This window comes from Rana temporaria, chromosome 8, assembly GCF_905171775.1.
Source record: "Rana temporaria chromosome 8, aRanTem1.1, whole genome shotgun sequence".
NCBI classification, from domain to species: Eukaryota; Metazoa; Chordata; class Amphibia; order Anura; family Ranidae; genus Rana; species Rana temporaria.
This window is the reverse complement of record NC_053496.1, coordinates 92962980-93107158: the sequence shown is the minus strand read 5'-3', so window position 1 is coordinate 93107158 and position 144179 is coordinate 92962980. Positions and strand designations below refer to the sequence as shown.

General features: G+C 41.8%; 4 protein-coding genes and 1 long non-coding RNA gene across 10 annotated transcripts in view; 2 read left to right on the top strand and 3 right to left on the bottom strand.

Moving 5' to 3' along the window:
• Positions 1-13574, top strand: part of MCU (mitochondrial calcium uniporter) — a 154649-nt gene extending 141075 nt beyond the window's left edge. The window contains exons 3-8 of the mRNA XM_040362303.1: positions 2344-2514; positions 3653-3757; positions 3855-4015; positions 5278-5481; positions 7077-7193; positions 11222-13574. Of these exons, the coding sequence (XP_040218237.1) occupies positions 2344-2514; positions 3653-3757; positions 3855-4015; positions 5278-5481; positions 7077-7193; positions 11222-11302 (839 nt within the window). The 3' untranslated portion in view covers positions 11303-13574. The remainder of the gene's footprint in view (positions 1-2343; positions 2515-3652; positions 3758-3854; positions 4016-5277; positions 5482-7076; positions 7194-11221) is intronic.
• Positions 13575-46350: 32776 nt separating this feature from the next.
• LOC120910697 lies at positions 46351-46814 on the bottom strand. The gene is made up of 2 exons (XR_005741538.1): positions 46693-46814; positions 46351-46586 (listed from the first exon to the last, which is right to left on the bottom strand). It is a non-coding gene; the product is annotated as an uncharacterized LOC120910697 (long non-coding RNA).
• An 8721-nt stretch (positions 46815-55535) lies between these two features.
• Positions 55536-97128, top strand: OIT3 (oncoprotein induced transcript 3). The gene is made up of 9 exons (XM_040362301.1): positions 55536-55711; positions 63706-64080; positions 69888-69998; positions 76408-76530; positions 82424-82546; positions 84272-84432; positions 86181-86596; positions 90287-90386; positions 96859-97128. Exons 1-9 carry the CDS (start codon positions 55654-55656, stop codon positions 97030-97032), a joined length of 1641 nt encoding a protein of 546 aa, XP_040218235.1. The 5' UTR covers positions 55536-55653; the 3' UTR covers positions 97033-97128.
• A 9600-nt stretch (positions 97129-106728) lies between these two features.
• On the bottom strand, positions 106729-122486 carry PLA2G12B (phospholipase A2 group XIIB). 2 transcript variants are annotated; one of them, XM_040362299.1, is made up of 4 exons: positions 122173-122486; positions 119015-119103; positions 108912-109077; positions 106729-107621 (listed from the first exon to the last, which is right to left on the bottom strand). In XM_040362299.1, exons 1-4 carry the CDS (start codon positions 122402-122404, stop codon positions 107503-107505), a joined length of 606 nt encoding a protein of 201 aa, XP_040218233.1. In that variant the 5' UTR covers positions 122405-122486; the 3' UTR covers positions 106729-107502. The 2 variants fall into 2 exon arrangements, with proteins under 2 accessions (XP_040218233.1, XP_040218234.1); XM_040362300.1 differs by having other exon boundaries at positions 119027-119103.
• Positions 122487-133224: 10738 nt separating this feature from the next.
• P4HA1 (prolyl 4-hydroxylase subunit alpha 1) overlaps positions 133225-144179 on the bottom strand; it is a 63505-nt gene continuing 52550 nt past the window's right edge. For 3 of the 5 annotated variants that reach the window (XM_040362298.1, XM_040362297.1, XM_040362295.1), the window contains 5 exons: positions 143399-143452; positions 140363-140428; positions 137810-137878; positions 136068-136164; positions 133225-134884 (listed from right to left, as the gene is read on the bottom strand). In XM_040362298.1, the coding sequence (XP_040218232.1) occupies positions 134814-134884; positions 136068-136164; positions 137810-137878; positions 140363-140428; positions 143399-143452 (357 nt within the window). In that variant the 3' untranslated portion in view covers positions 133225-134813. Of the gene's footprint in view, positions 134885-136067; positions 136165-137809; positions 137879-140362; positions 140429-143279; positions 143334-143398; positions 143453-144179 lie in introns of all 5 variants that reach the window. The other 2 variants (XM_040362296.1, XM_040362294.1) reach the window with 1 other exon arrangement.

Sequence of the window (144179 nt, the reverse complement as noted above, 5' to 3'; positions counted from 1 at the left end):
TAGTGCTAGAATTGTTGCTAGCGCTCTAACGCACGCGGCGATACCTCACGTGTGTTTTGAACGATGTTTACATATGTGGGCGGGACTTGCGTGTGGGTTCGCTTCTGACTGCGAGCTACCTGGGGCATTTTAAATATATATACAGTACAGACCAAAGGTTTGGACACACCTTCTCATTCAAAGAGTTTTCTTTATTTTCATGACTATGAAAATTGTAGATTCACACTGAAGGCATCAAAACTATGAATTAACACATGTGGAATTATACATAAAAAAAAAGTGTGAAACAACTGAAAATATATTTCATATTCTAGGTTCTTCAAAGTAGCCACCTTTTGCAGCAGACACATCTCTAGAACTGGTAAGATGAGACTGTGTGAATCAGGCCTTCATGGTAGAATATCTGCTAGGAAACCACTGATAAAGAAAGGCAACAAGCAGAAGGAGAGTGATGGGGTGCTGCGCCAGGTGACTACCTCTTGAAGCTCATCAAGAGAATGCCAAGAGTGTGCCAAGCAGTAATCAAAGCAAAAGGTGGCTACTTTGAAGAACCTAGAATATGAAATATATTTTCAGTTGTTTTTTGTTATGTATAATTCCACATGTGTTAATTCAAAGGTTTGGTGCCTTCAGTGTGAATCTACAATTTTCATAGTCGTAAAAATAAAGAATTCTCTTTGAATGAGAAGGTGTGTCCAAACTTTTGGTCTGTACTGTGTGTGTGTGTGTGTGTGTGTGTGTGTGTGTGTGTGTCTATAGATAGAGATATATTGTACTTTTTTTTTTTTTTTTTTTTAATAAACCTAACCTGCTCAGAAAAATCAAATAAGCAAAAAATGTATATTGCACATATAATTGCGACACTAATTATTGTAATTAAATGTTATTAAAAATGACCTTTCCTTTTCAATCTGCAGCCACTGTAATTTTCTAAGAATGCATTGCAATATGGCTACGTGGAGTTGTTCTGTACACAGAATGTGTACTGAGCACTTCCTAGAAACATTTCCTGCTTGTGTGATTTGATTTGGCTTCCCAATTTTCCCAGAAGTCTGCCTAAGGCCTTGTACACACGACTGAACATGTCTGCTGAAACTGGTCCACGGACCAGTTTCAGCAGACAAGTTCGGTCGTGTGTACCGCCGACCACACAGGTCGGCCGACATTTGTCCAGCCGACCGTTTTGCAGCGGACAAATGTTTCTTAGCATGCTAAGAAACATGTCCGCTGGAAGCCTGTCCGTCGGACATGTTCGGTCGTCTGTACAGACTCACCGTACATGTCCGATCGGCCGCCATCCCTCGCATGCGTTGAAGTGATTCGACGCATGCGTGGAAGCTTTGAACTTCCAGGGCCGCGCACGTCGCCGCGGCCATGTCCCCGCGTATCGTGTACGTGGGGATTTCTGTCTGATGGTGTGTACAACCATCAGACAGAAATCTCCGGCGGACATGTCCGCTTAAAATGGTCCGGCGGACCGTTTTGAGCGGACAGTCCGTCCGTCTGTACGAGCCCTAAGATGCAAGTCAGATTTCAGGCATCCCCTGCAACAAAAAACATTTTTGGAGAGACTTTCAATAGGAACACATCTAAAGGGATACAGGCCCAGCAGATTTCCTCATTAGTGCTCTGCAGCTGCACACCTGACAGTTAATTATGAAACCACTCCCATTAGACCCACTAAGTACAGAGACGCAGACAAGCACACAGGGATTACTTCAGAATACCAAAAGGTAGGAATCTGCAATGAAGGTTGTTATAATACTTGCAATGTACATGGATCACCCAGAGGGGAAGGTTTTTTTTTTTTTTTTCCTCAACAAAAGTAGAGTTACGATTTAACAAACATTTGCTATTTTTTTTTTGCTCTGACTATAACAAAACAAATGTGTAGAAAACACTAAATCTTCACTTTTAAGTGCACAGGGAGGATTGCCAGTGGCATTGCTGATTCTGAGGCCCCATACACACGACCGAGTTTCTCAGCAGAATTCAGCCAGAAACTCGATCGGAGCCGTATTCTGCCGAGAAACCCGGTGGTGTGAACACTTTTGGCCGGGGAAGCCGACGAGGAACTCGTCGAGCCAAATAGAGAACATGTTCTCTATTTCCTCGTTGGTCAATGGGGAAACTTGGCTCGCCGAGATCCTCGGCGGCTTCACAAGGAACTCGAAGAGCAAAACGATGCGTTTTGCCCGTTGAGTTCCTCGGACGTGTGTACGGGGCCTTAGTCTTTGATATGCTACCTAATATGGTAAATGTGATACAGCACTAGCATTTTTGGGTAAATATTGGAAGGTGTAACAGACCAGCTGATTTTCTGTTCTTTCTGTTTCTTACTAGATGTTTCTGTGATTTACCAAAACGGGTTGCCAGTGATAACCTTTACGCTTCCATCACGGAAGGAGCAATGCAGATTCACTCTAAAGCCTATTTCAGATACAGTAGGAGTATTCCTGCAGCAGGTTCAAGCAGAAGACCGAGGAATAGACAGGGTGGCAATCTACTCCATAGGTACGTAAGTGTGTGTATCTGTGTTGGCTTCAACTCGCTCTGCTGCTTAGTTTTTTTTCTCTCTGAAGTGTTTTTTGCTTGGTGCTTAAAATTCTTCAGAATATTCACAGTGCATGCATCACCAAAAGTTTTTTTTTCTTGCTTGGATGGGTAAATGGGGGGGGGGGGGGGTTGCCCTTTGATTTCTTACAGGATCTTTAGTGCTCCAGACTTTAATAGGGGGCTAATTTCAAAGGGGCATTAAGCAATGCTTTTGAGAATAATTTCTGGGTATTTGTAAAATGTATATTGCAGATCTTTAATCAAATGCCACACTCACTGGTTATTTAAAGTATCACACAGTATTTGTTTCTTTAGATCACCTACTGTATGTACAGAGTGTTTAGGCTGATGGTTCTGGTCAACTTATCTTGGCTTCATCAGAATAGAGAGTACAACTTTGGCCACTTCTCTCCGGTAAATGCATACAAACAAGTCTCTCAAGAAAATAAAAAAAGATTTAGGAAATTGCCCATGTTTAAGGTTTAATTTATTTTTAACATGGTCTTTTGTTACCATGTCTGTCCATAGTGACTTCTCACCTACTTTATGTTCAGCATGGTGCTGCTAGGTTTGCCACTACCCAGAAGGGCTGTAGGTAGACAGTCAGCAAAGGCCATGTTTGTTAACATATATTTGATGGAATATTCCTATTACTGTTGCTTCAAATCTTTCCTTTTTGGCTTGGACTATGTGCACTCTACTTGCTGCATTCTAGTTGGTCTTGCAGTAATAACAAATCTAACAAGGTGACTTTAGATCTCTTGTAACTACTTTTAGATGGACTAATAAAGAAGAAAAATTTATCTCCTGGGAAATATTGTGTTTTTCATGCGGGTATACCAAAAACCTTATTCAGACTTCTTGGTAGGAAAAGCCAAGCCAAGTATAAGTGTTTTTTGTATCTGAATAAATATATTAATCTGTAATAATGTATACATTGTCCAGTAAATGTAGGCAACAGAAGAGTCTGATGTATACTGATGAATTAAGGGAATTATGTGATTTTGGATTTGGTTTTTTAAAAGTGGAAAGAAAACAGCTCTGAACATTTTACTACTAGTTTATTTTTATAATTTTTTTTTTTTTACACTTCCAGATGGAGAACGTATATCCTCATCCACAAGTATAGAAGTTCTTCTATTAGATGATTTTAAATTGACTATTAATGATAGAAGCTACGATGTGCGACCGCCAAAACGAGGTATGGGGTGTTGAACATTTAATGAACCTTTGCTTGCTTTTCCTTCACATATATGATATTAATCTTTGCTTTCTGCCTTGTTTTCCTACATGTTCAGACCTTTTAAGCCATGAAGATGCAACAACAATGAATGACTTGAAGACCCTTGTACAGCAGTTGTACAGCTCTATGCGAGTTGAAGAACACCAGCTCGACAAGGAACAAGAACTTTGTCGTCGCCTAGAGGTCCTTCGAGAGCAGCTGGATCCTCTTGAACAGGTAGACTAAAAATCTGTACTCTGGTACTCCTGGGCAGTTTTAAAACGTAAAAATCTAAACGCTTACAGTGATTTCCACTATAGCAGGAGTGCCCAACAGACAGCCAGAAAAGCCTGTACACTGTTCTGGAGCGCAAGCTGCATGTCGTGTGAGAGGCTTTGTCGGGCCTTTGGTGCTGAGCACCTTGGGAGGAGTGCTTGATGCTGTGCAGTGTTTGGGGTATCTGCGGGTGAGACTGATTTGTATCTGCTGAACATTAACTTTCCTCTTGTGCTACAGCGGGTACATTGCATCAAATGCCACAATTGCATTCAAAATTGGCATTCTAGGGGAGTTGTTAGAACAGTATATGGGGATTTAGCCATCACTTTATCTACTGGGAGGGTCAAGCATTCGTTTACCTTTCTGACTAGAACTCTCTCACTAGCTGAGTCACTGCTATTCAACAATACCTGTTCGTTCATTGTAAGGTGACGATGGCTCTTGATCGCACAGTGTTTTTGTCAATCATCTGCCATTGTCACACAGAGAACATCCCACAGTGAAGTAAGAGGTATTTCTGAATATCTATGCCCCAGCCAGCAAGTAAGCCAATGCTTGACATAAAGACACCAGACATAAAGTAGTCAATAAATAACCCCCCCCCCCCCTCGATTGCCGCTCTAATGACTCCCACCTTGAGTGCTCATTTTGAATGGCATCTCACCACACCAGCATTATGCGACTGCTGTGACACGTCACAGTGCATGGTATTTCACTGTTGAAAAAATAAGTTGTATGCAATTTGTAGCACTTTGGGGTGTCTATCGGGACAATGCACTGCAAATGGAGTAAATGGGCCCTGAAAATCGGACATGACTTTAATGCAGTACACACCATGTTCATTGTGGTGCTCTGCTGCATCAGTGTATTGACTGCAGGAGGGAGACATACAAAGGGTAGGACTTGCAATCTGTGCTGCTACAGTAGATGGCAGGTCATGTTTGGGGCTTGCACGCTGGCCCTTTTGCCTTTGGTGCTAAAGGAACTTGTCCTGGACCCACTTGTGCATATTGGTGTTTCTTGTTTCTGAATTTTTTTTTTTAAGCAGTTCAGATGGGTTTAAAATGCAACGTGTGTATTTTTCACTTGCAAAGATGCATCAGATGCATGTGACTGAAGTTTGCATGTTCAGCCCTGTCCATACAAAAAAAATCACGAACAGCCTACACATTGTAGACAAAAATATAACAATTTATTTTTAATTTTTTTGCCAATTGTAGGTTCGGTTTCAGATCGCTCGACGAGCAGCAAAGAAGACAAGATGGGCTCAGTGGGGAATGTTGGCGTATATGTCTGTACAATTTGGAGTCTTTGCTCGTTTGACGTGGTGGGAATACTCCTGGGATATCATGGAGCCAGTCACATACTTTGTCACTTACGGCACAGGCATAGCAGGATGTGCCTATTATATTCTAACAGGCAGGGTAAGCATTAAAAAACCTTTGACTAGAGCTGGAGCTCTAATAAATACTGTGCAGTTAATGGAATCGGTTTCTAGTGCAGATGTTGTCTGGTAAAGTGCAACTAAAGACTCCTGGATGGCCATCTAAAAATATACCAAATGCAGTTACCATGTAATGGACAAAGGGTGATATCGAGAGAGTATGGGGTTTGTGGAATGGAATTTCATTCAACTAATGAGGGTGACATAGATGTATCATCCCGGTAACCTATTTGAAAAGCACAGAAAAGTAGGGTTTGGGACTTTACATATAAGTCTATAGTCACTATGGAAAAATGGATACAAAAATTTATAGAAAAAGATTTGGTCTTTTATTTATTACAATCTAAAAAGCACATATTGCGAACAACAAAATACATTACAGTAACCGACGCATTAAGACTTTGGCGAAGGTCAACGCGTTTTGCATATCATGCGTTTCTTCAGGACCGCCAACGTTTAATACATACGAAGTGTTCAATCACAGGACTTTAAAAACGGTTCTATAAGGAAAGAATCCTAAACATACAAACATGATCATCAGAATTACAAATTCATTAAATATTGATACAGGTAAGACAGTATATTTTCATAGAATATCCATACAGATATTTAGTACATGCCTCATGTGAAGTATCATGGGACAAAAAAGAAAACCACCCACAAAGGGTAAGACAACCCCCCAAAGGATAGAGATGGGGAAAAAAAAATTATATATATATTTATATTATGATATACACGTGAACAATATAGCAAGGTTGTCATATGCATACTTGCATATGACAACCTTGCTATATTGGTCACAGGAAGCTGCATTAAGTCTATTTCACTGGCAGGATCAATAATGTGTTTGTAGACTTTTCAGGGGGCTAAAAGAAAACCGTTTCTATGTGCTTTTAATTAAGTGCTGCAGCACATATTTGTGTTAATAGCAGAGCATAGTTCTGTTCTAATATGTATTCTTATCGAATATATTTCAGAGCAGAAGAAAAACAAGCCTGTGTTTGAAAAGTATTCCACCTTTAAAGGGGTTGTAAAGGCACACGTTTTTTCACCTTAATGCATTCAATGCATTAAGGTGAAAAAACATCTGAGGATTAGTGGAACCAAGAACCCCCCCCCCCCCCCCGGCACTGCTGTCAATCACATCCAATGAAGCGGCATGCCGGGGGTGGGGCCGAGTGATACAGTCTGCGGCTATGGCCGCCAGCTGTATCACGTGAGCGAGCCTGCAAGAACTAACCCCTAAGGGAGAGACCTTGCATGAAGGGGGTTAGTTCTTGCGGGGCAGAGCAGAGACCGCCGCCAAGGGACCCCAGAAGAACAGGTTCGAGCCACTCTGTGCAAAACTAGCTGCACAATGGAGGTAAGTATAACATGTTTGTTTAAAAAAAAAATACCTTTACAACCCCTTTAAATATAACCAGCTCATGTACTGGCATAAATCATGCTCACTGACACTGTTCCCTGTACAGGGAAAATAAAAAAATATTTTATTGGGAAGTTAACAGAAACCACATAGTACATTGTTATATGTAGCATGAATGCAAAAACTTTAAATATTTTTTTTCTTTGTAGGAATATATGTATGCAGATGCCAGTGATAGACAGTTCTTACATTTTTTCCATAAAGCGGCCAAAAAAGAAAATTTTGATGTTTTAGAATATAATCGACTCAAGGATGCCATTGCTCAGGTATGATTTTAGGATGATTTGATGATGGTTAATCGTCTTTGCCTGACATGTTGTGTTTAGTACAGAGAACCTACACCAATCGGCCATAACATTATAACCACTGACAGATAAAACGGGAAAATTGTATACTTGCCTTTCCGTAATTTTCCTTTCCTGGTGCCTACCCATGGCAGCATACCCATGGTTGTAACTCCACCCTCAATCAACCCACAGGACCTATTGCAACTATAAAAGAAAGTCAGTCCCCCCATACACCATTCTTGTAACTAGACTCAAACATTTAAAGAAACAAGAAAGGGAGGGTGTATGTTGCCATGGGTAGGCACCAGGAAAGGAAAATTACAGAAAGGCAAGTATACAGCCTGGACGGACGGGAAGTCAAAGGGGCTTTGGATTCCTGGAAGGACCTAGATGTATCCTCACGTTTCCCTTCGCTTAATAGGGTAGCCTGGTGATCCCTTTGGCTTTCCCTATATCCCCTGTCAGCCACTGTATGCAGTAGGGCCCGAGTGGAACCTTTCAATGTATCAGCGGCTGCCTTGGTCATAGCATCTGAAGTCAGCTTTAGCGACTTGATGATATCATCTGGCTCGGCCCCCCGTCTTAAGGCTACTTCAAAGTTAATAGACCATGCCTTTTGTCACCTTGGAGGCCAAGGCTAGAATGGCTGCTGGATTACGTGCCCCATCAGCTGCCTGATAAACACTTTTTTGAGGTCAGAATCTATCTTGCGAACCAGCATATCCTCCAAAAACTCTGCATCCTCTGAGGGGAGTGTCGCATTTCTTGCTAACTCACTGGCAGAGACTACCTCTGATGGTGAGGAAAAAGACTGTACGTTTTGGATCAGCTGGAGGGCACAGTTTGCAAAGACGGTTATAGGCGGCCGGGCCTTCTTCCAACTTCTGTTTTAATGTGGCAACACATGGATCAGGCAACCCTGACTAAACGAAGGGGCCTTCTTCTAACGATACTTTTCCGGTTTCACCCGCACTGACCCCTGCGTTTGCTAGCCGGACCAGGTTTTCCACAGAACCTCCACTTGACAAAGGGCAGCAGGATCTCGGGAACAAGCCAACTCATGGATTGATTCCCCTAACAACTTTTTAAAAGTGGCTAATGATTCCTGCCCCTTTTTTTCTTCATCTCTGGCTGCTTTTTCGAAAACAGGAACTGCAGACCAACTTTTTGGGGAGTGCATCATATCCGCAGACCCAGCAGGCGTGGGTGGGACGACTAGGAGAGGGAGGTTTTTTTAGCCGAATGCCAGGACCTGCGGCTATGAGGTGGGTGGGCTGAAGAAGAGTGTATCCCCTTTGAGGCATCATGAGCCTTGGACCTCTTAATCCTCATCTTTATGTTCTGATGCTGCGGGCTGTAAGAAAGGAAAGACAGAGATTCTGTTTTCCCCCCCCAAACAGGATACCCGAGTGCTTATTTGAACTTACTTGGCAGTTGCCACTTACCTAGTGGTATGTTGAGGATCTTTTTGTAATACTGGACTGGGGGGAATGGCTGTCAGAAAGGAGAACCAAAAAGGGGTTAACCTTATGACTCCCTTTTGGGGTTTTTCCCTTTCAGTTTTTTTTTTAGGAAAAAAAAATGACAGAGAAAAACCCCCTTACACCTGTATACCTATAAGTAAGCATAATATGCGTACTCCAAAAAAAAACATCTACCAATCTACAAACACTTTTTGTCAATTTTTTTTTTTTTTTTTTTAACTGGCTTCATAGCAATCAGAAGACTCTTAACCCATTATATATATATATATATATATATATATATATATATATATATATATATATATATATATATATATATATATATATATATATATATATATATATATATATATATATATATATATATATATATATATATATATATATATATATATATATATATATATATAATTTTTAAAACCGAATGGCAGAAAAAAACGTACACCTGCATACATATATGTAAGCATGTACCAAAACTATGGATAAAAGACACTCCTTCCTTCAATAGTTCACTGCATGATTACCTTTTACTGGCTTCATTATGAGGGTGTGACCAGAAGGAACTCTCTTCTAGGCTGTATGAGATGTTAACCTAACTAGGGCTGCTGCCAGAATGAAGGCATTCGGTTTTGCTTTATACAGATGGGCTCAGGGTGAACCAAAATGGCTGCCAATGGCTTCACGCGGCTACCGAGCATGCGCTGAATGAAATCACGGCTCCGCTTCCAGGAAGGATAAGCTAAATGCGGAGGACGTGCGCGAAGCCCAACACATACAATCCAGCATGGTTACAGCAGCTGCCATATTCCCATATGACCGGGACCAGGCTCAACCCAGAGGGGTACATGAACCTGTAATGGTGGTGCCATATAGCAGCACGGTGAGGGCTGATTTCAGGTGATCCATTTGATCCTGTAGGTTTGAGGACAGAAAAAAGAATGGTGTATGGGGGGGACTGAGTTTCTTTTTATAGAGATGTAATTGGTCCTGTGGGTTGATTGGGGGTGGAGTCACAACCATTGGTATGCTGCCATGGAAGGCACCAGGAAAGTGAATAACATTGATGATCTATTCACACTGGTACCTGAAAGTGGGTGGGATATATTGGGTAGCAAGTGACTATATTGTCCCTGAAGTTGTTTGGGGTAAAAAAAAAAAGGCAAGCATAAGGATTTGAGCGACTTCGACGAGGGCCAAATTGTAATGGCTAGAAAACTTGGTAAGAGCATTCTCCAAAACTGCAGCACTTGTGGGATATTCCCGGTCTCAAGTGGTCAGGACCTACCAAAGGTGTGGTCCAAGGAAAGAAAACCAGTGGCAGGGTCATGGGTGGCCAAGGCTTATTGATGCACGTAGGGAGCGAAGGCTGCCCATGTAGTCTGATCCTATAGAAGAGCTATTGTATCTCAAACTGCTGAAATAGTTAATGCTGGTTTCAATGGAAAGGTTTTAGAACACACAATGCATCGCAGTTTGTTGCTTATGGGGCTATGTAGCCACACACCAGTCAGGGTGCCCGTCCTGACACGTATCCGCAGCCAAAAGTGCCTGCAATGAGCAGAAGTATAAGCATTGGAACTGTCCCACAGAGCAATAGAAGGTGGCCTATTTTGATAAGTTCAAGAATGGTTTGAGGAACACCACAAGTATAGGGTGTTGGCCTCCAAATTCTCTGGATCTCAAACTGATCAAGCATCTGTGGGATGTGTTGAAAATACAAGTCCAATTCATGGAGGCCCCAACTTGCATTTTGCATGACTTAAATGTCAAGTGGTACTACTGACAGGGATGCCTTCAAAGTATCCCTTTTTTTTTCACATGGCTTATATCTATTAAATAAGAAAAAAAATATTTCTGTAGCTGCTCAAGCACCCCTGGTATCATGTCCTTTCCCATGTATAATGAAAGGTTCCAGACTGGCACTCTACCTACTCAAACTGCTGATGAGCAGGGTGTCATTTTTGCCCAGTCTTTTGACCATTTCGGTGTACCGATACAGCAGGCAAACTGCATCTTTCAGCCTCTCCAGCCTTGTGTCGCTATGATATCTGACCTGGTAGACAGTCATTTTGGGTTATTGATAGAACAAACCGTTCTGTCGCTGGTTTTGTTTTGTCCAAACTCATGTTGTTTTGTTTTTTTTGTTTTTTTGTGGAGCTGCTCAAGCTACAAGCAAAAGATATAGCTAAAGGCATGTAAGAAAAAAAAGTGCATTGAATTAATCAACCACATACAGTTATAATAAAGTGCGTTGTGTGATAGTCATCAAATTGCCAATGGGTAGTTAAAAGGCATGAGTAAAAGCAGATGTACCGCTTGTAGGAATTGGGTACAATCTTTTTTAGTACGTTTTTATTGTTATGCTCAACTACCTGCAGCTGTTCCCTTTGCTTAAGCTAATATAAATCTTCCCAAAACCTAATTTTCAACAATAAGTGATGCTCTTAAGGTGTAGCTTAGCGTGTAATAGAAGGCTTGCATAATTATATATATATATATATTATATATTTTTTTATCTCCTAGGCGGAGTTGGACCTTAAGAGGTTACGTGACCCCCTGCAGCTACATCTTCCAATCCAACAAATTGAAGATGCTAAGGATTGATCATTGTACAACACTTAAATCCCCAGCAAAACCTGTGGATATCTCTTGCCTTTGAAATAAAAGCATTATAGGTGGTAGCTGGGATATGATAATGGGATGGGTGATCATTCCCCCCCCCCCTTTTTTTTTTCTCCCCTAGATTTTTAAAGCTTTTGTTAAAGAAAAATGTAAATGGAAGAATAAAAATGAAATTTAATTGAAGGTTGGGGCCTTCACCTTATTTAAAGCCCATTTCAAAGGGCTTATGAAATTTCTTATTAAAACTATATATATTTTACTTGTTGGTGAATGGTGAAATTTATGGACGAGGGTCCCAAAACAATTAAATGTTCATTTTTTTTTTTTTTCATTCTCCTGGTTTTATGACAAGTTCAAGTGCGGCAGAGTGCCTATTAAAAACAAAGAGATGGATTATTAGTCTGCTGAGCCAATGCAGGTACGCCAATAACATAGCGCACAACCTAATGCCATTTGGAGGAGCGTTGGACCAGAAGTCACTGCAGCATAACTCTTTTCTCCGCCCTTGAGAAGCATCTATCGAAGCTTGGTTGAGGTTTTTCTTGCCTTCTTATGAACTCTGGGTTTGTGCACATATCATAAGGTGCAACACTGTCCCATTTTAATCCAAGTCCCAAACACCCTGAGACTTTCTGCTATGCATTAAAAAAAAAAAGCGAAAAAAAACAACGCACGTGATTTTTCTTGTAATCACTTTCTTAAATGTCCCTTGTCCCTATTCCTCCCACAGCCTTGGCTATATATATTTCAGGGGCTCAATGCATGATTGGTTTTTATGTCTGTTCTTTTTGGGAGGGAGATGTTCCCCTGTCCCGCACTCTTGGGAAGTGGCTTAGTAGCATATCAGGGTTGCATGAAAAATTCAAAAGGGTTACCACCTCATTCTGTCATGACGATTATCAGATAAAGTCATAAAGATTTACATTTTCAAGTTGGTCTTATGCTGGTGGAAATACAATTTCTTCCTTGATGAAAACACCACCTGAACCGTCCAGCTTTGTCTACATTATGTTTATCTACATATCGCTAAAGAGCTGGAGAGTGGCAAAGGCTGAGATATAACCTCTATCTTTGTTCCAAAGATTTCAAGGGGGTTTCTTTCCTCTTTTTCCTTTTTTTTTCTTGGAATACGCTGCTCTTCCACAGACTTTCAATATCAAAATGGTGCAGTCTCTTGTTGGGGGTGTTGAAACATGGCAAATGAGGGAGTGTTTGGGCTACAAGTTTGCAGAGACATTTTTTAAAGGACTCCCACTGTGAAAGGCTCCTACTTCAGGGATAGGATTACAGAACTAAAGAAGTGAAGCCAGTTGACTGGTGCCTTGCAAATAATGAAATCGAGAGGAGAGTATATGTTCTCTTCATGTATTAATCTATAGCTGGCAGTTATGCTACCAAGGACTCCTTGCCAGCCTAAATCTTGAGTCCATTTGGAATATAGCTGGTACATGCTGCCGTATAAGTCTTAATAACTGTCACCTACTTCTCTCCTCTCAGGTGGATTGAATCCGTTTTCCATCATGTACTTGTTTGTTGTCTTTTATGTCTTGTGTTTTGTTCAAGATTGTAGATCCCTGCAGAACGTAGGCCTGAAAGCACAGGCAATAATAAATGTCTGGGTGGTAATGCATCATCCCGATTTACCTTTCTCTCTGGTGGGATCCAATGCCTTGATCTGTATTTTCAAGCTGTGCCCTAGAAATCCTGTTAATGAATGAAGCAAGGGTGGCTGATGTGATATAAGCACGATTGACAATCATCTCCATGGAGAGAGACCCTAATTAAGAGTACAGAGTATCAAAAATAGTCCTTTAGAATCTAGAGCAGCTAAAGTGAGAAGGTACTCAAACGTTCACATTATGGCCAAAGCATAATAACCCTTTGCCTATGTTTCTGCTTGGATTACTGTGATCTTGCACAGAAGATGCTCTTTTTTTAACACTAATTCAACTTAAAGCTCTTCTTTTTACCATTTGCACTTCTGCTGCTGATGGGGATAGGAGTAGTTGCCCGTTGGGGCACCTCCTGCAACAAATGGTCTAAACATGTTTGTATGAAGTATTTCGAAGCAGTAAAAACACAGGAATTGTCAAAGGGTCGGTTGAGTGTGAGTGCGCGGGGAGGTTTGGAGCATGGAGGAATGTCCTATAAATAAGCAAAATATAGATGTGTAAAATCCTGTATCATTTATGAAATATGTATAAAAGAATCATGTAATTCTGCAACAATAAACACTTATTCTGTTTTTCAAGTAGTGTTGTATGTTTGTGTGTTGATTCTATCTGCATTCATATAAAGCTAATCTGTGGCCAATACTGCTCAATACACATGACCTTGCTATAGATTTGCCGCTGCACCTACAGTATAAGAAAATGACGTGTCAAAATTAGAGGAGCATTCCATTTTTAGATGTGGAAGACCTAAAACCTAGTCTGCTGTGTGATCAGTGTTAATTTTTACATCAAATTTCGATTTAGTTTGTCAGTCTTTTGACTAAAATGCCATTTTAGACATCTGAATTGTTTTTAGTTGTATTTTAGTCGACTAAAATCTCTAGTACATTTTAGTTCACTAAAATCAAATGGGTTTATTTAAATTGTAAAGCATTATTTTAAGCATTTCTCTATAATTTCCAAACTCCTTATTTACTCCTGGAGTAAAAATCTAATACATTTTTATTATTTATCAATGTATCAAGGTTTGAACATGCACTACAGACAGATTTAGCTGTTGTGATATGTTAATTTTGACATCAAATTTCGGTTTAGTTTCAGTCAGTCTTCTGACTAAAATGCCATTTTAGTTGTAGTCGTATTTTAGTCATTTGAATTGTTAGTTTGTCATATTTTAATAGTGTTAATTTTGTCGATGACATGAACACCGTGGGACTAGTTTTGATGGTGACTTCACATTGCTCTGTGATAAATAAATATCTTATAGAGAGCTATGAGCATTAAACATGCTTTTCATCACCAGCATAGAAGTCCTGTCTTGAAATACCCTTCCTGGATAAATGCACTGGTTTACCCCCGGAAGAAGTCAGTTGTGATGAAATGTGTAGGGTGAGGCAGTGTGCTGCCGTCATGTAAACGGAAGTGAGGGTAAAAACACTGGGCTGGGAGGTTTTTCTCATTGCACATTTGTTTTTATCTCTTGTGTAGTTTTAGGCATTAATAAAACTGTTTTAAAAAGGGTTTTATGCTATGTGGTATACATTTCTTATTTCCCTCTAAGAGATGGTTGGAAAGTGAGGTGAGGAGGATATATGGGATATTTTACCATGCAAGCCATTGAGTATCATCAGAGGAACTCATGTGGCCTGGATGATGAATAACATGTAAAGTATGATTGAGACCCCTGGTCTAACTAAAGAGAGGTCAAACTGGTGGCCCTCCAGCTGTTGTGAAACTATAAGTCCCATCATGACTCTTCCTGAAGGAGTCATGCTTGTAACTGTCAGCCTTGCAATGCCTCATGGGACTTGTAGTTTCGCAACAGCTGGAGGGCCACCAGTTTGAGACCCCTGAGTTAGAGGGTCCTCTGTTCTTGGTAAGCTTACATTTGTACCTTTTTTTTTTTTTTTTTTTTTTTTTTTTTTTTTCTCAAGGTGGTGGTTTTTCCAGAAAGTTGTGGATTGGTTTGATTGGATAGCTCCATGAGTGGACTGTTTCACACCTAGCAGCTAGAATTTTATTTATGGTATTATATGTATGTGTTTAGTGTAACACTTTATTTACACTAGTGTACCTGCCATCATATTGGTCTGCAAGAAAAAATATGCAGTTCTGATTTATGTAAATTGCAGTCCAATGAAACGAGTAATAATTTTTTGTTTTGTTTTTACTACTATGTACTGATGACTTTTTAGATGGTTCTTAAAGTAAAGCTGCTGTGAGAGAATTACAAGGCCTACCATTGCTAAATTCTAGTTGACCAACTGTACTGCTGATCTTTTGGCTTCAATACTGACCTGGAACAAGGCACTTCAGAAGTTTCTGAGAAGATATAGAAACAATCTTGTGCCTCGTTATTGACCCCAGGGTAATGAGGGTTACAGTGACAGCCAGGCAACTTCTTCTTTTTTTTTTCCTCCCCAGAGAGAGTGTTTCATATGTATACATTTTTTTTTTGGGGTGCTGGTATCATTTTAAACTTTTAAAGCTGTATTTGCCTAAAGAAACACATTGGGCACATTATGCAATGTTTTTATAAAGTATAGAACAGCAATAAATCACTTGTTTGAAACTGGTATTATTTTGTAATTTGGTCACTTAAGTAATTTAGTAATGTCTCTTTGAGGTTGTTTGCCATTTGTCTACAGGTTAATCACAGGGCTTTGTCTTCTTTGGATTTTTTGATTGCAACTGCTTATTGTGTAAACATGGGAAAAGCACCAGCTATCGTGCCCACTATCTTTAAACATCTTCTACCCGTCATTGTTTAGTGCAGATTTGGAAATCTAAATCGATTCCCCTCACTCAACCCTTCCGGTTTCTTCTAAAAATTTGGACTGGAAGAGATAAGACTTTCAAACCATACCTGGGGATTGCCACAACCTGTAAACACCTCCTTGCATTAAGCCTGCTGCCAAAATCTCAGTCATGTTTGGCACAACAGTAGTGGTTAACTGGTCTAGTAGACTATCATTTCAGTCACAATGATTCTCTTTTGACTGCTTCTACATCGGCATTAATTGACACCAGATACCTATGCATATAAAGATTGGCAGCCTGACCTTTTTAGTAAAATTTGTACAAGAAAATTGCATAAACCATGTTCCATCACCAAGGTTTATTGGCAGGTATAGGAAATTGGTGCATAAGTCAATTATGAATTGTGAAAGAGAAAATGGACATTTATTGCCCAGTGGCCACTTATATTTTCAATTCATTTTACTTTATAGCCAAGTTAGGTTTGTGGGTTCTCTTGCTAGAAATAAGTGAAAATGCACTTTAAGTAACAAGTATATATATTCAACTAATGTTCTCTAATTTTACTTGTCTTCTGCAGTATTAAAGTGGTGGTAAACCTATGAAATATCAACAAAGCATGTCCTGTAGTGTGTACTTGCCTCAATGCAACGCATCTGCTCTATAATTCCTATTCTATCAGAACAACCTAGAGACCAGCTAGCCACGTAGGCTTGAGGGGAGGGTGTCTCAGCAAATATTGCTTTATGAAACCAACCACATCTACACAACTCCCCATATAAATTGGCATTATCGGTAGTAGGACAAATCCCTATACCTATGCTCTCTATATAAGACAAAGTTCTCCTGTCCTGCCCCAGGTTAGCATCCTTTCTTGGGGAACCCTCATTCAAATTAGCATTTTCCTCCTCTATGGCTTTCTCCCTGTGGATCTCGTAAAATCTTATTACTCTAGACTCCTTACAAAAGGATGGGGTATTCTGCTCTTTTACAACCCTTCAAACCTCCCACTCCCTACCCAAGACGGAATTCTACAAATATCTACAATTAGGCATTTTTTCTACGCCCAGTACCCCCCGGAATATAGCTAATGATATTGCTACATTTGAACACCTCTGTGGACCCTCGTCCAGAGACAGGGGGACAATCTCGTTACTATATACCTATCTGTGGGTGGACTTGGCCTCCCAGAAAAATCTACAGCTATGCTCGTATTTGAGGTGGAGAACGGTCAGGTAGCCTCCCCAGAAGAGTGGTTTGACAGGATCACTAATAAGAATAAATGCACAAAGTCAGTGGCGGTAAAGGAAACGGTAGTAAAATTACATACGAGATGGTACTACACACCTTCTAAATTACACAAGTTTTCTCCCCCACCGTTTCAGAAAACTGCTTCAGAGGTTGTCCAGAAAAGGGTATTCGCTTACATATTTTTTGGTGTTGTAAAGCTCTCAAAGATATTTGGCAGACAGTAACTTCCAAGGTGGCAGTGATCTCAGGTGTTCTATAGACTCAGACTCTGACTCATCAAATGTGCTTATTTTTTGCACAAATTCCTGGTTCTTCTCCCCTGGAACAAAAACTAGCCCATTCGCTCTTTGCCGCGGTCCATGGGACCATTGCTTTGTTCTGGCGGACCCCAGGGGTCTCATGGGTTCAGGTTCTTAAATATATGGCAGCCATACAACTCATGGAGAAGATTTTCCACACTATCAGGGACACTATGCCTATATTCGAGTTGAAGTGGAAGTCTTGGTCCCCCTGAGCTCACCTAGGTCACCTTTGCTAGATCTGGGCAGTATCCCCAAATGATACTGCATTAAAGACAAATATGTCCAAATTGGTTTCCCGTAACCTCCTTTTTCTTTTCCGATTTTTGGTTAATTTGTTTGATTCATGGATTATTATTTCTTTCACTTGTTTTCGCAATAGTGTCAAAAGCATGAGGAGATGCTCACTAGACCCTTAATAGGCATTTTTGGTTCTTCTCGTTGGACGGTCTCCCCCTGTAGACCACTATATGTGACAATCTAGCAGACCGTACACCAAAATGTTCCCTTAAGGCCCTATCTGCATATATCCCTATGATAATATATCCAATATTTCTGTATTCATACATTGTTGCATATGTTAATTTTGTTCCTGTAATTGATGCATATTGTAATTGCACTTTACTATCTAATAAAAATTGTTTGTATTAAAAAAAAAGCACCAGCATATAAACGGGACTCCAAAATGGGTAGTATGTCCAGGTAACCACACACAAAAACATGGAGGACCATGAACTGGAACCAAGTAATCCAGCTGGATGTCATGTATATCAGTCTAAAGACCTTCCCCTACGTGTCAACTCCTATCTACTCACTATTTTGAATTAAATTACTTCCCCTTTTTTTACTGGGGTTTTATTCTTAAAAATGCTTCTATCAAGCTGCAGCTACTCTGTTCCATAGTCACTGCAGCTTTCATATGAGCTTTCTGGTTAACTCCTTGGCTGACCCTTGGACTGTCCCAGGCACCACCTGGAAGATAATGCAGGACTAGCTCGTATTGTCACTTCCAGCAACTGGATCCTGCACGGGCACTTCTTTGGCAGGACACGCATCTTGTTAAGTTAGCCTTGGGGTGCTATGCATGTCCAGAGCTGTGGCCCATCAGCAGGTGGAATGCAGTTTCTGAATGCTACTTAAGGGGTATGCCCATCTAGGAGGGCAAACCCAGGAAGTGGGCCTGGCCTTTTAATTCTGGCCCATTAATAAAGGTTTCTGCTTGTCCCTAGTGTGCGGTCTGATTACTATGGGTTTGGCAGACAACAGGCTGCTACACATTAAAATATTGTCGCAGACATGGAGCAAGAGATCCAGTCCCTTATTTTTTGGCAAGTCTGTCCCATGAACACTGCTAGTGCACTAACATGGCCTCAGATTCCTGCGCATACTGTGTGTGTGCCATTTTGGGCTTTCTCTGTGTGTTGATTTTTTACTGGTCAGCATCATGATCTTCCAGCTCTCATACAGTGAACCAGGGATGCTGGGTCACCAGCAGATTACCAGCTGTGCCTGGCACAGAAGGTTTCCCCTCTCCTATCGGAACTCTATGGAGGTTGTGACACTGAGCCCAATGCTTGACAGATCGCATTGTAGAGATAGTGGGTCAGGGCACCTCACTCAATTGATGGCTTGGGTAGGGGTGATTAGTCTGTCTCAACAAGATCCTAGTCTCTCTTGGTCCGTTTCTGTCCCTTCTCTGAAGGTACAGTTGCCACCTCAGGTACACACACCACTTTAAAAAAAAAAATTTTAGGAATTCTCTGCTACTGTGTCTGACAATACAGATAGGATTTTGGTGGCTAATTGCAAAGGTCACAAACAGGCCCCTTCAGTCTCCCCTCTGAGGTCAGTCTATGATTTTTTCCTTGAAGCCGTTGTGTTGCATTAGGAAGGGGCGTGGAGTTATCTGCTTAGTGAGAATTGGACTCGGATGAGCCATTCTCCACTGAGATCGCCTAAACTAAGGAATATCATTTTAGTCCACATTGAGGTGTGTTCTGGCCTTGTCCAGCTAGTTCTCTCTGTGCAGCTGCTTGGTCTGCATCCACTTCTATAGGCTGCCTGTAGACATTACGGGTGCTAGCACACATCCGAATGAGGACTTCTAGTTTTTGGGTAGATTTCCTTTTTGTTTACAGGGGTTTCCCCCCTACTGTTTTTGTTTTTTTTGATAGCCCCTCGGATTGTACCATTTTTATAAAAACATAAAATATTTTATATAAACATTTCAGATAAGGTGCACACACGATACTAGAGAATTATGTTAAAAAAAAAAAAAAAAAAGAGAGCATAGTAAGGATGGTGTGCATTTCAAACAGTTGCTTTTTAATTCAAAGTCTGCACAAAGCACTACATAGCATGACATGGGGACAGGGATGAAGGGTAAGTTGGTACTGAGTCAGTCATCTTTGCATGTAATATGATGTTAAGCCCTGTTTAATGGGTAACTTTACCAAAGCACACATAAAGAGCATTGAGATCCACCGAAGGCCTGAAAAAAAAAAGTGCATATGCACCATTTCATATTCAATTAAGGCCATGTTTACACATACAAATAAGCTTGACATTGTCTACATGCCGATGTATGATTAGCTGCCGGAGATGGTCCCAATGAAAGTCTGATCGCATTATCAATAACCTGAGAGTGATCAGGGCTAGCTGCGGGAGCCGATAGCCTCCCTTTGCTTTCAGTGGGTCTTCCATATATCGGTAATTACTCTTGGCAAGTCAATTTGTGAGGCGCTCCCTGACTAAATTTCAGGGTGCTACATTGTTCAAGTAAATTAATTATAGAATGACTGATAATCAAGAGCAGTATACTCAATGGTACTGTCAGGCTGCTTTCAGGGGATTCCTCAACAGCGAATAATCTCAAGAGAAAAGGGAAACCTTTTAATAACGGATTACAAATGGCAAACTCTATACTAAATTGGTCACTTCTTTACTTAGATTTAAGTCCAAGCAGGAGGAGAGCAGAGGAATTACCCTCACTTATGTCAGACCTCTCCCTTCTCTCTCCTGCCACCACAGGCCCACAAACCTATAAACACTATACTTCAACAGTCCATGGCCTAACTCCCAAGACAGACTACCCCGGTTATGCATCACATATACTGAGCCCTGAGTATGGGTACATGTCTGTATGGGCACAATAGCTTCAGTCCTTTTGAAGAAGACGGCCTTGAGTCTTCAGCTAGCCACTTTAGTTGGTTCACGTTGAACTCCTATTGGATAGAGTGTAAAGGCAGTATGCTGGCAGTGTCTGGATAACAGGACAGACACTGATTGCTTAACAGGGCATCCCAGGTTCTGGCAAGTGTGGCCAAAGAAAACAATGCTGTCCAGGGCAGCCAACAGAAATTCTGGGACCCCTTACACAGCTTTAGACCTGGGCATGACTACCAAGACTCCTGACTTTCCTGGTCCATCATGGCAGCATACAAATGGGTTGTGAATTCGCCCCCACAACCTCATAGGACTGGTTAACTATAAATCAAAGAAAGACCCGGCTCACAGCATTCTCCTTTTTTTCCTCACCTGATCTGGACTGGAATTGCTAAGGTATCCCCTACCGTTTGTCGACCCAGCCAGGTTCAGCCTCTCCTGGGTGAAAGGCCTTCCTGTAGAGTCTATAAATGAGCGATATGGTTGGAGCCCCATTCTGGGGGGGGGGGGGCATATTTCAGCCTCTCCTGGGTGGAAGGCCTTCCTCTACAGTCTCTGAATGAGCTGCATGGTTGGAGTCCCATTCTAGTGGTGCAGGCCTCTCAAAGAAAGCTTTAAACAAGCTATGACGTAAGTTTCCTTTTGCTTTCCATATGCTTTTTACTTCTTTCTCTGTTATGGGCATTTACCATTACCAAGATGGCTGCAGCAGTGCAAATACACTGAACATGAAAGGCAGGAAGTGATGCAGCCTCTGTGTTTCCTGGCTAGAGCTTTCCAGCATGGTAATCTGATTATGCTCAGGCACTGATATCATCACTAATGGCAAATGTGAGTTCTAAATGGTTTCACTGCATTTTTGGGCAACAAATGGTGGAGATCTCGAATCATGCATGCTGGATGCTTATGTGGTCATTGTTTACAGGTATGTTTTCCCTTTTTATGGCATTCACTTGGATTTTCCTATCTCCTTCTCATTGTTGCTCCAGAATCATTGTGCTCTTTATGGTATTCATAATGAGCAATGCTTGATCGAGGATCACTGTGTTGGGCTCAGTCTCCACTAGTGCGACTTGTCACTGAAAAATTGCATGACAAGCCGTGCCCCATGATTTCCAATGAGTAACATTCATATCTGTGTCCATAGACCTCAAATATACACAGGCATGGCTTCAAGTCGCATCAAATTTGCAGCAAAATCATGTGACTTTCCGGTCGCAATTGTGGAGACTTAGCATTATGCTGTTATTTCATTTCAGTCTGCTGCTTTGCTTTTTCTCTATGGGAAATGGCAATGCACCCATTGCTTTTAAAGGTATAGGGATTGGTAAGTAGTGAAGATTGAGAAAAAGAGAGCCAATATCTATAGTCTTGTAAGGACCACAAGATGGAGGGAGCCTTCTGACGGTCAAGATAAATCACCATCTAAGAACAGACATCCAGGCAATGTTGATTAAGCTAACCCCCTCATTATTGCTGCTTTCTGTTTACAAACATCACAAATTACCAGCCCTAATAGTCGCTGCATTTGTGGTGGAAAGTCATTGCCTGCCAAGCTAGCATGTCCTATCTGCCTGGAACAAGCACTATACAGCCCTCCAAGGACCACAATATGGAGGGAGCCTGCTAAAGGCCAGAACAGTCACTGTTCAAGGCGCAGACATACAGCAACATTAAAATGAACAAGTGTAGCATATGTGTCTGTCTACTTCGGAACTTGTTTTTCTTTAATAAAAAAACATTGAAATATAAAATGAACAAGTGCTCCTGGATAAGGTGTAATTAACAAATTAAATACCTCTAGCCAATTAAGGCAAACAGCTGCTACCTTATAGCCTACCAAGGCTTAAACAGATATTATAACACACATAAAAATGTATGCAGCGCTAAAATAAACACCTGAAAAGATGTAAAATGGATAAACAATATCTAACTCGATATTCATAAGATAAATCCTGCGGGTCTCACATTTTAGAGATTTTGCGAACCAGATTGGATCCCCTCCAATTCGGTTTAATGCAATCAACTCCCCAAAACCTGAGACCAGATGGATCCTGATTGTGGTGATCTCTAAAGTGGAGGAAGATGCTGCGATATTTAAAACCAATGGAAATGTTATAGAGGTGTTCCGATATGCGTTTTTTTAGGGTTCTTTTAGTGCGTCCAACGTACACGAGATTGCACGGACATACCAAAACATAAACCACATGGGTGGTATTACATGTGATTGAGAAGGATTTATTATTACCAGTAGAAATTAACTCCGTCAATCCCCTAACTCAATTCCAGTCCTCAGGCCCCCCCAACAGGTCAGGTTTTCAGGATTTCCCTCAGATGAAAAGGCTGTGGTGATTACTAAGGCTGGGTTCACACTACTACACTATTTTCATCCTACTTTGCTCTGTGTTCAATGTTTCCCTATGAGAGCGTCTTGTAGCGTCCTACACAAGTCGGTCCGACTTTGAAAATGCTCCCTGTACTACTTTTGGTCCTACATTGATCCTACTTCAGGCCCATTGAATATCATTGAAGTCGGACCAAAGTAGTATCCTGTTCATGAAAGTAGGATGGATGTAGGACCAATGTAGGATAAATGTAGGACCAATGTAGCAGAGCAAAGTAGGATGAAAGTAGTGTAGTAGTGTGAACCCAGCCTCAGGCAGTGAAACTGATCAAATCACCTGTGCAAAATAATGGAAATCCTGAAAACCTGACCTGTTGGGGGGGCCTGAGGACTGGAATTGAGAAACACTGCCCTAACTGGACTATTCACTTGTAAACATGAACTACACCTCCTGCAAGAATAAAAACCTACACTGTCCCAAAACATAGACGGTTTGGTAGGTGCATCTAAAACTCTTTAAATTACTTTGTATCCAAAACTTGGTGCCGTCCTATAACTAAAGGAAGGTCTAGAAGGGAGTGAACCAGTCAAAGTTTTATCCATACAAAGCACATGCCAGTGGCATTTGAAAATGTTTTCAATCTCTCTGTACTGACCATGAAAGTTAGAAATGAACCCCCAGTTCTGCCTTACATCATTATGATGAGCCTTATCCATCAACACAGTGAGTCGAGGGACCAAAGCCACTTCTTTAATAATCTCATCCAGATGTTGTTCAGTGTACCCTTTCTGTAAAAATGTATTTTTAATAATATCTGATTGTTCCAGAAAATCTGAAACATTGGTGCAATTGCATCTTACTTAAAATGTGTCCCTTTGGTATTATCTTCAACCAGTGGCGGTGATGTCCACTTAATGAGGAGATAGCTGTTCCTGTCAGTTGACTTAAAGAACACTTTGGTGGTGAGAGTATCACCTTGCCTGACTACATTGATGTCAAGAAAATTTATATGCTCTTTACTGAATTCATATTCAAATTTGATGTTATTCTTGTTGGTGTTAAGTTCTAACATGAATTCATGTAGGGTATTTTCATCCCCCCCCCCTCCTTCCTCTCCCTTTTCTCTTATCATTTGCTGTTATCATTTGTTTCTTGTATTGTTCCTCTTATTGTTGCTATTTTATCTGCATAGATATGCTTATATTATATTTTAACTGTTTTACACAATATTTAAAAAAAATAAAAACTCCTTCTCTCCCACCTCCCCCCCCCCTTTTTCTCTACTTTTTTTGTATATATGCACATACATTGATACGTCTATGTATAAATATGTGCATACATATATCTAAACCCCCCTCTTTTTTTACCCTTATCATAACCATTATACGTGCCCACACTTGTGTGCACACTTTGCACATGCGAGCACGCATATGTGCATGTACATCCTCCATGCACATTAAACCTTTCACCCTCCCACCCCTTCCCCTTCACTCCTTCCCAACATAGCTATCACTCCAGTCACCAACAAAACAAAATAAATTAAAACCATAATCAGACCCAACCTAATTCTTCATATTATTCTTTTTAATGTATATATTTTAAAATACTTTTAAATAACTTCATCTTCCCAAATAATTTTAATTAAATAAATATTCCCAAACAATTTCGTTTTAAACCCCACTCTCTATTTAATATTTAGTATTTAAATACTCTTATGGCTATACAAATTGCCTTCACATTTGGCCAACTCAGCCAACTGTCATTTAGTACTGTATGGCTCTCCGTGCCATTTACTACTGACACCCCATTCTGTGCGTCTCCCCCCCCCTCCCCTCTTCTTAGGCTCTGCGACAGCTAACATTGTCTCTATTCCAGGTCGGTCTCCTCCCCCTCCACTGCACGTCACACACTGGCCACCCTCCCCATAGTCTCAACACCGCCGTCTTGTCTGGCCCCAGTTCACGCCCCCCGCACGTCATGCACTGCTCACCCTTCCCCATAGGCTCAATACCGCCGTCTTCTCCTGCCCCGTTTCACGCCCCCACACACCCACCGTCCCTGCCACCAGCGTCCCGCCTTACGTCCACACACGTCAGCATCACCGCCGTCTTGTCCCGCCTCCTTTCGCGTCCTCACACGTCCTTAGTCACCGGCCCCTCTCTCTACAAATTTAGCTCCTTTCCCCCCATCGAAACTAGCTTGATAAAGGAGCGCGACTGCCCCGCCATCGCAGTACGCCCGCTCAGGAAATGCGTTGCATTCCAGTGACGTCACTACTGTCATTCTGCTGAAATATTTCCATCCTATTGCCTGGCTTGCAAGTTTTTCCCCACCGCCGCCGGCTTCAACACCTTACAGCGGTGAAGGACAGCTTCCCACAGCACAGCGCCCAGCAGAAGAAGGACCACAAGTGACAGACCTGATGACTCCTCCTAAAGAATTTATGAACAAATGCCTATTTAAACTTCACCAAATGTGAGTTGCCTGTACTTAGTTACATATTAAATTGCTTAAAACATCTACACTTTGGCCCCGTACGCACGACCGGATCTATCCGCTGGGATTGATCCGCGGATCAGTTCCAGCGGACAAATCCGGTCGTCTGTACGGCCTAGCGGATATTTATCTGCGGAGATTCGTCCGGCCGGTCCATTTCAAGCGGATAGAAATTTCTTAGCATGCTAAGAAATCTATCCGCTTGAATGGGGACCAGCGGATTGATCCGGTGGTCTGTACAGACTCACCGGATCAATCCGTCCGCTCCCCTCCCTCGCATGCGTCGTAATGATTCGACGCATGCGTGGAAGTACTTACCTTCCAGCGTCGCACACGTCATCGTCGCGGCAACAGCGCGACACGTCACCGCGGAGGAATTCTGCACGGATTTTGATCCGATGGTGTGTACAAGCCATCGGATCCAAATCCGGAGGAGGAATCTCCGCTGGAAACGGTCCAGCGGGGATCCGGTCGTGTGTACGAGGCCTCAGAGGCGCCTCTTCCCTTGCTGTCCGTTTTCGTCAGATCTCTCCATAGGAGACAGCGGCGCTGCACAAGCCCCTCCTCGCTCAGTGAACAGAGAGGGACTTGTCATCCGTCGGCTCAGTGAAGAGATCGGAGTCTGCCTCGTGTGAAAGAGGCCTTAGATGTTTTAAAATTAACGTCAAACTAGAAAAAGGACATAGATTACATAGAATATAAAAAAACATTTTGCAAGCTAGTATGGTATTGCTTAAAGCATTGATATAAATTTAAATACACAAATTACATTATCAAATGATGATAGTTCTTGTTAAATCAATCAGACCCATAGTTGAAATTGATGTGGACCATAGGGGGGCTACACAGGTGCAGGACCTAAATGGGTTGGATCAAATTTGGCAAGAACCCAAAATCAATATGCTGTTTAATTAGCTATTGAGTTGATCCTGCTTTAATTTGTGCATTATTTGTAAAAAAAAAAAAAAAAAAAAACATTGTTTTTCTGTAATCTTAATAATCTGTACTAGGCCCAGAAGCACCATAATACTTTTGCACACAATCTTTGCTAGGGCATTGTTTTGATACTTCAGGACATGCACTTCTGCATATCACAGTAATATGCAATTATGCATACATTTCAAGTGTGCATAACCGGATATTTAGGCTAAATGGCAATTTTGCTTCTGATTGAAGCGTGTCCTGATACTGAACACTCAGCAAGATTTGAAAGATTGCGAATAAGAGCTATGAATGTTATAGTGTAGATGATTAGAAATGCGCTGGAAGATTTTGAGCTACCTTCAAATGGTGCAAGAGTATGTTGGGTTATTTCTTCCACTAAATAAAATATGATTGTGAAGCTTTCATGTTTGCCAATGGGTTGTTCTTTCATACATATTTCATTTTTCTTATCTCAGTTTATTCCCTGAAGATTGCTTCCCAAGTTAGGGAAGAGGTGATGTTGATTTTAAATCTTTCACCAACAATTATATGTAGCATATCTTTAAAAAAAAAAAACACAAGGGAGGACATTTTAATTAAGCAATTTAGGGACACAGATGCAAATCTCATTTAGCTAAATCTGTGTGACAGTATTTCTGTGTATTTTTAACCTCTGCACCTGTAATAATTAATAGGATGTTGAGGCAGATTTTGCACTCAAAATTATGCAAAAATAAGAATTGATCAGGTGGTGTTCTGTTGCAGATCAACTTTAAAGCTGCAGATGGGATCATTAATAAATAACGCTTTATTTTTTATTTTATTTTTTTTCCCTTTCCTTTTAATTAACTTTTATTTGAACTTTCCTCATCCATAGGCTACATTTCAGAAAATAAATGAAAAAGAACATACAGGAAGAATACAGTGGATTTCACAATCACTTGTACATTTTATTAAAGCGGAGTTCCACCGCTTATGCCACTCCTCACCCCCTTACATGCCACATTTGGCATGTAATTTTTTTGGGGGGGGAGTGGGGGCTTCAGGAGAAGAGGACTTCCTGTCCCACTTCCTCCTTCTGCAGAGGGGCTGCAAAGGCGTTTAAGCTTAATCCCTGTAGGCGATCGCCTAGGACACGTGACAGGTCCTAGGCGATCGCCTGTCCAATCAAACAGCGCAGTGCCGGGCGCGCATGCGCAGTGGTTGCCCGGCTGTGAAGCCGAAAGCTGTCACGGCCGGGTGCCCACAGTGAAAATGAAGACGCCGGCCGGGGAGGGGGGGAGAGGAGCGGAGCCCCGGCCGGCGTGTCGCTGGAACGCTGGAGCAGGTAAGTGTCTGTTTATTAAAAGCCAGCAGCTACACTTTTTGTAACTGCTGCCTTTTAATAAACATAAATATTAGCTGGAACTCCCCTTTAATCAGTGTAGCTCAAATCAGTTGCAAGTATCCCATGACCCAAAGAATGTTGGAAATGGCAATAGCTCAGCTCATCCTACAACCCAGTTGCCAGCATTCCTCAGCTGTGATTAGAAATTCTTAAGCCTAGGCTCACAATGAATCGCACAGGAAGCACACCACTTTACATGCAATTCAATGCAGTGTGACTTGAGCCTATTCCTTTTGAATGGGTTCAAATCACACCACATCGCACCAAAGTAGTGCACGCACCAATTTTAGAAATGCACTGCAATGCATGGTCGTCTTGTACCATGCGATCCAGTGCAGGCAAACATATCATGTTCAGGACCTGCCTTTTGCGTGTCTTTAACATTGTACACAAAAATCTTGATACAGAGTCCTACAAGGTTTACTTACTTCTCCTTATTGCCTACTGGGGGAGCCCTCCACTGTAAAACATATCAAAAAGATAATGGATATGAGCTCAACCCCTGCTCTTTTTATCAAGTAAATACACTTCCAAACTACTCCTCTTTTATTATTTATAAATTCTTGTATTCAAATATCCCAATAGGAAGGAAAGCGAGAGGAGAGGGGGGCTGTGGATCTTCATGTATGACTCTTTTCATCCGTATGAAATGTTTGTTCTTTATTAGGGATGAGCCAAACACCCACAACCCCACCCCCGCCCCCATTAAGTTTGCACCAGATCTTGCGAACAGGCCAAAAATTTGTGCAAAATATTTCTAATGGAAAAAAAAAATATTTAAAATTGCTCACGGTTGCAATGTATTGTCGGGTCCCAGCAATATACATCAAAAATCATTGAAAACAGTCTGGGCCCCCCCCCCCCCAGTCCATTACCAGGCCCTTCAGGTCTGGTATGGATTTTAAGGGAGAGCCAAAACATTTTTAAATATGGTGTGGGGGTCCCCCACAAAATCCACACCAGATCCTTATTCGAGCACGCAACCTGGCAGGCCGCACGCAAAAGTGGGGGTACCCCCCTCCTGAACCGTACCAGGCCACATGCCCTCAACATGGGAGGGTGATTTGGGGGTCCCCCCCCAAAACACCTTGTCCTTATGTTGATGGGGACAAGGGCCTCTTCCCCACAACCCTTGCCAAGTGGTTGTGGGGGTTTACGGGCAGGGTGCTTATCGGAATCTGTAAGCCCCTTTTAACAAGGGGACCCCCAGATCCCAGCCCTCCTATGTGAATGGGTATCGGGTACATTGTAATCCTACACCAAAAAAAGTGTCAAAGTAAAATTGACAGTTTGGGAGAAAGCCCTTTATTAAAAAAAATGACCCGCGATGTCGATTCATCTTCAATCACAGCACCGACGGCTGTTATATAGCTGAGGGCGGGACCACCCAGTGACGTAAGCAGGTGACCCTGTGCCCTTCTGATGCCATGCTACAGCACAACATCGGAGGGGGCGGGGTCACACGTTTAAGTCACCGGGTGATCCTACCCTCAGAAATATAACAGCTGTTAAAGCAAAAAGCCTGCAGTCGGTGGGAGCTTTCCATCGAGGCAAAGTTTTTACAGGGTTTTTTTGGGGGGTTTTTCGGGTCGTTGGTGCTGTAATCGAAGATGACTGGACATCGGGACATATATTTATATTTTTATTTTAAATTAACTGTCTACTGTCATTTTTTACTTTTTTTATATACTTTTTTTGGTGAATGTACAGGGGTACAATGTACCCTATACCCGTTCACATAGGGGAGGCGGGATCTTCATGTGACATCTCTGGTGTTGGGAGATTGGCCCTGTGCTGTCACATGAGGGTAAGGAGAGTAATCAGCCTTGTGTAAAACTGTTTTCTTGCTCCTGGCAGCTGAATGGCCCAAAGGGGAGATTCAAATGAACTATTGCTTTGTCCTGCATGGGAATGGCATGGGTTCAATCTAAAGCTAACCGTACAATAGTAGATATTTGATTTAACGCTACTAGGAACATCCATAAGAAAGGTTCTTGGTACATTCGATGACTTGACACACATTTTAAAGTACTTCAAAATGTTTATTTTTAACATTTGATTTTTGAACTAATAGACTGAAAACGATATACACTGTTAGAAGCTTGCTCAAGAAAATGTTTCCATCCTGCTCCTTTGAATTTTCTTAGAAAAAAAACACGCACCAAAAGGAAGGCATGCCAAACCATATGATAAGAGTCCAAATTAATTCAATGGTTTACACAAAAAAAAACAGCCAACAAGTTTCATGGCCAGAAAATACTCTCCCTTCATCAGGGCTTGAGCTAAAGTAAGAACCTTGAATGAACTCAAAATAGGCCTTTCCTGTGTAAATCTATTTAGGGAAGCCAATTTCTGGATTAGGAGGGTTATGCCTGGTACACATGGGCCGAAATGTCAGGAGACGTCGGCCGGTTCAATAAAAACTGGCAGATGTGTACCAGGCTTTAATGGCAGCAACATCTGCGTGAGCTATCACGATAACATGTTTATAATACCTTTTATCATCTGTCTGTTGTGAGCAGCCTATTCTGAGGCAGTGAGCTCTCCAAATGTTTGTTGTCCTCGCTACTTTGTATGAAATAACAGCAAAGTCCCAGAGCCTCTTGGATGCTACTTCCTTCCTTCAAATTGTCTCAACAGTATGGTCGCAAACCAATGTTGATTTGACCCCACTAACGATTTAGAAAATCAAACAAACATTCTTAATATGAAAAGTTACTAATACAATTCTACTAGTGTATGGTCAGCTTAGGACTCCTTTTTACACAAACCCCCCGAAAAAAAAACTTTGACGGACCCCATACTTAAGAGGAGTATGTCCGCCATATAAGCTTCCCTTGCCCAGTACCAGCATGATCCAAGATCCCTTAGCCCACCCAGTCACTTGTCTAAACATCAGTGTAGGGTGGTAAGAAACATAGGTCTCTTTATTTAAACACTCTTGGGATAATCCTCCATTCTTTGCATAATGACTTAGGGCGGGGTAAACTACATTCAGTAACAAGACACACATATACAGTCAAACTTTTCAACAGTAGACAGTCTTTAGGAAGGGCAGTTAAAGAAACCCCCCTCCCCTCTAGCAGCTAATAGCTGACAGTGATTTCATTAACCCTTAAGCTAATCCACATAAGCACATACATCCCATCATCATTCCTCCCAAAGCAGACAAACAATAGAACAATGGGATACAGCCACTTAACAATAAACAATTACAACCCCCACCCACCTCAAACTATCTACATTAGCACTGGTCTATGAGACACCCCTACAATATTCTAGCAGTCTGAAAGGTGGAATTATTTATCTTCATATATTTCTTAAAGAGCCCCTTTAACTTTCAACACAAACCACACCTATAGAACCCAGGATAAGAGGGGCAAAACAAAATGCTGAGTTTGGTGTGGTTGTACTGGAAGTCTGGTTAGGACAGACCCCACTGGGGTTCTCTGTTACCCTGTGCCACTAATAGACACAGGGTCACTTACACATTGGGGGAGCTAGACAAGGAGTTTTCTGACCTATCAAAGGTAAGCTGAGTTCCACAAGCCCTCCGCCAAAGTGACTCCCATCACACATCTCCCCTTTTGGCAGGAGACTAACACAGAAGGAAACCCCCCAAACAGGTTGACTTCGAAACTATTCCATCGTTCCAGTACCCCAATGCCTGTACCCACACAGTACTCCAAAAAATTGTCCCGAACAGAGAATTACTCAACCCCGCCAACTGGAGAGGAAACACAATGGCGCCACTCTAAGTGTAATAAGTACTGTTACATTTATTTGATAAAAACAGCAGCAAGCTTATTTACAAACATAGGTGAGATTGAGGCATGTATCACCATAGGAACGTCCACAGGGGTCACTGCATGCGGCTTTGTTGTGGAGCTGGTGGCGACGGTTCATGCCGTCGCTTCTTATGTCTCTGACACACTGGGAGCCGGGCTGTGACGTCAATTCCGGATGGACGCTGAGTCAGGTGGATGACAATGCTTCCGGGTGATGTGGGGGAGCCAGTAGGCGACACGTTTGCGGAGCATGCGCTCCTTTCTCAAGCCTCAAGAGGACAATAACTTGCATATTAGCCTTTAACCACTTAAGGACCACCCCATGTACATATATGTCCACAATATGGCACGTACAGGCACATGGGCGTATAGGTACGTCCTCGCCTATTAGCGGGTGGGGGGTCCGATCGGGACCCCCCCCGCTACATGCGGAGGTCGGGTCCGCTCGGGGAGCGATCCGGGACCACGGCGCGGCTATTTGTTTATAGCCGCTCCGTCGCGATCGCTCCCCGGAGCTGAAGAACGAGGAGAGCCGTGTGTAAACACGGCTTCCCCGTCCTTCACTATGGCGGCGCATCGATCGCGTCATTCCCTTTATAGGGAAGACACGATCGATGACGTCATTCCTACAGCCACACCCCCAAACAGTTGTAAACACATACTAGGTGCACCCTAACTCCTACAGCGCCACCTGTGGTTAACTCCCAAACTGCAACTGTCATTTTCACAATAAAGAATGCAATTTAAATGCATTTTTTGCTGTGAAAATGACAATGGTCCCAAAAATGTGTCAAAATTGTCCGAAGTGTCCGCCATAATGTCGCAGTCACGAAAAAAATTGCTGATCGCCGCCATTAGTAGTAAAAAAATAAAAAAAAATAAAAATGCAATAAAACTATCCCCTATTTTGTAAACACTATAAATTTTGCGCAAACCAATCGATAAACGCTTATTGCGATTTTTTTTACTAAAAATAGGTAGAAGAATACGTATCGGCCTAAACTGAGGAAAAAAAATGTTTTTATATATGTTTTTGGGGGATATTTATTACAGCAAAAAGTAAAAAATATTGCTTTTTTTTCAAAATTGTCGCTCTATTTTTGTTTATAGCGCAAAAACTAAAAACCGCAGATGTGATCAAATACCACCAAAAGAAAGCTCTATTTGTGGGGAAAAAAGGACGCCAATTTTGTTTGGGAGCCACGTCGCACGACCGCGCAATTGTCTGTTAAAGCGACGCAGTCCCGAACTGTAAAAACACCTTGGGTCTTTAGGCTGCATATTGGTCCGGGGCTTATTAAACTTAGCACTTTAGATTTCAAATGTTCGAGTCCCATAGACTTTAACGGGGTTCTATAGTTCACACAAACATTTGGTGTGTTCGCAGGTTCTGGTGCGAACCGAACAGGGGGGTGTTCGGCTCATCCCTACTAGTAACCAACACCATGGCTGCCTCCAAGGTGGCGACAACTTTTTTTGTACTCCTTAGGCCCCGAACACATGACCGAACATGTCTGCTGAAACTGGTCCGCGGACCAGTTTCAGCAGACATGTTCGGTCGTGTGTACAGCCGACCGGACAGGTTTCCAGCGGACATTTGTCCAGCCGACCGTTTTCCAGCGGACAAATGTTTCTTAGCATGCTAAGAAACATGTCCGCTGGAAGCCTGTCCGTCGGACATGTTCGGTCGTCTGTACAGACTCACCGTACATGTCCGCTCGGCCGCCATCCCTCGCATGCGTCAAAGTGATTCGACGCATGCGTGGAAGCATTGACCTTCCAGGGCGTGGCCACGTCACCGCGTATCGTGTACGCGCGGATTTCTGTCTGATGGTGTGTACAACCATCAGACAGAAATCTCCAGGCGGACATGTCCGCTGAAAACGGTCCGGCGGACCGATTTCAGCGGACAGTCCGTCCGTGTGTACGAGGCCTTAGCTGGTGTTCTGTCAAAACAGCCAACTTGTCATGTACCGTAGTGTATATGCTGCCGGTGTTCTTTGAAAACAGCCAAGTCCTTGAAATCTGCATTTACTGCTGCTGTAGAGTCAATGGAAGTGACATATTTGGAGATTTTGACAAGTTGACAGAACACCGTCCAGTTCACAACTTGTAAAGTGAGATGAGTTTTTCTAAATACGGAAAATGCATCTCTCTAAAAGGGCTCATAGAAAACAATGGCTTTTGGTGTGCCCCATCCGCATTTCCTCGTAGCTGTCAGTCGTGGGGCAGAGTGGTGTAGAAAAATGCAGCCCTATGCATGTTTCCACATTGCCCTGCAGGTCTCTGCATGACTCTTTGTTTTTATTGATTAACTGAATGGACTACCGCTCTGTGACATTCCTTTCAGGTTTAGATTTAAAAAAATGGGGGAAACAGTGCCTTGCATTGTAAAACCACAATTCACTCCACCCTTTGCTGGCAACTAATCACTACCCACAGAAAAAAAATGAATATTTTTCTGTGGGTAGTGTGAACCTACCTCGATTCCCCTGTTCCCCCAGCTTTCTTACAAACCATTATTACAATCATAATTTGAACTTTCTGCTAGTATATGAAGATTCAATATAGGCAGAACCCAGATTCTTTGCAGCAGCTAATCTACATGTTTGTGAACTATTAGCCAGATTCAGGTACGTTTACACCGGCGTATCAGTAGATACGCCGTCGTAACTCTGAATCTACGCCACCGTTAATTTAAAGCGGGGGTTCACCCTATCGACGGGAAAAAAACATTTTTTTTTTCTTTTACCTTAAAATCAGGCATTGTAGCGCGAGCTACAGTATGCCTGTCCCGTTTTTTTTAGCCCCATACTCACCTTGTAGTCGTCCATCGAAGATACCGGGGAATGGGCGTGCCTATGGAGACGGAGGATGATTGACGGCCGGCTCTGGCGCGTCACGCTTCTCCGGAAATAGCCGAAATAGGCTTGGTCTTCACGACGCGTGCGCATAGCCTGTGCGCAGGCGCCGTGAAGAGCCGAGACCTACTCCGGCTGTCTTCGGAGAGAGTGACGTGCCAGGGCCGGCCGTCAATCATCCTCCCTCTCCATAGGCACGCCCATTCCCCGCGGGAGCCGAAATCTACGATGGACGACTACAAGGTGAGTACGGGGTTAAAAAAATCGGGACAGGCATACTGTAGCTCGCGCTACAATGCCTGTCTCGATGGTAAAATGTGTCGGGGGGGGTGAACTACCGCTTTAAGCGTATTCTGGAAACCAGATACGCTTCAATTAGGCTAAGATACGAGCGGCGTAAGTCTCCTACGCCGTCGTATCTTAGGGTGCAATTTTTCCGCTGGCCGCTAGGTAGCGCTTCTGTTGAGTTTGGCGTAGAATATGCAAATGACTAGATACGCCGATTCACGAACGTACGTGCGCCCGTCGCAGTAAAGATATGCCGTTTCCGTAAGAGGTACGCCGGCGTTAAGATAAATCTGCAACCTAGGTGGCGTAGCCAATGTTAAATATGGCCGTCGTTCCCGCGTCAAAATTTGAACATTTTACGTTGTTTGCGTAAGTCGTCCGTGAATGGGGCTGGACGTAATTTACGTTCACGTTGAAACCAATATGTCCTTGCGGCGTACTTTGGAGCAATGCACACTGGGATATGTACACGGACAGGCGCATGCGCCGTTCGTAAAAAACGTCAATCACGTCGGGTCACCACCCATTTACATAAAACACACCCCCTCATCCTCATTTGAATTAGGCGCGCTTACGCCGGCCCCATTTACGCTACGCCGCCGTAACTTAGGAAGCAAGTGCTTTGTGAATACAGCACTTGCCTCTCTGATTTACAGCGGCGTAGCGTAAATACGATACGCTACGCCGCCTCAAAGATGCGCCTGGCTACTTGAATCCAGCTAATTGTGATTTTTTTATGAATGTATCTGTTCTTTTTTACTTAGCTTGACCGGAGTTTTTAAATGTATTTCTCAGGATGTTTTGTGATTTGTTCGCAGTCATAGGTAATGTAACTCCTAAAAATTGTTACAATATTTGCCTTAGTGTAAAGAAATTAGGATATTCCTGTATAACACTTATGTTTGTGCTGTTTTGATAACCAATGACATTCATCTTCACAAATCTGACAGGTTGTTTACAAGAGCTTCATGGAATCCTTAACTGGATATCGGCAAGTAGGAAATGCGACTTTATCTGCCAATTGTTGTACATCCTTGAGAGGAGGGTCTTGTAAATACAGCATAATAGTACACAAAGTGACATGTGACTGTGGATAGAATTTATCAATCTACAGGATCCGGCTCCTTATATGGAGTTTGGTTAACATTACATAATCTGGATGGTCTGGTGTTACATAAACAGGTTGCAGTGCAGAGGTTGTGCACTAGACTAATGGAAAAGAAAGATCTCATTTAAACAGCAGTGTCACTGAAATCACTTCATACATACAAATAATGCTTTTGTATCCTGTTAGGAGCTCTATGTATGATCGGCCAAGCCCTCCAAACAAACAGATGCATAAATGTGAACTGTCTTAAAGCTGAAGTTTAGATGAAAAATATATCTACAGCTTTATGCACATCACCTACCCGTATTTACGTATGTCCCATGTTGTGCAAATAGCTGGATTTTAGAGAAATCTTCATTGCAGGGATGCCCTGTCCTCTTCCTGTTTCTGAACATCTGGAGCTGCAATGGTAACAGCTTTGTTTCTTTAGGCAAAAGAGCAGTACAAATGGTCCAAATGGGACATGCCCTTTCCTCCTCCATTCGGAGAAGTTCTTTCATGCATTACACTGCTTGTAACATTATCTGTGAATGAGGGAGAGGTCACAGGGTTCTCTCCTTCATTCACAGATCGCGTTACAGTGTATCAATGAAAGAAAAGAAGGGGCGTGTCTGTCAGACCACCTATACTGCTTTCTGCCTGAGGACCCAAAGCTGTTAACGATTGCAGTGCAGGAAGAGGACAGGCATCCCTGCAGTAAAAAGCTCACCAAGATCCAGGTACCTGCACATTGTGAGACCTACTTCATAACAGGGAAGTGAATGTGATTAAAGCTGTATTTTTTTTATTTTTTTATGATTACTATTATTTTAGCTAAACTTCAGCTTTAAAGGGTTTGTAAATGCAGAGCAAAAAAAAAAAAAAAAACACGACTTCCCTCTTATACCAACATTCCTCGTCACTCCCCTCAATTCTGTATTCACTGAGGTCTGACTATTATATATGTTAAGGACCCTTTCACACAGGGCAGATTCTGTTCTGATCAGCAGGGGATCTGTGAGCTGATCCCCTGCTGATCGTAGCAGAGTGGGAGGATTACTCAAGTCCGCTCAATCTATGTCCACCAGCCAGTGGCGGCTGGTGCTCAAATTTTTTGTGGGGGCACAAATAAACCCCATCAATTTCAGCCACTGTGCCCATCAAACGCAGCTACTGTGCCATCAGACGCAGCCACTGTGCCCATCAAGCGCAACCACTGTGCCCATCAAGCGCAGCCACTGTGCCCATAAAATGCTGCCAGTGTGCCGATCAAACGCATCCACTGTGGCCATCAAACGCAGCCACCGTGCCCATCAATTGCTGCCAGTGTGCCCATCAATTGCCGCTACTGTACCCCATCAAATGTTGCCAGTGTGTCCATCAATTGCCGCTACTGTGCCCCATCAAACGTAGCCACTGTGCCCATCAAACGCAGCCACTGTGCCCATCAAACGCAGCCACTGTGCCCATCAAACGCAGCCACTGTACACATAAATTGCCCTCACTGTGCCATCAAACACAGCTACTGTACCCATCAATGCAAAAAAGAAAAGAGGATGCGCCAATCTAAGTGCAGCAGAATAGAAAATGTGTAAAACACACAGCCAAATGGCTACTCACAAAACAGGGGAGATACAAGGCATATAAGTAGCGCAGGTCCGGTATCACTAAGGGTGCTCAGCGATCCCTGGTCCCAAACCAAAATCCTCGGCAGACAGGAGAGCTGGGTGTGATGGAATTCCAGTGTCCCTGGGAGCCACGGGGAAGCAGGAAACGCAGATGATCGGCGTTTCCTGCTTCCTTGTGGCTCCCAGGGACACTGGAATTCCATCACACCCAGCTCTCCTGTCTGCCTGAGGATTTTGGTTTGTGACCAGGGATCGCTGAGCACCCTTAGTGACACTGGACCTGCGCTACTTATATGCCTTGTATCTCCCCTGTTTTGTGAGTAGCCATTTGGCTGTGTTTTACAATTTTTTTTATAAAATTTTATATTCTGCTGCACTTAGATTGGCGCATTCTCTTTTCTTTTTTGCATACATTTCAGAGTCTGCTTCTGCTTTAGGCTTGCTGCCGCTAGTGCTGTATTTGTCTTTGGACTATCGATTGGATCATTATTGGACATTGGACTATACTCTAGCATTCATTAATTTATTTATGGACCATATAATACCATTTTATTGAATACTGTTATTTATACCCTAATAATCGTGCGCCATCTTACCATATTTTTTCTACTGTACCCATCAATTGCTGCCAGTGTGCCCATCAATTGTCGCTACTGTGCTCCATCAAATGCTGCCAGTGTGTCCATTAATTGCCGATACTGTGCCCCATCAAATGTTGCCAGTGTACCCATCAATTGCCGCTACTGTGCCCCATCAAACGTTGCCAGTGTGCCCATCAATTGCTGCTACTGTTCTCCATCAAATGCTGCCCGGTACTTCCGTCCTCCGTCCTCTCTCAGGCGTCCAATCACAGCGCCTGACGTTTCAGCCAATCAGGTGACAGACCTGGCAACCTGTATGGCTGAGAGGCGGTTCAGTGTTTCCTTCCTTCACTTCATTCACTTTGCTAACACAACCCTGAGTGAACAGCAAACGCACTGCATGACACCCGCCGTTCACCTTTTTGGGCGCCTATTAGATCCTATGGCTGGTGCTTCCAAAAAACACCTCCGCCACTGTAATTCAGGTGCCCAGCGCCCGAAAAGGGGATGGACACCTGAATAGGGGGTGTCAGCAGTGAACAATAGATTCATGTAATGCATGAATCTATCCATGGTGATAGAAGGGTGCCAAGAGAGACATGGTGGTGCCCATGTGCCCCTTATGGATGCACCGCCACTGTTGCCAGCTCTGCTCTATGGGCGGCCAGGAGTGCGCGAACTCCGCTGTCCGTTTACACTGGGCTTCCTCTGATCTGCTTTGTCTAAACAGAAGAGGACAAAGTCCTCTCCCCTCTTTTTTAGCAGACCAAATCGGGCCTGGAGGTAGGTGGGTGTAAAAGGACACAAGTCCATTTACACCCGCTTGTCCATAGGAATGTATGGACCTTCCAATCAGGTCCACCTGAAAAACTGACAGGTCGAACTGATCAGAACACCCATCTGAAAGGTGCTTGAAGCCTCGTACACACAATTGGATTTTCCAACAATTGTGTGATGGCAGGGTTTTTGTCAGATAATCGGACCATTTGTAAGCTCCATCGGACAATTGTTGTCGGAATTGTGGGATAGTATGCTCTCAAATTTTCCGACAACAAAAGGAAAAACTTGCATAAGTAGACTGCATAAGTAGACTGGTAACATTTTGACATTTTAGAAATACAGTATATAGCAGGGAGAACCACCAAACTTTAAATGTAATAAACTGTTTGTTTTTTGTGTTTGTATTTGCATCTTCACATATTTATGTAAGTTCTAAAGTTTAAAATTCTGTTTAATTTCTAACCCAGGCATTTATGTTAGGAAATGGAGCCAGGATCTAACCTCATTTACAACTACTGCATTTAAATGTGAGATCTGCTTCACTTATAGCCACTCAAATAAGAAACACTTAAGGCAGTGAATGTAACATTCACTGCAGGTATCTTCCTGGTGCATGGGTTTAAATGACAGAGATTGGCTCATTTGCAGTAAATGGTGGATGTTACATTAAAATGCCCCTAGGTGAAAGGGAAAAAAGCTGATGAAAAAAAATTACTAACTTTCTGGCAAGCTTACCTGAACAAGGCTGACCTCACTGGGGCATCTCCTCAGATCATGGGAAAGCTGAGTAACCAGTCTCTTTTGTGAAGTATTAGTGACTTTATGCCAGATTTGGGCTCCTTATTCTGAGGATCACAGGAGAAAGCCTGTCCTCACCATCGCTTGCAGGAAGCAACTGTAGCAGGTACTTCTCCAGACCAATCTATGATGGCAGAGCTGTCTGCTGCAGCAGTGTGGGCTTTTTCACCGCCCCTTTCTCTCTTCACACACAGACTCTCAGAACTGCTTGTTTGTAAACTCCCTATTGGAAGAGCCTGAGCCAATCATCAGACAGTAGCAAAGGACTGTGGGGGATAGGGTGACCACGTGTCCCAGATTTCCCAGGACAGTCCCGCATTTTGCAGGTCTGTCCCGGGCACCTTTATTCCCGGGCCAATCTGATGCCCCCAAAAAAGGCTGCCACATCACCGCTTTACTCACTGACAGTACTTGTCCTGGCCGGGAATGCCTGGAGGAGCACAATTTCCGCCCCCTGCTTGTGATTGGAGAAATCATAAATCCTGCCTCTTGTGTCCAATCACTGTGCTGTGATTTGTTACAGCACAAGCTGATTTTAGGAAAGGGAGGGTGTCCCTGAATGGTAGTTTGGAAATGTGGTCACCCTAGTGGGGAAGGAGATACAAAGCCAGCGGAACTAGTCCAGAGCCTCTTTTTGCCTACACCCCATCAGGAGAACATCTCCTGCACTCTGTGTGTGTGTGGGATCGCGGCCTACCAAGGGGCACACAGCCTGCAACTCCAGCCCAGAGGAACAGACTGTCCATGCTAAAGGACACTATGCAACAGCTCAAGGACTGTATGCCATTGCATCTAAGATCAATTGATTGCTCAGGGGAGCACCTCTGACTGTGTGACTGTGTACAGGATTTGGTGAGGGGGCTTTGCCCAGGAACCTTTATTGCTTTTCATAGAATGCTACATCCAAATATTGTCCACAGTGCTCCTACATTGCCGGTGAAGATAATAATAAAGCTTTGCCTCCAGGACATTACTGCGGTTGCTCTTAAAGGGGACACACCACGGGTATTGAGATCATTTTACTGGGTGTGTACTAGAAGCATTGTAGGCCAGCCTGGGGTTCCCCTTTAGCCACAGCATCCCACACACACCAAAAGTTATTGGGGAGTCTATTTAATCTGTACATATTGTTACATATTGCTTTTGTTGTTTGCATAGTGTTCCTGACTGTTTTCTTTAAACTGTTTCAACTAGGGATGTCCTGATACCGATACTAGTATTGGTACAAGTACTCAGGGGGAATGCTCCGATACTTCACCCGATACCTGGGCAGTCAGGGTGATCGGTGCGGCAGGGGAGTTGCAAGTCTTCTCTGTGCTGTCTTCTCCCCCCGTGCTGTCTTCTCCCCCCGTGCTCTGTGCCGCCTTCTCCCCTGTGCTCCGTGCCTCCTTCTCCACCGTGCTCCATGCCGCTTTCTCCCCCGTGCTCCGTGCCGCCTTCTCCCCAGTGCCGTCTTCTCCCCCCTCCGTGGCGCTCTCCCCCGTGCCGTCTTCTCCCCCCTCTGTGGCGCTCTCCCCCCGTGCCGTCTTCTCCCCCCTCCGTGGCGATCTCCCCCTGTGCCATCCTATCCCCCCTCCGTGGCGCTCTCCCCCCGTGCCGTCTTCTCCCCCCTCTGTGCTGGTCTCCCCCCCTTCGGAGGTAGGAGCTTCTAAACCCGGCTCCTACCTTTTCCGAATGTACAGAGTCAGTGATCACTGGGGAATCTGTGTCCTTAGTCCCTTTCTCTGTCTTAAAGGGGAGATGTCAGAGGTCTGTTAAGACCCCTGATATCTCTCCAAAGACCCCCAACAGGGCTGATTAAAAAAAAAATGCAATAAATGATAAAAAAAAATTAAAAATAAAATTTAAATAAATAAACACACTGATAATCCACCCCCCCCCCCCCCCGAAAAAAAGAAAAAGAAAATCACTGTAAAACCGAAAAATTGTAAAAAAAAAAAAAAATACTGCCACTGTCACACGACATTAAAAAAAGTATCGATAATCGGTATCGGCGAGTACTTGAAAAAAGGTATCGGTACTTGTACTCGGTCTCAAAAAAGTGGTATCGGGACAACCCTAGTTTCAACTAAGTCCTGGGTACTTACACAGGTCCTGGCTGACTAATGTTAACCTGAATTTTACTTTTCTTCAAGTAAACTTCAAGAAGAACTGTGTTGTGTGTTCCTGTGGAGTTATTCCATTATTAACATTGCTAGGTGTGCCAGAGGGACTGGGGTTGGAAGGCAGAGTAACGGACTGAACAAACAAAAGCAGCTCCTTCGGGGGTTTACTACACAACTTTAAGCCAAAGTGTATGGTGAGTAACCTTTTACATTTTTTATTATACAAATTTTTTCTTTAATGGCGATACAGAAGCCTGTCATTGAATAGTAAGGGCACTCCAAGCCTGTCATTGATTAGTGAAGGATGGCAATCTATGCTCTCCCTCCCTACTGCAAATGAACTTTGTGCATGTCGCATACGTCATAAAGCCTGAATGGCTTACAGGACTGCCTGTCAGAATCTTGCTATGTAGAGAACCAAAAAAGGATAATAATGAAAATACAGACTTGTACTATTCAAAATGCATTGACCAATTTTAATGAATGCATAACCGAGTTAAATGGGGGTCTATTATATCTCCCTACACTTCTGTTTCTAGGCAGAACAAAATAGGCTCTCCTACTGTATCTTAGCCCTTGGCTTTAGTTCCCAATGCTGTGGAAAAACCCTGGATCAATATTCACCTGCAATTTACTAGAATGCTGCCAGCATGTTAATAGGTGACATGTCAAGATCCCTTTACATTAGATAACAAGGGAGTTATTTACAGTATGTCACAAAGGTGCACAAAGAACCACTAATGCTAATATTTATATGAGTGTAGCACTACTCCCCTTGGAGCCACTGGTGAATAAGGGTCTCTCTGACCCTGCACAGCCAGGCACACAGAATTTTCCACCACACTTTGAAGATGAGAATCACTCTTTGCAGCTTTTGTTTTTGTATTTTATCAGGGGAATTGAACTTGGATAGGGTTTAGGGTATTATGGTACGCCCATCTGATCAAAGTACTGGAACTCTTCAGGGACACAACTATATACAATCTGTATATACACTTCTCCTTCTACCTCCAGCACAATCTTGCTTGTAGAACTACAACTTCCAGGACCAGCTGACACTGTTTGAATGATCCAACAAAGGATCAGTTAGATCAGTAGCAAATGCCCCTTGCAGTCAGGGACCTCAGGCTGCTTTGGTAGTGTAGCAAAAAGAAAGTCCTAGTGCCCAGCTGTTTTCCTTCCGTGGCTACTGATCCCAGCACCACCTCTCCAGGCACTACCTGCCTGACTGCTGCTGCCCCGTTCACTAGCCCTGATGGCTAAGACTCCACAGTCCTTCCAGACTGCTTGCATCGAGTCCTCTCAGGCATGCCTCTTAGTCCTCTTGACTGCAACATTTACCACCTGGCTGTCTTCCTCCCTAGAGATTTGCCCGGCAGTGTTCTCCTGCTATCCTCCCACTTTGCTACCGTGCCTCTGGTCAAGACACTTCTGTGTGTCGTGAAGAAGGTCGTCCCCCCCCCCCAGACTAGGGGGCTACCCTCAAGGGCCACCAACAGCCTAACACTCCATCTCCAGCTTCCACCCGAACTCCTCTTCCCCCAATGTTGGGGATTGGGCAGGGCCCTCAGAATATTCCAGACAGCTCCTCCTCCCCTCCACTCCCATTCTTATAGAATATTCTGTTTCTAGAAGTTTCTAGAAGTAGGGGGAGGTCTCAGAGATGCTGCCTGTGAGTCTTACAGCCCTCCCTGGGTCACTCACCCAACCCAGATAAAACAAAACACAAGCTTGGCTGCCAGCCAAGCCTGACAATTTACCTACACTAACAAAACCTATTCTACTTTTATCAACACTAATATGGCATGCTTAAAGCAGACCTTCAGTAATTTGTTTCAACTTTCCCTCTATTAAATCTTCTTCCCTTGTTTTAACTTTAGAAAGTAAAACATTATTTTTCTGCCAGTTAATACCTTATACAGCCCACTTCCTGTTTCTTGTCTGGTAAAAAGCCTAGGCTTATGACATCACGCACAGCTCTCTCTCTCTCTCTCTCTCTCTCTTGTGAGAGTTTGCCAGAAAGGGAGGGGGGTGAGTCATAAGAGGGCCAATGAGAGCTGGAGGTGTGCCTCAGTATGTGTTTGTGTAAATCCAGGAAGTGAACAGGCAGCAGCTTCAGCTGCCCACAGTTAAAATGGCTGCAGCCAGACTTGGTGGAGGGAGATTTCTGCAGCATATTTGGCAAGTACAGAATCACAGTATATATAAAATAACATGCAAAGTGGTTGGAGGGAAGCTTCAGAATAGCATTATGTGAGCAGACTGCAGTTCCTCTTTAAACTCAGGTCTAGTTGTACACATTCCATGGCCATTATAATCAAAGTGGCTTTATCACTCAAGCTTTTGTAATATGGAGAGTCCGGGATCAGTAACATTCTTTATTGGACTCTCAAAAACAAATAAACAAAATCGCTTTCTTCAATAAAAATAAAGCCAAAAGTCCATAATCATGGTTTAATTGAGACAACATAATGACTCTCCACAAATATACCAGTCCCGCATAATCCCACAGGATTCCCATCTGCTTTGAGGGTATGGCCAAGGCCTCAAGTGCTCATCAAGCAGCATCTAAGTTGCTAGATTGTCCAGACTACTCACAGCTGTGAACCACTCCACTTTACCTCACAGACAATGTGCTGACTCTTTCCTGCTTCTTTCCAGACCTCCTCTGCAGCCAGGTTACCCCTTGAGGATCAAAGTCCCTGTAATCAGGGTTTGGAGGCTCTCTCTCACCCAAAGCCTCTCCTAGTCTCCATATTTTGGGTAGCAATGAGGACTTAGCAGTCGCAGATTTCTGTAAATTAGTCCTCTGCTCTCCAACTGGACTGTCCCTGAATCTCTCATTCTGCATGAGTGTGAACCCCTGAGTACTAAAAAATATCTTATTATTCACCTTTAAAGGACAGGGAAACAAACCTGCTGTAAAATGCTTAAAAATTGAAGGGTGCCTTTTTAGTTACACCAAGTCACATGTTTTCATTGTGCACCATTACAACCTTCTAGCTGCCAGTGTCCTAACGACCAATGTGGCATCATAAGTTGATAAGGAGGATGTCAGTCGCCTGCATACCATCCTTGTTTAACACTCCCCTACCCCTTTGGAATGCTGGAAACATTGGAATACTAGTTAGAACCAGTTTGCAAAAGTGTATTTGCTTTGGAAGTATAAATCGCTTCTACCATTGGGTGTCCTACTTGGACTTGTGGATGTTGCTGCATTATGTAAAACTTTTAGAAAACTTTTACATTTTAAAATGGGGTGCCTCAAGACTGTTCATAATTTAAAAAGGGTGCCTTGACAGAAACAAGGTTGAGAAACACTGGTTCAAAGTATCTCCAAATGGACAAAGGTTATTTGATATTTGTGTAACATTGCTATATAGCTGCTTCTCTTTATAGATATCAGCTTGGGCAAAAGTAATAATACATGGAAGTTGGTGTTCTTTTATGGAACTGCTAGACCATGTTAGGTATGTCAAAAAAAACACCTGTATTTCAAAAATACTCCTCTGAAGCTATCAGTTATATACAGTTCATACAGGTAATTTACTTGTAGTGACCACATATACTTGAAAGAAATTGGTCTGAGTTGGTACACATGCTAAACAGAAGCATTTGGACGCACACTTTTGTGTGTGTATACTTTCTTATGGTTTTCTATATCATATATATAGATTCATAAATCATTGCTGATAAAGGACAAGCTCACTTTAAGAGCCTGTTTACACCGGAATGTGGTGTGGTCAGACTCCCACTGTTGCAGTGCGTAACCTCACATGCGTTACAATGCGTTATGGAAAGGAAGTTAATTCATTTAGAATGATCTGTCTACCCTCAGCAATGCAGGTTTTTTTTTTCATTCTTTCGTTTAAGGTCCGGTTCACACTTGTGCGACAATTGCTCCGACTTTGAGAGCACAAGTTGCATGACATGTTAAAAAAATCAACGTTTCCCTATGAGAGCTGTCTGAACTGGTCTGACTTGTGTCTTTCTGACTTTGGAAAAGTTTCCTGCACTACGTCACACTTCTGTATGATTTCAGCCCACCCCAAAGCACTGTGTCCCCATGTTGATGGTCACAAGGGTCTCTTCCCCACAACCCTGGGTTGTGGGGGTCTGTAGGCAGGGGGCTTATTGGAATCTGGAACCCCCATTTAAGAGAGGGGCCCCAGATCCTGACCACCCCTCTATGGGAATCGGTATGGGGTACATAGTACCCCTACCCAGTCCCCCACCCCCCTCCCCGAAAAAAGTGTAGTGTAACGGAAAAAAATAGGCAGTTTTTGACAAGTTCTTTATTAAAAATGATGTAGATCCAATATCTTCCTCCACCACCGTCCTGATTTAAAAAAAAATAACGGTCCTTCCCCGACAAATGCTTCAGCCATTCTGGCAGCTTTCGAGTCTGACAGTTCTTATATAGCGATGGGTCATGACCGTGCGGTAACATAACTGGAGACCCCACCCCTTGTGATGTCATGGACCTGGGCATGATGGGTTCATGACATCACAAGTGGCAGGGTCTCCGAGTTAAGTCACTGCATGGCCACGCCCCATAGCAATATAAGAACAGTCAGACACTGAAGCTGCCAGAACGGAAGGAGTATTCGTCAGGAGAGGAGCATTTTTTTCATCTGGTCGGTGGCAGTGGAGGAAGATGACATGATTGATGGAAAAAGGGGGATAGGATCTGGCTGGTCTAGACTGGAAAATAGTATTTTTAACAAAAGCACCTCATCCCAAATTTATATATGGGAAAGTAGAACAATGGCGGGACTATAGCGGTGCATGCAAAAACCAGTAAAGGAAGATAGAACAAATAATATAAATTTTAATGATTTATTAAAAAACAGAGTAGCGTCAGGTTGTAAGGCATATCATAGACTTCACAGGAGCCCACTACACAACTCAACAACCTGATCAAGAGTACAAAGTTAAAAGGTTCCCATAACAGACATCAGTACTATAACAGAGATCGCAACCCGGTTGGTAAACCCTATATATTTCGCCCGGTCAGGCTTCTTCAGGGGTGGTTGAGATCAGAGTTTGGATTCTGATAATGACATACAGAGAAAGTTAACGATTTATACATAGAAACATTAAATATACATAAACAATAAATAAAGTCGCTCTGCCAGTGTATATCACATAATGCCCACCTGCTGGTCCGTAGTGGGAGTAAAAAGACAACAGGGTGCGTGTATACCCTGGTTCCATCACATGCCTGAAAAATCAGGCCGGATGAGCACAAGTTGACAGCCACAGGGATAACCTAGGCAGGAAAAAGTGAGGAGCCGCTGCAGATGGAATTCACACAATCCCCAACCATCGGAGAGGCAAGGGGCGGCACCCAGAGACAGAGTAGCCAACTGTGGAGAAGAGTAGTGATATCAGTATTTATTATAGAATACTTAATAAAAATATTTATAGAAAGTAATAAGATGAAATGTTCACTCACAGTGCTTAAATAAACAGGTATAGCATCTGTGGAGGCATACGCCTAGCTTGAGACCGGAGGCTTATCAGATCTGTAACAAGCTGATCCAAATATTATGTCAAAAAATAGAAAAAAGAGAAAATTTAGGAAAAAGGCAAAAAGAAGAAAGAAAGAAAAGAAAAACAGGAAAAAAAAAAAAAGAAAAAAGAAAAAGAGAGAAATGAAACAGATAGTTTACTTCTGTATTGTAAATATAAATGTAGCAATTATAGTGATCTTAAGCATACAGCTGTTCCATAGTAGGATAAAAAGATCCACTCATAGAGAGAGAGTTTGTTAAAAAATAACAGCAAACCAAAAGATTATAAGTGATAATTTTTTTTATAAAAACCAGAGAAGGAGACACTTAATAAGGAGCATAAGAAATTGTTTGAGCAAACAGAGGAGACAGGCTTGTATAGTAGGCAGCTTTTAGGCATGGTAGAGAGGATACCTGGTCAATCAATCTAAGCAGCACAGGTTAGCTCCACAGGAGTGTACAGCACACTGACGCTCCACAGCAGGACAGAGTCCTGATATACCCCTCAACCCCTCCCACACGTCCGTGCGTCAGAGGGGGCGCGGTCGGGCGTGAGCGGACACATAGTGTCAGTGCGCAGGCGCCCACACTGATGCTGGACAAGAGGCCTACAATCCCCAGCAACCCCTGGGTTGGGAGGCGTGGACGGCCGAGTGGTCGGCCAATCACAGCGCGCCGGGGGAGGGGCACCGCCGTACAGCGGAGCAGCCCATAGGCACAGAGGAAAGCCAATGTCCAAGAGCCGGGAGTGGCCAGATCGCCGATGGAGAGGGCGGGGAGCCAGCGATCAGGGGGGAGAGAGAGAGACACTGACAAAAACGGGCTCACACAGTGAAGCCCTTGAGTGTCCAAATGGAAGGGGACAAAAGGTGAAAAAACAACCGCAGCAGCATCACAAATCCTGCAGAATAATATAGGATTATCCAAAGGGCAAAGGAATAGCAACTCGGTATATAAAAGGATATATCATGACCCATAACTTAGAAAGGCAGGGCCATTGAAAAAAAACCAGCATGGATGTAGGCAGGGTGGCAAGGGCATATATACAGTGGCAGAGCGATTCACAACAAAGTTCACACAGATAGGTAATATTTATAAATCAGAATAATAGTTAAGATCAAACATATCTGGGGCATTCGTATAAAAAATAATAATTCATACACATACATTGATTAGCAAAATGCCAAAATAGCCAAAGAAAGAAAACAGACAAAGAAAAGGAAAAGGAAGGAAAAGAAGAGGGGAAAAGATCAGGGAAAAAGGTAGAGCATATAAAGGGAGGGGGAGACAAGAAAAGGGACGGAAAGGGAAGGGGAAAACAGAAGATAGAGAAAAGGAAAAAGAGGGAGGAAGGGGGAGGGGGAGGGGAGAGGCGGCAAAAGACAGAGAGAAAGAGAAAAGAAGGAGGAGCCAGGTACCCAAAGAAAGGGAAAAGAGAGCAAAGCGGACAGATGATGCAGAGTGACAAGCATCATATATTTCATGCTGGAGCAACCCGGGCGGTCGCCCGATGAAAGCGTGGCAAGCCAATCAATAGAGCACAGGGATAGTGGAACTGAGACACATAGAATAGGTAGCCCTTACAGGAAAGATTTAAAACTGATATATTCGTTCAGTCCTGGGTAATGGGTGGCGTTTAGAGTTTGTATCCATTTAGTTTCAAGTTGCAGAAGACTGCGATCAATGCCCCCACCCCTAACGTGTGGGCACATGTTCCAGGGCAGTGAATTTCACCATGGTGGGCTCGAAATTGTGCTCATGTCCCACATGCCGGCTAATGGCAGTGGTGGACAGTTTTTTCCGTATAGGTGCAATATGGTCCGATATACGTTTGTGGAAAGGTCTTTTCGTCTTGCCTACGTAGAAGCACCCACACAAGCATTTGGCCAGATACACCACGCCGACAGTCTGGCATGTGACCCGATGCCGAATGGTGTGGGTACGTCCACCAGGCAGGACGACTGTCGATCCACTTAAGATAAAAGGACACATGTGGCATCCCTTACATGAGAAGGTGCCATTGATTATGTGTGGAGAATTTTCTAGGGGATTGTGATGACTCTGAACAAGTTTGTCCCGTAGAGATGGTGCTCTGCGGTAGGTGACTTCAGGTCGATCCTTAATAAATTGTGTGAATTCCATCTGCAGCAGCTCCTCACTTTTTCCTGCCTAGGTTATCCCTGTGGCTGTCAACTTGTGCTCATCCGGCCTGATTTTTCAGGCATGTGATGGAACCAGGGTATACACGCACCCTGTTGTCTTTTTACTCCCACTACGGACCAGCAGGTGGGCATTATGTGATATACACTGGCAGAGCGACTTTATTTATTGTTTATGTATATTTAATGTTTCTATGTATAAATCGTTAACTTTCTTTCTCTGTATGTCATTATCAGAATCCAAACTCTGATCTCAACCACCCCTGAAGAAGCCTGACCGGGCGAAATATATAGGGTTTACCAACCGGGTTGCGATCTCTGTTATAGTACTGATGTCTGTTATGGGAACCTTTTAACTTTGTACTCTTGATCAGGTTGTTGAGTTGTGTAGTGGGCTCCTGTGAAGTCTATGATATGCCTTACAACCTGACGCTACTCTATTTTTTAATAAATCATTAAAATTTATATTATTTGTTCTATCTTCCTTTACTGGTTTTTGCATGCACCGCTATAGTCCCGCCATTGTTCTACTTTCCCATGACATGATTGATGTTGGAACTACATCAGAGGATATTATTCATTTTTATTAATGGACTTGTCAAAAGCTGCCTCATGTTTTTTGTTACACTATACTGATTTTCTTTGGGTTAATGGGTAGGGTACTATGTGCCCCATAGGTATTCACATAGGAACCCCTTTTCTTTAAGGGGGCTTCCAGATTCTGATAAGTCCCCTGCCCGCAGACCCCCACAACCATAGCTCAGGGTTGTGGGGAAGAGACCCTTGTCCCCATCAACATGGGGAAAATGTGCTTTGGGGTGGGGAGCAGAGCCCCCCTGCCCCAAACCACCCTCCCCTATGTTGATGGCATGTGGCCTGGTATGGCTCAGAAGGGGGGGGCGCTTGCCCCCCCTTTCCTGGCCTGGCGGGCTGCATGCTCGGATAGGGACTGGTATGAATTTTGGGGGGGGGGGGCTGATGCTGTTTTTTTTTGTCAATTTGTCATGGAAATCCATTGCAAACCCAAGTCACACTCATCTCAAGTCAGATCCTGTTAATTAAAGTTGGATCGATGTAGAAACGAAGTCGCAGGGCAAAGTCTGATTGAAAGGGGCGCGACTTTCGCGTCGGATCAGTATTAACATGGGCTAAAACCACATTAGATAAAATATTTAGCAATAAGATGGCATACAAACCTATACTTAACCACAAAACAGGTAAAGAAAAAAGGAAGATCACAGCAGTGAAAGATTAGGTAAATCCACAAAGATAAGAAAAATTGTTATTGTAGCAGTAGTCTTTGAGGTTAGAAACCTGCACTTATCGGTAAAGTTATAATGTGGTAATATATTTTGCAAGTCAAAAAAAAACCATCCCAAGGAAACTTTGGTCTGTACAGTAAGATTAGATAAAGAGCTGAGGACAGGACAAGAAGATCAGAAAGTAAGATGTATAAGTGCCTAAGGTTAAAAAAAAAAAAAAAAAAGAATGTGGTGAGCAATGGAATGTTTTAATAGACCTGGACTTTTGGAATGGACATTTACCTTTCCTTTTTTTGGCAGAAGTGAGTTATGCTGTGTGTTTTCAGTTAGACAGATAACAATGGGTAACCGAATATTAATTTTGTCATGAAGACATTTATCCACTCACACATACGCAGTCAGGAACCTAGCATTTTCATCATTCTTCCTTTGGCTCAAGAATCAGTCTATGGGTTTCTTTTTGAGCAGGAACTTGGATGAGGATAGGGAGCATGGGATACCCCAAACTGTAGAACTTGAAGACTGCTAGGCTGCTGACTGTTCTGTACAAAATGCAGGCTTTATTGCACAACATTAGGCTGCACTGTACTGTCTCTTGGCTGACTTGTACAACTCCTGGCTGTATTGCACTGCTCCTGGTTGCACTGGGCACACTTAAGCAGTATGGCACACTCTTGGCTGTCTTGCACAACTCTTGGCTGCACTGCACTGGGGTTGTAAGGTGAAACACCCCACAGTCACTTCATCACTGTGTAGCTGGATCAAGCACTTAGTCCCAGAATAGTGAAGCTTCCTCACATCTGCTCTCCTTGCTCTATCCAGAATCTGACCCAGGCTCTCTTCGGTAGGCCCAAACAGCTAAGCCTTGATGTCTTGACAGGACTCCTCAGCTTTCTATCTGTTTGTCTTTCTCTTCCCCAGGGACATAGCCCCCAGCACAGGGGTCGTCTCTAGAAGGCTGGACCCTAGAACTCTGTCAACTGCTGCCAGGCTTCAGAATATGTATGGGCTCTCTCACACCGACTAAACAACCCCCCATGGATTGGCCGGAGAACCATAAATATAAGAAACTGAAGAAATGTCACTTTGCAACAATGTAAAGTAGTGAGTGTACAGCTTGTATATCAGGTGTGAATGGGGATTAGGTGTGGTAAATTTGGTGTAATCACTCTTTCATACTGGACTTCGGAAGTTCAACATGACACCTCATGGCAAAGAACTCTCTGAGGATCTGAAAAAAAAGAATTGTTGCTCTACATAAAGATGGCCTAGGCTATAAGGAGATTGCCAAGACCCTGAAACTGAGCTGCAGCACGGTCACCAAGACCATTAACAGGACAGGACAGGTTCCCACTCAGAACAGGCCTCGCCATGGTCGACCAAAGAAGTTGAGTGCATGTGCTCAGCATCATATCCAAAGGTTGTCTTTGGTCAATAAACGTATGAGTGCTGCCAGCATTGCACCGAAGACAAGCAGACATGTATTACTGGAACAATGTCCCGTGGTCTGAGACCAAGATCATATATACTGTGTATATATAAAATGTTTTTTTACACTTTTGTGAGTGTTAATTTTAAACTTTTCTTTGTAATTAAACCTTGCTGGAACTTACTACACTAGAGTGGTCCTGCTGTCTTCCTCTCTTCCCCTCAATTTTGTTTTACAGATGGAGTCCTACCTCCATTTTGGCAGCAGTACCCCTAGGTCATCAGTTCCATTTGTCTATTTAGAAGGGTTTACCGCTCATAAGAACCTGTCAACCACCCCCCCCCCCCCCCTCAATTTAGGTCTGTATAATTTTTGGTCTGAATCATTGTCTTTATTTATTTGCTAATTTTTAAAATTCATTGTTTATATTTCCCATTCTTGGCACTGGGGAAATATTTTTTTTATTTTTAGGTAGGATGCCAAACATACAGTGGTCAGGATTAGTTGGCAGTGGATAGAGGCAGAATTCATTATCCAAGCACGTGTCAGAGCAGGTGCTAAGCGGAGAGAGTAATCTGTTATCCAAAAGAGAGTCTGGACAGGCGGCAATCAGACATAGTAATTCAATAGCCAAATGAAGCAACAGGAGAATGCAGAGATGACAAGACTTACAGGAATAGGCAAGATAAGGTTCAAGAGCCAGGTAGCAAATGCTATCACAAGACAAGCTGTGGGTTTGTGGTGCTCCTCAAAAATAGCACCACTGCGCTTTAGCCAGGGGAAAAGCCGAGGAACAGGCAGCGCCTAGCAATAAGGACATATCCCAAATCTGGCCATTGACAACCCCCAATGCTCAGGCCGAGGAAGGACAATTGGTTGAGCAGCAGCTGCGGGAGAGAGACAGTGGGAGCATGTCGCACACTGCTAACACTTTACTGGTTGCATGCTTGTTCCAGGTCAATGACTTTAAGTAACTAGCATTTTTAGTAATGACAGCTCCCATACCCTTCAGGAGAGATACAGCTTTCATTATAGACAATATAAAAAAATCCTATGATTTAATGCATTGTATCTAGTAAACTAAGAAATTAGCTACCCCAGTGAATGTTATTTGGAAGATATAACTCAACATGCATCACTCTTGTTATAGTTTCCAAATAACATTCACTGGGGTAGCTAATTTCTTAGTTTACTAGTCAGGCACAGTGAAACACAGCTTGGGGGATAATTATAAAGTGAAAATGTCCAGAAAATACAGCTGATGGCATTTCAATTACAATTAATTTCAGAAAATCATTAGGGAATGGTTTCAGAAAATCATTACTGTTCCTCAAGTGATTTACTGGTTGTTAGTGTTTTATTTAATGACAAAAATAAATAAAAGCAATGAGTTGTCACAGACCCAACCAAACCAAAACGTATGCTGCGTACACACGATCATTTTTCGGCATGAAAAAAATGTAGTTTTTAAATGATCGTGTGTGGGCTTCACATAATTTTTCAGGTTCTGAAAAACGACAAAAAAGTTTTTTTCCTGGCGGTAAAAAGTCAGCCAGGAAAACCGCGAACCTGCTCGGTAGCTTTTTCCCCCTACAAACGGCCGGGTTTCCCGACAGGAAAACTGCCATAAGAGCTTTGGTCGGGAATCCTGGCCATGTGTATGCTCCATCGGCACTGCCTCGCAGTGTTTACCATTGGAAAACTGCAAAGAAAAAAAACACTGGGAATCCCGGCAGGAAAATCGAGAACATTCCTGCCGGGAGAACTGCAATTTAGCATACACACGGCCGTTTTTCCTGGTGAAAAACTGTCATGGCAGTGTGTATGAGGCATCACTGATGATTAGTTGCAAGCATTTTGCCTGTTGCTCTCAAGTGGCATAATGGAGTCGAATGTAGTTTGGAGTTGCATAATTCCGGGCACATTTTACAGGTAGATAGTATATTCCCCGACCTCCATGCTGCAGAATACCAGATGCTGCCGTCTAAGACCCTTAAAGGGTTACATCTTCTTACCCACTTTACAGTCATACGTGTGCAAGCAGACAAGAAGGCAGTGAAGAGACTGTTTCTACACAGAAACATACCTAGATATTTAACAATAAGGTCAATGCAGTGTAGAAGTGCAGTGGGTGAGTGAAGAATTGTGTGGATGCAGTGTTGCAGTACAACAAGTAAAAAATGCGCAACGAAACCAGTGCAACAGGTATCAAGCCAGCAAAATGAACACACGGAGTGTGGAACAATGTCAGTAAGCAGTAAGTCCAAGCTTCTGACGATGCAAATTAAAATAGGATAAAAGTCTGAGGTGTGGTAAGAATTGATAGGGGTATGCTCTCAGGGCTGTCATCACGGGGAACGGAGACCATGTTCCAATTCTAGAGGAAGACAACAAGGAAAGAGGCGCCTCTGGGTGCAATATTTTTAACACAATTTATTAAAAGCACAGATAATAGCCACTCACATTTAGGTGGTGTAAAGCAGGCATGTAAAAAATCCAGAGCGAGGCGAGGGGTGATGACGTCACCGGGGATGCAAGGACCAGGAAGTAAACGGCGGACCGGATGACACCCACTTCTCCCTTTCTTGGGATTTTTTACATTCCTGCTTTATACAACCTAAATGTGAGTGACTATTGTCTGTGCTTTTAATAAATTGTGTTAAAACTATTGCACCCAGAGGCGCCTCTTCCCTTGTTGTCTGGATGCAGTGTTGGTCAATAGGGAAGTGCAGTGGTGTCTAAGGGGAAAGTGCATGTCATGGTGGTCAGCAGAGTGTATTAATTTGGTAGTTGTTATTGGAGAAATGCGTGGGTGCAGTGTTGGTCATCGGTCGCCAGTGAAGTATGTGGATAGTGGTGGACAGAGAAATATATAGATTCAGTGCTCATCAGTGGTAAAGTCAAAGAAGGGAGATCCTTTCACTGCAGGTTCTCAGATACAACTTTCCAGCAAAAATAGTGAGCAATACAGTAGTGACATCACCAAATCTCATTCTAGTGTAACAAGCATTCGTGGCAGCAGTGTCTTAGGAAATCGTGTACTGCAGATATAGCTATGAGCCTCAAGACACAACGATGGCTTGCTATTTTTCAAGAGGAATTCAAGGCAAATTATAGATTTTTCAGAGCACTGCTCAGGCAAGATTACCATTTCTAGATCTTCCCTATAAGATAGCAAATCTTTACTTTTTATATTAAGTTACACTTTAAGATTAGTGTGAGATTAGTGCGTCATTGTCTAAACTTTAGTGTGTTCATAATAGAAAAAAATGCTTCTCCAACTTCCCTGACGGTAAATTAGAAGGACAGTTTGGGGCTGCCAATATTCTAAAATTGGAGATGGAAGGTGTTTCGAGCATGTGATTTAGCAGGACAAACGGAAGGGCTAACTTCGGTTTAATGAGCTGTCTCCTGAAAGTCCATCCCCTGTGTTCCCCTTCGGATAAGCCTGTATCATTTTCAGAATTCCAGCCTGTGAAGACAATGGGAGGATGAAGCTTGAGGATCAATCAGTAAAAATATCCTTGTTTACATGGCAGAACTTGGCTAGAAAGGTCAGAGGCTTGGCCCATTTCATCAACTTCCTTCTGATAATGTGTCCACTGGACATGATAAAGAAGGGGTCATAGCGATAAATAAGGAAAACAAAATCTTCTATATACTGCAGATCTAGGGAGAAAGCAGATCATCTCCTTAAAATCTCTGCGCAAAAAGGTCCAAGTCCTATTTTCCCGTTTGCACAAAGGCTGTTACAATGCTGTTTCTTTTTACTTTCTTTTTCTACTCCAAACTCGGCTCAGTGACTCCATTGGGTAAGTGGCTTCATCTTTTAAAATGTATTTAGGAAAAAAATCAGCATTTATACAGCCTACTAATGCTGATACATGTATTATGAAAGCCCGTATTGTGATAAAAATGGCTTTATTTAAAAAGCCACGTGTTATTCTTTTAGGAAGCTTGGGCCAAGGGTTTAGTGATGAACTGTGATTACTAATATCTCTACTGTTCAAATAATGCTTGTTGCATTGCTGTTTTAAATTGATTAAAGCAGTAATAAACCTAAAGGCAAACATTTATTATATTGCAGCTTACCAATTCTTAGATGTGATGGCTGCATTGGTTTTCTTTTTTGAGCGTTCTTTCCTCTGTTTTCATCTGGTAAACTGGCCAGTAAGTCTGTTGTTTTTCAAAAGAACAAGCTCTCTTGCAGATGTATCAGTTAGAGCAGTGGTCGCCAACCCTGTCCTCAGGGCCCACTATGCACAGCTGCACCAGATGCTGTGTGAACCAGTTTTAGTAAATCTCCCCCAATGTATTTTAATTTTACCGCCTGTGCTAAAATGATGAAATGGATTACAATTTTGTTTTTGCCTGGTCTGCTTACATTTTACACTAGTTTGTAGTTTTATTCAATTTGAAACGTTTCTGTTACTTTTGGACCCCCCTGTTTGAGACTTTAATATGGAAAAACAATGATCCCACAAACCCTATGCACATCACACATTTTAATGAGACCTTTTAAAGTGCCATTGTATATGAAGGGATAAGCCTTGTCTGCCATGTCAATGTTACAAAGACAGGGCTCCACCTATAAATTGGCAAATTAATGTGTTTTGAAGAGTGGTGCTAGTAGGGTTAAAGGTATACTATTAAGTTTTGAAAAATTTGAAATGTAAAATTAAGGACAACATTGGGTCCTGATGTTACCACATGTATTAGGTACCCAAACATTTCTGTGTTCATCAAAAACACCCCCAGACAGCATTCTAGGTTTTTGGGTATGAAAAATGTATACCAAACTGCCTAACACAATTTCTGTATTATTCCTTATGAGAAAACATGGTTATACTGCCCAAGACCCATTTATGTTTCCTATGTAGCAAGTACAGCTATTAACACCTGGCCCTCCATTGTTGTCAGCAGAGTAAATCAAGAAAAAAAAAAAACTGCCACAATAGTGTCCTAAAGGAAATATAGAGCTACTGTTTGTTTCTGAATTACAACATTCAGGATGATCTGTGAGACATTGACCTTTAGTTACTGCGTATTAGTAAGCTTTGTCATATGAGTTTATGAGGAGCATGCTTTAGTTCTCAATGGCATATGGATTCATTTGCAAAATAAACAAGTGTTTATTTACAGCTATCAATGAGGTTCATACTTTCGCATTCAATAAGTTATTACTTGAAAGTTAACTTGAATATGTGTGTGTGTTAGGGAATGAGCCGAGCATTACTGGGTTACGTTAAATAAAGCATTAAGTAAAATGTTAAAACCGCTGAATTTGCTTAAATATCACACCTGGGGGTGAACTTGCCTATGAAGTGGCACACCTGTGTGATGTATACAACCTATTACAGCAAGACTGGCATTTACAAGGAAAAAGAATGCTGTTTCAACTGACCGGTAAATGACAGTTTCAGACACATAGTCCTGATTGTCAAAAAAGAAGCTGAGGATTATCATAAATGATGGTCTGGTAAAGATAATACCCTTAATGAGGGTTAAAAATATACATGGTTACATAGTTAGATTGAAAAAATACCAAATTTCATACCCAGTTATTCACATAAATGCAAAAAAAACAAAAAAAACTTTAAAGCTTGGTCCAATATGCTCCAGAAGGTGAGAAGTAAACTTCTTCCTGATCCCTCAGGGGTTAATTGGATATTCCCTGTGTAGCACCCTGGAGTTGGGGCAAGGTTGCTCCTCACAAATTTACAGGAATAATTATCCTGCTTGATTGTTAGAGATCTATTGATTTTTACCTAAGTTTGGCCTTGTTGCACCTTTCTCTTCTACCACTAGGTGGCCGGGTACTTGGTGGTACTAGATACGAGAAGGGCAACGCAAGGTCAGGTTATGGGTACATGGGGTATCTCAGCCAATGGGCAAGGGTTTTCTTAAATCCCTTGGCCTGCTGGGATAGCCTATATATTCGGGTGGAGTCAGGTGATCTATGTTCTGTGCCACCTGAACGGCTGTCTGGGTGGATGTGTGTTGTATTGCCCGCGTTGCTAGGCCAGAGATTGGGCCTATCCCAGGCACATCTGACTGCTAGGCTGTCTGAGGGCCTATCCAGAAGCAAGAGAGCTATCTGCCTAATTACCAAGGACCACAGTGAGTAACTGAAGCAAGTACCGGAGCAGCAGTCTCACTCTGGGGATGGTGAAGAATCAGGAAACTTCAGTGGGTATCAAGCCAGGGACTCAGCCACGGGGGTGATGCTTGAGGAAGATACCACAAGATGATTGAAGGAGCTCAAGGGATTCAGTGTCTGTGAATCAGTGGGTCTAGTGAGATTCCGGGAGCTCAGTGGGCTGAAGAACTACAAGGAGTGATTGTAGTGGAATAGAAAGGAACTGTTTAGCTTTGTGTTAGGAACTGTTAAATACTGTTGCCATAGGAGACAGCATTCCTGCACATACAGATGTGACGTCTTGCTGGATGCCTTTCCCTGCATGGCTGTCCTCCTATTGAAGTCTGTCAATTAATCTGGCAACTACCTAAGGGTGTGCTGGCCCTAACCCTCTCTCCTCCAAAAAGTTTAAGAGAAATAAACTTTCTTTTGCATTCAAGAAGTGTCCGGCACCCAATAACTTTAACTACTCTGCACCCACCTTGCTTCACAACCTACTACATACAGAAGGATTGTGAGAAAAACAATCAGCACCACAATACTAATAAATTACTCCTATAATGACGTGAGAAAAAAAACAACAAAAATAACCCTCTTATGGGTAGATTCAGGTAGGGGCGCGCAAAACTAAGCTCGGCGTAGCCTAGTGTGTTTACACTACGCCGCCTTAAGTAAGAGAGGAAAGTACATATTCTCAAAGCACTTACCTCCTTACTTAGGGCGGCGTAGTGTAATCGCGGCGGGCGTAAGGGCGCCTAATTCAAATTGGTTGGAGGGGGGCGTGTTGTATGGAAATGAGGCTTGACCTCACGTTTTTTTATGTTTTTTGCTACTGCGCATGCGCCGGGCACCTACATTTCCCAGTGCGCATTGCGGCTAAGTACGCCGTACGGGCCTATTGATTTCGACGTGGACGTAAACGACGTAACTCCCGATTCGCGGACGACTTGCGCAAACGACGTAAAAAATTCAAACCTCGCGGCGGGAACGGCGGCCATACTTTAACATTGTTATTCCACCTCATAGGCCTTACGGAAACAACGTAATTCGACTGCGGCGGCCTGGCGTACGTTCGTGAATCGGCGTACAAGCTCATTTACATAATCTACGCCGGCCGCAATGGAAGCGCCACCTAGCGGCTATCCGAAAAATTGCAATCTAAGATAGGCCGGCGCAAGCCGGCCTATCTTAGATATGTTTAAGCGTATCTCTGTTTGAGCATACGCTTAAACATACGGCGGCGTAGATTCGGAGTTAGGTCGGCTTATCTACTGATAAGCCGGCCTAACTCTTTCTGAATCTACCTATATGTGTCTACACAGCTTCTGAACACTTATAGTGATACACCACACCTACTGCAATATTAATTTTGTGAAAATAGTGCAGCATAATTATACATTCCATAAAACAATTTATGAAAAAAGAAAATTAAATAAATTATAAAAAACTGTTCATATGTAGGTTTCCCAAGCTTTCACCGCTGTGAACAATTCTATTTAAATGGATCCAATATTCACCACCTGCTAAAATGCCTGGATCAACAAAGTCTGCTAAAATGAGGGTCTGGTATGTGTGTCACAGGAAGGCCACACAAGGAAAAAAAAACAGTGTGGGGCACCACCAATATTCATGCAATGTCTGGTATACCAAAAAAAAAACGCACGTTCCTCCCAAAAATGATACCAGACCCTTATCGACGTATACAGTCTGGCTGTCAAGGAAAGGAGAGAGCATACCAGGCTGCATGCCCTCAACATGGGTGGGGGGGGTACCTTGTCAGGGGAACCTCTCCTCCTCACCCCTCTGGTGAAGCACCCTGGTCCAGTGGTTGTGGGATTATGTGGGTGTGGGGCTTTTGGAATCTGTAAACTCCAATTAATACCAGCCTCCCTCTATGTGAATGAGTAAGAGGTACATAGGATCCCCTACTAAATCACACAAAAAAGTGAAAAGTGTAAATAAAGGCTCACATTTGGTCCTTTAATTAAAAATTCCCCAAAAATGTCTCACTATGTAAATTCATCATGAATCACGTGGTCCAGCAATCCAAACCATCTTCAATCATAATGATTAACGATTACCAAAAGATAAAATCCGCTGACCGACAGAAACATTTGATCATGTTGCTACATTTGCCACTAATAACATCTACCAATCCCAGCCGCTAAATGTAAATAAAGTGGCGGGGTCCTCCAGGTGATGTCATTGTCCAAATAAGGCAATCAGTTCTTTCCCTGCCAGGATTCCCAGCCAGTAAATGAATGGGGCCATTTGATGTCACTGCTTGAGAGATAGATGTGTGTGTGTGTGCGCATGTATGTGTATATATATATATATATATATATATTTATTTATATTACACACACTTACGGCCACATTATTAGGTATACCTTGCTAGTACCAGGTTGGACCCCCTTTTTCCTTCAGGACTGCCTTAATTCTTAATTTACAAATAAATATGTGAAAAGTGTGGCATGCATTTGTATTTAGCCCCCCAAGTCAATACTTTGTAAAACCATGTTTCACTGCAGTTACAGCTGCAAGTCTTTTTGGGGATGTCTCTACCAGCTTTGCACATCTAGAGAGTGCAATTTTTGCCTATTCTTCTTTGCAAAATAACTCAAGCTCTGTCAGACTGGATGGAGAGTGTCTGTGAACAGCAATTTTCAAGTTTTGCCACAGATTCTTAGTTGGATTTAGGTCTGGACTTGGATTGGGCCATTCTAACACATGAATATGCTTTGATCTAAACCATTCTATTGTAGCTCTGGCTGTAAGTTTAGGGTTGTTGTCCTGCTGGAAGGTGAATCTCCGCCCCATTCTCAAGTCTTTTGAACACTCTAAAAGGTTTTCTTCTAAGATTTACCTGTATTTGGCTCCTTCTATCGTTTCAATCAACTCTGACCAGCTTCCCTTTCCCTGCTGAAGAAAAGCATCCCAACAACATGATGCTGCCGGTGGGGATGGTGGGTTTAGGTGAATGTGTAATGTTAGTTTTCCGCCACACATAGCGTTTTGCTTTTAGACCGAAAAGTTCCATTTTGGTCTCATCTGACCAGAGCACCTTCTTCCACATGTTTGCTGTGTCCTCCACATGGCTTCTCGCAAACTGCAAACGGGAATTCTTATGGCTTTCTTTCAACAATGGCTTTCTTCTTGCCACTCTTCCATAAAGGTCAGATTTGTGGAGTGCATGACTAATAGTTTTCCTGTGGACAGAGTCTTCCGCCTGAGCTGTGGATCTCTGCAGCTACTCCAGAGTTACCATGGGCCTCTTGGCTGCTTCTCTGATGAATGCTCTCCTTGCTTGGCCTGTCAGATTTGAGATTAAATTACATACAGGTGGACTCTATTTACTAATTAGGTGATTTCTGAAGGAAATTGGTTCCACTAGATTTTAGTTAGGGGTATCGGAGTAATGGGGGCTGAATATTAATGCATGCCATACTTTTCAGATATTTATTTGTAAAAAAATGTGAAAACCATTTATCATTTTCTATCCACTTCACATTTATGTGCCACTTTGTGTTGGACTATCACATAAAACCCCAATAAAATACATTTACATTTTTGGTTGTAACATGACAAAATATGGAAAATTTCAAGAGGTATGAATATTTTTTCAAGGCACTGTGTGTGTGTGTGTGTGTGTGTGTGTGTATGTATATATATATATATATATATATATACCATGGAACGCAGTGAAGGCAGTCATCAAGTAAAAATATGGCACAACAGTGACATTACCAAGAACTGGACGTCCCTCCAAGATTTATAAAAGTATGAGACAAAAACTGGTCATGGAGGCTGCCGGGAGGTCTACAGCAACATTAAAAAAGCTGTGATTGTTGTCACATGGCTGTGTGGTACATGTGACAACAATCTCTGTGTTTTCTTTATATGTCTGGGCTATGGGGTAGAGTGGCGAGATGGAAGCCTTTTCTTATGAAGAAAAAACATCCAAGCCCGGATAAATTTTGCAAAAACACATCTAAACTTTCCCAAAAGCATGTGGGACAATGTGTTCTGGTCTGATGAAACAAAGGTTTATTTTTATGGCCATAATTCCAAAAGATATGTTTGGCACAAAAACAACACATGTACATCACCAAAGGAACATCATGCCCACCATGAAGCATGGTGGTGGCAGCATCATGCTTTGGGGCTGTTTTTTTTTTTCAGCTGGAACAGGGGCAAGGTAGAGGAAATTATGAACAGTTCCAAATACCAGTGAATATTGGCACAAAACCTTCAGTCTTCTGCTAGAAAGCTGAACACGAAGAGGAAGTACATTTTTCAGCATGACAACAATCCAAACCATACATCCAAATCCACAAAGGAATGGCTTCACCAGAAGATTAAAGTTTTGGAATGGCCCAGCCAGAGCCCAGACCTGAATCCGATTGAAAATCTGTGGGGTGATCTGAAGAGGGCTGTGAACAGGAGATGTCCTTACAATCTGACAGATTTGGAATGTTTTTGCAAAGAAGAGTGGGCAAATATTGCCAAATCAAGATGTGCCATGCTGATAGACTCATACCCAAAAAGTCCTGTAATAAAATAAAAAGGTGCTTCAACAAAGTATTAGTGTAAGGGTGTGCACACTTATGCAACCAAATTATTTTTTTATTTTATTTTTTACTTCCCTCCACCTAAAAGATTTCAATTTGTTGTTCAACTGATTTGCATTGTTTATAGGTCACAATAAAGGTGGAAAAAGTTCTGAAATTATTTATCTTTGTCTGTTTTTTTACATCACAGAAACCTGACATTTTAACAGGGGTGTGTAGACTTTTTATATCCACTGTGTATGTGTGATATATATATATATATATATATATATATATATGTATGTGTGTGTGTGTGTGTGTGTGTGTGTGTATGTATATGTATATATATATATATATATATATATATATATATATATATATATAACTAATTACAAGTTTATTTAGCTTAGAGCTGACTGATTATTTAGCAAATTACTTCATTTGTCATAAATGCAGAGTGCTACTTGAAAGCTATTATAATCGACAAGCAAAGAAAAGAACACGTATTCCCTGTTATAGCAATTCAAGTTTTTTTTCCTTTCTATTTTGGATATATGGCGGAAGGGTTAAAACCTGGATTGAGTTGATATTGCTGTTCTCATGCTCATTGCTTGTTTGTTCTCATCTTAGACATTTTCCATTACTTCCTGCTAAAGGTGATAATTGTTCAGGGAAACGGGAAAGGAAGAGAAATCTTTTTGGTAGAGCCAAAGACAGCAACAGTTTTTGTATTCCATGAACTCGCATGTACAGTCATACAGCAAACTGGAAAATTGTCAATGATAAGGATTTAGCTAGTCAAGCAATCATATGTAGAAGGTGAATGCCTGGATGCATTTGATTGAACAAGAAAGATGTAGGTTGTTGAGACCGTTAAGGGAAAAATGTTTGTTTGACTATAGTATACTTAATGCTATCAATTTACCCACCGTGGACCTAGACAGCAGTACAAACCTGGCAACTGTCCTTACACTTCCATATTCTTACTTTTTTTTTTTTAATGGCCGATTGTATAGATAATGATTGTTTTACTTATATTATAATGGCAAATGTTTGTTTACATTGGTTGTAAAATCTATTGCAATGATCCCTAATGATCTCATTTCATTCTCACAAGCTCTAGATCCATGTTCTGCTTATATAAGCCTGAATGAGCCTTGGAGAAACACAGATCATGTGTTCAATGAGTCGCAAGACAAACCAATGTGTGACAACCATTTAGATGGGGAGTGGTATCGGTTCACTGGGATGGCTGGAGATGCTATGCCTACGTTTTGTATTCCAGAAAATCATTGTGGCACTCATGCACCAATCTGGCTCAATGGGAATCATCCAAGTGAATCAGAGGGCATTGTGCAAAGACAGGCCTGTGCCAGCTTTGACAAAGACTGTTGCCAGTGGAATACCACTGTGGCCATCAAAGCCTGTCCAGGAGGATATTATGTCTATCAACTCACTAAACCAAGTGTCTGCTTCCATGTGTACTGTGGCCGTGAGTATTTCCCTTCTTTTTCTCTCTCTTTTTGAGAATATACTGCTATGTAAATGTGACTGTCACATAAATCTCACAATACACATTGACTTTGTAGTTTTAGACAAAATAGAATTCTTAGAAATTATGTTCAAAATATATATATATATATTGGCTGCATGCTCTCGCCACATGAGGCCGGGAATTGTCGTGCACCAGGAGGAACCCAGGACCCACTGCACTAGCGTAGGGTCTCACAATGGGTCCAAGGATTTTATCCTGATACCTAATGGCAGTCAGGGTGCCATTGTGTAGCCTGTAGAGGTCTGTGCGTCCCTCCATGGATATGCCTCCCCAGACCATCACTGACCCACCACCAAACGGGTCATGCTGAATGATATTACATGCAACATAAAGTTCTCTGTGGCTTCTCCAGACCCTTTCACGTCTGTCACATATGCTTAGGGTAAACCTGCTCTCATCTGTTAAAAGCATAGGGCACCAGTGGCGGACCTGCCAATTCTGGTGTTAAATGGAAAATGCCAATCAAGCTCCACAGTGTCCGGAAGTGACCACAGAGCACACGTTGGGCCCTCAGGCCACCCCCATGAAGTCTGTTTCTGATTTGATTTTCTGGTTTGGTCAGAGACATTCACACCAGTGGCCTGCTGGAGGTAATTTTGTAGGGCTCTGTCAGTGCTCATTCTGTTCTTCCTTGCATAAAGGAGCGGATACCGGTCCTGCTGATGGGTTAAGGACCTTCTACAGCTCTGTTCAGATCTCCTAGAGTAACTGCCTGTCTCCTGGAATCTCCTCCGTGCTCTTGAGACTGTGCTGGGAGACACGGCAAACCTTCTGGCAATGACATGTATTGATGTGCCATCCTGGAGGCGTTGGAATGCCTGTGCAAACTTTATTGGGTCCAAGTATCGCCTCATGCTACCAGTAGTGACACTGACCCTAGCCAAATGCAAAACTAGTGAAAAACAGTCAGAATAGATGAGTAGGAAAAAAAATGTCAGACACCTCCACCTGAAAAACCATTCCTGTTTTTGAGGTTGTCTCATTGTTGCCTATCTAGTGCACCTGTTGTTAATTTCAATTAACAGCAAAGCAGCTGAAACGGATTAACAACCCCTCTGTATATACCCCTCCTCCTCTGCTACTTAACTGACCAGATCAATATCCCAGGAGTTCTGATTCAAAAGTGTTCCTTGAATTTTTTTGAGCAGTGTATATACACAAGGACTCTTGTCTCCTACCCTAAAGCTGAACTCTGATATAAGCGAATATTTTCTAAAAACAAGATTCATGTATAATCTTGGTCTGCTTTGTGTGTTTCCGTGTTGTAATCAAGTGTAAAATGTTGCCACTGTGCAGAAGCTTCCTGTAATAAAGACTAGTCACTTCTTCTCTCTCTCTCCTTGTGCAGGGTGACTGGTCTTGTCTCTGCCCCCTCTTGTAATTTTGTGCAAGCAGCATGTAGTGAGTGGAGCCTGCTGGGCCTTCTTTGGTGCAATCGGAGCAATTTGAGCCCAGTCAGGATGAATGGGCTCAAACTGCACTGCAATAAATTGCATGGGAATTGTACAGGAATGCAATTAACATACAGTTCATAGCGTGAACCAAGGCTTAAAGGGGTTGTAAAGGTTTGTGTTTTTTCACCTTAATGCATTCTATGCATGAAGGTGAAAAAACACCTGGCAATGAGGGCCCCCCATCCCCCTCGTTTTACTTACCTGAGCCCGTTCAGCTGCTGTATGCGTCCCCTGGTGTCCTCTTCTTCACTGAGTCTGGCCATTGATTGGCTCGATGGGATAGATTGATAGCAGCGCAGCCATTGGCTCACGCTGCTGTCCATCACATCCAATGACGTGGCATGCCAGGGAGCGGGTCCGAGTGATACAGTCGGCGGCTATAGCCGCCAGCTGTATCACGGGAGCATGCCCGCAAGCTAACCCAATGAGAGCTTCCCATGAGCCGAGACACCCCAGAATATGAGGATTGGGGCCACTCTGTGCAAAACGAGCTGCACAGTGGAGGTAAGTATAACATGTTTGTTATTTTAAAAAAAAAACAAAGCCTTACAACAACTTTAACAATGTGTGAGATTCAGTAATAAAAAAACAACCAATACAAATTTATCTTTCATTGACCTTACTTAAAGGGGTTGTAAAGGTTCGTCTTTTATTTTCTAAATTGGTTCCTTTAAGCTAGTGCATTGTTGGTTCACTTACCTTTTCCTTTGATTTCCCTTCTAAATGTTTTTTTCTTTGTTTGAATTTCTCACTTCCTGTTTCTCCTCAGTAAGCTTTCCACCATCATCTGAGTGGTGGAAAGTCATTTAGAACAGCTTACTGAACAGCTTACTGAGGAGGAACAGGAAGTGAGAATTTCAGACAAAGAAAACAAAGAAAAAAAAACATTTAGAAGGGAAATCGAAGGAAAAAGTACGTGAACCAACATTACACTAGCTTACTGTAACCTATTTAGAAAATTAAAAACGAACCTTTACAACCCCTTTAAGTAAACTAATATTTGAAATGTTATAATAGGTAACTGTATTCTGAACACCACTATTGTTTTTTTGCATGCATTTATTGACCAATATAAAGTGACATAAAAAGTTGTACCGTATTTGCCAGCGTATAAGACGACTGTGCGTATATGACGACCCCCTAATTTTCCAGCTAAAATGTTGGTTTTGGGATATACTCACCGTATAAGACGACCCCTCACTGTGCCATTATACATGCCTCACTGTGCCATTATACATGCCTCACTGTGCCATTATTACATGCCTTACTGTGCCATTATTACATGCCTTACTGTGCCATTATTACATGCCTTACTGTGCTATTATTACATGCCTTACTATGCCATTATTACATCCCTCACTGTGCCATCATTACATGCCTCACTGTGCAATTATTACATGCCTCACTGTGTCATTGCCGACCTCACTGTACCATTCCATTCCCTGCCTCGACGATCTCCCTACCTTTTCCTGTTTGCAGAGTATGTCAGACGGCGGCCATCCATTATTCAAAAGCTGCGCCTCCTCCTCAGGCTGTTCCGTGATAGATGTCCTCTCGTCCGAGGCCGAGGATGAGAAGGCATCCGTGATAGGCAGAACACTGAACAGAGGCTCTCCTGGGAAAATTAGTGTTCCGCCTATCACAAAACGGTCTGAGGAGGAGGCGCGGCTTTTGAATAATGGATGGCCGGTACCCGGCGTATAAGATGCCCCCTGACTTTTGGGGCATTATTTTAGATGCAAAAGGTCGTCTTATACGCCGGAAAATACGGCATGTCTTTATTTCATAGAAAAAGCGCAGTTTATTATAGTGTGATTTTAAAATATTCATTTATGTTGTTCCACATAAACAGATATACATGTACATATGCACTGTATATTCTTAGATTTAAACTAAAGTATAGATATTTGAATTTTCAAAGCTGTTCTGTGATCTCTAAATTAAAGTATAACTAAAGAAAAAACTTTTTACAATTTTGATGGGTTGGCGAGGTATAAGAACACCTGTGAGGTTTTTATTGTTGTCTGTGCCCCCATAAAGGAGATTCATTCTCTCTATTTATCCTAATGACTGCTATCGCTGAAAATGAGCATGATAGAAAATTACACATTTTGAGTCACCAGAACAGAAATAGAGTGGACATGTTCCAAAGGAGACGCTAGTTAATAGACAACCAGGGATTTCCCTTTCTTTGGAGGGATTTCCTTTTACTTCTTGTTGTGGCTGTTGGATGGGAAATGAAGACAAATCTCCCAAATGGGACACAGATTGCTAAAGAAAAAATAATTACAAGTATTATAACCCTCCCTTACTTTAACCTAAAATGAAAAAAATAGGGTTTTTTAATACAGCTTACCTGTAAAATCCCTTTCTTGGGAATACATCATGGGACACAGAGCCTTAAAGCGGGAGTTCACCCGAAAAACAATTTTTAACATTAGATTGATGCTCGTTTTGTCAAGGGGAATCAAGTGTTTTTTTTTTAAATCGAAGCAGTACTTCGATTCCCCTTCACAAAACGAGCCTCAATCTAATGTTAAAAATTTAGTTTTTGGGTGAACCTCCACTTTAATTACTTAATGGCTTATGTACTCACCACAGGGGATCGGACACCTAATTAGAATTGAGTTCCTCCCCTATATAACCACTCCCAAATGTAGCAAAGTTTTGTAGCAAAGCAATAAGTGTACCTCATTTAACTCATTTAACTCCGAAGAGGGGTTGGGCCCTGTGGCAGAATAAACAGACAATCAGTCTTTCGTATCTGAGCCGTAGCTTGCAGATAAACTTTCAACTCTCTTACAAAATTTAGAGTGTAGACTCTCTTCCTCCGCAGACTGCGGATCAGGAAAAAAGACAGTAGGACTATATCTTGATTCAGATGAAATCCTGAAACCACCTTAGGTAAGAAAGTCAGGTGAGGACGCAGGACCACCCTGTCATCATGAATAATCATGTACGGTTCTTTACACGAAAGAGCTGCCAATTCCGATACACTCCTTGCTAAGGATATGGCTATGAGAAAAAACAGTTACTTTGTCAAAAGACTTAAAGAAGCAGGGTGTAATGGTTCAAAAGGTAGTTTCTGTAAAACAGACAATACCAAATTCAAATCCCATGGGCACACGGGAGACTTAACTGGCGGATTCAAACGCAGTGCTCCCTGAACAAAGACCCGGACTAGAGAATGAAAGGCAATCGGTTTTTGAAAGAATACCGACAAGGCCGAGATCTGGCCCTTAAAAATGTCATGGTGGCGCCCAGGGCAAAGAGGAAAGGGGGAGATCACTGGGGCTTCATTGGGGGGACCCCTGTATGCGTTTGTGGCAGAGCCTGCAGCGGAGGAGGTGAGTGGCGTTTTAATTGACTGACTTCACTGAGCTTGTCTTGGATGGCTATGTAAGAATACACCATGTATGCACTTACTCCCTCCAGTGGTGAAAACCAGGAAAGACATCCTACTCATAGAAGATAATATTAAAATAAATGATCCTCTCTTACCTTATCCACACTGCAGGAAAGCTATTAAGAAGTAGTTCCAGCTTTCCCCCATCACAGCGGGCAAGTTGTGCCAACCTTCAGGTTTATCAAGGTTTCCATTAGAGAAACCTCATACCTGGACCTGTAGAAGACTCTGCCAGTAATTTTTCGTGCCACAGTTGCATTAGTACACCAAAGTCTGGATCCCAGAGCCCAGACCTCCACAGAGAGACATTACAGGCAAACCTTGTTTCTTCTTTACACAAGGCCCGGTTACCACCCATCTTAGGCTTTTGATATCAGCCCGAGGTATGGATCCGGTTATAGCTCCTAGGCCTCCGCAGAAAGACCATCAAAAGAGCTTTTCTTTTTAGCACAGGTTCAACGTGACCAACCACCTTAGACACTGGCGAAAAAACTGAGGTACTTTCCATTTGGGAGGGGTTATATAGTGGAGGAACTCCATTCTAATTGGGTTAACCAGTGTCCAATCACCTGTGGTGACTACATAACCCATTAAGTAATTAAGGCTCTGTGTCCCGTGATGTATGAGCAGGAAAACAGTTTGGCTTTAACTAGTAATTCATAAATACGCTGACAAAAAATGAACTGATACACGTTTATATACATGATCAAACTGGTTTAATTGCGCTCCATACATAAACTATAATGATGGTAAGGTCATTTTTTACTCAATGTATATTTATGTTCTAGCTAATTTCACAAAGTTGGTTTTCTTTTGCTTTCAGTACAGTAATGTGATTTTATCTGTTTATATAAACATTTATATGTGTTTTTATCTTTATTAAGACTTTTATGACATCTGTGATTTGATGGAGTGTGGAGGGACATGTATGGATACTGGAGATTGTGTTTGCAGCTCTGGAACAGTTCTTGGTCCCGATTTACAAACCTGTCTGGGTAAGAGAATAAACCTAATTAGTAACCACCCCATCATTTAGCAGTATTGTTCCAGTAAAATGAGAGCAGATTAGTTGTTAATATAGGCATGGTGCTATGCTTCATATTGCTTTTCTGTTTGTGTTGCAATAACCAACTCTAATTAGCTTTAATCTTCGTGAACACTATATAGACTTCCCCTATATGCCACCTCTGGCTCTTGATTAACTTCACTCACCCAAATAATGGTGCAAGTATATGTTAGCAAATATTTTAATGAAAGATTTTTGTTTGCATTGCGCTTTTAAATATCTATTTTAAAAAATAGTTATCAATGTGAACTTTCCCATTCTTCACTTTGAAATATCATACTTCATTGCTTATTTTTTTATGATCTATTTGTATTCTCTCCTTGTCAGAGCAGAAGTGTCAGACTGTAAGTCCTGTCTCTTGTCAGAGCAGAAGTGTCAGACTGTAAGTCCTGTCTCCTGCCTGAGATCAATGTGGACAAAAGACACTCTAAAAACTGTCATATGACAAAGGTGCTGTAAAGTTTATATGAAATAAAACAAAAGCATTGCTATTTGTCGAGTATACCTTCCTTCACTAGCCCAGACAGAGTCAGTTATCAGTCTTGTGTTCATGGCAGAATACAGGTCAGTCATCACGTGGCCTTACAGCCTGATTCCGAGTTGACCTTTCTTTTCCGTCAGGAAGAGAATATAACTAAATAACAGTAAATAGTTACATTCTGAGAGGTACGGCTGCACTAGTTGGATTTTTTTAGGGGGAATTCAATTTCTTACAAATGTGCATTGCTGGATGGTTCTTTCTAACGTTCCACTTTTTTTTTATTTGGATCTTTGGCCTGATCATCTGACATGAAGAGTCATATTTTTCCTATTCTATTCCCTGGTGGGGGTAGGGTCATAAATGCTGCAGAGAATGACACTGTCATGCCTACCCCTAGTGCGTAGATGGTCAGGCACTATAGTCTCTGTGCTTTTCACCAATTGCAGCCCCCTTTCCCAAACGGCAAGCAGGCATGCCGCTACTTGGTTGACCCCAGGTCTAATACACAATGCTATAGTGCCTAGTTACCACACCGGGGCAAGCGCTAACTAAGCAAACCACTTGTGGTTGGCAGACAGGTGAAGAGGTCCAATGGCAGTCTGGGTTCAGGGCAAGCAACAATCAAAGAGTAGTCAGGATCAAATCCATGGTCAAAATGCAGGCTGAGTTCAGAGAGTAATCCAAAGTCCAATTTGAGGCTGATGCAAGAGGATTAAAACTAGTTGGCAGGGATCAGTCAAAGGCAAAGGTCAAGGCATGGGAACAAGGCAGACAAACAGGGAGCTTGAAGCATGTGTTGCAAACACTATCGCAAGCATGACACTAGGGGCTTGGCAGGCTTAAAACAGGTTCAGAGCATATTGAAATGTTCACTCTCCTGCGATGTGGTATTTCCCAACGTGTTATCAGACTCTTATCTTGACATGTTAGTATGTGTGGATAATGCATACCACATTACCTTCCGATGACTGGGGGAGTTCTAATGAACTGAAAGCATAGAAGAATATAGAGGGCGCATAGGCCTTGTGCATTATCCTCAATACATGTTTGATTTAATAAAAATAGAGGTGAATATACTCACAAACCAATACTGGTGTCATGACATTATCATAAAATCATCCACTTGAATCCATATACAAAAATCCACAACACTTGAAGTCACATGATGTGGATTTTTATACTGAGAGGGGACATAAAACAAAACAAAAAAATATCATGATGATTAAAAGATCATGTGAATTTATCACACATTTAGGAAGCAGAGTTTAAGGCCAGGGCATCCATATTTGGACAGAGTACTTCATACTCTAGTTCTCTATGGTTCAGGCTGTACATTTTGATTTGGAGCATTAGATTCTATAACAGGCCTCATTAAACTCCCATCTCATGTGGAGGTGATGTATGTGGGGAAAGCAGTTTAAAGCTAAGTGGATAATCAGCAATGCCTTTCTGCAGATAAGGAATGAACAGACTATAGCAGTGTTCATGCAGGGCCAAGAATATTTTTAGCTTCCATCAGGCAGGGGAGCAGAGGCTGAGCACTTGCTGATTGATAGCTCCCCTGAATTGACACACAATGAAAAAATCTTCCGTCAGCTGCCATTCCTGATTTATTAATTCTGTATGAATTCTGATAGAAACATAGTAAGTCCAGGGAAAATAGAACAGTGGAGAGCTGTTCATGTAGCTTGAAGAGGATGGTTAGGAAGAGCAATGATAGAAGGAGGGAGAGAGGACAGAGTCCTATACCGAACAGAGTGCAGCTTCAGAAACCACATAAATAAAATTAGTAATAATTCAAAGACCTCTCAGTAAGAAGCCCTGCAGACACATACACACACCACTAAAACTGACTGATTAGACAGATCAAAAAATGCATGCTAGGCAGAACTTCCAGTCTAATCAAGTCAAAGTATAATGAAACGTTATTTTTATTTTTTTAACCAATATGTTATTTTGTGTACTAGCACATCACCCTCACATAAACTGAAGATATCGTAGGCAAACCAGTGTACAATCATCATAAGAATCCTTTATTGAGTACTTTGGGGTTAAAAAGTTCCAAGATACATAGAAAACACTAATGTGTTTCTGCCCCTGGGAGCGTTAGTCATAGCACTTTAAATATTTCAATGCCCCACTTTTCTTTCTCAATATTAAAAGGAAAATCCACCAAAAATGTATGCTACATTTTGATGTGTTTCTTACAACTCAACTCACCCACTAGTTTTTTATATCTCTTGGGGTTTCCAGTGGTCGGATATCTCCACCAGATTTCTCACTTCCTTACAACTGTGATGGCCATTCCACAAACAAACAATGAATTCCAAATAAACCTTCATTATAATCTTGCGGTATAGGATGGAGACATAAAATGTTTATGGGGTTTACTCTTTACTAGAGCCAACCCACCATTGACCACTTACAACTAAAAATGTGTTTTCAGGCCAGTTGGTCCTAAAAGAAAAGCCCCAATAAGAGGCCCACCTATGGTGTGGTGATAGTTGCCTGGTTGTCCTGCTGTTTCTTTTGCTTAGAAACTTCCCGTGTCCTTTATCTTGAAGAAGCATTGAGCAAGTAAAGTGTGAAGAAAATCGTTACTGCTGGTCTGGATTTTTGATCAAGAAATGTTGACACCTAAAATTTACTATTTTGTTCCTGGCTGTTGCAACTACATGATAACCATTCTGACTGGCCGCAGCATGGAGATCTGTAAATTAGCTGGCAACGGGTTCTATTGTAGTGTACCCCACAACTGTACAGAAAGTAGGACATTAATAAGAGTATATGCCACACTAGATTGGTGCAAATATAGATTCTACTGACCCTGCAATTTCATTGTTTTATTGTGTTCTTATAATTGTTACAACTAGGCTGTACCGAAGAACCTGCAGATTAAGAAATGACTTCTAGGTCCCACAACCCTGCTACCATGCTCACTTAGAGCTCTTTCACACAGGCTTTAAAAATAGGTGGTTGGGTCACATTTTTACTGATTCCCAAGCCCTTGTAATCACCACTCAAACTGTTAAGATAGGGAGCCATGTGAACTGCAGTGTTAGTGTTGCCTTGTGCCACATCAAGCAAAAATAACAACGCTTGCAGAGTTCAGTAGGCATTGCAGCTTTACAACTGCCTCCATTCACTTATTTTTAAGCACACCAAAAACATGCCTGAAACGCACTGTAAATGTGCCTATGGTGTTTACAGAGTGTTTCAGGTGCCATTGCAAAGCATGAAAAGTGATCACTTCCCAATTAAGCCTTATGAAAAAATTTAAGTTGAGACATCTCACAGGATATGTGAGGGGTATTTCCTGATGTGTCTTGAATGCCTGTCCAAAATGCTCATTAACACTATAGATTCATTAATGACTCCTTTAAAAAATCAACGTCTGTGTGAAAGAATAGCACCGTCGTGGTAAAGCGCCAAAACTATTGGCGCTTTACCAACGTTTTTGCGGCGCTATTCGGCCATTAGCGGGGCTGCTAGTGGCCGAAAAAAAGTTAAAACCGCCCACAAAGCACCGATGCAGCGGCAGTTTGCCATCGGTTCGGCGGCGCTGCCTATTGATTTCAATGGGCAGGGGCGCTCCTACAGCGGCTCAAAGATACGGCTAGCAGGACTTTTTTTACCGTCCTGCCAGCGCACCGAAAATTTCCAAATTGGGACCAAAGTATCGATATTTTGTGTGGCTACCATTATTTTCTAGCACTGCCTCAAACCTCTTGGGCATGGAGTTCACCAGAGCTTCAAAGGTTGCCACTGGAGTCCTCTTCCATTCGACATTACAGAGCTGGTGGATTTTTAGAGACCTTGCCCTCCTCAACTTTCCATTTGTGGATGCCCCCAGATGCTTAATAGGGTTTAGGTCTGGAGACATGCTTGGCCAGTGCATCCCCTTTACCCCCAGCTTCTTTAGCACGGCAGTGGTCGTCTTAGAGGTGTGTTTGGGGATGTTATCATGTTAGAATACTGCCCTGCGGTCCAGTCTTCGAAGGGAGGGGATTATGCTCTGCTTCAGTATGTCACAGTACATGTTGGCATTCTTGGTTCCCTCAGGGAACTGTAACTCCCCAGTGTCAGCAGCACTCATGCAGCCCCAGACCATGACACTCCCACCACCATGCTTGACTGTAGGCAAGACACACTTGTCTTTGTACTCCTCACCTGCTTGACGCCACACACGCTTGATGCCATCTGAACCAAATACGTTTATCTTGGTCTCATCAGACCACAGAACATGGTTCCAGTAATCCATGTGCTTAGTCTGCAGCAAACTGTTTGCAGGCTTTCTTGTGTATCACATGCCTGTTTGCAACACATGCCTCAAATAGACTGCATAAGTATAGCTCCAACATCTGTGGTGGATGCTTGGGTTTAGCGGTATCCAACCAATGTAAAGCTGGTCTGATTAGTAAGGCATATTTCAGGGCTTCAAGAGTTTCCATGGTTTTTGAAGGCCAGTTCTTGGGATCAAGCTACCAGAGAGGAAGGCTAGAAGAGCAGAATAGAGTAGAATTAAAATACACCACACACATAGAGGTCTCTAAAGATTTCATTAACCAGATGCTGAAAAAACATGGAGGCATTACATAACCCAACGTATCACTAATTGTTTATAATGTGCATCCCAAGTTTTCCAGGTATTCCATTGGTCTCCCTCCTTTATTTGGACCAGATTGTTAGCCCCCTTAGGTCAAGTTTGGAGAAAATCTAGGGCTTTAAGTAGGCAATCAAATAGTTCTGTGATGAAGGGAGTGTGTACCGATTTTCATCATTGTCAGGTACCAGTAGTATAAAACTGGCCATACACTATACAATCTAATTTTACTATCTGTGTACAATCTTCTTTATATGTACCAGTAGAGTTTCATCAATAGTTGACACACAGAGATGAGTGGAGATCAAGCACAAGCTTTAGATTTAGAAGTGAAATTTGCCATGGTCACAGCGTCAATAAAGACAGGAATGGGAGTTTACCAACCTCTGGAGTTGGATGGTAAGAGCAGGAGAATTAGCTGAGGGCAAAAAGTGGTCTAGGAGCACCTTCTTTCCCTGCTCTCCAACTCATCCTTAACATGACTAGATAGTTCTTTCAAAATGGTAGCCACTGGGACTTCGTTTTCAAGACCAGCTTCCTTGGAAAAGGAGAAAGAGGTCACCAGCAGAGGGGGAGGCACATCCAGACTTATTTATTATGCGGTGAAGGACAGCTTGGAATTCTAAGTAATCCCAGACCAGGCGATCTTCTTTCTTCAAGAGGTGTAAGCCCAGGCCAGGATTCCAGCATAGTTAAAGAAGCCTCTGCAGCCCTTAGGATCCCCAAGGTGAAGGAGAAAGGTGCCAGATAATGATTGAGTAAAGCATGAGAGAAGTGGAGTTGCAGTGAAGACTGTGAAAAAAGCTGAGATGCAGCAGATGCTGCAGGTGTAGTGGCGGATGTGGGTGCCTGCAGAGTCCTTGGCTACAGGTGTACCAAAGACTAGACTGGGGTGCAGCAATGAACAGGAAGCATTGCAGCGGGGTCCTAGACTATGGGTGCATTGTTGGCGACTAACAAAAACAACTCTATTCTCAAGGGGTGACATGTCATGTGAATCAGCTGCAACAATCTAGGTAAAACCCTGACACGTCAGTGGCGGATTGAAGAATCGCTGAAGCTTGGAAGGTAAGTAGCCTTCCTAGATCTACTCATTCCATTTTCTGACATGTACTTTTTAATATGTGAAGGCAGCCTAGAAGCACAGTTCTTCCAGCTCTTACTCAACCCAAGTGTTCACATGACCATTCAAATAAATATTGTATGGGATGGAAACTAACCACTACTTTTGCATGACTTTTTCAATACCTGCAGATGCGAATGAATGTGAGGATAATAATGGAGGCTGCAGTGACATCTGTATCAACCTGAAGAACTCCCATCGCTGTGAGTGTGCGAAAGGAAGAGTCTTGAAAGAAGATGGAAAGACATGTGAAGGTGACTTGTATATTGGATCATGTTTTTATTTGGTTCCTTTAAGAAGTATTGAGGAGTTGTGATAGCTCACCTGTCCTAGTGCAACAGCCTTGTGTAGTTTGTGTCCAGTGTTCATAACATTGTTATACAGATACACAAAAATACCAGTACTATTTTTTTTCTCATAGAAGCTGCTCTCATGGACTGCATGCTGCAAAACATATGTTTATATATTTTGGACCACTCAAAGCTAAAGTATAATCATAGTTACATAGTTAGTCCGGTTGAAAAAAGACAAATTAAAGTCCATCCAGTTCAACCATAAAAAATAAATAAATAAAATAAAAAATATCGTAACATCCCGTATACACAATCCTATACCCACAGTTGATCCAGAGGAAGGCAAAAAACCCCAGCAGAGCATGATCCAATTTGCTACAGCAATGTAAAAAAATCCTTCCTGATCCCCCGAGAGGCAATCAGATTTTCCCTGAATCAACTTTACCTATAAATGTTAGTACTCAGTTGTATTATGTACATTTAGGAAAGAATCCAGGCCTTTCTTAAAGCAATTTACTGAGCTGGCCAAAATCACCTCTGGAGGGAGCCTATTCAACATTTTCAGCTCTTGCTGTGAATAAACCTTTGCTCTAGGTGTAAAAAGTGCCCCCTTGCCTCTGTGTTGACCGTAAGGTAAATTACTCAACACCAAGTTTGCTATATGGACCCCTTATATATTTGTACATGTTGATCATATCCCCTACTTAATCTCTTCTCAAGAGAAAATAAATTCAGTTCCTCTAATCTTTTCTCATAGCTGAGCGCCTCCATGCCACTTATCAGTGTGGTTGCCCTTCTCTGCACTTTCTCCAGTTCCCCAATATCCTTTTTGAGAACTGGTGGCCAAAACTGATCTGGATATTCCAGATGAGGTCTTTCTAATTATTTGTACAGGGGCAAAATTATCTCCCTCTCTCTCTCTCTCTCTGAAGTCCATACCTTTCTTAATACAAGAAAGGACTTTGCTCGCTTTGGAAACCGCAGCTTGGCATTGCATGATATCATTGAGCTTATGATCTACCAAGACCCCCAGATCCTTCTCCACTATGGATTCCCCCCAGTTGTACTCCCGCTAGTAAGTATGATGCATACAAATTCTTAGCCCCCAAGTACATAACTTTGCATTTATCAACGTTAAACCTTATCTGCCACATAGTCGCCCAATTAGACAGTGCATTGAGGTTGGCTTGTAAATTGGAGACATTCTGTAAGGATGTTATTCCACTGCATAGCTTTGTGTCATCTGGAAAGACTGAAATAGCAAAGAACTCTCTGATGATCTGAAAAAAAAAAATGTTGATATACATAAAGATGGCCTAGGCTATATGAAGATTGCCAAGACTCTGAAACTGAGCTGCAGCACAGTGGCCAAGACCATACAGCGGTTTAACAGAACAGGTTGCTCTCAGAACAGACCATGCCATGGTCGACCAAAGGAGTTGAGTGCACATGCTCAGCGCCATATCCATATGTTGTCTTTGGGATATAGGCATATGAGTGCTGCCAGCATTGCTGCAAAGGTTGTGGTGGTCAGCCTGTCAGTGCTCTGACCATACACCGCACATTGCATCAAATTGGTCTGCATGGCTGTCGTCCCAAAAGGAAGCCTTTTCTAAAGATGATGCACAAGAAGGCACGCAAGCAGTTTTCTGAAGACAAGCAGACTAAGGACATGGATCAATTGGAACCATGTCCTGTGGTCTGATGAGACCAAGATAAACTTATTTGGTTCAGGTGGTGTCAATCGTGTGTGGCGGCAACCAGATGAGGACTAGAGTCAAGCATGGTGGTGGGAGCGTCATGGTCTGGGGCTGCATGAGTGCTGCCAGCACTGGGGAGCTACAGTTAATCGAGGGAACCATGAATTCCAACATGTACTGTGACATACTGAAGCAGAGCATGATCCCCCTCCCTTTGGAGACTGGGCTGCAGGGAAGTATTCCAACATGATAACGACTCCAAACACACCTCCAAGACGACCACTGCCTTGCTTAAGAAGCTGAGGGTAAAGGTGATGGACTGGCCAAACCCTTTTGAGTATCTGCGGGGCATCCTCAAATGGAAGGTGGAGGAGTGCAAGGTCTCTAACATCCACCAGCTCTGTGATGTTGTCATGGAAGAGTGGAAGAGGACTCCAGTGGCAACCTGTGAAGCTCTGGTGAACTCCATGCCCAAGAGGGTTAAGGCAGTGCTGGAAAATAATGGTGGCCACACAAAATATTGACAATTTGGACATTCTCACTTAGGGGTGTACTTGCTTTTGTTGCCAGCGGTTTAGACATTAATGGCTGTTTGAGTTATTTTGAAGGGACAACAAATTTACACTGTTATACAAGCTGTACACTCACTACTTTACATTGTAGCAAAGTGTAATTTCTTCAGTGTTGTCACATAAAGATATGATAAAATATTTACAAAAACGTGAGGGGTGTACTCACTTTTTTGAGATACTGCATATCTCAGACACCTAGTACAAATCTTCTCAGTTGTCAGACAGTAGCACAAGGTCACGTTCTCAATCCAGCTCCAGAGAAGCCTAAAGCCCTGTACACACGATCGGTCCATCCGATGAAAACGGTCTGATGGACCGTTTTCAGTGGTTAACCGATGAAGCTGACTGATGGTCAGTCGTGCCTACACACCATCGGTTAAAAAAACGATCATGTCAGAACGCGGTGACGTAAAACACCAGGACATGCTGAAAAAAAAGTTCAATGCTTCCAAGCATGCGTCGACTTGATTCTGAGCATGCATGGATTTTTAACCGATGGACGTGCCTACAAACGATCGTTTTTTTTCTATCGGTTAGGTATCCATCGGTTAAATTTAAAACAAGATTGCTTTTTTTTAACCTATGGATAATTAACGGATGGGGCCAACACACGATCGGTTTGGTCCGATGAAAACGGTCCATCAGACCGTTCTCATCGGTTTGACCGATCGTGTGTACGCGGCATTAGTTAGCAGCCTGGATTTTGAGAGGCTATGGTTCGTGGATTGAGGTTGCTCTTCGAGAATGGTAGATGTCTTCATGAGAGCATGGAAGAACAGCATGAACAAAGACTGTTAATTTGCAGAACGGTTATCTTGTTAGCCGGAGGCCATATTTAACCGCATTTTGTTTTCACATTATCCCATCCTGGTTAGATAGTTAGTTCCCAGTGGTAGGCTGACATGGAGCTGTCGGGAAAGTGTAAAATTGAATATCAAATACTTACCGCAATTTTCCTTTCCTGTCAGCACAGACTCCCACCTAGGTGCAGAAATCGAGTTATAGAATGCTCACCTGAGGGAGTCAAATTTATGAGTTATGAGGTCCTGCGGATGGGGGTATGGGTGGAGCATACTCAGTGGTAGTGGTAGACTGACATTGGGCTTGTCAGGAAAATAAAATTGCCGTCAGTATTTGATATTCAATTTTCCCTTAATTCTATTTAGGTTGGGTGAAAACCTCAAATTAAATCAAAACCTTTTTTTTCAGTTTTAAATAAAATGTGGAAACGTTATATCATCAGTCAGGTTTTTGTTGCTGTACCTGATGGGTGTCAGTGGGAGATACATAGCTAGTAAGAAAAACTTGACACAATTTATAAAAATGTTTGTGTTGATTTCTCTGTCCCTTTGGAGAGATTTCCTGTGACTTCCTATTTTTATTATTTATTTTATTTTAATTGCTGCAAATAAAAAACAAAAACTGTATGCTTTGCATTTACCTAGAATGTTTTGTTTGGGAAAATTAATGCAATCTGGTCTATTTCACATTTTAGTCTGCAATTTAAAAAAAAGTATTGGTGCAGTGTCTTGGTCAAATTTGAACACGTAATAAACATTCTTCACTTGTTTTGAATAATGTTGAACAATAAATATGTTTTTGTTTCAATGTTCCTTTTTTTTTATTATAATTTTCACATGTATTGATTACAGTAAAGAAAAGTATAATTTTTGCATTCACAAATGCAGACATATTCACCAGGGGATAATTGTTTAAACCCCTAATAAAAGAAAAAAAAAAACAAAGGACTTACAAAACAATGTATTACCTTTTGTTGTTGGGCAACTAATGCCTGTGTGTTTTTGCAATACTGTTTTAAGTTTGTCCTTTGGTCGAAAATGCGGTTCCCAACACAAATTGGACTGCCACTACTGGTAAAAAAAAAAAAAAAAAAGCTAAACAAATACAGAACATTTTCTTTACAATACCAATGTTCAACAAGAATTTATGCCCCCTCAAATTTTTGTATTACTGTTTTTCCTAAATGGAGTTCTTCATAATTTTGGCCTGCATGCTGTTCATCACATTGACAAAAAGAAAAAATGCACATAAGTTTCAAAAATCTTTTGCAAAAGGAAAGCAGTATTTACTGCAGTTTTTTAAATATAATTTCTCACGTTGTAAAGGCTTGTTTTCAATATACAGTATATCACGAAAGTGATTGTCCCATGATCTGCACCCTTCAATCAGATTACACAAACCTGTTCCTTACTACATAAAAACCGCTCTTGCTTTTTTGGGCAAATGTGCTTTTTCTTACAGTTAATATAAAGCAAATTGACAATCTGCAGATATTGGTTCACAGTGGAACATTTCAGTTCTTGTGCTATTTTGTTCACCCAGGTTAACTACACCTATGGAGAGTCAACCAAAATAATAAAACTAAAATAATAAACATGATTTTCGGAAGCAGCCAATACATTTCTAAAAAGAAAAGTAGCAGTGGATATGGCACTAAGACATTTTATTTTATTTAACTATCATCCACAATAAAATGTGGGAGGTAGTAGTAAAAATAGAACCAGAAAATATATGAGCAGCAATAAATGTTTACAGTTTGTAAACTATGCAACAAACTATTACCAGAATTAAGAACAGACCGAAATATTCAGGGAGGGAATACCCTGATCATAGTGCTTAATAAGATTCATGGGGGTATGCCTATTAAAGCTCATCTAGCAACATTTTGTGAGACCCAAGACAGGAAAGATTCAGGAATATACCACAGCAGGGACATTAATCAACAATAAAGGAAACTATTATATAAATCCCACATATACTTATTCCACTTTCCATTAATGATCAGTATATTGTAACATGATGATCAAATAAATATGTCTTTCTCCACATGTTCTGCTTTTACTTTTTCTCACTTCTTTTAGAGGTACTAACATTTTTAAAAAGCAGCGAGGTACAATTTTATATATAGAGTTTTTTCAAACATATTTTTGGTAAAGAGATGTATTTTGGTTATAACTATTTGTACTGAACATTATCTGGTATATATGATTAAAGGGGTTGTAAAGGAATTTTTTCCCCCCCTAAATAGCTTCCTTTACCTTAGTGCAGTCCTCCTTCACTTACCTCATCCTTCGATTTTGCTTTTAAATGTCCTTATTTCTTCTGAGAAATCCTCACTTCCTGTTCTTCTGTCTGTATCTACACACCGTAATGTGAGGATTTCTCCCTGGTGTGGAGAAAGCCTCTTGAGGGGGCGAGCAGGAGTGTCAGGACGCCCACTAACACACAGCTCCTTTCTCTATCTGTAAAGTAGAGAGCGTCCTGCTTTGCCTGCTCGCCCCCTCCCCCCTCAAGAGGCTTTCTCCACACCAGGGAGAAAGCCTAGCATTACTGTGTGTAGTAACAGACAGAAGAACAGGAAGTGAGGATTTCTCAGAAGAAATGAGGACATTTAAAAGCAAAATGGAAGGATGAGGTAAGTGAAGGAGGACTGCACTAAGGTAAAGGAAGCCATTTAGGGAAAAACATTTTTTCCTTTTAAAACCCATTTAATTCTTACAATTTCTGGCACATTTTTCAATCTCTCTTTTTGCAATGCTATCTTGTTACTATCTCTCTTAGATATTGAAGGCTGTCAAAATAACAATGGAGGTTGTAGTCACAGCTGTGTTCTATTTGGTGATACCTACCAGTGCCAATGCCCACGAGGCCTTCTCCTGTCTGAGGATAACCAAACATGTCAAGGTATGTTTTTTTTTTTTAAATTGTGATTTTTTTTTTTTATGTAACTTTTGGTGCACAAATTTGGTGAATGTTTTTTAAACCATTTCATCATTCTCTAGACACATTTAGTGAAGTAGTCATGCTAAATAATACTATAGTCTTGCCTTATATTAAATTAGAGTTCCTCATCAGTAGCAATTGACATGGTGGAATTATATTTTTCATAACATTACCTGGGCCCTGGCATACCAACATCTGTGGAACTTTTATTCTAAATTATTTAAGTTTCTCTCTGAACTATTACTTTTGAATAAACATCTCATGAAAAAAATCAAACTTTTTTAAACAAAAACTTACAAATAAAGAATCAATGACAAACATGGTCCCAGCCCGCTTGGTTTTCATCTTTTTTATTGGAATTTGTAAAGTTATATTATATAATAAATAAAGTCATGTCTTCTCTTTTGTTCCCCTAACCCTTTATACCTTCCTTTTTCCACTTAAGCATGACATGATACTCAATGGCCTCTTCACATATTATCTGGCAACTTCTATTTAATTATTTCACATAGGAGAAATGTTAAATATTACTACAGAAGTGTATTTAATTAATAACAATTTCTAATACTGTGTCATACGGTGGCTACTTGATATGATTTTTTTACTCAACATGTGCATGTATATGATTGCTCATGGGAACACCTATATGCTATTAGTTTGTTCCCTTACTATTTATTTTGCATAAAATAGTTTCATTGAGAGATGTGGCACTATGGCAGTGATAATAACACTTGATAACATTTGCATAGCCAGAGTATAACCAACAAAAGTTAATAGTGACCATAAGCAATCTTATCGTTCAACAACTGAATAGCACAAAAATAAACAGTTATATACTGTACACTGACAAAGTGCTTACTGTTAGGGCCATCTTTTCCAAAAATTAAGGGGAGTAAAAAAAAAAAATGTTTCCCTTGCTATTCTAAAGAAACAATATATATTTCCAGCCAAACCAAAAAATAGGCATAGATGTCCCTGGGATCTTTACATTTCAATCTGCAATCACAAATGTTTTAAGCTAAAAAAAAATGAATGCCACTTCTGTGCAATATTACCGTGGAGAGATTTCCTCTCAGCTTAGATTGGGCTTTAGAAACAAAAAATAATAGAAGATCTCTGTACTACTCCGTGCATGTCCAATAAATTTACCACAGGCAGCAAGGTGTGACTTGAAGAGGCAGATGACAATTTCTATTCCAGCCAATCAACATTAGGTTTTCGGTTGTGCTTCTTCCATACACATCAGTTTGTAAGATGATTTCAGCACCTCATAAACTTTTTCTCCATATTCCTAGACATTTTTTTCCCCACACGCTATTATGTTTCTGGATTCTGTTTGAATCATAACTTTGCTCCCTGAATGCACACTGACATTGTAAGACGTACTTATCATTCATAGTAAGAGCTGGTGTGAAACTAGAGCTGCACCATTGACCTGCAGCAGGGAGTGATTGTTCTGCTCTGTTACTGAGATCTGTCTACAATAGAACATTTAATCCTGCCACTAATAACCACCAGGGATTTTTCATGCTGGAAAGAGATAGACGTTAAAACAAATTGTATTTCTAAACCTGCAAAATGCTTCTATATGCCTTGTGCTCTGGTAGAAAGGAGATGTACAGAAAATACAAACTTTTTAACATTGGCCATCATATTGTTAAAGTTTTATTCTGCTTTCTATTCCAGTTCCAGTGATATGTAAACCCAGCAACATAGAAGTCTCTGTGCCAAAGGAACTGGTTGGGGGTCTTGAGCTGTCACTTACCAATTCCTCCTGCAAAGGAACGTCCAATGGCACCCATGTCAATATTAACTTCAACCTGAAAACCTGTGGGACTGTCATGAATGTATGTAACCGTAAAAAAAATTCTGTCATGTCTTGGTTCCCATTAAAGGGAATCTTTATATTAAACTGTGAAGAATCTCCTTCTTGATAATTCCAGTCAAAGATTTGGCACTTTTAATTTTCTTTCAATGGTTGATGGAATTTTTTTATTAAAGACAAAAGGTAAAAAGAAATGGAAATAAAGACACAGACTGCAGTTTTCAGGGCTCTCTATGAACAGAGATGACCATATGGGATTCCAAGAGTCACAGCTAGGCTACTCAGTTTACTAAATCTGCCATTCATCTGTGCACTTCCTACCTGTTCTGTCTCAAATGGCCATCCTTTGCCCATCTTACCACTGAGCCTACATTTAATACCTAGGAATAGGGATGAGCTTCGAGTTCCATTTGAACTCATGTTCGACTCGAACATTGCCTGTTCCTGGAACAGCGAACAATTTGGGGTGTTTGCGGCAAATTCGAAAAGCCGCAGAACACCCTGGAAAAGTCTATGGGAGAAATATAAAGTGCTAATTTTAAAGGCTTACATGCAAGTTATTGTCCTAAAAAGTGTTGGGGACCTGGGTCCTGCCCCAGGAGACATGTATCATTGCAAAAAAAGTTTAAAAAAAACAGCTGTTTTTTCGGGAGCAGTGATTTTAATAATGCTTAAAGTGAAACAATAAAAGTGAAATATTCCCTTAAATTTCATACCTAGGGGGTGTGTAAAGTATGCCTGTAAAGCAGCGCTTGTTTCCCGTGCTTACAACTGTCTCTGCACAAATTGTCATTTCTGAAGGATAAAAAGTCATTTAAAATCACTGCTCCCGAAAAAACATTTTTAAACCTTTTTTTTGCATTGATACATGTCCCCAGGGGCAGGACACGGGTCCCCAAACACTTTTTAAGACAATAACTTGCATATTAGCCTTTAAAATTAGCAAACGTTCGAGTCCCATAGACTTTAATGGGGTTCTAAAGTTCACATGAACTTTTGGTCTGTTCGCAGATTCTGGTGCGAACCGAACGGGGGGGGGGGGTGTTTGGCTCATCCCTAGTGGTGACCTGCGTTCATCCAGTGCAGTAAAACACGGGTCGTCGCTCTTAAGCCTAATGGTTGTCTTTGCTTCTCCAAAATTTGTTTTGAATATATTAATATAATTTGCACAGTATTATTTTATTTTGACATCCTTTTCATTAACAATTTCCAATTTGGTTACAGCTCTTATTTTCAAATTACAAAATATGTGTAACGTTTGCAACAAGCCCATGTCCTAATGATGAATTCTAAGTGAGTTAATAAATACATTCAGTCGCTACGGCGTCCACCGGCTCAGTGGGAGATCTCTCCGCTGATCTCCGCTGAGCCGGCGGATGACAAGTCCCTCTGCTCACTGAGAGGGGAGGGGCTTGTGCAGCGCTGCTGTCTCCTATGGGGAGATCTGATGAAAACGGACAGCATGTCCGTTTTCATCAGATCTCACCCGATCCGATCCGCCATGGACGGATGGGGACGTATCGTCATCTATCCGATTTTGGCGGATCGGATGTCTCCGCTGACATCCGACACTCTATAGGACTGCATGGAGCGGCCGTTCAGGTCTGCCGTCAAAACTGACAGGCGGACCTGAACGGTCCAATCGTGTGAAAGGGGCCTAAACTGTAAACCTTTCAAAAACTATTTTGTTTTGCAGGAGCAAATATTTTTTTTTTGTAAAACCAAGATTACTTCCGTTACTGTATTTGTACTTACTTCTGTGTCTTACAGGTAGTAAGTGATAAGATCATCGCCACCAATCTGGTGACTGGAATGCCAAAACAGACTCCTGGAAGTAATGGTGACATTATTATTCGTACCAGCAAGATCATAATTCCTATAACATGTGAATTCCCCAGACTATACACAATTTCAGAGGGGTATGTACCCAATCTGAAGAACTCACCACTGGAAATAATGGGACGCAGCAGAGGCACCTTCCCATTCAGCCTGGAGATCTTCAAGGACAAAGAATTTGATGAGCCCTACAAGGAAACAAAGCCAGTACTAAAGCTCAGAGACTCCCTATACTTTGGGATTGAGCCCCTTATAAGAGTGAATGGTCTGGAAACCTTGGTGGAGAGTTGCTATGCCACACCTACTTCCAAGAATGACGAGATCCTAAAATACTACCTAATACAGGATGGGCAAGTATTACATTAATGGTCAAATACTATAGCTTGTTGAAAATCACACTTTTATTGTCTTTGCTAATGGAATATGAAATGTTTTAATAAAACAAGAAAGTCAACAATTCTTTTCAAACTGAACTCCAACCCAAAATATTTTTTTGGGTGTTTGTTTTTTGTCTGTGTCCCTACTGGGGATATCTTCCATTGAAAGGAAGGAAAAAAACATTTCTACAACAGTAAGCAGTCAGCAAAAATGAAATAGAAAATGACAGACTCTTCTTCTCTCTATCCAAAACTAAATAAAAGCTTTTTGCTGGCAATAGGTTGTCATGTGATATCACAGAGTACATACAAGATCCCATAATGTTTTGCCTTAGAAAATAAATTCTGACTGCTTTGCCTGTTAATAAGGAGGCTCTATGCTGTTTCTCCACTTATTTTGAAAAGAGAAAAGCATTTTGTAGACACAGCTTGACCATTTATAGGGTAGATTTGTTCGACTTGTACACCAAATAATTTTAAATTGACCCCCACCCTAAACTGAACATATAATATTGTTTTCAGTGCAGTAAGCTTGAAGCTGAACTGCAGGGATATTGGGGCAGATCCACAAAGAAAGTACGCCGGCGTATCTATTGATACGCCGGCGTACTTTCAAATGTCCCGCTTTGTATCTTTGTTTTGAATCCTCAAAACAAGATACGACGGCATCTGGGTTAGATCCGACAGGCGTACGTCTTCGTACGCCTTCGGATCTTGGTTGCAATTCTTCGGCGTCCGATGGGTGGCGTTTCCGTCGTAATCCGCGGCGAGTATGCAAATTAGCTATTTCCGACGATCCACGAATGTACGAGCGGTCGTCGCATTCTTTTACGTCGTTTCCGTTCGGCTTTTTTCAGGGTATAGTTAAGTATGGCCGTCGTTCCCGCGTCGAGTTTGAAAATTGTTATTTTGTTTGCGTAAGTCGTTCGTGTATGGAAGCGAGAGACCTGTGTTCAGTGTACAGGCGGCAGGCTACTCCAGTAGCACCCGGAATAGGATAGCACTGACTGTAGCACAGACTACTACAGAAAATTTCAGGATGTGGCCCATAGATAATTACATGTAACCATGTAGCCAAATGTAAGTTTAACCACTTAAGGACCGGTTTACGTACATGTACGTCGGCACTTTAAAGATGAATAGCTTGGTAACGGCAGCAGCTGCTGCCACAACCGAGATATCCATCTTTTCTGTGGCCGGTCCTGTAAACGATAATGGTGGTCTCTGCAGCGGGTTCACCGCGAGATCACCATTATCGGCGGTGCCGATCGGGTCCTTCTTCCTGCTTGCCATGGATACGCGTGAGGGCAAGATGGCCCCCCACCCGTCTCCATAGCATAGCAGGACGGAAGCAACGTCAAAACGTCACTGTCGTCCATGCATCTAAGGCCGGGTACTCACGACCAAACATGTATGGTGAAAGCGGTCCGTCGGACCGTTTTCACCATACATGTCTGCCAGAGGGCTTCTGTACGATGGTTGTACACACCATCGTACAGAAGTCCGCGCGTAAACAATACGCGGGGCGTGTCCGCGGTGTCGCCGCGTCGATGACGCGGTGTCGCCGCGACAATGACGCGGCGACGTGGGCGGCCCGCCTTTAAAATGCTTCCACGCATGCGTCGAAGTCATTCGACGCATGCGAGGGACGGCGGGCGCCTGGACATATACGGTAGGTCTGTACTGACGACCGTACATGTCCGAGCGGGCAGAATTCCAGCGGACTGTTTTAAAACAAGTCCAGGAATATTTGTCTGCTGGGAAAAGGCCCGGCGGGCAAATGTTTGCTGGAATTCGGCCCGCTCGCGCACACACACGACCAAACATGTCTGCTGAAACTGGCCTGCGGACCAGTTTCAGCAGACATGTTTGGTCGTGAGTATGGGGCCTTAAAGGTACATTTTTTTGTTGTCATTTTTTCAAATTACATTTTTTTTTAAATTGCATTTTAGTCTAAATATGAGATCTGATGTCTTTTTTACCCCAGATCTCATATTTAAGAGGACCTGTCATGCTTTTTTCTATTACAAGGAATGTTTACATTTTTTTTAAAGAAAAAACAGTGTAAAAATAAATAAAATCAAGTAAAATAAATAAGAAAACAAAACATTTTTTTTTTTAAAGCGCCCCGTCCTGACGAGCTTGCTCGCAGAAGCGAACGCATACTTGAGTAGAGCCTGCATATTAAAACAGTGTTCAAACCACATAAGTGAGGTATCGCCGCAATCATTAGAGCAAGATCAATAATTCTAGCAGTAGACCTCCTCTGTAGATCAAAAGATGCAACCTATAGAATTTTTTTAAACGTCGCCTATGGAGATTTTTAAGGGTAAATGTTTGACGCCATTCCACGAGCGGACGCAATTTTGAAGCATGACATGTTGGGTATCATTTTACTCAGCATAACATTATCTTTCACTATATAAAAATAATTGGCTAACTTTACTGTTGTCTTATTTTTTAATTAAAAAAAGTGCATTTTTTCCAAAAAAAGTGCACTTGTAAGACCGCTGCGCAAATGGTGCATAACATTATCTTTCACAATATAAAAAAAATTGGCTAACTTTACTGTTGTCTTGTTTTTTTATTCAAAAAAGTGAATTTTTTCCCAAAAAAGTGCGCTTGTAAGACCGCTGCGCAAATACGGTGTGAAAAAAAGTATTGCAATGACCACCATTTTATTCTCTAAGGTGTTAGAACCCCAAACATTATATATTTTTTTTCTAAGTAATTTTTTAGCAAAAAAAAAACTGTTTTAAACTGAAAAACAGGCTTGGTCCTTAAGTGGTTAAAATATATGTAATTTCTAGAGTTTCGCTTTAAGGTGGCATCGTTTATTGGCAAAGTATATTAACAAATAATCACCCTAAGTCTAATGCCACTTTTTTTGTGCTGAATTGATACACTGTATTCTATGTGACTGCAGCAACCACCTTGGCTTTTTCCACAATTTAAAGGTTATATTAATATGTATAAGAAAATAAATCATCCTCTTGTCTTACTTCTGCAAAAGAATGATAAAAATGACATCATTTCATGCGGGGTCTTTTTTAGCTACATATTGTAGATAATGTTTTTGCAAAAGCATAATCTTTTCAAGTTGGTACAGTATGTAAAAGAAAATATAAGAAAAACAAACATATCATAAAAGCTGATGCTCCCAAAAGCAAGGAATACAATTAAATTTTTCTAAGGCAGTTTAGAATGGCAATCTGGTTTGGCATTGGGGCACAGTCTCCACTTTTCCATTCCCTGGTTTTTCGCTTCAGACAAAACTTTTTACTATTTTGGATATTTTACTAGTTAAAGCCTCTTTTAGGTTTTTATCACTGTGTGCAAATTTGAACGATTTCCCCATTTTGTCCTGCTTGTTACTGTTGCTGGAACAGGTCTGCACAAAAAAAAATGTGACAGATGTACTAACTCCTCATCATGATATCACTGTGTGCTCCAATTTGAATTCCTTGTGACCACCACCACTGAGGAACAGGGGGAAATCTTTACAGTGGGTGCATAGACAACAATACAAAACTGGCAGGTGCTGATTCTTACCCATTCTAATGCAAGATGAAAAAAATAATATATAAAAAAAAATGTTGGTTGGATTCCACCATGGTAAAGTTATAACTAAATAGAATTTCTTCCTTGTATTTCTTTTTCTAGGTGTGTCTCAGATGATGCTGTGAAACAATACATATCTAAAGATCATCTCGCCAAACACTTCCAAGTTCCTGTGTTCAAATTTGTGGGAAAGGATAACAAGGTAACAGCAGAAGCTTTATTATTCTGGGCTGTAGTCTGATAAGACCTTATGAGTACAGATGACAAGATGATGTAAACTTGATAAAAAAGATCTTGGTTTTTCATAAAAGTCAGGCCCGTACACACGTCCAAGAAACTCGACGGGCAAAACACATCGTTTTGCTCGTTGAGTTCCTTGTGAATCTGCTGAGGATCTCGGCGAGCCAAGTTTCCTCATTGACTCGTCGGTTTCCTCGGCCAAAAGTGTACACACGACCGGGTTTCTCGGCAGAATACGGCTCCGATCGAGTCTCTGGCTGAATTCTGCCGAGAAACTCGGTCGTGTGTATAGGGCCATAGTGGTTCTGAGAGATCCAGAGAAAATAAATGCTGGAAGTAGACAGGTCCTGAGTGATACAGGGTAGCCAAATGTTAAAAGCTGACATGTTCTGAGAGATCCAGTGAAGCCAAATGCTGGAATCAAACAGGTCTTGAGTGATCCAGGGAAGCCAAATGCTGGAAACTGATAGGTCCTGAGTAAACTAGAAAAGCCAAATGCTGGAAGGTGAAGGGTCCTGTATGATCCAGAAAAAACAAATGCTGGAAGCTCACATGTCCTTAGAAATCCAAGGAAACTAGATGCTGGAAGCTGAAAGGTCCTGAGTGATCCAGGGAAGCCAAATGCTGGAAGCTGACAGGTCCTGAGTGATCCAGGGAAGCCAAATGCTGAAGGCTGACAGGTCTTAGGAGATCCAGGATATCCAAATGTTAGAAGCTCACATGTCCTGAGAGATCCAGAGAAACTAAATGCTGGAAGCTGACAGGTCCTGAGTGATCCAGGGAAGCCAAATGCTGAAGGCTGACAGGTCTTAGGAGATCCAGGATATCCAAATGTTAGAAGCTCACATGTCCTGAGAGATCCAGAGAAACTAAATGCTGGAAGCTGACAGGTTTTGAGAGGTCCAGAGAAAAGAAACGATGGAAGTAGACAGGTCCTGAGTGATACAGCGTAGCCAAATGTTAGAAGCTGACATGTCCTGAGAAATCCAGGAAAGCCAAATGCTGGAAACAGACAAGTCCTGAGTGATCCACGGAAGCCAAATGCTGGAAGCTGTGGCCCTGAGAGATCCAGGGTAGCCAAATGCCTAGAAGCTGACAGGTTCTGATCAGGGGTGTAGTCAGATGATGGAAGCTGAAGGTCCTGAGATCTTGGGATGCCAAATGCTGAAAGTTGACAGGTCCTGAGAGAACCAGCGAAGCCAAATACTTGAAGCTGTCAGGTCCTGACAGATCCAGGGTAGCCAAATTCTAGAAGTTGACAGGCTCTGAGAGACCCAGTGATGCCAAATGCTGGAATACATCAGATCCTGAGTGATCCAGGGCAATTAAAGCTGTTACCCTGAGAGATCTACAGTAGCCAAATTCTACAAGCTGACAGGCCCTGGGAGATCAAGGGTAGTTCGATATTAGAAGACAACAAGTTCTAAAAGATCAAGATTAGCCGGATGACGGATGCAGTAAGCTGACGGGTTCCCAAATATCCAGAATATCCCTGGTGCCCAACACATGGCCTGCTGGTGCTCTGCACCCATCCCACTGTGCTCCATGCACAGGGTTGTTTATACTTAGACAGGATTTCCTGTCAGCTTCTAGTCCTGACTCCCTCTCTCTTGTGAAGCTGCTCCTCTCCCAGCCATCTCCTTTCTGTGTGAAACTGCTTCTACCCTGGCTACCTCTTCCCCATTAGGTGTTCGATCCCAACTATTTCTCTCCTATCAATTTGCTCCTCTCCCAGCCATGTCCAACCCCTGCTCAAGCCACTCTCCTCCTTACATCAGGTTTGCGTGCCTCTGTTTATTTTCAGACCTATTCATAATGTATGAAAAGGTTAGAAGATATACAAAGTTATTCATTACCAGATGGACTTAAGGACAATGATGACTCATCACTGTACTCATTTCACAGTAGATTACATTGAATGGATTAGCTTACAAACACCATAATTAAAAAAAATAGAAAAACACGTATTATAAATTTAGCAGCATAAGGAAAAAAAAGAACTCCAAATAGAAACTTTATAATTGTTATCAGATTCAAGCATGCACCTAGTGTTGAAAATGCAAAGGGTATAACAGTGAGGGATGGACTGATGGTGACTGTAAAAGGTGGAGAAGTGGAGTGGTCACTTCATGATCTCTATCTTGTCCAATCAAAGAACATTTAACTTCTTTTCAAGTCACTGACCTAGAACAAGTATCCAGATCAGGAAAGTTAGAACTGTCAGAGGTCCTTACCTGCACCGCATTTTTTTTTTTTTCACAGTAAAAGACCTGATTTTCAGTGACCATGATAGCCAAGCAACTAGGTTTTGCGACCAAGAAGCCAGCATAGGCAGCCTCAATGTTTTCCTCAAGAAAGGTTTCCTTTAATTAATTAAAGTAGAACTACAGGCAAAATTTAGTTTTTCATTTTGGATAGAGCAAGGGAGGGTTATAACCCGTGCCAGATTTTATTTTTTTTCACCATTTATGTCCCATTGTTGAGATTTCCCTTCACTTCCTGTCCTATAGACAAACAGGAGGTTAGACGAAATCCCAGCAAATTAAGGGAACTCCTTTGGCCCCCCCCCCCCCCCAGGTCACCAGAACTAGTGTCCCCATTGGAAGGTTTCCCCTCTATTACTTTTCTGGGACAACTCAAAATGTGGGATCTTCTTTTACGTTCACTTTCAATGATAGAGATAAACAGGACAAATAGAGAGGGTGAATCTCCTTAACAAGCGTTCTAATCCCTCTCCACTCTAAACAAAACTTTAAAAAAGTTTTGCCTTTAGTTTCCGTTAAAATTTTTGTAGTATTTTACTACTTCCTTCAAAAAGTCAACGCTGGAATCCATACCTAACCTGCAGAGTTTATTTATTAAGAATCAAACCTTGACTTTTTCAAGCACCAAGTGGATAGGGCTGGGGGTGAAGCTAAGCTCGTTTGTTTGCTTTTACTATTTACTTAAATTGGAACTAAACCCTCTAATCCTTATGCTGATAGCATTAGTAAAAATATAGGAAAGTACACTATGTTGTCAAAAGTATATGAACTTTAATGGCATCCCAGTCTTAGTCCGTAGGGTTCAGTATTGAGTTGGCCCACCCTTTGCAGCTATAACAGCTTCAACTCTTCTGGGAAGGCTGTCCACAAGGTTTAGGAGTATGTCTATGGGAATGTTTGATCATTCTTCCAGAAGCGCATTTGTGAGGTCAGGCCTGATGTTGGACGAGAAAAACTGGCTCGCAGTCTCCGCTCAAATTCATCCCAAAGGTTGAGGTCAGGACTGTGCGGGCCAGTTAAGTTTCCCCAAACTCGCTCATCCATGCATTTATGGATCTTGCTTTGTGCACATGTGTGCAGTCATGTTGGAACAGAAAGGGACTATCCCCAAACTGTTCCCACAATGTTTGAAGCATTAAAATTTTCTAAAATCTCTTGGTATGCTGACGCCTGAAGAGTTCCGTTCACTGGAACTAAAGGGCCATGGTTAAGGTCAGGACTCTGTGCTGGCCAGTCAAGTTCCTTCACCCCAAACTCGCTCATACATGTCTTTATGGACCTTGCTTTGTTCACTGGTCCAAATCATTTGGTGGGGGTTATGGTGTGGGGTTGTTTTTCAGGGGTTGGGCTTGGTCATTAGTCCCATTGAAGGGAATACTTTGTGCATCAGCATACCAAGACATTTTGGACAATTTCATGCTCCCAACTCTGTGGGAACAGTTTGTGGATGGCCCATTCCTGTTCCAACATGACTGTGCAACAGGGCACAAAGCAAGGACCATAAAGTCATGGATGAGCAAGAAGAGTTGAAGCTGTTATAGCTGCAAAGTGTGGGCAAACTCAATATTGAACCCTACAGACTAATGGCCAGATTCACGTAGAGGCGCGTATCTTTATGCCGGCGTAGCACATCCCATTTGCACTACGCCAACGTAACATAGTGAGGCAAGTACTGTATTCAAAAAGCACTTGCCTCCTAAGTTACGTCGGCGTAGCACAAATGGCCCGGCGTAACCCCGCCTAATTCAAATTAGGCAGGTAGGGGGCATGCTCCATGTAAATTATCCGTGACCCCGTGTAAATGAGGGCCGTTGGTACGGCGCATGCGTGCGCATACTCAGAATCACGTCGCAAATACTCCTTGCTTTCGACGTGAAAGTAACCTACGCCCAGCCCCATTCACGTACGCTTACGCAAACGACGTAAAATTCTACGGCACTTCCGACGTCCATACCTTGCATGGGCTGCGCCATCTTTTTGGTGGTTTATCTTTACGCCTGAAAAACACCTTACGTAAACAGCGCATCGGGCGCAAGTACGTTCGTGAATAGGCGTATCTTGCTCATTTACATATTCTAGGCGTAAATCAACGTACACGCGGCCAGCGTAAATATGCAGCTAAGATACGACGGCGTAGGAGACTTACGCTGGTCGTATCTTAGCAACCGAGAAGCGTATCTCAGTTTGAGAATACGCTTAAAGATACGACGGCGCGCATTCGGACTTACGATGGCGCATCTACTCGTAAGTCTTTCTGAATCTGGCTATAAGACTGGGATGCCATTCAAGTTCATGTGTAAAGGCAGGCATCCAAATACTTTTGACAATATAGTGTATATCATATTTACTGGTTTTAAACTTATTTTTCAAATTTCTTCAGTTACTTTCTGGTTTTCAGGCCTAGGCCAAAATGATGTAATACATTCCTGGAGTCTTCAGGAGGGGAGGAGAGATTAGTAGACATTAAATAAATTATCTCCCTTTACTCAAGATTGCTGTGGCTAGAAAGTCTAGGGGGTGTTTTTCAAAGTGATTTCCGAACAAAATAAATCGTGGAGACATAGATGGATGAGTTTGTTTTGAATATTAAAAGCTATTTAAGTAATGTTTTATTGTGCTCAAATACAGTTAAATTCAACTTTAAATTGCATTAATTTTAATTTTAATTTTTTATTTTGTTCAAAGTAAGTTACATTTTATTAATGTTTTGCCATTTACCTAATAGTTTATTATTCATTGTCATGGTGTTGTGGTGTTTGCTCTTTAGCCTGTTCAATGAAAAACCTCAGCACATCACAAATCAATGAAGAGGACGCGGTACAATTCGTTGATTTTTAGATAACACTTGTTTGCTTCAGGAATAAAGGTTGTTCTTAATCCATGGGATGTGTTAACTTGCTGCTCAGTCATCAGTATTTTAAATATAATTTAATAGCCTGTGTAAAACATCTGCATTGTAATAGTATGTGTTGTAACATGTTACAACATGTTTAAGTTTACCTTTAACAAAAAAATAATAAATGCACAGGATTTTGTAGGATAAAAAATGTGCATTTGTTATTTTTTTCTGCAGGAGCCTGCAAAGTGGTGTACCTGCAATAGGTAGATTGTGGATTCAATGCCAGGCTCCTGCACACTCTCCCTCCAGCTTTCTGCCTGTTCCAAATGTAGGGGTACTAATATAATGAAAGGCATCATTTCCAAACTGCAAGTAAGCTCTGTGCGTGTGTCTGTGATTACTTTGCCTGCTTGTGTCTGTCATAACTAATTACCATGTAGTTCTCATCTGCACTGGTGCTAGACTGAGAGACCCAGAGATTGTGGGATATATAGTCTTTGCATAAGTAATGTTGGGTCTTAAGCCTTGTACACATGATTCAATTTTCGGATGTACGAACGTCCATTTTTGTGGCATGCTAGTCTCATGTTGAAAGTGAAGAGGTTACTCACAATATGAAACATTTTGTACGACAGAATACAATGTCAGAAGTAACATAATGGGGGTTATTTACTAAAGGCAAATCCACTTTGCACCACAAGTGCACTTGGAAGTGCAGTCGCTGTAAATCGGAGGGGGAGTTCCCCCTCATTTCAGATCTTCCCCTCAGATCTACAGCAACTGCACTTGTAGTGCACTTGTAGTGCACTTGTAGTGCAAAGTGAATTTGCCTTTCGTAAATAACCCCCAATGTGTTGAATAGTTTTGTATGTATTCTTTCACTTGAGCATGTGTAGTCTTGCTCTTACGAACACTGTACTAATGAAATGAAAATCACATGTTAAGTTCACATCCAACAAACTTTTTATAGTCTGCACATCCAGCTTTTGTCTGACGAAAGAGCAATATCGGCTGTCAAAAGCACCGTACTAACGATCTGAAAATCGTCAGACAGCTTGTCGTATAAATATTTCCATCCGATTTTCGTATCTTGTGTACGGGCCTTAATACTAAAGACAGAGGTCATGTGTTAACCTGTGCAGAGCCATGCTTACTCTTTGAACACAAACAAAAATTGCTGACACAGGAATGTGAATATTCCTACTATAGGATGTGTGTACAGGGCAACAATATGATCAATGCACATCTCATGCAGGTGAAAAACACAAGGTAGAAGTAGAAATGTTTACTCTGCCTTTAAGAATATTACTGTTTTTCTTTTTTGCATATAGGAGGTGTTCCTTCACTGCCAGATATTAGTGTGTGGAGCTACAGATGAGCGTTCACGTTGTGCTCAAGGATGCCGCAGACGGATGCGCAGAGCAGCAGATATGGAAGAAGAAACAAGTCACATGTCAAACCACCTTCTCACTGGAGGACCTATAATAATAGACATGGAGGAGTAATTTGATTTCCATCCATATCCACCATGTTGTATATACATACTACTATATTATGATTCTTTTTTTTGAACATCTCATCAAAATGTTATTTATAACTAATGCCCCTTGTCTTGTTTTTCTTTAATTAACCCAACTATGTTCTGGTTACAGTGGCAGCTGGTGCTCAATTTTTTGGGGGGGGGGGGGCGCAAACGAACTGAAAAATTTAGAAAAATACTGAAACAAAAACATCATATGCAGCCAACTGTGCCCATAATATGCAGCCAACTGTGCTCATAATATGCAGCCAACTGTGCCCGTCATATGCAGCCAACTGTGCCCGTCATATGCAGCCAACTGTGCCCGTCATATGTAGCCAACTGTGACCGTGATATGCAGCCACTGTGCCCGTCATATGAAGCCAACTGTGCCCATCATATGCAGCCTCTGTGCCACGCAAATGCAGCCAGCTGTGCTCCATCAATTTCAGCCTTTGTGCCCATAATATGCAATCACTGTGACCCCCCACCCGCCAGCTGTCTGCCCGGCACTTACCCTATTGTGGTGGTGGGTCAGGCAGCAGGACAGGTGGCGAGCTGTGGGACAGGTAGCACTGCAATGGCCTTGTGTCCTCCATGCGTCCTTTGTGCGTGTGTTCGTCCTGCTTTGCTAGGTCGACAATGAGATTGCCCCTACCTTCAGCCAATCAAGTGCCTGGTATTAAAACACCACTGTAATTCATGTGCCAGGCAAGGGGCCGGATGCCTGAATGGGGGGTGTCTACAGCGGTTGTGGATAGATTCATGCAATCCATAAATGTATCCATAATTCACAGAGGGGGTGGCTAGAGAGAGTGGGCAGAACCCAAGCACCCCTAATGGACGCACCACCACTGTCTGGTTATGCATTTGGCCTGGCAATTAATTTCCTATTTTTTAAAGGCAAAGGACTGCAATTCACCAACTGCACAGCAAAAGTTTTATATTCAGTCTGAGCTTTTAGATCTCTCGGTAAGGTAGTTAAAAGATCGTTGATGTGCAAGTTTAATGACAAGAATTGTTACTTTGTGTTTTTGAATGCTATGAACAATCCAGGGTTTTGCAACATGGTCGCTAAATGTTTAACTATCCTATCTTGTAGCTTTGTCTTGGTTTTGACTTCAGGACATTATCTTCATGGAGAAACAGGATCACTAATGCTGGGTACACACCAGAAGTCTTTTTTTTTTTCATTCAATCCAGCCGGCTGAGCAAAATAAAACGAAGAGGTTCCCATCCTAAGCAATGTGCGATAAGCAATATTTGGCGCGTGTGTACCAGCCTTAAAGCTGTCCTTACATGGATTTAAAATTTGTCTGGTTCAGCAGGGACTGGCCGAATTTCAATCCATGTATGGGCCGGTAGGTTGTACAGAAGGCGCTCTACCGATCAACTTCTGTAAAACCACCCTGTCAGATTTTTCCAGTTCGCTCCGTGCCACCAGCTATAGCCTGCAATGCTGATCAGTGTATTCTGACAGTGGGGAAGTCTCCCTGCTGTCAGAAAACAATAGCTCCGTAGGGAGGATTCCCCATCCATATGGTGTGTTTGTGGATGAGGTAATTAAGTCAGTTTTCTTTTTCATTCAACCAGCGGATGAAAAAAAGAAAAAACTCACTGATCTATGGGCTGCCTAACAGACCACCTACCTGCTGTTATGGGTCGCTCCCTTTCTGCTACCTTGCTTGGGAGTGTGATTCAGGCCAGTGAGGGAGCAATTCCATTAAGGTAAGTGGAAGCTTTCTCCCCTGTGATTCTGCTGCTGGAAATGTGAATTGATATATGTATTGAATAAAGCACAACATATGTTTGATATATATAGATATACAGTAAAACCTTGGTTTGAGAGTAACTTGGTTTGAGAGCGTTTTGCAAGACAAGCAACATTTTTAAATAAATGTTGACTTGATATACAAGCGATGTCTTGATATAAGAGTAGCGTCACAACTGAGTATAAAATAGAAGAGAGGCGCCTCTAAGTGTAGCAATATGGTTACATTTAAAGCAGAGGTCCACCCGATTTTTTTTTTCAAAAGCCAGCAGCTACAAATACTGCAGTTGCTGACTTAAAAAAAATGGACACTTACCTGTCCAGCGCACCCGCGATGTCGGCAGTCGAGGCCGAGCAATCGCTCATCTCTCAGCTGCCCTCGCCGCCATCCTGGTGAGGGAATCAGGAAGTGAAGCGCTGCGGCTTCACTGCCTGGTTCCCTACTGCTCATGCGCGAGTAGTGCGGCGCGCCCTCACTGGTCCCCATTCTCTCCTGTGACAAGTGTGTTTCCCAGGAGACAGCGGGGGGGGGGGGCGGGAAGTGGCGTGACACCCACGGGAGTCTATGCCCGGAAGTGGGTGCAAATACCTGTCTTAGACAGGTATCTGCATCCCCCTCCCCCTGAAAGGTGCCAAATATGACACTGGAGAGGGGGAGGGTTTTGAAAAGCGGAAGTTCCATTTTTGGGTGGAACTTCGCTTTAATGAAGGTACAACATTTAGAAACTCACATGGTTGATGATTAAAACAGGCATATCTATGTATGCAGACAATCGGGTAAAGCTGTCCACCCAGACAGACCATCCTCTGCACCACCATTGATGATGTCCCTTCCATGGGCGGTTCAAGCCTCGCTTTCAGATCACTCTACTGCAGGGTAGTCTTCCCGGTCACGATTGCAGACTGACGGCGGTGAGGAGGACGGTCTATGTGGATCACTTTACTCCAGATCCCTGCATACTTGGATATGTCTCTTTTAATCATCAACCATGTGAGTTGCTAAATGTTGTACCTTCATTAAATGTAACCATATTGTTACACTTAGAGGCGCCTCTCTTCTCTTTTATACTCAGTAGCTCCTGCTGGATTTTGCTTCAAATCCCCTTGCTGCCATTTGTGGACGGACATTTTATGGTTACACAACTTTCTTGCATTGCTCTAATCTTTTTATATGGACTATAGACTGAAGGACTTATAAATAAATAGTTGTGGAATGAATCATTTGAGTTTCCATTATTTCTTATGGGAAAATTTGCTTTGCTATACAAGTGCTTTGGATTACAAGCATGCTTCCAGAACAAATTATGCTCGCAATCCAAGGTTTTACTGTATAAGTATATCTATATGTCTATATAAAAAAAGAAATAAGATTTATCATTGCCCCCCATTTGTGTGTCTGCATTGGCATCCTGTCTTTCAATGGAGGCTACACATAGCTTATTCAATACAGGCATGATCCACTGTTGTCACCATCAGAAAACCCATCCTTAGAAATGGCATGCAGTCATCACACATATAGACAGGAAGTGTAATAAATCCATCATGCCAGAAGTACATTTTGATTTGCGGTCCTTGAAGGCAATACTTAGCGCAGCAACATGGTTATACAATAAAAAATGAGCAGCAGAGTCTTTTGCGTACCATGCCCTTTAAATTATTCCCTTTTGAATGACAATTGGTGTATATGTGTTGCATGCATTGAAACTGATTTTCCAGGATTATTCAACATCCCTGTAAAAGTTAATGAACATGAAAACTGTGAGTAACAATTACAAATGTCCTCAGTGACTGCCCATACTAACCTGCCCATTTGTTTGTGGTTATGCTCATATGTCTGTATTTTGTGTGTAGTACAAGCGGTTGTGCTCTGTTATTATCATTTTTATGCCACATTGTTCACCTGTAAATTACATATATACATCTGCTTGTATGGTGAAATGTTTTCTAATGTTTTTTATGATTATAATAATTACATGTGTATACCACTCTTGGCATATTTGTGTCTACCATAAGCAAATGATGGATTTAGTGCACTTGTAGGAAATATTTATGGTGCAATATTCTAGAATATCATGAAAAGGCTTACATACGGGATGGGTGAGCTGTGCTAGGCAACAAACTCTTCACAACATCAGTTTTCTTAAAGGAACTAAAATAATATGGAGGCTGCAGTAAGTGCTGTGACTAATACTAATTACCTGGCTGTGATATGCCTATCCAATGACTTCAGTCCTTTTTGAGGCACTGACTTGGAATAAGTGCTTAGTATGGCTGGGTCCAGGGGGATTGCTGGGATCGGCTGCACACCCCATCCTTTTCCCCCCATGGACATTCTGTATGGCCGCTGAGCTCCTTTCCTCCATCTCTCAGGGCCAGGACAAGGCATATGGGAGGGGGGGGGGGGGGGTTGTGCAGGGGACTAAAGTTAAAAAAGCCAATACGAATTACCCACATTTCCTGCTGCTGGGTGGTAGTGGCTAATCGCACTGTGGTTATACATCCCTATGTAAGAGAGAACCTGTGTCATCTGCTGCATGGAGGAGCAGTTATGACACATGAGAGCATAGCACACCCCTCACCTCCTCCTGGCTCTGTAGCAATTTCCCATCTTTGTGTTGCAGGTGGGGGAATTGTACCAGGAACACAAAAAAGGAAGGGGAGGCAGTAAGAGTAATCTGGGATGAGAGGTTTGCTGGAAAGGGTAGATTGGGGGGGGGGGGGGGGATTTGTGCCAGGAGGAAAAATTGTGGTATATGTGCTAGGAGGGGGTGGGGGATTTTGGCTAAGAGGGGGAGTGGTGGGGGGGGGTTTACCACCCGTACACTGCTATACTGACCCCTGCACTTTAGTCCTCTGCCCTTGTGACCCTTCGTTTCTGCTATACTGACCGCTGTCCTGCAGACCCTTCTCCACTGCCCAAATGACCCTCTGTCCTCTTCCCAGGTAACCCTTGCTCTCCACCCAGCTGACCCCTGTCCTCTGCCCTACTGACCTCTCATCCTGTGCCCTGCTGACCCCCTGCACACAGCCCTACAAACTAATGGCCTCTGTACACTGCTCTACAAACTGCTGACCCTATCCTCTGCCCTATTAACTGTGCACTCCCACATCAGACAGACTAAATCTGGACCTGGTCTTCAGAAGAAATCTCTAGGCCACATGCTTGTTTAGGGTCATTGAGTCAGTTGGCTTTAAAGCCAGTGTCAGTCAGGTAACCAGTATTGTTAAAAAGTGTTTAGCATTAAGGGGCCCCATATTTCTATTAGTAACTGGACTGCTTGTATCACAATGTATTTGTCAGCAATTGTTTACCAGCATCTGTTGAAGAACGTCAATTTTCAAAATTCTCTACTAGGTATTATTACGGTAATTACTGTAAGTTCTGGGCCAGGACATCATTCTTTGTCACCCAGTGTTTTTTTAAAGCCTCTTAACCCGCTTTTAATGCCTGCCATGAATATTACTATGAGCACAACACAGTGCAGTACACATAGGTGTGGTAGGGTTGTGTTAAAAAAAAAAATCAGCATGATGTTTTCAGGAGGCAGCGCCACTTATCAGCCACCGCCATTTATTTCAATAGTAGAGAGACGTAACCGCATCCCAAAGTGATTCTTAAGGCTTAAATGTTTAATACCTTCATGCATTTTAGGTAAACTTTCAGTATGCATCTCCTCCCTCCCTGAGTATGATACGGTTACCCCAATTACTCTTTTTTAAATTATTAGACCAATCTAGTAACATACATTCACATACTCTGGTTCCACTGCATCAGCTGTTAACTGATTCACAAATGTAGGTTTATGGAAGGTTAAAAGTCGGTTGCATGCATAAATGCAGTTTTCCTTAATGTCCTCTTCAGTGTGAATGGTGAAGAAGATTCACTTTTATTTTGGTGGTTAAATGTCTCTTTTGCACAAAAAATCCAAAGGCCACCTTGGCTATAAATCTTTAATTGTTGCCAGACTGGCGTAATAGTTAGACTCTGCTAACTAAGATTTGGTGGCTTCAGGCATAATGTGATTTATCACCCCAGCTGTGATCCCTGTAATATAATGTATATGTTTCTTCTTTTAAGAGCATAGATTAACTGTAATTGTGGCGATTCATTTAAGTGCCTTCCCAGAACTATACATTAGTGTACTTGGCTTATCTTTTTATAGGTCTTTAAACATCATACTCCCAAATTTTATAGGTGATGGGCACAACCACAAAATTCTGTTTACTGTTCAGTGGTAATACATTTTCCAAAAGCAGCAGGTTGGGCCAAATACCCCAAAATGGGCACTCCTTTGACTCTTCTTGAACTCCCAAGGGGCGGTGTGCAGACCGAATGGTAAGGCCACAAACTGATAATGCTGATCCCCTGTTGCAAACCAAAGAAACCTCTGATAAAGAGCAAAAATGGGGATGTGCATATAAGTGTCCTTTATGTTAATTGACACCAGAAAATCTGACTGCATAGAGGCTCCAATTGAACATACCGGCTCCATCCGAAAACACTTTTCCTTAAAAAAAAATGGTCAGTTATTTTTAGGTCTAAAATTGAATGAACATTGTAATTCAGCTTGGGAATCAAAGAGATTTGAATAAAATCCTTGAAACTCCTTGGATAATGACACTGGTTTGATCACTCACAGACACAAGAGGTGGTGTAATGCCTGCAACAACAAAGACCTTTTTTGGGGGGATTTGCAGAAACATCTGAATGCATCAAACATGGAGGTGGAAATTCTCAGAACTCCAACTTGTAGGCTGGAGACACTGTATCACAAAACCATTGGTCTGCTATTTTGTCTGCAAACTCCAGCAGACAGCCCCCCACCTGTGCGAGTGGGGGCATCCTTTCACAGTGTAGTGGACTTATAGTTTGATTTTGCTGACTTAGAGGCCCACACCCTCCTTGGTTACATACAACGTCCCATCCATAGTCCCCAGACCAGACAAGCACGAAGGCTCTGAGCCACCTGTTGTACTTGGCCTTTCAGGGAAAGCTGCACCAGCCAGACTCAGTCCAGTGTCCTCCAGACCTGATGCTAGCAGCCATATGCCCCTACCAGCCCTGATCCCACCGCTTCACTTTCTGTTGTACATGACAAGCCTGCTGATCAATAATGAGACCTGTGCCTAAAAAAGCAGCCCCAATTAGCTGGGGGAACCTGAAAATAACTAGTTTAAGTGTACCAAGCCCTAGCTGTGATCTTCCTTTGCCTCCACAAGTATTGCCCTTCCCACTGACTGAATCCACAAAATTGGACCTGTGCAGTGAACTCTGAGGCTGGTTTACCTGCACCTGTTTAAAATGCCCACATATGTATCTAAGGCTGCCAGGAACCTCCTTTAGCACTTCCGGCTCCTAGACCACGTGCATAAACTCCTGCTCTTCCCAGCCACATGAATACACTCCCATGCACGTGCTTCTCCCACCAAATTTTGGAGGAATCTGTCACCGAAACATATTCATCCATGCCCAGCTGCAGAAAGTCAACTTCACAGGAAGCATGAATCATCTAGGCAAAGCTAGCCCAAACTGATCTCACATTACACAGCAAAGGAAAAATGCCTTCTAGTGTAGAAACTGAAAAAATCAGGCAGCACTTTAATGGAAAAACCTACTAGGACCAAGGCTACTCAGGGACTAACTATTCCTGCCGCAGGATCTGATTGCAGGACCGGATCTAATCTTTAACCATCATGGCGGGCATCTAACTGATCTTTAAGGACTCAATCCCCCTATACCAGGGTTCCACTGCCCTAAAGCTGTACAGCAACCTGCTGAAAAAAACACCTTGGTTAGTCAGAGTGCACAAAGTTTCCATTACCGCATGGTCCAGAGCCGAAAGGTCACAGTACAGGTAAATCCCAGTAAAATATAAAGTTCCGACAAAAGGTGCTCCGGTACCAATCCATCTTAGCTTTGGGCTGTAGGAATGGATCTGGTAAAGCTTGTGTAAGGAGATACACTTCCGTGACCATTAATTTTAGACACAGGCGAAAAAACTGATACTGGCCTTGAGAGGCGGGATTATATAGAAGAGGACTTCCTGTCTTTTCTTGGCAGTGACCATTCTCCTGATACTGGCCTTGAGAGGCGGGATTATATAGAAGAGGACTTCCTGTCTTTTCTTGACAGTAACCATTCGCATAACCCAGGTACTTGTGTTTATAAAGCCCGCTCTGTGTCCCGCAATGGCCACTTTTATTTGTGAAAATGTCAATGCATAGAAGAGCCAATATTGGCACAGATGTTTCCAGTTTTAAAGATGAATTCCAGGTATGAATATTACCTGCAAGCTCTCATTCAGGTCCAACTTATTCGGTCACATAGCGAGGGAAGCACATTCCCCAACTGTGTAGATTTCATCATAGATTTATGATTCCCCCTCCCCCTCCTGCCACTGTCACTATGTTTCATAAGAGCAACTGCTGGTAAAGTTAGTAATGGTTTTAAAGTGATTGGAAAGGAAACATTTTTATTTAATTGGCTGGAGCCTGCATCTCAGCCAATTAGGATGGAGAGATCCAGGGGATCCTCGGGTCTCGTGCACATCGCTGGATCAAGCTTAGTTAGATATGAGGGTGGAGCTGCCTACTGAAGGTTTTTACCCTCATGCATTGAATGCATGAGGGTAAAAAACTTCAGTCTTTACAACCACTTTGATGTCTCAATGCGTGCCAGCCTCTGGAGTGGCGAGTACAGTGTGCTTTAGCAGTAAAGAGGTTGTCATGGAGAGCCAGCATTAAATGTGCCAGGTGGAAGTGTCAGTTTGTAAGAGGAACCCATGGGAACTGGCAGGATCACCATGTATTTAGCTACAGAGTACAAATAAAAACAATACATGTACATCTAATAAGCATAATATGAATAGCCAAACAAATATATGGATTTTTGGGATATCATACACTTTAGGTAAACAGGAATTAGCTTTTTACATGATTGGTCAAAATTCACACATTTTATTGAGTTATGATTCTTAATTCATTTAATAAAGTAGCACAAATTACTGAGATACAAGGCAAGTTTTTTCACAAACTATTTTCTTTATTAAAAATTGGAGTAAACAACCCAATCCAGCTCTGCGTGACCCTACTTACTGCAATGTGTTCACTAGAGTTGTTAAAGTTTAATATAATTAAAGGGTTAGTTCATTTTTACCAGAAATCTGTCTATGCAGATAGGGGGCGTCTGTAGATTTGTTCAGCTATGACCTAAATTGAATGCCCTTTTTCTCAGAGAATAGGTGCAGGAATGCCTCCCTTCTGAGTCACCCCTTGACTCCGCCCCCTACCCACCTCCAAGCACCATTCCTTTGGTCCACCCCTTACCGACCTCCCAGTACCACCCCTTTTAGAGAATTCTCTAGTATTTTGTATATAATTTGTTAATGATAACAAGAAAGGAAGTACAATACACACTCCAGCAACAATGGATTCCCAACAGCCAGCATCAATAGACCCTTCAGCAGATAGGAACATTAGACCCCTCCCTCAACATTAGATCCCTCCCAGCAATGATTGACCCCTGCAACATAAGACCCACCCCCAGCAACAATCGATCCCCCACCAGCAAAAATAGATCCAATGCAGAAACAATAGATTCCCCAGCAGTCAGCATCAATCGACCCTCTAGCAGTCAGGTAAAAAGGCCACCCTCAACAGTAGAACCCTCCCAGCAATGATTCCCCCCCCCCCAGAAACAATAGATTCCAACGAGCAACAGAAGACCTCCCCAGCTACAATAGGCCCCCTTCTTCTGCAAAAAGTGATCCCCCTCCAGCAACAATAGATTCCACAGCAGCCAGCATCAACAGACCCTCCAGCACACCCCTTGCCATTCAGTTATGGAGGTGCCATAACTGCGTTCCCCCAAGTTCCTGCTGGAAAAAAGCCCCGGGTGTAGGCCATTTATAAAGCCTGACTTGAAAACTGCCAGGATGTTGCTAGGGCATTGCAAAGGGAGCCCCAGCTATTGCTGTTCACCTTCACTCAATCTCTAAGGCTAATAGCTATAGCTAGGCCTCTCTTAGCAATATCCTGGGAGTTTTCCAGTCAGGCTTAATGAGATAAGTAAATGGCCTACATCTATATTATTGAACTTTAGTCAAAGATGCAGTTTTTTTTTCTACAAGTGCCCCTTAGCTGCAGTTTTTTGGTAAAGGTGAACTAACTATTTAAATGCATATCACAACCTAGAGGAATTCTGCTTTTTCTATGCCATACCCTGATGATTCTTTAAATACATAACTCCTTCAAATGGGGAACATTTCCAACTCAGTATGATAATTCAAATTTAATATTCTCAAAGGAGAAATAGTTTGAGTTATCTCAAGACCAATTTCCAACCGAAAACAGGAATTGTATAACTATAATAAATAGGCTGAACTATGATTTTTGGCAGGGAGAGAACTTGAAATAGTGCATTGTGGAATCAAAGATTTCACTTGGCCAGTAGGAAGAGCTCAGCAATTCAGACACAAGGCAGGCATCTGAAAATGCAATCAGTCACATTCCTGCAGATGACATCAGGCTAGTGGCAAGCTCATACTGTAGATAGGAGGACTGTCACTACACAAATGCAATGCGTCAGTTCCCAGGCTGTGCTGCACTGTAACCCTGTAGTCTTCACTGATCAACAGTCTTTGGACTACAGCAATACTCCAGGATTACTAAATGGCTTTATATTGATTATAGCTCTTCCCGCTCCTCCTCATTGCAGATGCAGGATGATCTTTGGCTATTCATGAAAGGTTTACAGCCCAAGGTCCAGACTGTGTTAAAGACTGTGTCGGCCATGGATTCACAGGCTATAGGGAGAAAGAACACAGTACATAAAGATGTGATACAACAAAAACAGTTTAAAGCTGCAGGGGTAATACTAAGCCCCACAAAGCAATACGTTAATAATAATAAAAAAAAAAAGAGTGCAGCCACTGTGTCCCAATTGACGTGAATAGGACTGGGGTGCACGGAACACATGTGCATCCCAGTGCACATAAACACAGCTCTCACACTTTAGTAAGCCCCATGTGAACAAGGTTTTAGTAGGAATTTAACAGGAATGTTGTAAGTTATGTTGCTAATAATGATTTTAGTGTATTTTTTGTGAAAACAGGGATTTGATAAACATTTGCGCAACTATTCCAGGGATTGTACTGGGAATCAGTGTGTGCCCAAGTACAATCCCCCTAGGTCAGTCTGACAGTCTGACTGACCTGGGGGGATTGTCCTGTGGGAGCAGACTGACCTGGTGGGTATTATACGGGGGCCAGATTGAACTGGGGGATAGACTGTCAGTCTGTCCCCCAGTATAACCCCCCCAGGTCAGTCTGACTGACCTGGGGGGGGGGGGCATTGGTACTAGGAGACAGACATGTCAGTCTGCCCCCCCCCAGTACAATCTCCCTAGGTCAGTTAGCACAAGTAATATTATTCACCTTCCTCTTCTGATGCACCCCCAAGCACCCCCCTCCCCCCCAAGTTTTCCAGTGCAGTAGAGATGAAGAGAACCAAGTGGTTGTGACAGGCTCTCATCAAAATAACCTGACTATGCCTTATGCCTGCCCTTTGTACCCAGCTGCTGCATTAATAGAAGTAGTTACTACACCTTCTTTGAATGAAAAGCGCTCTGTCAATGTAATGGCAGACTGGTCAATTATCCACCTGTCCTCCGTTTATAGATCCTGGTTTATTCATGAAAGCTGTAATAACGGCTTTTATGAATGGAGCAACTTGGTGGAAGGGGCAGGCATAGTTGGGCACTCTTGATGAATGCCGATCACAGCCCCTTAGTTCTAAAAGCATGTGCTGCACTGGAAGATTACAGCGGCGGGGTATAATCAGAGGAGGAACATTTCGGCAAAAAGGGGAAAACTTAAGCTTTAAGATCATTACTTACTGGTGTCTAGGCCAATTTTGTGTGTTGGCAATAAAAACCAGACAGGCTACCCCTCATACTATTATACAACAATTATTTACTTCAGACACACTTTGCTTATAAAATACCTTGTTGTTTAAAATACAGATTTCATTTTGGGTCATATACTGTAAATTCACTAATATGGCAGTAAAACATTAAGGGAGAAGTATGAGCTTACCTTCAACTTTGGAGACAAAGCCCAAGCTTTTCTTGAGATCTGAGCAAATTGAATGCAAGCACCAGCGGAACTTTGCATCGCAGCGGTACTTGTTGGCTCCACATGTGTCATAACAAATATCAAGCTGGTTACAGCATTTTGTCATTGCTGGGATACCCATATCCAACTGGAAAGAAGAAGAAAATCTGCTGAGTGACAGACAGAACAATTAGTATTAAACAGAAAAAAAAAAAAAGCTGCCAGGAAGTACAAAATGTCCTGTGTTTACAGAAAGAAGTTGAAGGTGATTTGTAGCTTTGTAATACATGAAGGCTCAACAAGTAAAAATATAAAATTAGAAAATGTATAATTTGTGTTGATTGCTGCTGGGAAACTGTATCTAAAATTATGCATAAGCCTTTCATAATCTTTCATTTTTTTTTTTGTTTCGGTTGAGGGGAAGAGTTAATCACTGTCAGGTATTTCTTTTAATCCTTGTCCTTGTGACCACATAGGCACACAGGCAGCAAAAAGAGGTGTTAGAAATAATTGGAGTAAAACAATCTGATTTCTTTACTAACCCAACAGATGCGAAATGGAAGCTTTTGAAATATGTTCCATGTTTCTTCACATGAAGCCTGCTAATGAAACCCAACATATTATGAAAGCCTCCATGACAAACCAGATGTTACAGCCATTAAACTGTGCAACTTTTTTGCAATAAACCTGCAATGCTCCATAACATGACTTGGTCATGCAAGTTTAGGCACATTACTGGTCCGAAGGGAGTCCACGCCATAAAAAAAAAGAAAAAAAAAAAAGAATTGCCAAGGGTTCCCCTTAAAATTCATACCAAACCTGAAGGGCCTGGTATAGATTTTGGGGGTGGGGGACCCCCACGCAATTTTTTTTACTCAATTTTAGCACAGGGTTCCCCTTAACCACTTTAATACACTATATTATATATACTACACTGCCTGAAAATAGATTCTACACTGAATATCTAATCTACACTATATGGAGAGAATATATACAGTGTGTGTATATATATATATATATATATATATATATATATATATATATATATATATATATATATATCAAATACACTGCTTGTACTGACTGAATATAGATTCTACACTCAGGGCAAGATTCTCGTAGATCGGCGTATCTTTGTTCCGGCGTAGCGTATCCTATTTACGCTACGCCTCCGCAACTTAGACGGGCAAGTGCTGTATTCTCAAAGCACTTGCTCCGTCAGTTGCGGCGGCGTAGCATAAATAGGCCGGCGTAAGCTCACCTAATTCAAATTTGGAACAGGGGGGCGTGTTTTATGTAAATAATTTGTGACCCGACGTGATTGACGCCGTCCGTGGAATATCCCAGTGTGCATTGCTCCAAAGTACGCCGCAAGGACGTTTTGGTTTTGACGTGAACGTAAACGATGTCCAGCCTCATTCACGGATGACTTACGCAAACGACGTAAAATATTAAAAAATTCGACTCGGGAACGACGTCCATACTTAACATTGGTATGCCGCATGTATGCCTCATATTCAGGGGTAACTTTACACCGGGAAAAGCCTAACGTAAACGGTGTATCTGTACTGCGTCGGCCGGGCGTACGTTCGTGAATTTGCGTATCTAGCTGATTTACATATTTCTAGGCTTAAATCAGCGTACATGCCCCTAGCTGTCAGTGTAAATATGCAGTTAAGATCCGACGGCGTAACAGACTTACGCCGGTCGGATCTAATAATCTGGCGCATAGATACGACCGCCCAGACTCAGAGATACGACGGCGTATCTGGAGATACGCCGTCGTATCTCCTTTGAGAATCTGGGCCTGAATATACAATTTACACTAAATGCAGATATATATATATATATATATTGCCTGCACGCCACTAACTAAGCTGCCTAATCTCTCTTCATTCATTACACTATACGACCGCCGTGTAAGCAGCAGCCTTATATAGTGTGGGGCGTCAACTTAGCCCCCTGGGCCATGATTCGTCAAAGGCATCCTGCCTTTGACCAATTATGGCTCTCTGTGATTGGTTAAAGCATGCAGGTCAGGTGCATGCTTTGGCTAATCATCATACAGCAATGCACTGCGACCTCGCAGTGCATTTTGTGGCGTTCCGCGGCTCTCAAATTTCTTGCGAATGCCTCCATACGTTTGGTTCGTTTTAGAACAAGCGCGGGCTCATCCCTAGTGTACAGTATTTCACAAAAGTGAGAACACCCCCCACATTTTTGTAAATGTTTTATTATATATTTTCATGTGACAACACTGAAGAAATACAACTTTGCTACAATGTAAAGTAGTGAATGTAAATTTGTAGTAAAGAAATCAGATTGTTTTACTCCAATTATTTCTAACACCTCTTTTTGCTGCCTGTGTGGTCACAAGGACAAGGATTAAAATAAATACCTGACAGTGATTAACGAAAAAAAAAAATGAAAGATTATGAAAGGCTTATGCATAATTTCAGATACAGTTTCCCAGCAGCAAACACAAATTATACATTTTTTTTGTCAAAATAACGCAACACAGCCATTAATGTCTAAACCGCTGGCAACAAAAGTGAGTACATCCCTAAGTAAAAATGTCCAAATTGGGCCCAATTAGCCATTTTCACTCCCTGGTGTCATGTGACTCATTAGTGTTACAAGATCTCATGGTGTGAATGGAGAGCATGTGTGTTAAATTTGGTGTTATCGCTCTCATTCCCTCATACTGGTCACTGGAAGATCAACATGGCACCTCATGGCAAGCAACTCTCTGAGGATCTGAAAAAAAGAATTGTTGCTCTCTCTACATAAAGATGGCCTAGGCTATAAGAAGATTGCCAAGACCATGAACTGAGCTGCAGCACGGTGGCCAAGACCATGCAGCGTTTTAACGGGACAGGTTCCACTCGGAACAGGCCTCGCCATGGTCGACCAAAGAAGTTGAGTGCACATGCGCAGCATCATATCCAAAGGTTGTCTTTGGGAAATAGACATATGAGTGCTGCCAGCATTGCTGCAGAGGATGAAGAGGATGAAGAGGTGGGGGGGGGGGGGGGTCAGCCTGTCAGTGCTCAGACCATATGCTGCACACTATCAAATTGGTCTGCATGGCTGTCATCCCAGAAGGAAGCCTCTTCTAATGATGATGCACAAGAAAGCCTGCTAACAGTTTGCTGAAGACAAGCAGTCCAAGGACATGGATTACTGGAACAATGTACTGTGGTCTGACGAGACCAAGATAAACATATTTTGTTCAGATGGTGTCAAGCGTGTGTGGCGGCAAAGAGATGAGTAGTAAAGACAAGTGTGTGCATACAGTCAAGCATGGTGGTGGAAGTGTCATGGTCTGGGGCTGCATGAGTGCTGCCGACACTGGGGAGCTACAGTTAATTGAGGGAACCATGAATGACAACATGTACTGTGACATACTGAAGCAGAGCATGATCCCCTCCCTTCAGGGACTGGGCCACAGGGCAGTATTTCAACATAACGACCCCTAACACACCTCCAAGACGATCAGTGCTTTGCTAAAGAAGCTGAGGGTAAAGGTGATGGACTGGCCAAGCATGTCTTCAAATAAAACCCTATTGAGCATCTCTGGGGCATCCTCAAACAGAAGGTGAAGGAATGCAAGGTCTCTAACATCCACCAGCTCTGTGATGTCATTATGGAGGAGTGGAAGAGGACTCCAGTGGCATCCTGTGAAGCTCTGGTGAACTCCATGCCCAAGAGGGTTAAGGCAGTGCTGGAAAATGGTGACCACACAAAATATTGACACTTTGAGCCCAATTTGAACATTTTCACTTGGGGGTGTACTCACTTTTGTTTAGACATTAATGGCTGTGTGTTGTTATTTTGAGGGAACAATAAATTTACACTGTTATACAAGCTGTACACTCACTACTTTACATTGTAGCAAAGTGTAATTTCTTCAGTGTTGTCACATAAAAAAAAAAAATTAAAACATTTACAAAATTGTGAGGGGTGTACTCGCTTTTGTGAGATACTTTATATACATACCCACCAAAAAAGAAAAAAATCCCATAGGTTATTTTTACATTTACATTTCCAAAGAGACATAGGACTGAGGTTCTTTGCTTGTTTCAATACCTATTGATCCACTTAAGCTTCAGTGCCCAACGCTATTGCTGGTTGACCTTGGATGTCAAGCATGATTAATATTTTATATGACTTTATAGTTCCTATATATACACACACTACATTCATGAAGTGCATGCAATATGTCATCTACCAGTGAAATTTATCAGGCTGCAAATTAATAATGACTTACAGCCTTCTCACATGTGTACCTCCACAAAATCAATGCAATTTACTCTTTAGTCTATAATGCTGAAGCATTAATAACTGCTCTTACTAGCCAGACCAAAAAGATTCCTCTCCTATTTAAAAAAAAAAACAAAAAAAACACAACATACCACAATAAACCTGGGGAAATTAGAACGAAAATATAAAAATTGGTGATAAGGTGTGGCTATGTAAAACCAACTGCCACAAAAAATAATGTGATTTTAAAGGGTATTTATTTTATTATTTTATAAACACGTTATACTTACCTGCTCTGCACAATGGTTTTGCATAGACATCCATGTGTCCATAGACATCACTGCACATTTACTTTCATATGCTGACAACTACTAGGAGTACAATAGGCGAACATTACCCTACACATGTACCTAATAGTGTTCAATATATAGGATTAAATTAGGCCCACATTTCTCACACGTGCTTCTAGTAGTTGTCAGTATATGGATGAAAAATAGGCCCATATCACCCCATACGTGCTTCTAGTAGTGGTCAGTATATGGAAGTAAAATAGGCCTACATCATCCCACACACGCTTTTAGTAGCTGTCAATAATCGTAAAATGGGCCCACATCACCCCACACATGCTCCTAGTAGTTGTCAGCATATGGAAGTGAAATATGCTCACATAACTACATACATGCTTCCAGCATGTGTAAGTGAGAGCCTGTGTAGGTTTTAAAAGCTTATGGAAATGAAACTCGAGGAAGGTCAAATGCACTTCTGAACCCCAAAAAACACACAAAGCCCATCAACACAGACGCTGATTGTTGCACAACAGCTATTTCCAGAATCAAGCTCTTCCTATGGGGGTAGTATTTGCCACGAATACTCACATTTTACTATTTTTATTACTTGAAGGCAACCTTATTTAGCCAGTAGCAGCGTCAGACGCTGTGACCGGTCCTCAAGGTCAATCTGCACTCTTCAGAGCACCAAACACCTATTTATTTTAGCCAGACAATCCGATTACAGCAATCCAAGTAAAACATTAGAAACCATCTCAAAGTGTAATATGCAGGCAGATGATCTCAGTTTTAAGTTAATATTTTATTTTCCCTGTCTAGTAATAAAATGCAAATGCAGGAGTCTTGGCTCAGGGAAGAAAAAAGAACAGTAAGTTACAACCAGCTTTGTTTTTGGATTGTTAACTATGTACATTTCTGGTGGTTGTAGTAAACCCACAGAAACCTTTAACTAGGATGACTAGCATTGACTTAAAGGGGGTTGTAAAGGTCAGTTTTTTATTTGCTAAATAGTTTCCTTTAAGCTAGTGCACTGTTGATTCACTTACCTTTTCCTTCGATTTCCCTTCTAAATGTTTTTTTTCTTTGTCACTTCCTGTTCCTCATCAGTAAGCTTGCCCCCATCATCCGAGCCGTTCTGGCAGGGGGTTGGTCAACCAAAACAACTTACTGAGGAGGAACAGGAAGTGAGAAATTAAGACAAAGAAAAGAAAAACATTTAGAAGGAAAAGGTAAGTGAACCAACAATGCACTAGCTTAAAGGAACCTATTTAGAAAATAAAAAACTAACCTTTACAACCCCTTTAAATCTTATTGGTTGCTACATTTTCCACACCATTGCTCTTTGCACTGCTTTGTTGAATAAGCAAGTGTAAGCCATTGGCATAGGGTACTTGGCAAATAATGCTGGCTTCATTAAAGTTCAGTTCATAGCACAGAACTAGATATTTAATCAGACAAAGCTTGTATTAACAGATTCAGTTTTCATATTTCCCGGCAAAAACAGGAGGTCAAAATATGACTGTGCAGCCCAGCAAACACCAGGGTTTAAACCCAGGGCACTTTAGAATGTAATATTCCTGATCTGACAAACCTCCCCTTTTCCTCCCCACTATGCGTCTGCATGAAGGCACTTGTGATGAGAAGTGTGGCCATTACTCAGCTATGCTAACATAGGGCACTGCAGTGCAAGTGCAGGCAGCAGGCAGCACATTTCCACTGGGGTGAGAAGGTATTTGAAGGCATTTCCAAGTAAAAATTTGTTAAAAATAAATAAAATATAGGAGGACCATACAGAGATAAAAAGGTCTGGAACTTCAACTGGACTTTAAAAGAAAATGATGAAAACCGCTCCTGCTAAGGTACCCCTACATTCCCATTATGTGCATTCAGTAGCTATATTAAATCCTTACGGAAATTAATATGAGTACATACTGGATTCACACCTAAGCGTCGCAATAGCGCATAGTAAACTGTTTTGCTGTACATTAACACATGGTAACTTACAAACTGAAGTACATTGCCAATCATAATGGACATCCCCAATGCAACACAACGTACATGCATTGCTTAGTTGTTAAGGTGCAGTTATCTTTAAAGGTCTGTCCTATTAAATTAGCACCACATTCAAAATGAACCACAATACATTATTGCGTGACATAACGCACCGTATCCAGCCTCATAGTTTCACACTGTATGTGACTGCACTAAGTGATTATTAGGCCTCATGCACACTGGAAGTTTTTGGACGTTTTTACAGCAGCTGATTTTGGCAGTAGACGTTTTTTTTCTACAGTCATTAACCACTTAATCCCCGGACCATATTGCTGCCCAAAGACCAGAGCACTTTTTGCGATTCGGCACTGCGTCGCTTTAACTGACAGTTGCGCGGTCGTGCGACGTGAGTCCCAAACAAAATTGGCGTCCTTTTTTTCCCACAAATAGAGCTTTCTTTTGGTGGTATTTGATCACCTCTGCGGTTTTTAGTTTTTGCGCTATAAACAAAAATAGAGCGACAATTTTGAAAAAAAATAATATTTTTTACTATAATAAATCCCCCAAAAATATATATAAAAAAACATTTTTTTTCCCTCAGTTTAGGCCGATGCGTATTCTTCTACATATTTTTTATTAAAAAAATCGTAATAAGCGTTTATTGATTGGTTTGCGCAAAAGTTATAAAGTTATAGCGTTTACAAAATAGGGGGTATTTTTATTAATATTTTTTTTTTACTAGTAATGGCGGCGATCGGTGATTTTTTTTTTTTTGGTACTGCGACATTATGGCGGACACTTGGGACACTTTTGACACATTTTTGGGACCATTGGCATTTTTATAGCGATCAGTGCTATAAAAATGCATTGGATTACTATAAAAAATGCCACTGGCAGTGAAGGGGTTAACACTAGGGGGTGGGGAAGGGGTTAAGTATGTCCCTGGGTGTGTTCTAACAGTAGGGGGAGTGGCCTCACTAGGGGAAATGACCGATCCTCATTTCCCTCCCTGACAGGACTGGGAGCTGTGTGTTTACACACACACAGCTCCCGGTCCCCGCTCTGTAACGACCGATCGCGTGTGTCCTAGTGGCCTGCGCGAGAGCCGACGTTATATTACGTGCTTTCGCGCAGGGGAGCCAACCTGCCGCCGTAAAACGACGGCGGCAGGTCGGCAAGTGGTTAAACTCTCCATTATGTTATCCTATGTGTCCATGCACACAAACTGTTATCAGCAGTTTTGGGCAGTGGCTTTTTTGAGCAGTAAAAAACAAAACTAGTGGGTTCTGAGGGACGTTTTTTTTTTAGCTGTAAAAATGCTCCAAGGCTGATAAACGTCGATAAACGCTCAAAAACGTCACTCACCAGCGTTTAACGTTTCATCCATTGAAAAAAAAAAAAAAAACGCTAAAAAACGTGCCAAAGGATTTGTATTTGTGTATATTTGTTAACAAGTTCCACGTGGCCCTGCCAGGCAGCACAGTAGCTGCCTGGAGAACTGATTTCCCTAAGTGATAAAACTTGGCCTGGTCCCCAACCTGTAATTGAACAGTGAAGGAGAAGCAGCAGACTTATGAGCTTATCTCTCTCCGTTCTCCTCCTGTTAGCTTGTTTCATGTTGGTTTGTAAGAACTGCAGCACAGTTGATTGGCTACTAATATTGCACTTCACACTTTTGGTCTGAGTTTTGGTCTATAAGGGCATTACAAGAGGCTGGAACCAAAACAAATGCAGGTACTTGCACTAGTTTTTATTTGTTTAATGATCACATACCTGCATGGACTACTGTTTTTTTTTTTAATCTGCCAAGAGTTGAGCTTATTTTTCTACTGTCAGAATGATGGCCATGTCTTGATCCATTACCCAGGCAAGGATTTCAGTGCTACGGTCTCCAAGTAACCCGTGGTGCACCACTGTTGGTTTTACACCAGGATCATGTTCTTTGACTCTGAAGTCCTGAAAAACTCACATATCAGTTTGAGAGCCAGACCCACCCCATGTATGAGGAGCTCAGTGCTCCTGATACACAGAGTGGGACTTTGCTGTCAAAGTGACAGTGAAGAACCTTAAATTACATCGGCCTTGGGGGTACAGCCCAGCCTTGATCCCTATAGCATGAGGTGCTATCATAGTAGTTCCCCCAGTGCTGGATGTGGTTCTAGTCTTTCCCTTGAGCAATGAGAAAAGTGTTTTATGATCAAACAAATCAGAAAATAAGGGGACAATGTCCCCAGTGGGTACACAGGTATAAATAAAAAAACTGACAGAAGTGCTAAGCATTTCTCAATCTAAAACTAAGAAAACATAATTTGAGCTAAAGTTCCACTTTTAACTGTCCATAAATACATTTACTGTATTTATTGGCGTATAACACTCACTTTTTTACCCTGAAAATGGAGGGTAAACTGTGCCTGCGTGTTATACGCAGGAGGCTGTGTAAAGTTTTTTTCCTGAAACGTCCCTCTTAAAGTTAGGGGGTGCGTTATACGCCGATAAATACGGTAATTAAATATACCGGAATGGCTAGAAAAAAAAGCAGTACTTCCACTTTTTTCTTAAGTTTGTATAAAACATCTTGTATGCAATAAATTTGTAGGGAAATGCTCTGCTTTGCCATCGATTTACTGTAGGTGGTTTTGCTTTTTATAGCCAAGAATCCAAAACACTTTGGGGTAGATCCACGTACATCGGCGCATTAATCCGCCGGGCGTAACGTATCTAAGATACACTACGCCGCCGTAACGTATCTTTTTTGTTTTGAATCCTCAAAGAATTTGCGCCGTAAGTTACGGCGGCGTAGTGTATCTTTGGCGGCGTAATGGCGCGGCATTCAAATCTCTGTGATGGGGGCGTGTTTAATGTAAATACGTCGTGACCCGACGTAAACAACGTTTTTTTTTTAACTGCGCATTCGCCGTCCGTGGGGGTATCCCAGTGCGCATGCTCAAAATGAAACCGGAACAAGCCAATGTTTAAGACGGTGACGTCATTCTACGCAAATCCCTATTCGCGAACGACTTGCGCAGACGACGTAAAAAATAAAAAATGCGAGGCTGGAACGACGGCAATACTTAACATTGAGTACGCCTCATAATAGCAGGTTTAACTATACGCCGGAAAAAGCCAAACGCAAACGACGTAAAAAAATGCGCCGGCCAAGCGTACGTTCGTGGATCGCCGTAACTAGCTAATTTGCATACTCAACGTGGAATTCGCCGGAAACGCCACCTAACGGCCGCCGAAAATTTGCACCTAAGTTCCGACGGCGTACGAAGACGTACGCCTGTTGGATCCATCCGAGATGCCGTCGTATCTTGTTTTGTAGATACAAAACAAAGATACGACAAGCAAAATTTTAAATTACGCGGCGTATCAAGAGATACGCCGGCGTAATTCTTTTGTGGATCTGGCCCTTTATCTGCAAAGCATCTAGGTGTAAAGTATAGGGTTCATCTTAAATAACATTATAAATGGTTTTCTTCTCGGATGATCTGTTAAAGTAATGTTAGTACTTGAGAATTGCAGTAGGTTAGGTGTACATACACTCTCTGGTACCTTGAGACCCAGGAAATAGGAACTACAGCCATTGGGTTCTGGAGATTTGTAGTCTGGTCTAGGAAGTGGAGCTTTACCTGGAATTAAGAAATAGTAAAATGTTAAAAGATTAGCATTCAAAACTGTATTTGAAACTCCCAATAAAAAATAAGCTTTTAGTACCATATCATGTACTGTCAGTATAATTCAGATATTGGACTTCTGTCCACAAAGGATATGTATCAAACATGTGCTAATACAAAATATTATAATTTCCCATAACGCCCAACATACTGTCAACTGTAATTTCTACAGTGCAAAGTTTAGGATTAAACAAGGATTCAACATGGTTGCTATGGACAAAAGGGCATTCCTTTGTTGGCCTCCTTTTTCATACATGAGCCTCTAAGGGCCTTATAGATCAAGATTCATTAAGGACTAGAGAGAATTTTCATCAGCCTCCAATCGGATAAGACCTGCAATGCAAGTTTAAAATTGATGGATGTGGAAAAATACCTCCATGTTATTTGAAAAACCTGTTGATACATACAGCCCTAAGGCAGGCCATAGATGGTGAAATTTTCTTTGCTGCAACCATGTTTAGCGTCGATGGGGGATTCCATCCCGCAAAGCTATTGTGTTCTCTCGGCAGGGGGGCTTAGGGAGAAACCCAGTGATTATTACAAGCAGCTATAACCAATTGCAAGCTGATAATCCGGCATGCTGGTTGTACCCAGTATCATGGAAAAACAAACTGAAAAAAAAGAGGGGTGGGTGCTGTGTCCGTCAATAAACACGGAGAAAGATTTTACGGTGAGTGACAAAAAAATAATTTTTTTCTTTTGTTCATTGATAGACACAGTGGGGGTTATTTACGAAAGGCAAATCCACTTTGCACTACAAGTGCAAACTACAAGTGCAAATTGCACTTGAAAGTGAACTGAAAGTGTACTTGGAAGTGCAGTCGCTGTAGATCTGAGGGGGACATGTAAGGAAAATAAAAACAGCATTTTAGCTTGCACATGATTGGACGATAAATCAGCAGAGCTTCCCATAATTTCAGATCTACCCCTCAGATTTACAGCAACTGCACTTCCAAGTGCACTTTCAGTGCAATTTCAAGAGCAGTTTGCACTTGTAGTGCAAAGTGGATTTGCCTTTAGTAAATAACCCCCATTGTCTTCAATTCTTAACCATAGGGACATCCCAAAGCAGAGCCCAAAAAGTGGGGGCTGGGAGGAATAGCAAAGATCAACAGGAACACAAGAGCCCAACCAGAACCCACACTCCAGGAGGGAACAGGACCTCTAATTACCACCTGTAAAACTTTGCAGGCCAAAACACGCATCTGAGACGCCAGGACATTCACCTTGTAAAAATTAGTAAAGGTGTGCACTGACAACCAGGTAGCCACCTTGCAGATTTAAGGCACAGTTGCCTGACGATGAAAGGTCCAAGAAGCACTAAGCGCCCATGTAGAGCACGTTGTTACAGGAAAAGAAAGAACCTGACCCTAATGTTATACGCTTTAACTACTGTCTGTCTAATTCATATAGAAATGGTGGCAGAGGACACCACCAAACCCTTACTCGGCTCATCTGTGATCACAAAAAGGCAATCCAACCACCGAAAGGACTTAGTAGCTGACAGATACACCCGAATTGCCCAAACCACATTCAGAGCGCATTCTATGGATACAATGGACGAGGACATAAGGAAGGTAGGACAATGTCCTAGTTAAAAAAAAAAAATCAGACCACCCTTTAGAGAAAAGGAGGGCATGGGTGGGAGGGAGGCTTCCACCAATGCTACTAAACTTCTTGTCCCACCTTGATGGTTGACATAGGTCACCGCCATGGCAGTGCCTACGAAGACGCTCTGTCCACTGCTCCAGGCAGAACCTGATTGCCTGAAGTTCCAGGACATTGATTGATAACTGGGAATCCTCTGGCATCCAGCAACCCTGGGCTAAGTTCGCCCCCAGCACTCTTCCCCAGCCAGACAGGCTGGTATCCGTCATGATCACTGTCAAATGCAAGGGAAGGAAAGATTTCCCCTCCTGACAGGAGGTCAAAGTAGCGAGATCCTGGTCTTTTGACCCAGGCGAATGTGGGAGTCAATGGAGTCGAGGGACTTGTCCCACTTGGACGGGATTTCCTTTTGAAGGGTCCTCATATGGATCTGAGCATATAGAACTGCCTCAAAGGCAGATTACTATCTTTCCCAGGACATTCATGCAATTGCAAAGGAAAACTCCAACTAACACTTTATAGGCAGCTACAGCAAACACATGTAAGCATAAAGGACTTGTCTCATTCCTGTAACTGATACATCTGCAAGAGAGATTGTTCTTTTGAAAAACAAAAGATCACCATGTGAAAATTTAAGAAAGAAATCTGAAGAAAACAAATACAGCCATCACATCTAAGAATTGATAAGCTGCAATATAATAAATGATGAATAAATTAGATTTTGGGTTTAAAACCACTTTAACGGGTCTGGTTAAATATACAATTGTGGGCTTTACATGACAGAAACAATTAATCAATCCAAAGCCAGTTCTTTCCAAAGATAGCAATATGGAAGCTGGGAGAATAAGCATGGTGGACGTTAAATCAGATTTTCCGACTTAACTGGCTGCATGCTTGTTCTAGATTAGTAATTTACTAGGTAGGGAAGCAAGGTTCAGGATCATACCCCTGGAGTTTACATCTGTTAAATCAAATCTGCTGTGACAGCTCCCATATTTATGTCCTCATAGGTTCCATTTTACTCAATTACACAACAGATCAAAAATTAATTTATTTTTAAAATATTTTCAAATGCAGCCTCCACTAAGAGCACACATTACTCATTTTGCATTAAAATAAAGAGTAGTTTTGTTTAACTTATCTTTTACAAAGTAAAATCACACTGCTAAATATTGGCTTAAGGTCCCATTATCCAATTACACATGGATTGTGAATGGAATCTCCAGTTAAAAAGCATGCAACTTACAACAACAACAAAAAAGAAGAATAACCCTCTATATCAAAGTCTACAACAAGTAATAAATATGTATTGCATAACACACATTTTTTTTTAAATCAATACCAAGCAAACTTTCTCCCTCTATGGCAGCTAAAAAGGTTTGTGGAAAAATAAAAAAAAAAAGAACAAAAACGTACCATAGCGACACTTGTATTGGCATACACCATTTCTTCCACCTAGGAGCTCCAGAAAAGAGTCAAAATAACCATTGACAGCTTCAAATCCATCACGAATGGCTCCAATACCCCACTCAGAAGAGGCATCTTCAGGGGGTAGCTGGGTGGTTATGATATTCTCAGCCGTTTCTTCTGTACTCGCTGCTATGCTTAGTGCTATAGAAAGCACTGTAATTCTCAAAAGAACCTTCATGTCTGTGCTAACCCACCAGCTATACAAGCAGCCGTCCTCTGTGCTGTGCACCCACTGCCTCAAAGTGGACTTTATACACTGAAATGGTAATGGAGGTGAGGTCACTGCAATAATAAAAATAAAGACAACACACAGTTCAAAGGTTGGCCTTAGTGGAAGACAGACTAAAAGCTGATTAGTCAGCCACTGAACTGGTGATATTTCCAAATTTGTACAGAAAGTATTGGACTTTTCCCTAAAATTTCAAGGGACACATGATTTTCTATATGCACAACAATGTTGCACAGGTCAAAGGTGCAATATTAAAATATTGGATGAGATATAGATGGTTAATTTTTTGAGATTTATTGACAGTGTATTATAATTTTTAATATAAAAGTAAACTGCGCCAAATAGGAAACCAGATATCAGGCTGGTAAAAAGCAATGATAATAGATAATATGAATAAAAGCACATTCAGTCCAATAAAAGGTTCGTAGCAGCACCACCATGTGTCAGCAAAACTTCCGTGTGAACGCACCACCACCAAACTGAAAGCCGCTTACCAGAACCACCCAAACATTAGGCATGTAGACAGATTTTATTCAATGGGCTCCACATCAGATTAGCATCAGACTGGGGAGGGATCCAGGGAGCAGATCTCAAATTGCACCACATCGATGATTGAACATATCCTCGGTATATAAATAAAAACAGACCATAGCGTGATACCAATACGAAATATTTAATAAAAATGCATAAGACATGTACTTACAAACATCTCATGATTAAAAGCGTGTATGTATGCCGGCCGGCAATAGGAGCCCTTCCTCCTTCAGATGAAACGCGGTGACGTCAGTGTGCGCCTTCCCAGACGATGTTTCGTCATTAACAGACGTTCTCAATGGGGATTATTTTACATTTATAAAGTCAAACTAAAATGTGTTATTTTACTAAAGGAGTAGAGACACTAGATGGCTATTCAAAGAGCTTATTTAGGCCCCATTCACACTGGGTGTTAAAAACGCCACTTTTAGAAAAAAAAACATTTCTGCCTCTAGATGTCCCTTAATGTTTGCCTATGGTAGGGATTTACTAAAACTTGAGCATGCATATTTTGGTGCAGTTCTGCATAGAAACCAATCAGCTTCCAAGTTTTATTGTAAAAGCTTACTTGTAGAAGCTGAAGTTTGAAGCCGATTGGCTACCATGTAGATCTGCACCAGATTCTGAATGCTCCAGTTTTAGTAAGTCTCCCCTTATGTGTCCATGCACATAGGCATTTACAGGTGTTTAGAGGCAACTGTCAGCACGTTCAGGAGCAGCAGCACTTTGTCACAAAAGAAAGCTTGATGCGCTAAAACCCATGTAAACACACATTAGCGCTAGGCGAATATAGCACTTGAGCGCTAATTTATTTTGAATGGCCAGAATAAATTGATATTTAATTAAATAAAGTCAAGTGCTTAATGTGCCTAAATGCGTTTACAAAAACGTGACTTTAGGTACGTTTTTGCAGGCTTCTTTTCTCCTGCTAGGAGAAATATGTTCAGGAAAGCTGTTACCCAACCCTTAGAGTGCACCAGATTGTATGTAAGATTCGTATCTGCCTGTGTGTGGTCAGCTAACTGGATTGGAGTGGAGTCTCCCTCTAGTGGTGGCCAAAGGTATTGCGGGCTGTGAAGGTATCACAGCCAATCTTACATGCTCAGTAGAAGTTCCCCCTTATTCCCTTAGTTCCTCATATAGCCCCGTCACGTAACGCCCGTTGTGGTTAGCTAGTCGCCGTTGGTGGGCGGAATCGTGACAGTAGCAATCCTTCCTTCTATGCCATTCAAAGCAACTTTTAAAAGCGTCCTCAGTGATGTATACAGGACCTGCCATAGAAGAAGCTGTAAAACCAGACAGTGGCTCATCCTGTGAGGCTGCTATCAGGCTGACAGTGGGGGGATGGTAAACTGCAGGCAAGCTCAGAATCCTTAGCCATACGCAGGGACTTTCTGGTGCCCCTTTTACAACCCCCTTCTCGGGGACATAGTCCTTACTGCAAAGCAAAGGTACTATCCACAAATACAAATGCAATCACTGTTGTGCTATAGTCTTACAATACACAAAAAATATCAGCTTACTGCACAACCTAATGCCGAGTAGAAGTCTAAGTTTGCCTGGTTCAATCTTACAGACCACAGCTCTGTGTCCATGCCGCTTACAGAAGGCTCTAGCGTGCTGGAACCAGCCTTTTGGCGTCTGCACGGCCCTCCCCCTATCCATGTCTCACTTAGACAGCTAAAGCGCGCTCCCGGCGTGCGCACACGCTGCTGTCATGGCGGTGCCCAGTAGACAAGGAAAAAGGGGGAGAGATTACTGGGGACATCTTTGTGGACCCCTGTATGCGTTTTTGTGGCAGAGCCTGCAGCTGAAGGAGGTGAGTGGTGTTTAAATTTGACCGACTTCACTGAGCTTGTATCCTGGATGGCTTATGTAAGAAAACACTAGGTTTGCACCTACTCCCTCCAGTGGTGAAAACCAGGAAAGACATTCTACTCATAGAAGATAATATCAAATAAAATGATCCTCTTCTTACCTTATCCACTCTGCAGGAAAGCTACTAAAAGTAGTTCCAGCTTTCACTGGCAAGTTGTGCCAACCTTCAGGTTTATCAAGGGTTCCATTAGAGAAAACCCTCATACCTGGACCTGTAGAAGACTCTGCCAGAAACCTTTCATGCCACAGATGTATTAGTACACCAAAGTCTGGATCCCAGAGCCCAGACCTCCGCAGTGAGACATTACAGGGAAACCTTGTTTCTTTTTTACACAAGGCCCGGGTACCAACCATCTTAGGCTTTTGATATCGGCCCGAGGTATGGATCCAGTTATAGCTCCTAGGTCTCCGCAGCCAGATCAAAAGAGCATTTTTCTTCTTAGCACATGTTGAACGTGACCAACCACCAAACACTGGTGAAAAAACTGAGGTACTCTCCATTTGGGAGGGGTTATATAAGGGAGGAACTTAATTTTAATTGGCTTTGCCAGTGTCCAATCACCTGTGGGGACTACATAACCCAATAAGTGATTAAGGCTCTGTGTTCCATGATGTATTATCAAGAAATCTATATTCAGACTGGGAGGAAGTGGTTTATGACGAAAGCACTCAAGTGGAGTGCGGGACATTTCGTTCCAACGATTATTCTGCCACTTTATAAAAATCTGGATTGCCCTCATTTGGAGTCTTCCATCCAGTTCTCGTCACCAATCCCCCAAGATGATGTGCTGGAACTGGAGAGAGTCCAGAGAAGGGCAACTAAATTAATATGGGAACTGGAGGACTTCAATTATGAGGAAAGACTACAAGCGCTAAATGTATTCTCACTGGAGAAGAGACGCTTAAGAGGAGATATGATTGCGATGTACAAATATCTCAATGGTGATCCCAGCATAAGTATGAAACTTTTCAGTCCCAGGGAGTGTAAGAGAACACGGGGCCACACGAAGAGACTGGATGAGAAGTGGTTTAACCTTTAGTTGTGTAGGGGGGTGGTTTTCACGGTCAGGATGGTAAGAATGTGGAACTCTCCTCAAGCAGTGGTGTCGGCAGGAAGTATGGATAGTTTTAAAAGACTCTTGGATGCGCATCCTATCAAAAAAATTTAGGGGATATGGGAAGTAATTTTTCTACACACACACACACACACACACACACACCTACACAAGTTGAACTGATGTTTTTATTCAACCTCATCTACTATATACCTACTTATATAAATGCTAATCTAAATGTATATGCAAACTCTACAAACACCCTATCAGATTCTCATTCTGGGCAGTTTCACTTTAACACTCTTTCCCCAGAACACTCCCCTATCCTGCCATTCACTGTAATGCCACATACACACGACAGTTTTTCGCGTTTTTTTTTTTAATGTCATTAAAAACTATTGTGTGTGGGCTCCAGAGCATTTTTCGCAACGTTAAAAATGGGCATTAAAAATTTAGAACATGCTCTAAATTTTCACGTTGTTTTTAATGTCGTAAAAAACTGTCATGTGTGGGCTTTAACAAGGTGAAAATAACGCGCATGCTCAGAAGCAAGTAATGAGACGGAGCGCTCGTTCTGGTAAAATTAGCGGTCGTAATGGTGATAGCACATTCATCACGCTCTAACAGACTGAAAAGTTTGAATCGTCTCTCACCAAACCTTTACTAACACGAAATCAGCAAAAGCAGCCCTAAGGGTGGCGCCATCCGAATGGAACTTCCCCTTTATAGTGCCGTCGTACGTGTTGTACGTCACCATGCTTTGCTAGAGCATTTTTTTTCACGATCGTGTGTAGGTAAGGCAGGCTTAACAATAATCGGGTTGAAAAAAAACATTGTTTTTTCTAGACCATTAAAAATGGTTGTGTGTACGCGGGAGAAGTCATTGTAAATACCCAGTACTTATGGGTCACATTCCCACCATTTTCTTTAGCGCTTTAAGTCAGAGGAAATATATTTAGTACTTCTAGATATGAAGAAGCATGTGACTTACTCAATGAGACAACGCTGGGCCAATCAGTACAGTCATAAGATAGTCCAACACCAAGTGCAAGTTGTGATTCTGGGCACTCATAAGTTACATAGGACTATCCTATTGCTCTCTGCAACTGAACAGGGCCATAGGGGGGAAATAGCAAATAGATTTTTAGCACGGTATGCATAATAGTTTGATTAACTTCAGACACATACAGTATTTACCTAAAATTAATAGGATGGATAGAAACTTTACCATAAACAAAGTATAACTAAGGGCAATTTTTTTTTTATTATTTGTTTTAGATAGAGTGGAAATGGATTAGAATACCAGTCAGTTTTTATTGATTTCTGTGTCCCCGTTAGAGAGAGACACTTTATTTGTCCTGTTTACCATTACCATTGAAAATGAAAGTAAAAGAAACACCCACATTTTGGGTTGTCCCCAGAAAAGTAGGAAATCTTCCAATGGGGACACTAGTTCTAGTGACCTGGGTGTCCCTAATAAATTCCCTGTTTGGCTATGGGACAGGAAGTGAAGGGAAATCGCCCGTGACAGAACCCACTGTCATTGTGTGTTTTGGAAGGGGCTGTGGGCTGGCCTCTAACCCACAGACTATGGCCCAGCAGAGAACAAAAGATTTTGAGGGCTATTTGCCGTCTCCCACCACCTGGAGAAGATGCCACCTCCAGACATTTGTGTCCTCAGTCCCCGGGTCATCAGAACCTAGTGAACACGGTATCTGCGGCTGAGCTCATGGAGTCGTTTCCGGCTACCTAAACCTATTGGCCCGGGTTTCTGCTAAATATATACTTTTATTCCACAAACAATACGTGGGGGTTCCAAGACTTGGGGACAAAATGGCATTGAGGTAATGTAATGTAACGTAATGCTACATTCCTCCCCCCTCTTGTTGCTGTGTTTAATTGTGTTGGGTCATGGCACGTAGACAAAGGTCTGGAGACACCCCCAGCAGGGGATGTGTAAAGAGGGGCTGCCTGCTTATCATAATCCCTTAACTGTAGTTGTTTGAATATACAAGTGTTGAGTTTCCATTGGTTCTTCCTTGTTCTCTACCCCCTCTATGACAAGGCTAAGGGGAGTGTCCCTAACTGTGTTTAGTATATAATAAAGAGTTGATGCTCTGCAAGTTTAACCCTCAACACCTGTGTGGCTGGTCTCGTGATTGAGGGGTTAAGGGCTGGTTATGGCGAGTCTGCGGGTGCGTTTGGAGAACAAGAGACACAGGCCTGTCAGGAGGTGCCCAGCAGGGTTATCCGAGATCCATCACAGTGATGGCAGCGGGGGGATGTCTTCTGCTGTCTGGGACATCCAACCCACCACCAGGATTCAAGATCCGGGCAGCCGCCGAGGAGCGATAAGGGGACCGGACAGCATGAGAGCGGAGTTCGGGAGGAGGCTGCAAGGCATGTGGAAGCAACATCGGGGACCAGCGACGGAGCACACCATGCTCAACTGAGGGGGATGTGATCCGCCGGCAACTCTGGCAAGACGCTTACCCACGAGCGGCACCATCAGGGGTAGATCCTTTTTTTCTCCACAGAGATGTACTGGACACCGTACAAAAACTGGCAGCTGAAACCAGAAATGGAAGTAGCAGCGAGTCCGGAAAATCAGCAAGTGGTTCTTATCGGTATAGAACTGTCAACTGTCCAGACACAGATCCAAGAGAAACTCAACCTGGTGGAAAGTCCTTACCAGGTTAGCTGGGCAGGTAAATGGTTATGCAGACATGCTGAAATGATAAATGCTAGACAGCAGTATACAGTGCATCTGGAACATATTCACAGTGCTTCACTTTTTCCACATTTTGTTATGTTACAGCTTAATTCCAAAATTGATTACATTATTTTCCTCAAAATTATACAAACAATATCCCATAATGACAAACGTGAAAGAAGTTTGTTTGAAATCTTTGCAGATGTATTTAAGAGGGAAAAAAAAAATCATAAGTATTCACAGCCTTTGCTCAATACTTTGTTGAAGCACCTTTGGCACCAAATTACAGCCTCAAGTCTTTTTGAGTATGATGCTACAAGCTTGGCACACCAATTTTTGGGCAGTTTCTCCCATGCAGGACCTCTCAAGCTCCATCAGGTTGGATAGGGAGCATCAGTGCACAGCCATTTTCAGATCTCTCCAGAGATCTTCAATCGGTTCAAATCTGGGCTCTGGCTGGGCCACTCAAGGACATGCACAAAGTTGTCCCATAGCCACACCTTTGTTATCTTCTCTGTGTGCTTCGGTTTATTGTCCTGTTGGACATTGAACCTTAGCCCCAGTCTGAGCAGGCATTCATTAAGGTGATCTCTGTACATTGCTGTATTCATCTTTCCCTCAATCCGGATTAGACTCCGAGTTCCTGCTGCTGAAAAACATCCCCCACAGAATGATGCTGCCACCACCATGCCTCACTGTAGGGATGGTATTGGCCAGGTGATGAGTGGTGCCTTGTCTCCTTCAGGTGCCTTTTGGCTGCAGAGGGGTTTGTTCTTCTGGAAGGTTCTCCACAGAGAAACACTGGAGCTCTGTCAGTGACCATTGTGTTCTTGGTCACCTCCCTGACTAAGGCCATCCCCCCCATTCACTCAGTTTGGCCAGAGGGCCACTCTAGGAAGATTCCTGGTGGTTACAAACTTCTTCCATTTACAGATGATGGAGGCCACTGTGCTCATTGGGACCTTCAATGCTGCAGACATTTTTCTGTACCCTTTCCCAGATCTGTGCCTCGATACAATCCTGTCCCTGGAGGTCTACAGACAATTCCTTGGACTTTATGGCTCTGACATGCACTGTTAACTGTGGAACCTTATGTAGACAGGTGGATGTCTTTCCAAATCATGTCCAATCAACTTAATTTACCATAGGTGGACTTCAATCAAGTTGTAGAAACATCTCAAACATGATCTCAGTGGAAACAGGATGCATGCGAGATCAATTTTGAGTGTCATGGCAAAGGCTGTGAATACGTGATTTTTTTTTTTTTCAAAGATTTCGAACAAACTTCTTTCACGCTGCCATTATGGTGCAGTACAACAATTGTAGAATTTGGAGGAAAATTATTTAATCCATTTTGAAATAAAGTTGTAACATAAAATGTGGAAAAAGTGAAGTGCTGTGAATATTTTCTGGATGCACTGCAGATAGGATGAAGATCACAATATATGGTTCGATACAGAATACATTTTTAATACCAATATTCAGAGATCCTTAAAAACGTCACTCTTAGATAGAGAAAACATGGAGCAGTCTACAACGTGTTGCTGTGATTCTGTAAAACTATATATAGAATGCTATGACATTTTATTCTGAGAGCTGACGCAGAGGACAAAGGTCTATAGAAAGATAGTAAAATGTATTACTACAGCATCTCAGAGATTACCACATCTTCATTCGATCTGCTGTTAATCAGGACTCCTTTTGTCCTTTATAGCACTATTTGTTGGAATAAAGGTTACTGGGCATGCTTTGTTGAGCTGTGTTAGCATATAATGGATAGCACGTTTAACCAGTAGCAGGTGACTGCATCTGGGTGAATCAGGGCCAATGTCCTAGATACAAGTGCCTTCAAAAATATTCATACCCCTTGAAATTTTCCAAATTTTTTTGCCATGTTGCAACCAAAAACAAAAATATATTTTATTGGGATTTTATGTAATAGACCAATACACAAATTGTGAAGTGGAAGGAAAATGATGACATAAGATAGTTGTAAAAACAAATTGAAAAAGTGTCTTGTGCATTTGTATTCAGTCCTTTACTCCGACACACACACACACACACACACACACACCTAGTGGAACTAATTCTGTACCACTACTTTGTGTAGGTCCATCACATAAAAGCCATTTACTGCTTTTGGTTACAACATGACAACATTTCAAAGGGTATGAATACTTTAAGGCACTGTAAGATTTAGAAAAACTTAATTTGTGATACACCATCAATGTACTGACATTTTAAACAAAATGTGCATGCAACGATACATATGGGGCATATTTACAAAAGCCGTGAATCTGACATTTAGCCAACATTCCCATCAGCGGTATCTTCCAGGTTCATGCGTTTTGTACTACAGAGATTTTTTTTTCTTCACCAGTGAATGGTTGGTGAAAGTCACATTCACAGCTTTATAAATACATTAAAAAAAAACTGAGTGGATAACATCTTCATTTGGAAACGAGCCATTATATATATATATATATATATATATATATATATATAAAAAAAAAAGAAACACACAGACAAATTTTGATTTTTCATAGAAATGTAATTAGGGGCAGGATGCAGTGCATGTCAATACAAAGATTGCCGTCTGAACAGAAAGACAACTCCAAACTGTTCTTACACCATTGTCTAAACACAGAACACTTCACATCCCAATCCCTCAAAGACAAAATACAAAAAGGTCATCTAAAAAGGGTTATAAATAGGTCATTTGTTGCCACAAAAATAGATTTTGAAATACAAACAAAAACAAAAAGTTCACAGAATTTTAGGAACATAATTGTACCTATCCAACTGGATTTATGTAGATTGTGGAGCACAAAATGTGATAAAAAGGGACACGTTTTAAAAGGGCATGTTTGAAAGAATCAAGGGTACAAAAATATAAGTTTTGTTTATGTCGGACTCTTACAACCATTTCATGGCCATACACATGGGAAGCTAAGGCACTGACTTGTCATACAGTAGAGGACAAAAGCTGGTAACTAAACCAAGTTAGGGGACAGTTAACGGGATACAGGCGATACTTTTGTATTGTTAGAAAACTTTCGAGAGTGGTGAATGCATTGTACTTATCACTGGGACCTGGATTCAGAGATATTTAGGTGCAAAGGTGAAGCCATGGCATGCTTTGCAAGCAAATTGTCTCAAAAACCCAGACAGACATCTATAAAGGCAGACAATTTTGGCCAGTTGGTCACAATAGCTAACAGGAGGGAAAAGAATGCCAGGACCCAAACTTCACAGCCAGAGATTTCTAAATTGGGGGTAAGGAAGGAAAAAGAAAGCACATCACTACTACCCCAATCCAAAAGACTTGGGGACCCCAAAGGTTCTTAATATCTATCTCTCCAAAGATCGGACACTGCAATAGGCCTCATATCTTTATTAGCCAGGAAAGCCTTTGTGCCCCCTTCTGACTTAGTTTCACTTTGCTACTAGGGCCTAAATATCTCTGACCTCATCGCAAAGCCTTGCCCACTGCCATCCCACTTAATTAGTAAGTGTTCTCGTACTGGATAGCGGGATGACCGTTCATAAAAACATCAGGTCAGGGAAAGCCAGGCCCCAGTACCAATGAGAAATGTAATCAAATGGAGCACCTTAGAGGCTGAGTTTTTAACATCAGATTTAACATAGGCAGTGGAATGCATTTTCACTACATGCAGGATAGTGCCAAGTTAGATCTCAAATGTCATTCATCAAACAAAAGTAGGGGGGGAGACTAACATTCCACCATAACGGCAGCCACCCTCACAAGGTATTTTTCTTCTTGAGGCTACTTTATAAATATAGAACACAAAAAGGCACACCATTTCATTTGACACAAAGACTCTGTGGCAGGGGAGCATAATGCACCGATTGTATGGCTGGCTTTTGAACACATGGCACATTGTTTTCCAAAAACACTGGAATGGTTAATTTGTTTCTAAAATATTGCACACAGGAGTGAATCAATCTTCCTAGTTCCAGACCAGCAGGCAATGGAGATGATGTATGGCCAGTGGAAATGCATGAATATCAGTTGATTTGCCAAACTTGTTTTAAAATAATATTTTGTAACCGATAGGGGGGGTCTCCTCCCACTCCCAATTTAACCTTGTAAGGCATCTAAAAAAGTAGTATTTAAGGGCTCAGTGCCCATCATCATGCTGGTATTTAAAGATGAGAATTGACCTTTCAAAGTGAGATAAAATGTATGTATGTATGTATATATATATATATATATATATATATATATATATATATATATATATATATATATATATCTCAGCATGAAAAACCACACATATGCTGATCTACAACGGAAGTTCCAGCCTGTTCCCCTGGTGTGCTGACCTCATGCCCTTTACTGAAGGGGCATATACTGTGCGTTTAAAAAAAAGGAAAAATTCGGGTGAAACCGGACCACCACATGGGCAGACTGGGTAGATTGCCTATAGAGCTCATCTCTGTACACCACATAAGGCTGGGCTCAGGTGGACATCGCCAAGAAGCTGTTACAGATGTAGTTGTGCACTGCTGCTTTATGGCTGTCACTTGAACACAATTTAAAATGTGCCAACTTGACATCTTTAAAAATATATACAAAATGCTAATACAGATGTATTTTCTTAAGAGCCCATGGAGGTAGTAGGGCCAGTTGATAACCTCAATGAGTCAGAACATCATGCTACACTTCACTTTATAGATACCTGGACCAAGCACACATTCACAAATGCTGGTGTAATGCTAAAGTGTTCCTGTTGGCCCCCTCCCACCATACATTGACTGAAAATTGATGGATCCAGGGAGAAAAACTGTTAGAATATTACAACTGCAGCTGGTGTTTAGCCGACAGGCGCCATTTGAATACAACAGCCCAGCAAGGGGGATTGGTCTATCCATGCTGTTAATGTGGGTGGAGGCATCTGTTACATTTCTTTTATTCAGTCTGCAAAAAATAGAATATTTGGCCACAGGTTCATACTCTGCACAGTGTAAGATCAGAAATACTCCCCCAAGTGTGCATCTTTTAATTCTAAATAAAATGACAGTCTATAAATCATGCTACCCAGGGTAAAAAAAAACTTTAGTTTACTCAACACATTGTATTGAACACCAAGTGGGCTCCAGAAACCCTTTTTTGGGTCTCCAGGTGGCAGTATTTATAATGCTGAACACTGAAGACTGCAAAATTATTGTGTATTAAATCAATGGTTAAATTGACACACGGGTTGCCATATTAACACGCTATACTGAGAAAGTATTCAAGCATCAGACCAAAGGTCAAGCTGACACACAGGGTCCCAAAATAATTGTATACACAAGGGATACTGACATGACACCCACAGTCCTAGAGCACTATGCTGGCATAGGTCTACCACTACCATTGAGATCCCCAGTTAGTACCCTCTCAAAGCCAGTGCCTGACTGTCAGAGAAGCACGATTCCAGGTTACCACATTTTAAGCAATAAGTTCTAAGCGTTTCACCTTAACAGGCTTTACTAGGCAGGATTTTATGGTAGAAAAATTACTTTAAGCAGATTCCAAAGCCCATTAAGTTTCTTTTCCTATGCACTGCAAAATGTACTGTAATCACCGATTTCACTTTTCAGATAATCAGGAACAACTCTCCCAAACATTTCATATTCAAAAGAAATACTCAATAGGCTCTTTGGCTCAATCTTGCAAACAGTTTTTCTAAAAATAGCAGATCAATAAACAAAAAGGATTATATAAATAATAAAAAAAACAAAAAAACAACTGTCACCAAAAAAACAAACCGTGAGAAAAAAAAAAAAAAAAAAAAAAAAAAAAAGATTAAAGTCAGTCCTGACATCTTAGAAGGCAAAAAGCGACAAACAAACCCTGCACCAAAGGTGGGCAATGAAATCTTTTGAAGTCTCCAAAGCAATAAAAGGTTAGGCAGATGCATCACAAACCTCCTTTGCTTTAGATCTTTGTAGACTTGGTATATCCATTGGCTTCAAACAATGCACACTTGTAACTCTGTAGATGTTCACCTGTATTAGTAATTTAAAACAAATATTGGATCATGTCCTCCACAAGTGATTCTCCCCAGTATTCTGGGATTATGGCATTAGAGTTCTTTGCTAGCAAACTGGGCAAAGCACAGTCTGTAAAGCTTTGTGGCTGAGATGTGTTTTCACATAACGTAGGTGTGGATCATGCCAATTCAGATAAGCGACACGGTCTTCGAAACTCTTGACCCCGCTCATGGATCCATTTATTGGATACTGCAAAAAGAAAAATGTTGTTTTAGCGGCATTTTATTTAGAGTATTGGTTTACAGTATATCTCATTCAAAAAAAAAGTACCCATATAGTATTTATGGGGCTCGCCCAATCCTACCAATTCTAGCAGGGTTAATTGATGTATATTACGTCAGTGGGTTCCTTCAGATTTTAGTGGACACCTCTAGCTTACAGTACAGAATTTGGTTGGTAGGGTTGGTCTATTAGCCAAAAATCACCTACCAAAACACTATTGTTTGCCAGCAGATAACATTGGTATTGCAGAGTGGTGTATACTCATATAATCTGAGCGTACGTATCTGTGTGTCTGCTGGCTAGGTAACATCTCCACTCACATTATCCACCAAGTTAAATTTAAAGTCTTAACTAAGATTTATATTTACCCCCTTTTCTTTGCTTTGTGTTGGTGCCATATTAAAAGATAAGGTCTTGTCAACTGTCTTAATTCATACACCAACATGGTTATGCTCACTCAGGAGCTGGGAGACAGATAACCATGCCTAGTCTACTCTCCTCTTAACTGTGCTTTTCTTCTGTTTCTAGACTGCCAGACTTTCAGATGGTCTCTATTTCCCCAACATTCGTGAAAAAGTATTAAAATAAACAGGTTGTTGTTGTTGTTATTTCTTGCCTCCTCTGGCGAGTGGTTTTGCACAAAGTGGCCCGGATCCTCCTCTTCACAGGTCCCAAGCCGGCGCTCCTGGTTCCTCCCTCCTGTCGGGTGCCCCCACAGCAAGCAGCTCATTATATATATATATATATATATATATATATATATATATATATATATATATATATATATATATATATATATATATATATATATATATATATATATATATATATATATATATACACATACATACACACACACACACCAAAAGTGGCAGACAAGAGGCCAATACAAGATCACAATACCAGCCCTGTTTCTTTATCTTTTCCATCTACTTTTGACTTGCAGTTTGTTTTAGTTAACCCAGAGACAAAAAAAAAAAAAAAAAAAAAAAAAAAAAGACTGCAGTGTAAAGGTTTCTTCCTATTTGTGAAAACCAAAACCACTTTATGCCCATTGATTTAATACAGACAGAGCAGCATATAATATCATTGTCTGAATATGCTAAGCAGGCTGGAGGACAACACACATTAACAAGATGTTCATACTCACCCCATTTATTTCCAACTAATACAGGACAGGCTGCATGTCTTGTACTATAATCTCCTTCTCCACTTTCAAAGAGATTGTACCAGAACACCGCAGTTCCCTATGGAAAAAATGTAAACATGTACAGTTATAGCTAAAGATTTTTAGAACTAGATTTCAACTATAGTCATTAAAGTGTTACTAAACCCACAACAGTAAAATCAGTCTGTATATGCAGTAAGAGAATGAAAATTCCTCCTATAAGCCAGTGCCCAGTCAGACATGGACAGAAGTCACAAGACTGCTATATACTGCTGATGAGAAAAGATGTGGGAGACCAGATATAGTGAATGCAGGGTCCTGGGTTTAGTAACACTTTAAAGGCCAAGAATACAGTGAAAAGAATAATACCATAAATATGTTGTTGAGAGAGAAGATAGATAGATGGATCTCTATCGATATAGAATTAAAGGGCAAGTATACTTGAGTGCCTCGCAGGTCACTTCCAGTCCGTGCTATGTCCAGGACTCCCTACGCGTTACGTCATGACAACCTTGCCTTTTAACTGCCTCCCATACTACACTATGGGAGGCACCATTTATCTTTTACCCCAACATCTGGTGGTTTAAAAGGGGACCATCACTTCAATCTGGATTAACTGTTTGGGGAGGATAAGGAGGACTTCCTCTACCCTTGCTGACCACTTGAAATAAATATAAAATTACATATAATATATATATATATATAAAAAAAAGAAGTATGTTTAAGCCTTATTTAAGGTGAGAGTTCTGGGAGCACGCAGATGACCAAGAATCACACACTGGTACATCACGTTGTAGGAACTGTTATCACTACCTCACGGAATTGAACACACAGATATCACTGGACCATATCACATGATTTAATGATGCACCTTTATATTTCATAGGTTTTAGATGTTATTCACTGGCACTAATAAGGCATGATATGTGATCTTAGCCTATATAGTGTAGGTTTATAAAAGATAGTGATATCACCAGAATACATATTTTATTATGTGCAGTGTTTAAGGTTGCGCAACTTCAACTCTCGCCAATATAAAGTAGTATCAGTGTTGCCTTAGCCTGTAGCAACCATTATTAAATATATATTCAAAAGTAATATGCAAGAATATTAAATATTGCCATTTACATCACTATTTTGCTAGGAAAACAGAAAAACTGGCCATTTTTTTTCTCAAATCGCAAACCTTTTTCAACAGTGTGCCCCCATCATTTTACATAAAAGTAAGAGATTATGTCTTGCTAATGAAAAGCCCAAATCAATCCAGTCTGAAGGTATGCATAATTTCAGTAGGACCAAAGGACTAGTATGAATTTACAGAGGGCTGCAAATAAATGTCCCTGTACCATGACAGGTTTGGGCCACTTACAAGGCAGTGAGCCAAATTCTTAACCATACACAGAAGTGCCAGACATTTCACACTGCTTCTTGGAGTTGAAAACTTGGGGAAAAACTAAGCAGCCTTTAAAGTACTTTGTCACACATAGGCAGAAGAAAGGTTTACTTTAACAATTATACTTCATATTTCAATTCAGTCATATAGATGACATATAGATAGGGGATTGCAAGCTGTACCCAGTTATGGTATGCTTTTTGGTGTAGAAAAGGTCTCCAAAAAAGTTTTTATTTCAGTTAAATCCATAAAACCCAAGTAGATACGTTAAAGCAATACACAACTGCACAATTTTACACAATTATAAACTATATAAAACAGGGTATTGTACCTTTTTAGGGTAAACTGCTGCTCCTACTTCTGGAAAAACTGTAGCACCACCCGCCTCCACGTCACTCATCTGCAAGAATACATTTTTTCATTTTAAAATTTTTCATAGCAACACAATACAGTTATGAGCTTGACTGACTATCCTTTAATATTCTATGTAATCTTCTCATCAAAAACAGTACGATTTCTAAATGTATTTTCTGTAGGCAAGACTGCCATCAGAATGTTGCATTTCCCTGCAGAAACCAGCAACAGGGAAACGAATGTCAATTCAGATTGGATGGTGGAAAGCTTGATGTCACCTCCCCGCCTCTCCACCATGATTAATCAGAGAACACTTTGCATTCATTCAGAAAAAGCAAAGCATTCTCTGAATGGTGTCCATGCTAATTTTACATGTATACCAACAGTAAAAAAATATCATCAAATGCCACTCAAAAACCTTCAAGTTTGAAAAGACTAGACAACATCTGACAACTGAGCTGATGTTGTCCATCAAGATGGTCAGACATCCCAAAACCAAAAATTCCAAACCGTCACATCAAAAAAATGACCTTATGGAGATCTGTGATCAAGGCTGGAGAGCCACACTTGCATCTGTCCAGTCCCATCTGCAGCTGATCTGTTGGGACACCTGAAGATACACATATCGGGCACCTATTCTTTCCATCTTCGCTGCCTCTCTACCACTCCCGGGTAGAGTGATGTGTATCTGGGATGGCCCCCCCTGGCCTGTTACACATTTGGAAGTTTTAATTAGAAGTTAATTATATTATTTTATCGACGTGAAGGCTTTTGGACAGATTTCACAATTCTATACCCTGTTGTGCTTCTCCTGAGGAAGCGAGTTTTTATCTCACGAAAAGTGTAGAGAATTTAAGCACAGACCATCTTAATTGATGAACAGCATCAGCTTAGTTGATAGGTTGAGGTCAGGTCTTTTCAAACTTGAAGGTTTTTGAATGCCATTTGATATTTTTTTTCACTGTTGGTATACATGTATAATGATATGCGTTTTATAAACATATGTATTTTTTTTATGCAATACATTTTCAGATTTTACCTTAGTGTTGTAACTCAATAAAAAATCTCATGGGCTATAGATAGTTGTGATGCATAGATTTTTAAAGTGAAGCTCCACCCAAAAGAGGAAGCTACACTTGCTTGCACCCCCCCTCCACTGCCATATTTGGCACTTTTTGGGGGGGTAACTGATTTTGACAGGTACTCGCTTCCATTTCCGAGTAAGATCGTCACACCGACCACCAAATATTTCCACCCCCTCTCTCATTATTGGCTTACTGACTTATTGACAGTTGCGGAAGCCAATAGCGCCACTACTGTGTCTCAGCCAATCAGGAGGGAGAGTCTTGGATGGCTAAGAGACTCATGGACATCGCTGGACAGCGATGGGGCTCAGGTAAGTAATTAGGGGGTGCTGGGGAGGCTGCTGCACACAAAAGTTTTTTTATCTTAATGCATAGAATGACAGCCGTCTCTGCCTTTCAGACCCATCCACCCCCTCCCCAGCCTGTTATTCTAGTAGCAAAGTGGGGTGCAGCTGACTGATTAACAGTTATGTGATCAGTCAGTTCTTGGTCTTAGAGCTGGTATGGGACAGCTGCAGAGTCACATGAATGCTGCAACATGGAGGTTGAGCGTGTAGGCTTGTTAATTTTTGTTAACCCCAAACTTTAATTCCAGTTTCAGAAGTTTTTCATACACATATATACACACACACACACACACACACACATTTTTTGGTTAAAAACCATTTCAGGTTTGTTTGCCATCTGTCCTGCTGAGAAGAATTACCTTGTCTGTCCCAAGGAAATATCTCCAAAACCAGAGAAACTCCCCTCCAAGACAGTTGTCAGTTTGGATTACCCATCACCTTGTCTTGGTGACAATCAGCAGGATAATTAGAGGGGGAATCTTAACAGCCAGATGTGGACAGCAGTAAAAATCTGACAAGGGTTCTCATCCTTCCCTATTCAAAGGTTTGGATGCAGACACATTTTAATTCCCGCCTGGGTCAAGTGGCACCTTTTAGAAACATCTCTGCATAAAATAGATAACCAAGATACACGGAGCAAATTTCTTTCCTGCAACCTGGGAATTGATTATCGCCAGCAGCCGCTATAGCCGTTACCAGTAATCACTGTCTTCCCAGGTTGCAGAAAAGAAATTAGCTCTGTGTATCTTAGTTAAAATTGTAAGAGAATTCGGCAGACTGGTTGTAACCAAGTTGATCGATCAATCAATAAACTTAGTACTTTCAGCTTGCCCATTAACGGTTTGAATCTTGATTAGAACCGTGCATGGCCGGCCTAACCCCACCGGTTTACGAAAAGTGAGAATCAGAACTTATTGATGATGATTTTCTCAACATGTGACATCAAATACAAATCAACCTTGATTTCAGGAAAAGATCAATAAGGTGGCAATACTGGTGCCATTTTGAACTGATGGAGTACATTTTTGCCCGCACCAATTTGACTTTACAGACACAAGAAGAGAGATAAGACAATGGTCTTAGTCTGCATTAACTTACATAAAACAACCATGTAGCGATTCGGTTGCCTGTACCAAGCTCTTTAAAAGCATCAGGTTCATCTTTCTGTAAAAAAACAAAAGAAAGTTTAGGGTGACACCCTTTGTAAATGCAAAAACATGCAGTGTTCTGTTCATCAGGGAATCGGTTACTCAGATGTGTTAATGGCATTCTAATACAGCTAATCACAAGTACCAGAATTATTTGGAGGCATTCAATTTGGAACAATGCAGAAACATGCTCAGACACAGCATTAAGAGATTAATCACTGATCGGGTTTTACAAAAGAAAAAAAAAAAAAAGAAGAAAAAAAAAAAGGCATTGCTCTCCTTTCAAACATCACTCAGGCATTGAGCCCACAAATACAATTTCATGCTGTAAAACCACCAGAAGAAATATTAAAAAGTTTAAATCATGTGAAGTAATACAAATTGTGACATTCCAGTTAAAGTGAAGCTCCAGGCAAATAAAAAATCCTACAGGCCAGGATTTATTCATTACTTAAAAAAAAAAAAAAAAAAAAAAAAAAAGGTGAACAGCGTGATGCGCCGAGATCGCGAATGGACTACACACCAGCCACTGCATTCCAAAGCAGCAGCTGGTGTGAACATACCCTACCTACTGTACAGGAGATGAGAATGTATACACAAACTTTGTGAATATTTTCATCAATTATCCAATCACATAGAGAGCAAGTTACGGAAATCATCTGCACATGACTGGAAAATTGTGACGGTAAGCGAATATTAAAACCATTTATTCTGTAAAAATTCTCATCCCCTAGTAAATCAGTCTATATTATCAACACTAATCTGGAAAGTGAATTGTACATTGTTGCATTTATAAATCTTTCAGTAAGGAGTACTAAATTCATATCCTGCTTAGGAGGCGCTACATATGAGATGCAATGGTGCTCCGATTGAGTGCATTCAGTATGCCTTACCTGTATGCAATCAGCCACAAAACTTGTAGGATTCATGCATCCAGCTTAAAAGTAAAGAGGCTCACTGTTTGTCTTTAAAAAGCTTTTTAGGCTTTAGCATGCATTTTGTGAAATCTCTTCAACACTCAGTAGTGTTGAAGGGTGCTTTCAAGTAAACCCATGCTCTACTCAAGGGTGGCTTGCTAAATGGCAAACAGGAAAGTAGGGGAAAATTTGGAGGGAAACACTAGTCCTGAATATATATATAAGAAGGCCAGTATGGTGGCCTGAGTTTATGGGAGGAGCCCGGAGGGTATTTAAGCAGCCCACTCACACATGCTCTTTGTCGGTTCAGTGTGCGGTACTACACGTCACTGGGCCGACTCTTCCCAGCTCACCTAATGTCCGTGAGTCTGCGCATTCAATCGCATTCGACACCCTCCCGCCCTTCCCTTTTTCAGGGCACTTCTCAGCATATCCTTCTTCAATTAACTACCCATTACTAACCTTGGGTATGCCCCCTTTTCTTGGCATACTGACCAGACCACCAAGGCACACTTCAGGTCTATTTATGTTGTAAGTCTTGTCACGTGTTCATGCGATTCACATCTCTCTCGGTCAGAGGGTAACGACCATAAATAATTTTATATATATATATATATATATATATATATATATATATATATATATATATATATATATATATATATATATATATATATATATATATATAAATAAAGCACAGATTCTCTCCTAGTCTTAGTTTACAATTGCAGTTGGCATTTTGACTGCTCCCATTCGCGACATTGGATCAAAACTTACACCCTCACCCAATCAACCTGTTGTGTTTGTCGGGCATTACTGCTGCCAAACACGATGCAATCAAGTGAATGGGGGCATGCCAAAAACACATGGGAAAGGAGTGCGCCGACTCCCCATTCTCAGTGCGCATGCTCAGAAACGTGTCGCTATGCCTATGTGACATCATCGCACTAGTCACTGCGCTTCACCAGCGTTCCAGTCCTCCCTCTGGTACCTCTATAGTGAACAGCCAGATCCTGGACCCAGTAGCTGTGACTACACCCAGCGCGAATGTCGCTTCACCCAACATGGACCTGAATTTTACTAACGCATGTGAGTGGATTTTATACCTTTAATTCCAATTAAAAAAATTTCAGTCTGCATTTAGAGGCACCCTTGTACCGTCTCTCTTGTTGAGCAGGATTCTCATTCAAAATAGTCTGTTTGCTGGTCATAAAAAAAACAGGCATTCAGGACATGGTAGTGTGGCTTCCTAAATGCCAGTAAGCTGCATCTGCATTGCTCTGTGAAAAATATTCCACCACGGATCACTCTTCACCAAATGACACGTGTAAACAAGCCCTTAGAAATTTGCTGAAAGCTCTGTAAATGTCTGCTGTACATGCTGCTCTTCAGACTAGTATTTATATGTAGACAATGTGCCCTAGTCCTAGGAGTGAGATATTATACACCCAGCGTCTCATTGTGTGGGACAATTGGAGGCTTGAGCAAATCGCAGGAGAAGGGCTAAAACAAGGTAGATCTTAGCAGTGTGACGATGCACACAGGAGACAAGAAGTTGCATAAAATAAATGATTGTCACCTTAGGCCAAAAGATTACAGGTAACTTGGGCAACCAAGTTCAAAATATATACGGATTCTAAGAATATAATATATGTCTATAAAACACACACATACACTTCCAATAGCATATCTGGCTGGAGTTCCACTTTAAAATAAATTTGTATTGTAGCTCATCTAGATTCATATGGTGATTTTACATATTCGACAAATTAGGTGTAACTGAAGGGTGGACACATATATAGCCGAATCCCGGAACCAGCACATCCACCAAGTCAGTCTAGTGCACATTGCCTTCATTCCACTACAAAGGAAGGGCAAATATGCACTAGGACAGGTTTCTGGCAAAACAGAGGCGATATGGCTGCTTTCCGTGACCAGTGTGTTACTTGCCCGTGCAAAGTCAAAGTGAGGTTCATACTGTCCGCCCATTCCATAATTTGCAACCTGAAAGAGACAAGGAGACAATGCATGGTAGTATTCATCTGTTCACTGGAGAAAAAGGGACTTACCCTTCCAAAATCAAAATGGGGCTCATACTGCCCTCCAACACCATAGTTGGCCACCTATGAGAAGCAGAATATAGTGCAGCGTGAGAGAGAAGATCCTATAACCTTACAGGAAGTCTGTACAACAAACAAGACAACCTTTTTATCCACTTCAGCTCTGGAAGGTTTACCCCCTTCATGACCAGGCAATTTTTTTGTGATACGGCACTGCGTTACTTTAACTGGCAATCGCGCGGTCGTGCGACGCTGTACCCAAATAAAATGTCACCTCCGCGGTTTTTATTAATTGCACTATACACAAACTAAAACATTTTTTATTTTTTATTTTTAATTGGGTGTGTTTTCATAGCAAGCAAAAAAAAAAAAAAAAAAAACCCCACACAGGAAGTTCTTCATCAATTTAGGCCAACATGTATTCTGCCAAATCCTCTTCTGGGATGCTTTCTAGCGCTGCCTGCTCTCTTCTTCTGTGTCTGCCCTCATAGAAAACCACTTGCTATGGGGGCCCCCTCAGCATTTGGAAGAAAGTAGCAGGAGCCAATGGCTGTCAGCCAGCCAATGGCCTCAGTCCACAAACAGGGGGAAAAGGGAAGAAAAGAGATGCAGACATGCAAAGCACTGGATGGCCCAGTTCTTACTGCAGAGTCGGCGGGGGATAGATGCAGCATCAGATCTACCTAGGTGAGTATCATTTTTTAAGTCCCAAACTTCTTTTAAAAGCACAAGTCACAACTGTCCAGAACCAAAAATTCCTACATTGCAAAGTGACGGGTTTTACTGTGCA

Coding starts and splice junctions, on each gene's coding strand:
- OIT3 (XM_040362301.1), top strand. CDS start 55,654: ATGCTGTTTCTTTTTACTTTCTTTTTCTACTCCAAACTCGGCTCAGTG. Junction 55,712..63,705: donor CGGCTCAGTGACTCCATTGG/GTAAGTGGCTTC, acceptor CATTCTCACAAG/CTCTAGATCCATGTTCTGCT. Junction 86,597..90,286: donor TACTACCTAATACAGGATGG/GCAAGTATTACA, acceptor TTCTTTTTCTAG/GTGTGTCTCAGATGATGCTG.
- PLA2G12B (XM_040362299.1), bottom strand. CDS start 122,404: ATGAAGGTTCTTTTGAGAATTACAGTGCTTTCTATAGCACTAAGCATA. Junction 109,078..119,014: donor GTCTCAAGGTACCAGAGAGT/GTATGTACACCT, acceptor TCTTCTTTCCAG/TTGGATATGGGTATCCCAGC. Junction 107,622..108,911: donor CTTTGTCTCCAAAGTTGAAG/GTAAGCTCATAC, acceptor TTCTCCCTATAG/CCTGTGAATCCATGGCCGAC.